The sequence below is a fragment of the Gobius niger genome, assembly GCF_951799975.1.
Source record: "Gobius niger genome assembly, chromosome: 16".
Lineage (NCBI taxonomy): Eukaryota > Metazoa > Chordata > Actinopteri > Gobiiformes > Gobiidae > Gobius > Gobius niger.
Window position 1 is genome coordinate 5,629,728 of NC_136867.1, and position 137,678 is coordinate 5,767,405.

The 137,678-nt window shown below is 41.3% G+C and overlaps 2 protein-coding genes across 3 annotated transcripts in view; both read right to left on the reverse strand.

The window, feature by feature from the left end:
* Nucleotides 1–3,251: 3,251 nt before the first annotated feature.
* On the reverse strand, nt 3,252–111,339 carry fermt2 (FERM domain containing kindlin 2). Of its 2 annotated transcripts, XM_079573240.1 has the most exons (15): nt 111,153–111,339; nt 68,390–68,623; nt 48,288–48,416; nt 30,348–30,573; nt 28,800–28,902; nt 26,427–26,534; nt 20,221–20,355; nt 18,161–18,210; nt 16,631–16,755; nt 16,448–16,554; nt 16,099–16,317; nt 9,243–9,263; nt 6,331–6,455; nt 5,232–5,373; nt 3,252–3,743 (listed from the first exon to the last, which is right to left on the reverse strand). In XM_079573240.1, the coding sequence occupies exons 1-15, from the start codon at nt 111,307–111,309 to the stop codon at nt 3,570–3,572; spliced, it is 2,055 nt and encodes a 684-aa protein (XP_079429366.1). In that variant the 5' UTR covers nt 111,310–111,339; the 3' UTR covers nt 3,252–3,569. The 2 variants fall into 2 exon arrangements, with proteins under 2 accessions (XP_079429366.1, XP_079429367.1); XM_079573241.1 differs by lacking the exon at nt 9,243–9,263.
* An 18,801-nt stretch (nt 111,340–130,140) lies between these two features.
* ddhd1a (DDHD domain containing 1a) overlaps nt 130,141–137,678 on the reverse strand; it is a 27,888-nt gene continuing 20,350 nt past the window's right edge. Inside the window, exons 6-14 of the mRNA XM_079574250.1 lie at nt 135,377–135,561; nt 134,930–135,039; nt 134,416–134,522; nt 133,999–134,261; nt 133,102–133,177; nt 132,683–132,832; nt 132,347–132,584; nt 132,072–132,269; nt 130,141–130,841 (exon numbers count right to left, since the gene is read on the reverse strand). Coding sequence (XP_079430376.1) covers nt 130,651–130,841; nt 132,072–132,269; nt 132,347–132,584; nt 132,683–132,832; nt 133,102–133,177; nt 133,999–134,261; nt 134,416–134,522; nt 134,930–135,039; nt 135,377–135,561 — 1,518 coding nt within the window. The 3' untranslated portion in view covers nt 130,141–130,650. The remainder of the gene's footprint in view (nt 130,842–132,071; nt 132,270–132,346; nt 132,585–132,682; nt 132,833–133,101; nt 133,178–133,998; nt 134,262–134,415; nt 134,523–134,929; nt 135,040–135,376; nt 135,562–137,678) is intronic.

The window sequence follows — 137,678 nt, forward strand, 5'->3', positions numbered from 1 at the left end:
TTAAAAGACAGCTTATTCCAAAAGTAGTGTACAAGTGCTCACTTCATGGACTTCATAGGATGGGATACGTAGTGCGGGAGGCGTGGCGGAGAATTGACTACAATGGGACGCAGTAGAGGATTTTCAAATCTTCAGCCATTTTTACAGATAGATACAGACGGCATCTCGTCATAGCAGGGGGCGTGGCTTCGCCGAGGGGGAAAATAGAATCTTTTGGGAAACACAATTTTTCCCTCTATTCAGCCATTTTCTGGTGGAATATGAACTTATTCATCACATACAAATAAAGTCAAGTGTAAATCGGGTCGATATGGATATTTTCTCACAGCAGATTGTTCAGTAGAAGTGAAAAAAAGGCAGTTGTAGCAAGCGCTAGCTAGCCGTTAGCATTAGCCCTATGCATCATGTTAGCATTCTCTGTTTTTTAATGTATTTATGGGCTGTTGAACCACTTTGCTCCTCTCCATGTCAGTCCATAAATACATAAAAAACGGAGAATGCTAACATAATGCTACATGTTAGCATCGGGCTAATGCTAACGGTTAGCTAGCGCTAGCTACAACTGCCTTTTTGGACTCAATGGACTGTATTTGTATGTGATAAATAAGTTGATATTCCACCAGAAAATGGCTAAAAAGAGTGGAAAATTGAGTTTCCCTAAAGATTCTATTTTCCCCCTCGGCGAGGCCACGCCCCCTTTTATGACGAGATGCCGTCTGTATCTATCTCTGGAATCTCCCACATATGAAAAAAACTAAACTTTTGTTTGATTACTCCAAAACTACTTTATATAGTTTTCTATTCAATAAAGATACATGGCAGAGCAAAGTAGTTCAACAGCCCAGAAATACATAAATAACGAACAATCATGCTACATGCTAACGTTAGCTACGACTGCCGTTTCTCCCCCCCCCCCCCCCCCCTTCAACTGGACATCCAAAAACATCCATACGGGGCCCGATGTTGACTGGACTTTGTTTGTATGTGAGAAAACGGCTAAAAAGAGTGAAAATTGAGTTTCCCAAAACATACATCCCTCCCCCTCTGCGAGACCACGCCCCCATGTATGATGCCGCCTGTATCTATGGTCAAAACCCGCTCAAAAAGGTTTGAATAAAACTACAAAAGTGCAGTAAAAAACACTTTCGACCATTTTAGAGGGATTACACGCAAGTATATTTTAGTTTTTTATTTTTATTTGGAGATATTACTAGACGTCCCACGTTAAAACCAAGATGGACGCTAGACAGTCGTTTTCGTAAGATTAGCTTACACTCGTTCTAATAATTATTTTCAAAAACATTCCGTGTTGGACAGCGAGTTTCTGGTAGATGATTTTTACCCCATAAAAGTATGTTGTAAAAGTAGTCATTTGTGAAAAAGCCTGATGTGTGGAGTTTGCATCGTATTATGATTCGTTGATGTTGTGTATGGTCAACCCAAAGAGCCAATAAATGACGGACGGGGTTTACTTTTGTCGTCACAAACTCACTCCGAAGGACGGCCGAGACGGTAAAAACACCATTTTGTCACAATTTTGACTAAAAAGTTTCAAAATTAGGTACATTTAATAGAAAGCGTTCATCTATCTACCGTTACTCACTGGTTAGCGGACATAGCCAGGTCTTGCAAAAAGATAATCACGCCCAAAACTCCTCTACTGCGTCCCCGCCTAAAACGTCACTCCGTATCGCCTTTGCTCAACTCTTCAAAAACGAAATCTGATCATTCGCAATAACAAAAGACGAAAACGAATAAAGTTAGTGTTGAAAAATGAGATCATATTGCCAAAAAGGAACATCAATGGGATTTCGATGCACGCCCTCTTGCAGCGAATAAACAATGACAAGCTAGCATTGTCAAGCTAGCACTGATGTCTTGTTTACTGAAAAACAGCCCTGGACTCTGACCAGCCTGGCCCAAATTAATGTAAATGTACACTTACCAGCCACCTTAACGGAGCGCATTTTCTCCGGCTCGGCTTTACCCAAATCTAAAAGCTTCTCGACTGGAGAGCAACAATGCAACGCCTCGTTTGAAAGCTAAGACTTACAAGAGTGATTCTAACTTTTTGTCAAGTCGCCACATTTTTTATCATATTTTTGTTGTTTTTTCATTACTTTTTTGTGGCTTTTTGTTGTGCTTTTGTCACTTTTTTATTGTGTTTTTGTCACATTTTTTAGATCATTTTTTGTTACGTTTTTGTCACGTTTTTGTGGCCATTTCGTCGCTTTGCTGTCGTGTTTTTGTTGACTTCATCACATTTGTCGTGTTGCTTTTCCGGCACATTTTTTGTTTTCTTTTCATCCTCTTTTTTTTGTCGCTAATTTGATACTTTTCTTTTTAGCTTTTAGATTTGGGTAAAGCTCAGTTAACGCCTAAACTCCCACCTGAACCGAGCACATTCTCTCCAGCTTTACCCCAGTCCAAAAGCTTCTGGAAAAAAGGTGTGAAAATAGCGACAAAACTGAGACGAAGACAAGGATGAAAATGTGAAAAAAGGGGGAAAAATGGACGAAAAAGTGACAAAAAATGTACAAAAAAAATGACAAAAATTGACAAAAATTTGACAAAAAAGTGAGAAAAAATTGACGGAAAATTGAGAAAAAATTGACAAAAAAGTGACAAAAATTGACAAAAAAATTGACAAAAAATTGACAAAAACTTTACAAAAAATTGACAAAAAAGTGAGAAAAAATTGACAAAAAATTGAGAAAAAATTGACCAAAAAGTGACAAAAATGGACAAAAAAAAGTGACAAAAAATGGACAAAAAAGTGACAAAAAAGTGACAAAAAAGTGACAAAAAATTGACAAAACTTGACAAAAAATGACAAAAAACTTGACAAAAATTAGATGACTGCCCAACAAAAAAAGTGATGAAAAAAAAATTAGTTTTGTAGATCTTTCAAATGAGGTGTTACACTGGGTAAAGCTGAACTGCAGAAAATGCTCTCGGTTCAGGCGGGAGTTAAGAGGTTTAGGTGGCCCTAGAGCCAGTGGCCCTTCTGTGCTCTTCCAGAATAGACATATGGCCAGTCCGCCCCTGCTCACCTTTGACTTTGAAAAGCTGGGGCCTGCGAAACAAATCCTCATCGAGTTGCCAGGCCGTCTAAAAACTGCTACATTGTCGGGTTCACTTTGATTGTCGTGAACTACGAACAGGCAAGTGTTTAGAGAAATGCAACATTCGCACAGGTCAAAAACATTTGAGAGCTTACGCGTGAGCTTGGACTGAAAAAAAACAAAACAAAAGGCATTAAACACATAAAGATATGGCGACAAAAAGCTTTGGGTTAAAAATTGCAATAGTGTTCTAATATCATGGACGTGTCGAATGATCCAAGAGTCCAGGAGTCCTTCATCTTAGACTTCCACATTTCAACATACACGGTCAGCATAAGGCAGAAGAAGATCAAAATAAAATAAGTGTCAGCCATGGCAAAGTGTCGAGCCATTTCAGGCCCCAAAAGGATTCTGAATATTCTGAATAAAATAACATTATGCTTGGGGAGGGGGGTAGTAGTGGGTGGTTGGGTGGTGGAAGAGGGGGGTTCCGATGGGTGCCGCTCAGATCCATCCGCTGGTGAGCTTGTAGAACATCTCCTCGTCTAAAGACTCGTTCTGGTCCTTGGCGCGCGTGGAGAGGAAGATGTAGCCTCCGATGAACTCGTGCACGACCTTACAGTCCACCTCGGCGCAGATGAACGACAGGCTGGGCTCGTCCGCGAACTCCACGGTGACCTGTGCACACGGACAGTTTGGGTCAAATGGGGAGGCTTGGGAACCCTTTTATCACGCTTTAGTTTTTTCAGGTTCAGATTGGCTTTAAAACCTGCTACACCTGATTTTTTTCCCTAATGGTGGAGTCATTGTGAAAGCAGACATTTGTGAAAACAGACCTCTGTGTGCTGTATATGGGAGGGGGGTTTACAGTCATGTCCTCTTTTGATCTGCTTTTACACCAATATGATGTGTTTAAAAAAAAAAAGTATTTTGAATGAATCTGCAGTGAACGCCTTTGTCAAGCAAACAGAGCCGAGGCCTGTTTCATCTTCTTGAAAACCTTTGGATGATGTGGCTATCTGAGGAAACCGGTGTCTTCTAAAGCAAAAGCAAGTCATTGCATGGGATTTACAGACAATTATTTTACTAAATATAAATAAAACCTCATATTTTGTCAACATGAGTTAGGGTAGCTCAATTAAAGAAAAAATAATAATCATGACTATGTTAGCCATAATTTAAATCACAATCATTCAAATGATTAGCTCTTTATTTGATTTATTAATTTCTTAAAAAACTAGGCTAAATATTTTCTTTGAACAGTTACAAAAGGATCTATTATATCAAGTATGCTTCGATTAAGGAGAGGTCTCTGTTTCACACCTCCACCTGCTGAACTGCATTCACACCTGCGCAAGCAAACTGAGATGCGCGGCCTGATGACATCATCACACAATGCTGTTTTTTTTTTTTTTTTAAATATCAGACAAAAGCATGAGCCGTGGCACCTGAAATGCAAAGGGAAAATAATCCTAGGAGCATTAAATAATGCGAGTTTGCTTTGAGCTCTGTTGGTGAGATCTGCTCCACACAGCCAGGGCCTGGGCAAAGGATTTGAAAACTTATGTTCCTCTTGTTGGGCTCTTCTCCTTTCAGCAAAAGGTGAGCACACACAAATAAAAGCTCCTTCACACTGCGCTTGTAGTTCAGCAGATTAGACGCGCTAACACAAACCACACAGAAGGGAAGACTTAATAATTGATTTTTCTCTGGGTTTTTTCTGGATCGTTTAGTACAACAATCGAAATCGTAATTGAATTTCGATAAATTGCACAGCCTTATCAAGAGTTAGTGGATCAGTGTTCAAACCGGGGCTGTGATGTGACCCTCGTTCTGTCCACTTAATATGAAGAGGGGAGGAGAACGGCCTCTCGCTGAGACATGACTCTGCCTTTCAGTGGAGCCTGGTGTCACAGACGATGTATGGAAGTGTTAAAGATAAGTGCGACCAATACCAGCGCACCACTGTTTGGTAGCGGTGAAAACAAGCCCTAACTATAAAACATTCTTAGCGATCATGAACAAGCGGCTAGTTTGACAGCACTGCTCTATGGAAGTTGTGAAACCTTTTCCTCAGTGATAAAAGTGTGCTACAAAGTAACAGCACAAACAGGCCTAGCAGACAGTACATTTCGCAGGTATACTATCACTGGATGGCGTAGTTACCATCTTGATCTCCCAGTTGACGTTCCACTGCTTCATGTTGCTGAAGCGCCAGGTCTTGATGGCGTCTCCGCTGTGTGCGTCCATTCGGATCAGCCGGTTATAGGTGATCCCAATCAGCTCCTCCTTCTTCCCGCCTTGGAACCTGGACATGACCGACCCGCCAGCAGGGGGTCAATAATTAGGGCTGTTCCAAAACTGGCGGATTTTATACCAACACCACCAATTTTCCAGGCATTGTATTTAACATTCACTGAACAGGTAACATGTGTATTTCAATAGTAAAGTACTCACAGATTAGGGTGACCAGATAAGCAAACATTTTTTTGTAGTGGTTAAAATAATTACTACTCAACTACTCAAGAAATAATGCAAAACAGTTGCCTGGTTGCTTAACCTCTTAACTCCCGCCTGAACCGAGAGGATCTTTTTTCTCATGTCATCAGATTTTTTCCATCATTTTTTGTTGGGTATTCAAATCATTTTTGTGACTTTTTTGTCATTTTTTTGGTCATTTTTTTCTCTTCATTTTTTGGTCAAATTTGTGTATTTTTTTGGGTCAAATTGTAATCAAATTTTTGTATTTTTTTGGTCCATTTTTTATCACATTTGTCATTTTTTTTCCTTCATTTTTTGGTCAAATCTTTGTTTTTTTTTTGGTCAAATTTTAATCAAATTTTTGTATTTTTTTTGTCACATTTTGTCACATTTTTTTGTCAAATTTGTATCACATTTTTGTCACATTTTTGTATTTTTTTTGTCATATTTTGTCACATTTTGTCATTATTTTTTGTCTTTTTTTGTCATTTTTTTGTCAATGTTTTCTCACGTTTTTCTCACATTTCCATCATCGTTTTCGTCTCAGTTTTGTTGCTATTTTCACACCTTTTTTCCAGAAGCTTTTGGACTGGGGTAAAGCCAAACTGGACAAAATGTACTCTGTTCAGGTGGGAGTTAAGGGGTTAAAAAAAATCAGTTTGGGGGGGTCATTTACACATTCCTTCCTTAGGACATCTGGTCACCCCATCACAGATCCAAGTCATTGCCGTCCAGCATAAGCGGCTAACGCCCCAGTTTATGTCTCCGAAGATCAAGAACTTACTTGGCCAGGAAGTGGGTCATTCCGAACTCCGGGAGCGACTGCCAGGCCTGAATGAAACGCATTTTAGCTTCGATAAGACTCATCTGCGCCACGTTCTGGTGCGCCTCCAAGATCCGGGCGGAGATCTGAGAAGATAGAAGACAAATACGGAAGATATTTCAATTCTCTGAACAAGTCTTTTGACCAGGCACGCTCGATCACCACAAACCCCACATCGAATGCATGAACACAACAAGAGACTGGAGATCAACCAGTGATGGACCAAAAGCAAAGCAGCTCTAGGCATGTCCATGTTAGAGTCCCTAAGCTTTAACTATCAGCGACACAACAATAGTTTATGGGTTACTGTCACATTGCACACTTTAACATTCAGGCTTGTTATGTCAATGTCAACAAAAGCACACCTTGCGTTTTACAACAATAGGGCAAAAAGATCTAATTGCGCTTTCTCAAACAATTGCAGGTGTTCCAAGTGGTCAAGTGGACTGGGTTGTTTGATTTGAGGACATCACATCTTCTCAAAAAACTTAAGTTCATTTGATCGTCGCGCTCGTCCTTGGGTCGTGCGGTGCATTAGCCACTCGGGGTATTTGGGCTACTTCAGACAGAGCTCAGGGTCATCTGCAACCGTAGACTATTCATTCTCGTGATTCCGTTATGCTTAAAGGCACACTGCGTAACATTTTGGACTATATTGTTGCCATCAGCACAAAACATGTTCCGAATGAGCAGCTCGACAGAGGATGCTACTACTGCAGTGAGAAATCAATGAATGGATTTGGATGGGAACCTAACCTGTTTAAATCTCAAATTCTGCTGACTTTAGTCGACATCTCCATGGAAACGAGCTGGAGACGCACCCACTCCCGGTGAAGTTATGTCATGTCTTAGGAGAGCTGAGCCGCTCACAGCAAAATGACATATTTGTTTGAGGTATTTTTCAATGCTGAAAATATCTGTCATAAAATAAAAGCTTGTATTTCAATTTTATTTTTTGGGGTAAAATTCTACGCGGTGTGGCTTTAAGTGATGCCTCTATGTTTGGTGTTTTCCTTGTTTTGTTGAGAAAACGTGTCAAAGTCTCTTCCATTGAAGGAAATGACCACATTTGGATTACAGCGTCGTCTCAGTCGCCTTACTTGCCACACGAGGACACCAGATGTGTCAATATTTATGAATAAATACGTTGTGATTTCCTGAAAACTGCAGTACGCAGGTCGAGAAGAAGTCATGAAACAGGCATCCAGGTGAGTTTGCTCCATTACGTTAAAAGTACAGTCATTTCTGGATCATAAGCTGCTCCTTTTTTCACAGGCTCTGAACCTATGTGGCTAATTTACACATTTTTACGCGCTAACGGCGTAGCGTTTAGATCTTATGCCTGAGTCCAAGATATCATATAGACGAGTTGTCCTGTAGTCAGACTGCTACCAGACTGCAGTGCAGGTGAGCACATGTGCCGAGTACACGACTCTAAAGCATGGCGAGGCCAGAGCTTTGATCCCGGAGCTACACCGAGACCATCGCTTATTAAACGTCTTATTTGGGTCGCGGCTTCTCACACTGGCATGATGAAGAGTCCCGAGGCCATACCACTTGAGAACCGCTGTTCCAGAACTTAAAACAGTACTATAGATACAGACGGCATCTCGTCATAGAAGGGGGCGTGGCTTCGCCAAGGGGGAAAATAGAATCTTTAGAGAAACACAATTTTCCACTCTTTTTAACCATTTTCTGGTGGAATATGAACTTATTTATCACATAAGTAAGTCAAGTCTAAATCGGGCCCATATGGATATTTTCTCACAGCAGATTGTTCAGTAGAAGTGAAAAAACGGCAGTTGTAGCTCGCGCTAGCTAACCGTTAGCATTGGCCCGATGCTAACATGTAGCATCAAGTTAACATTCGCTGTTATTCATGTATTTATGGGCTGTTGAACTACTTTGCTCCTCTCCATGTCTTTGTATCTTTATTTAGTAGAAACTATATTCATAATTCAGCATTTGTTAAAGTAGTTTTTGAATAATTAGAGAAAGTTTAGATTTTTCTCCAAATTGTTTTCCCCCTTAACTGTTTTTAAACATGACCATATATGGACGATTCCAGAGATGCCGTCTGTATCTATATAACTTGTTTACCTTATAATATATTATAACTTAGTACTTAATAAATCCTTTCCGTAGTCCCTCTGGGGATAATACAGGTGTTAATGGGATGAATAGGGGGTCTTTCATCTCCCACCGGGTCGGAGGCACCAATACACACTAATGGAATCACGAAGAAGAAGCTAACAGGCTAACGGGCAAAGCTAACTGTGGGCTAGCACCACTTAAACAGTATTTACAGCCAAGTTTAAGTGTGAAAAATGATCTCCATTGTGTAATTGGACATACAATATCCCGCTCTCCCTTTGTCTTTTCTGTCAGCGTAGTATTTACTCTCACGGACAATTACTGAGTAAAAAACCACACCATGCTACGACACGTGCAGTGGCGCTTATGGCCTCTAGGGGCAAGAGTTACTTAGTACTGCTTTAAGATTACATTGATTGGCTGTGGTACTTGGGAGGTCAAATACTTTATGTGGTGGTATTTGGTGTGAAATGTTTGAGAACCACTGGGTAACCTGCGGTGAATGAGTGAAACTGGCCTTTGGTAAACAAGAATGGCAGCGTGAAGAAGCCTTTGAGAAGAGACAACCCAGTCCAGATGATCAAAAACACGTCTCTTACTTACTAGTATTACAATACCCAGTCTAGCATCGAAGAAAAGGGTTTTTACAGGTAGCAGCAAGTCACAAAACAACAATCAAACTACTAAAAACAACTATTATTATTAATGCTACTTAGAGGGTGGCTAGTGATGGTTAGGAGAGGATCAGGTCATGCACATTTCTACTTTGCAGAACTTACCAAGTCCCTGATAAAGCCAGGCTGAGGAGTGAGGAGTGTGGGGGGGAGGGCGGGGCAGTGGAGGAGAAAAAAAAAAGAAGAAAAAAAAGAACAAGCAATTTCACGTCAAATTATGCAGGTGAAAACGAAGATGCAAACATAAGCAAAAAACAAGGATGGATTCAATGTTAACAGAACGATTAAGGAGCAGTGTTTTTTTTCCATATAGTTTTGGGCGTGAAGTGAATGAAGTCTGAAAGAAGGCAACAGCTTCAAAAAAAAGAGCTTTAAAGTTGGCTCATGCAGGAAGGGAAACAACAGCTACATCTTTATTTCTGTCATAGATACTTACCAAAACACACACATTACACATTTAATGCCGTTTAATTCCGGGTGGAAACCTTTAAAATGGACAACACTGCAAATTCTCTACAACTTGGCAAGATTTTAAATCTTATTTTTAATCATGCTAGATTATTTCACTAACTTTTAGAGTTATTCACTTATTTTAAGCCATCGACTTTGCATTATAGTCTTATTTTTAGCACAGACCTTTATTATTTGTCTTTAGGAGTTAAAATCAGATATTGTTTATTTCAACATCGAAAATCTTGAAAAATAAATGCTGATGTTTTCATATTGCTTTTCTGGTTTTGATTTCAGTAAGATGTACATGCTTTAAACAAGAACTGGTTTCAGGTTTTTAGAGCTAGTTTTAGGATAAATTTTTCTTCATTTTAAGATATATTGACTTGTTTCAGGATAATTTCCACTTTTTAAGTAAGGTTAACTATAAACAAAAGTTGATATGCTCATAGTAAGTATATTTTCCTTATAGGTGAATCTAAAAATAAGTTTTCTGAGCTTGAAATAAGTCTTTTGAGTGCTTATTTTATACTGCTTGTTTCAAGATTTTAAAATCTTATTTTAAGATTTCTTACTAAGTAAAATTATCTTGATGCATGGACAGATAATTGGACTAGTTTGAAGTATTCTTATCTTGAAATGCTGGTATTTTATCTTGTTTTTAGCTACCTCTTATTTGCAGTGTATACGGTGTTTAAAAATGTAAAAGTGAAGTATTTTCCCCCCCCCTACATGTTCCAACAATGTCCTAATGTGTAGAATGAGCCCAGACCTGTTCACCACAACTGCCTCTAAAATCCTGCACCGTCACTCAAAAAGCTGTTACTTTGGTCCGAAGTGCCGTCATGCACGAGCTTAATATAGAACCTGCAGTTACGCGTATGGCCTGAGGTGGCAGTAGTGAGCATAAAAATGACCAACTTGTATCTAGCCCCCTAAGAATGGGCCCAGCTATGCACGATGCCACACTTATTTCAATGGATATGACACCAAATACTTTAAGAGTCATTTAAGTTTGCAGAACAATATAACATATTATACAACATAAATATTAATACTATTAAATGGTTCTATGCTGTTTAATGTAGGTTGTACAATGAAAGAGGAAGTGAGTAAAAAGAAAGCTACCCTGCAAGTTCATAAAACTGATAAAAGGCTTTATAATTGTACTCAGTGCACGGTGGTCTTTGGAAAATCAATTTACAAAAATCAGTTACGAAACACTTTTCATTTCACTGCTGGGAAAAAAATAAATCATAATCATCTTTAATGACCCTTGCTGAACTCTGCAGCAGCTGTTTAGACATTGCAAATACACAAACATAATGCTGTAATGTGTGCTTCTCTCCACCAGAGGGCGGCACAAGTCCACGCTGTCATAGTGGGCAGGGTCAGGGAGAGTGCCACATATTCACCCGGCCTGGACTTTTCATTCTCGGACACACGAACGCGCCTAAACAAAAATCTGTCCAGCCTCCACTCCCGACCCGTCCCATTTCCTGTGTGTAAAACTCCACTCCACTCAACAAAAACTGCATCCAGGAAGCCTCTCTCAACTTCTGAACTCCGGAAGTGCCCCGAGGAGGAGGAGGAGGGGGGGAGGAGGGGTCCCAGCTGACCGAGAGAGCCATTCCCACAGTGTTTTCCCGCGCAGCATTCCCAAACGCGCCCCATTTCCTGTGCGGCCGGCGCCCACACCCACCGCCGCTGCCAACATGTGTGAACTGTACAGTAAGAAGAACATACGCATGAGGAGCGTTTGATGTGGACTCCGGGGATGACCCTGTCGGACCAGACGGGTGGAGACTGAAGACAGGACCTCAGTGTTCCCGTCAAAGTGGTCATGTGGTCCCGGTGCAGTTCAGCCTGTCCTGCGGAGCTTGGACAAAATAAGGAAGGGCCTCTGGTATAAATGCGAGGCAGCGCAACAGCATCGAGCTTGGCTAACCGTTAGCATGTTTGAACCTTTTGAAAAAGTGACTTAAACGGAAGATTGTGCCTCTGATAACAGACAAGCAAATAAAGTTCAGTTAAAATCGGGTTCTCGTTATTGTTTTGTCTCATACTTACATTAAAAATAAGTCATTTGTCCAGTAGAAGTGAAAAACAGGCACTTGAAGCAAGCCATTAGCATGTAGCTAGTGTTAGCTTTATGTATGCATTCCCCAATTTGTATGTAATTATGGGACCATTTTACCACTTTGCTTCATCTTTATTTGGTAAGAAAATACATCCATGATTCAGCAGTCGTTGTGGACTAAGAGGTGAAAGAGTTGTTCTTTTTGCTCTTTGTTTTCCCCCTCAAACGTGACCATTTGTGGGCGTTCCCAAAGATTACATCTGTATCTATGGAACATAAACAAAGGTACGGATTTATACACTATTTCATATTGCAAGCTTGACAAACTTAAAGTGCTTTAAAAACAATGGTGCATTATTCCCTCAGTGATAAGCTACAGTACAATACAAAGGCAGGGCAGACTAGGACTGATAGTCCCAAATTCACAAAACTGTAGACACTCTAAATAAGGGGTGTCAAACGCGACCTCTAGAGCATAAATTCCAGAGTATGTAAAAAAAAAAAAAAAGTAAGTCTCTAGCCCATTCCTGCGCGGAGTTATGAATTTTTAAAGAAAAAACAGAATGCTCATTCTAGCCACTAGGGGGCATTAACTTTAACAAAAATGAAAGAGTTCCACACGTGTCCAGCAGAGGGCACTGATGTAACAAGAACTCAGGATATGAACAACACATTATATAGCCATGTAGTAAATGGACAGTCTGCCCCAGGGCAGCTGTGGCTTCAATAACAGTTTACCACCACTGAGTATGGAGTAAATCAATAATGACTATGCAGTACTTTGAGGAACTTGTGACACAGGCTTGTAAAGTGCAATACAAGTGTAAGCCGTAGTTATTAATGAAGCTAAAGTCAAGTTGGGGCTTTGACCAAATCACAGCGTCATTTAATGGAACATTTTTTTCTCTAATTTCGGCCTGCGACCCAAAATGAGTTTGACACCACTGGTCTAAATCAAGAAATGTCCGGCTGCAGCGATTCATCGGACTTTTACAGCGGGGTTTGTAAACAATCAGCAGAAACTTAAATAATGATATTGAATGCTATATTATTAATGCCTCAAATGCAAAAGATCAATGTGTTTATGTGTTCACTTACACAGATAGAAGATTAATTTGAACAATATATTTTAAAGCAAGGAAGGAAAATGTACAGGAAATTCCCCAAAGTAGCTCAGTGTAGTTACTGTTGTGTCCCTATGAGCCTCACCATCACCATCATGCAGTCATGCCACTTATGCTCCAGCTGTTTCCTGATATGAAACGTGGGAGACCAAAACAACCAAGAAACATGTTATCCAGCCAAGAGTGACTCAAAAGTGAGTCAAATTAGCACAGCCATAATCAACAGTCTGTTTCTCCGTCTGTTTACATGTTACTCCGTCATCGTCTGGCTTTGGGGCACGTTGAGGTCTCCTGGTCCTGAACAATCTTCCAGCTCTTGCACTGTTGCCTTTTTGTTGCTTGCTCCTGGGAAACCTTGACGACACGGCGGTTTATTGACTTTATAAATAGGTTGAATCGAGGATTAAGTGGTATTTTTCCACAGCGAGATGGCAGGGGAAGCTTAGGTTTTGGACATGTCAGACAGAGAGAGTGTGCTGTATCATCAAGAGCACAAACTCTGCAGGAGACAGCAGTCGAAGAGGTCTGCCTTTGTTTTAAACAAAGACCATTGTTCTAAGCTCAAAGTAGAAACAGATTAGATAGAGGGAAAACAAGTCTAAACTGTCTTATTGAATTGAACTGTCGTATGTTTTTACCTGGAGGATAGAAAGGCCAAATGTAACCCACACAACCCAAACTTTACTGTCTTCATTACGGCCTGACCAGTATGGATTTTTGGGGTCCGATACAAATATGACGGCGTTTTGGAAAGTTCCATTAGCAATATATAGGCCCATATGAGCAATGAATACATATTTTCCAAATATAGAATTTCACATGCCGCTAGAGGGCGCTGCAGGCTAGAAAGAAAGCTTGGAATGACGAGAAAGCGGAGGTTACTCTTACACCTCAATGAAGAAAACAAAACAAAGCTAATCATGGGCTAAAAGCTAGATGGCCACAGCCGGAGGAACGAGTTCGGAAAAGAGCTCGATAAACATGCTGCTGGAAGAGGATTGTCAACAGTACAGTTACGCCTCCGCACCTACGTCGTCGTTTACGCTTCATGTAGCTTACCATCAATGTGCTACGTTAGCATAGCGTATGCCTAGACTCATGGGTGACTTTTTGGCTAGTGCGTCTTATACTCCGGTGCGACTTATAGTCCGGAAAATATGGTCAATTTTCCAAAAACATCCTACAAATAATAGCAATAGTACAGTTTTTGATCATACAAATAAATCCTGTCACTTCTGTAATATAATTTGTTATAAGCTACCGTAAATTCTCTAATACTGGCCTGTATTCCATTAGCGGCCGGGTCTATAACAGTGGCCGGGTTCGCGGCTGGCGGAGGCAAATTAAAGCCGGTCTCTAAAACAGGCCGGGGCTTTTATTAGAAACTATAGCGGTAGAAATATTCCCCATGTTAGGAATTTGTCTCATACTCGTGTAAATGAAAACTCACGTGCAGGAAGTAAACAAACGGGAACCCGGGCTGAGAGGGATGGTGCGGAGGAGCTGATCCGAGCGTAACTTTAACACAGATTTAGCCACTTTTCAAACCTCCTGTGACTATATTTGGAAACAGTTCAAGCAACAAATGTTGTGTGACCCTCCAGGGTTTTAATAAAGTCACGTCTTCAAAGCACGTCCAGCTGCTCGTGTGCAGGTCACGCCTCAAAATGACTCCTCCGATCAGCGCGAGCGTCTCGTCATCTCTCGGGTCAGTCTCATGATCGATCACAAACACAAACGCTTACAAATAATCCGGTCCGCGGTAAAAACGAAACAGAAACCTGCAGTGACATTGACGTCAATGTTCCGCTAACAGCAACAAAACACTTCCTGTTGTCCCGACAAAATAAAAGGCGTCAAAAAGTTTGCAAAGTTAATTAATAAATAAACCTAATATTTTAGGTGCAAATGGACACAAATCTCGTTTTTCTTCATTTTCCTGGTAGTCAGTTTTGCTCAAATAGAAATAAAGGCCTGTCTCTAATTGTGGCCTGGTTTCAATAAAGGCCTGGTCCTAGATGCCCTTGAGTAAATAAAGGCCCCGGCTTATATTAGAGCATTTACGGTAATTTATTTCAATGTTTATGCTTATTGGCTTATTGCAAAGCCACTTCTTTAGAATAGACAGGTTATTAACGTTTAGTGTGAAGAGCTACAAGCCAACACAATAAAAAAGAAAACAAAAATGATTATAAATCTAACGTGTCACATCTTCACTGTTTTGGCACTAATTTAGCTAATTGCTATTTTTTTTTGTACACTAATGACACTCCATGCATAAGCTACATTTTTGACACCAATGACACTCCATACATATGCTAAATGATTTTTCTCTTTTGGAAAATTCTAGCGCACAACATCCAAGTAAGAGCAACTACACCTACTAAATATACCGCCACGTCTGTTAAATGCAAGTAAAAAAGAAAAAAGAGAAACAGCTAACTCTATAAGACGATGACGATGTCTGTGAAAGCCCCCTTAGATGTCTCCATACTTCACAATAGTTTTAACACGCATCATCAAAAGTAAACTCCAGCAGGGATTCAGACGTGGTAAAGGCGCTCTGTAACCGTCTAAATATGGTCGCCCCTGATACCGACTATTTCTGACTCATGGGTGACTGTACGTCGCAGGAGCCTTGGCAACATTCCACTTGTCTACTACGACTTAAACAAAGGCGGAGGAAGTGTTGAGAAGTCACCCCCCCAAGCCCCAGCCCGCTCCCTCCCTCCCTGACAGTATGTGTGCTCAGCTGGCCCGGTGTAAACACAGGCGGGCTGTCGCTTACACGCAAATCCGCTGGACACAATTCGGGAGCTGGTGGTCATCAAATATCACACTACGGTGCGGCGCGAAAGTCCAGCGGATGAGGCTACAGCTCACGCACGGTGCCAGGATTGTGTCATGGGACCACAATCTGCGGAATGGTCCCACCCCGCTCTTCTTCAAGCCCTTTCGCAAATTCGGTTCAGGTTGTGCATGTGATATCATGAGGATGTGACGTTGCCCTGGTTTGCCCTGGGACATCAGGGCGCGTCAGGGGAGAGAGGGAGGTAACGATCTACCCGGGGCTGCCCTGGGATGCCAGGAGGAGCCCTTTTGGGACCGACCACAAGGCGCTCCTGCCCAGCTACACACACAACATTACCAACCACTGAAAACATGTAGACAGCAGCAGGAAATATGAGCAACCAGACCACATGTAAACCATCTACCACATTAGCATAAAAATATAGCTCTGTAGATGACCTTTTTTTAGGAGCTCAGTTTTGAGACGATATCCCTTGGCTTTCGCGGTGGCGTTTACCTGCTTGTTCTTGTACTTCTTGAGGTACCGGGGCGACACCAAGCACTCGGGGTTGATGTCCGTGGTGATGGGCTCGATGAACTGGGGGTCCGGGTTCATGTGCTGCATTTTGAGGAAGGACAGGATGTTCTGCACTTCGAGGTTGTAAGAGCTGTCCGCCATGGTCTTCCCTTTGGAGGCCAGGCGGCACGCGGCCATCCAGTGGGCATACTGCTTCTCCTGCGACAAAGCAATGGCGAGTTTTAAGGTGGATCCACACTAAGGGCGACCCAAACCCCCAGACCAAGCCAGACAGCCCCACATTGCCCATGATGCTAGGTCGTGGCTCTCGGTGAAATATCGCGCTCACCGTGTCACACCGGAGCCAGATCTCATTCATGCCGTCGGCCACCGGGATCAGCAGCTTGATGTTGAACTTCTGTCCGGAGATGTTCACGTCCGGGGTCACCTCGCAACCTGCGCACAGGAAGAAAACTCACACACCGCGCCTTTTCGCAAAACAAAAGTGAAATCAAAGCTGGTCAGCACATGCCTCGGAGGTTCATCTGAATGGAGGGCGTGCCGTGGGCCTCCTCTTTGCTCTTGTAACAGGAAATGGTGATGTCCTTGAACGTGCACCAGTACTGCTTATAGCCCTTCAGGGTCAGCTTCTTGGGCCTGGAAGCACAGGACACAGATGTTGGCCGACGGGATGTCACAGGAAAGTTAGAGTGTTGGCTCAGCTCAAAGTCTGGTCTAGTCTGGAGCAGTAGTAGCGTAAATATGGACTTTTTGTTTCAATGGAATAAAGTCATAGGAGAGCCATAGGTTTTCAACGAAGTGGTCAACTGGACTTAAATTGGCGTCTTTTTGCCGTTTTCCAAAACATTTTGTCTGCTTTATAGCTCAGAAACTTTAAGATGTATGTATTTTTTGATTGCCTACCAAGGTAGATTCAAGACAAGGCAAGTTTATTTGTAGAGCACAAATCATACACAAAGCAATTTGAAGGCCTTCACTGTTGCTCAAAATTACGAGTAAGCAGATAAAATCAATCCATGAAACAGTAAAAAGCAAGAGTGCAGTTAAAATACTTTCAGTTGTCATACGCATGGGTAAAAAGAACTGTTTTCAGCCTGGATTTCTAATCTGATTTTTGGTTTTAGAGAGAGAGACTCAAGGTGACTGATAACGCTCTCTCTTTGTGTCTGTGGGCCAAAAACAAAGATCTCCGTTTTGTCTGAGTTTAGTTGGAGAAAGTTGTTTTGCATCAACAAACTGATCTGTTCGATGCAGTGACAGAGTGTTCACCTGCCGTCAGTGACACATAGATCCAAGTGTCATCTGTGTAGTTGTGGTAAGACACACTATTGCTGTTTATTAGATGACCCAATGGAAGCATGTACAAGTTGAATAAGAGGGGCCCCAAGATTGACCCCTGTGGGACTCCACAGGTTATGGTATTTTGTATCAATTTTTTTGTCAAAGGTCTGGCTAGAAGACCAAATGAACCTAACTGGATGAAAGTTTCAACCGTTAGTCAATGTCCTAATTTATTCCGAATATTCCTTATACATCCTTATACACAGGCTAACAAAAACTACAAGTGCTATAATTACATACAGTCTTTCATCACAAACCACTGCAGATTCAATACACTGAGGGAGGGCACATAAATTAAATGAAAAAATAAATGCTTGAAACGTAGAAAAAAGTGATTCCTCCGTATTTATCCCAACAAAATGTGTGCGCATTTAGTTTTAAATGCAACTGAAGCACATTAAGTGAGTCATCGAATGGATTCCGAGACGAGTCGGTGCTGAATCAGTTCATAAGAGAGGCCTTTGGGTGCAAATGGAGCATCAGCAGTGGCGTCTGTCCAAAAAAGTATCATCATTCAAAGCTACAGCAGCTCACAAAAGGTCCTCTGGCAAACGACCGGCCTCTTTATACTGACGCAAGACGGACACAAAAGCTACTTCCCGTCCCTCCCAGACATATTTGTAACCTTCGCCACAGTGTTTTTCGATAAGCATTTTTTTTGCACCAGATAACGTGCTTCCTAAAATGAACGCAGACTTACTTGAAGACCTTGACATAGTCGGCGAGTTCAGGAATAGATGTGATGTCACCCTGAGGGGAAAAGGAAGGCCAACATTACAACAATAATAAGAAACGTTCATGCCATATTACATGGTGGTAAAGGCTGATTCATTCTTAAGTCTCATTTCCATTGGAGTGCATGTCATTCCAGCGCACACGGTTTCCTGGAAATATGATGCTTGACGTTTGTTGTTAGTTCAGAAGTGGGGCAAGAGTGTCATGTTGTGTGGGGCATTTTGATTTCAGAACAGATTAGGGCAACATGAAGAAAGAGCATTATGTGGAACTGCCAGAGAACAGATAATCAATGACCCAAATCAGTCTTAAAATGGCTTAAGGATATTCCAAATTGACTCTAAGGTTTTATTCAAGATAAAGGTTTTACTTGATGTCAGACAGCAGAAAATTCTCCATAATTATAGAATATATTTAGCCTTGACCGATAAACTCAATGGGACGTTCATCTTCTGGTAGGGCTGTGCAATTAATCGAAATTCGATTACGATTTCGATTACAACAGTAAACGATTACAAAATTAGCATAATCGCAAAAAATCGCTGATAATTTTTTTTTTCACTTTTTTTTTTTTCACATTTTTTTTCCCCAAATTTTTAATTTGGGGATTTTTGTCACTTTTTTGATGGATTTTTGTGTTTTTTCTGCTGGATTTTTGTCTTTTTTTTTATGGATTTTTGTATTTTTTCTGCTGGATTTTTGTCTTTTTTTGATGGATTTTTGTCTTTTTTTTTGATGGATTTTTGTAATTTTTTTGATGGATTTTTGTCACTTTTTTGCTGGATTTTTTTAAAGGCAACAAATAATCGTTTGAATAATCGTGATTTCAATTATGACAAAAATAATCGTGATTATTATTTTTTCAATAATCGAGCAGCCCTATCTTCTGGCTGAGAATTATTTTATCTGACCAACATCATACACCTCATTTTGAACATTGTCTTCACTTTTGGACGCTTTTATTAGACAGTCATGTGACTTTAGCTCATATGTGCTGATATAGAAGATTCTGAACTTTCTATTGGCTAGACCACATGAAACAAAAACTGTCAAAGCTATTAAACTAAGTTAAAAATTCAGCATTGTGATGGCTACATTAGCGTTCTACAATTCTGTCAGGCCATGTTCATATTTGAAGCTAATCCTGGTGCATTTGCTGGGGAAATCATCTTTGTTTGCACTGCTCGTGGCTGCAGACTGACTCTGGTACGCATCAACCATTTAGAATCAGAAAATGAATTAAAAAATGACGACATCTTCTAAAAAGCGTAGGAGCAATAAAATATTATGTCCATCTAACAGGAGTGGGTTAGTGAAAGACAACAAACAAGCAGATCAAGTGCAGGTCAAAATAGCTTCATTTATGAATAGATATATTGCTCATACCGCATCAACAAAGTCATTAAGGATATATATTTAAAGCTAACATGTTTAGAAGATTTAATTTACCGCATGGACCTGCAATTTGATATTATTAACGTAAGTAATATTCATTATTGAGATTCTTTTTTCTGAAGTCTACTTCCGGGTCCAACTGAACTTTAGCCCCATTCACTATAATGGGACCAAATCTTTTTTTCCATACAAAAGTTTAAAGTACAAAAGTATAAAAAGTATCTTCATTTTCCCTAGAGTAATGGTGAGCTCTATTATTCTTATTAGGTGTTCTTGGTCTTTAATCTGTTGTTATTTCAGCAGGAGATTCAGATAAAGCTTGACCCGAAAGCAGTAACAAACGTATAGCAGTTTGACTCATTTCCCATTGACATAACATGGTCGACATGGCAACAGTTTAAAATGTTTGCCTCTATCTATGTCACTTCCTGTCAGTGTTCAATCAGGAAGTGAAACTATGAACCTCACAAAAATGTCCAAACTAAAGAAAGCTTGGTACAATGTTTAGAAAAATCTTAAATATAATTGTGCTATACCTATTTAGCAAAAATTGTGTCTGATAAGTGATATGCACTTTAAGGCAATTCCCCCAATAGACTTAGAACTTCACACGGTGCCAGTGGTCAGTACCAGTGTGTTGGAGGTCTTGCCCCCCTCCAGTGTGATCTCCAGGTCGGACAGGGCCGCGTCCACCTCGTCCACCTCCTTCTCACTGTTGTTCAGATGGTTGTCCGAGGACATGATGGACAGCTTGTTGATGTGGTACTGCAATCACAAACAAAGGAGATCTGTTAGTGACACTCGCCGAGGACAATCGTAGGGAGTGGCTGGTTAACCAAGAGTGTCATGTTCAGGTGAAGTTCTTTCCTACTTCTTTTATGTGTTATTTGTTGGTCGCCTTGGGACAGAGGTTGCAACTCCATAATAATTGTTGCATATTGATGGCAGTTCAAGGTGTGGCCAGTATTAGGTCATTTTGGCGTGGACTGTCTGGATATGATTAAATTATGTGGTTGGGATTCTTCAAATACGAACTTAAACCAGGCCATAGTCAGAGTAAGACTTGAACTCGACTTCTCAGGACAATAAAATGAGAAATTCACTTGTTACAACAGCTCTGAAGAAGACTCGGGTGGTGCGAGTAGTCAGGAAAAACAATGTGCGATCAAAGAAGAGCAGAGTATTGTGACTATATTATAAAGCAGGACTAAATAGGACAACATGGGCATGTAAAGGCCCAACTGAACATCTACATTATAGCATTCTGGTAAACTGGCGTTTGATATAATACAAGCAAGAGTCAATTTAACTTGACAGTGTTGGGGTAATGCATTGCAAATAAAACAAGTTACCGAAATAAATGACTTTTTTCAGCAACCGAGGAATATAACATGTTACGTAAACAAAATACGGTAATATTTTAGTCATTACAAGTGCATTTAAATAGCTTGTATGATGTATGAACGTTTTTAAAACTGTAACTACTAATATAGAATATATAATCATTTTAAAGTAATAACACTTTATAATAATTACACCTTATTTAGCCTAAATAAATATATAATATATTCACCATAAACAATTCACTAAATGTGACCATCACTTAACAATGAATGAGTCTGAAGAACTATTCATTATGAGTTGAGGCATTAAATGTAGTTAAGTAGTTATTAAGTGTTAAACTTAAGTAATTAATTGTTCATGATGAATTAAGTGCTAATTCATCTTTTATTAAAGGGGGATTATTATGCAAAATCGACTTTTTCAAGCTTTACATCATATTATGTCATTCCCTCATTAAAAACATGCCTGAAGTGTTTCACATTCACGTTTTTTTGAGTAATCTGTAAAATCTCTGATGGCGGCCATTTTAGGGATAGGTTTGCCTGAGTCCTCCTAGGAACGCCCCCACCTCCTGGAGACGCCTCCGAGCTTTCGTCACCAGCCGAGTAACCAACCACTGCTCCTCAGCAGAACCCCCTCCCCACTGATGCCACAGACAGCGTGTGGAGGGGGCGTGTCGGAAAGGCTCAGAGGTTCTTAAAGAGACAGAGGCCTATTTCAAGACATTCACTACAGCCATTTTGAGAGAGACATTTTATACAAGGCAGTTATTCTAATTTACTGCAGTTACAGACCAACAGAAGGTTTCGTCATCATTGTAGTGTGATATAGACTGGTGCTATGTGATTGAAAAAAGCATAAAACCCCCTCTTTACGGCTAAATAAGGTGTAGTTGTTATAATGTGTTTCCAAAGTAACTTGCCTAACACTGGTTATTGACCCCAAAACACTGCCTCAGCTCCTCTGAGTTTAGCGACATGTGACATAGACCCACCCCTGAAAGCCAGGGTTCGATTGCACCATCGATGGTTCCTGTACCACAGTTTGAAAACCCTTCGTTGTGGTCACCGTTGTGGGATACACTTTATTGCATTGCCTTAAAAATTCCTGAAAAAGAACAGACTTGACAAAAATGAAAGCGTGTTTACTTTGTCGACACATTTCTCATTTACATTCAGGTAGAACTTCACCTAAATGTGCTATATCAACACTTATAAAACAACAATTTAACTGTGATAATTACCATATAAATACCAAAACACTTGGCATTTCATTAACAACTTCACAGTGAACCAACATACACCTTTTCTGATGTCGATCTGAACAGACGGAGAGAAAACTGCTACAAGGCGGACCTCATGTTCCCAGAGCGCTAACAAGCTATAAACCATTTTACTAGCAACATGTGCCACGGTGTACGGACCAACAAAGGAAATTCATCACGCTAACGTAGCGTGCTTCCTGCTCGCCTCCGTCAGACACTAAATAAGACCTGTTGACAAATGGTATTTATAATGTCAACCCCTCACCCAGCCTCTGGGCCCGGTGATATGTGAAAGGACAGCTGCGATGAGGGCCACAGATATGAAAAGGCCAGATAGAGATATACAGGCTACTGCCGGCTAACGGCGGCTAACAGAGGCTACGCTAACACGATGTGGGACAAAAGGCAGCGAACACTGGCCCACAGCTGCGTAAAGCCTTCACAGCTCGCTACTAGCGGCGCACGTGTTGGCAGTCGGAGGTGGCGAGCTTTATTTTGGACTCAAGGTGTCAATTACAAGGTCCGAGGAAAACAAAAGTTGAATTCAGTCCATTTTTTTATGTGGTAATGATGCATTGCAATGTGAAGTACATTCATATCTATTTACTTATTTTGTTAACTTATGAAACAAAGAAAGTCCCTATGAGATTTAGGAATTACTTTGAGGGGAGTCCAGGCCCTAGAGGTGACCCTGTTGTACATGTTTTAAGTGGTGGTGTATAGTCAACTTCATACAGAAAGGACCCGCCTAGCCCGGGAACCATCTCCCGTTGAGAAGCAATATTGCAATTAACAGAACTCCGTCAGCTGCCGTTGCTAGTAGCTGCAAACCCAGGCCGATTTTTTTGTGGCCATTTTTTCAGAGAATATGAATGATTACACGACACGTTTTTTTTTTTCACTCATAGTAAATGGTTGTGCGAAGCTATTTATGGTCAAACAACTGAGTTTACTCTTTTTAAATATAAAGGATGATTTAAATGACCCTGATCAAAAGTTAACACACCCCATTTCTTAATACTGTGTATTTCCCCCTTAAACCTCAATGACAGCTCGGATTCTTTTGTGGTAGGTGTTGATGGGCCTCTTTATTTCCTCGGATGGTAAAACTGGCCATTCTTTTTGGCAAAAAGACCTTGAGTTTCTATACATTTTGGGCTGTCTTGCATGAACTGCATGTTTGAGATTTCCCCAGAGAAGCTCAGTGATGTTGAGGTCAGGAGACCAAGACGGTCACTCCAGAACCTTCACTTTATTCTGCTGAAGCCAATGAGAGCTCGACATGGCCTTGTGCTTTGGATCGTTGTCATGTTGGAACGTCCAAGTGCGTCCCATGCTGAGCTTCCAGGCTGATGAGTGACACTTTTCCTCCAGTATTTTTTGACAACATGCTTCATTCATCCTGAAATCAGTTTTGCTCACACATCCCCAAAACATCAATGATCCACCTCCATGTTTCACCTCCGTGGATAGTGCACCGTTCATCACAGGCCTTGTCGACTCTTTAACGTTTATGGTTGTGGCCAAAAAGTCCCATTTTGGTTTCCTCATTCCAAATGACATCGTTTCAGAAATGTTGGGACTTGTCTCTGTGCTGTTTGGCATATTGTAAGCCTTGTCGTTTCTATGTTTTGTCATTTGATTGACTCACACACTTGGAAAATCGCTCACTGGACATTTCTTTGCTGATTTGTAACATTTGGACTTTCCAGGTCCCAGCAAAGAATTCTACCACATTTGACTCACTTCCTCCCCCTCAGACCTCCCCCGCGTAGTGAAACTTGAAGCCCCAGACTGTGAGCTCAGCCCCTCCGCTCACTGAATCACACCGGCTTACAAACGCGCTAACAGACAGGTAGCAGCAGCTCGGATTAGCGTCTCTGTGAAGTCCGGCGCTAACGGATGCCAGTTTGGAGTAATTTTACACATATCACGCCCTCCCATAGTGTCACAGGGCTAAACGCAGGAATGCTCCCCCCTGTCGGTGGGACGTCCATGGGATTGGGTGGTCTGGGATATGGGCTGGAGGGGTATCGGAGAGTCTCTATAATTACCCCCGTGGTGAGGACAGTGTGGCGTCCTCAGGTCTTGGCACCCGGGCTTTACGAGGTGGAAAAAAATAGCAGGGTCACCACCTCCCCGAGTGTCTTCTCCAGTGGCAAAAATCGGGAATGCTCTGGTGCGCTGGGTTTGTACAGGCAAAAACAACGGATCTCCCAAAATGTGGTACAGGTAGACCATTTCAGACCATCACTTTAGGGCCTTCCTTTTGGCAGAGATCATTTAAAGGCACTATACCAGATGATATTGTGAATTCAGACATTTGTGGGAAAAACACTGCACTTGAATCAATTTCATGAAGTTTCAGGCTCGTTTTCAGGAATCTCTTTGAATGAGGAATGAATTAGGAATGAGTTTGGACACTCAAAACCTCCGGTATAGGGTGCCCCGTATCACCCGGAGGAAACCTGGCTGCCTTCAGTCTCCTCTGATCCTCTGTAGCAACAGCACTATCTTCCTGGGTTTGTCTCCATTTCAGAGCGTGGTGTCCTGCACTGGTCAGCTCCCTCCGCTCCACAACAGTCTTTCACCGTCCTCTCCTTTATCCCTTTTTTGTTTGCTGTTGCTCCTCCTGTGACGCCTCCACTGTGCTGCAGGTGTGGGGGTGGCTCTTGGTGCCTCTTCAGTGTTTCAGAAGAAGAAAGGTGCAGGTCTCAAATGTCTTTAGCGCATAAGCTAGCTGTTGGTTTACTTTTAAAAATCTGCTTTCTTCAGAACCATTATGGTCTCTCTGCAGTAAAAAAAAAAAATTACGCTGAATCCCACAGAAACACGGCAAAGACATCCAGCAAAACAATGTGGAACACAGAAACCACAAATGCAGTTTGCAGAAAAAGGCAAAATCACAGCTGTACCAAGAGAGAGGGAAGCTGCTGCTTGTTTACGCGGCGCCATATATTTACTCAATCGAGAACGTTTTGTCAGATCTTTCTTTGGAGCCACAGTGCACAGTCCAAACCATCAAGCTAACATGTTAGCAAAACTGGAGTTAAAGTGGCCCAAGCTTCTTCTCCGCTACGCACAGCTTTTAATGAGACAGATCTGAACAAGTTTCTCTACAAAAAGTAATTATCAAGCATTGGCTTAAAGGTATAGCGGAGGATGTTCTATTTCCGGGTGGATCATCAAGATGATTGGTCCTCCTCATTGTCAATCATTCTGGTGATATGCCTACGTAAGGCCGTCGTGCACGCTCGTCCCTTGTTAACTTCTGCGAATGCGCACTTTCAAGCCTATGTGAGTTACGCTGTTAGCCATTCATTGCTGCTCGCACAACGCACCGAGTCGTTTGAAAATGGCAGAGGGTCGCAAGAGAAAAAGTGTCTTTGTTTGAGAAGAAGAGAAAGGCTTCAGAAGAGAGAAACAAGACCAGAGTGTTTTTGGGAGATTCTTCCTCCTCGGAGGAAGGAGAGGAGAGGGCGGTTCTTTCCTAAAATTCGGGAAAATCCTCCTGTATACCTTTAAATGACTTGAATTGAGGAAACGTATCTTGTTCGGAGCCGTTTTCACTCACTTAAGACTTTTTTTCCTGATTGGACCAAGTTTACTTTGCCAGTTTGATCACATTTCAGTCATCTTGCTTGAAATAAACTAAAATTGCCAATGGGACATGAGTAATTCTACTACCTCATTTGCAAAGAAAATGACTTTAAAAAAGGCTGAAATGTATTGAAATGAGTCAGAAACATTTCAGAAAAAGTGAAATAATCGGGGTCAAATGCACAACTAAATCTTAACTAGTCAAAACAACTCAAATTCATCGAGAATCAAATTGAGACATTTAAACTAATGTAGTTAATTACTTCACTCGAATTCCACATTTTGCACAGCCCTATCTCGTCACAGTCCAGCAGAGAATGTTCGGAGCTTGTGAAAGAGGCCAACACAAATGTGAAACTGTGAAACCAAACATATAAAAAAAAAAGGAATACAATGGTGGAAGATTGTCGTATCGCGTAACAATTTCCTCCCGCCTCCCACGCCTGCAACGCTTCCCTTTCCTTGTGTCAGCGCCGGGCCTGCAGCCATCCTAATTCATTACCGAGCAGATGAGAAGGCACTGGGCCCATTGGCGGGGGAAGAGCCTGACCAAGCACTTCTCCTGCAGTAATAAAGAAAAAAAAGAAAAGAGAGAGAAGAAGAAGAAGCTCTGCCACTGGTCTCCCACCTGCAGAGCTGCAAACATCATCATCTCCTCCTCTGTGCACTCGATCTCCTCCAGCAGGATGGCCCACTTCGACTGCTCGTACAGCTGGTTCACCCGGATGGCGTCGTACTGGGGGAGAGAGGAACAGTGGTCACGCCAGATTGACGCTAATCAGAAGATGATCATTTCCTTTCTGGAAGGCAATCCAAATGGACATGTGCAGACGCTCAATTATAGGGCTTTTATTCACTTATAAACAGCTTATTATACAAAAATCAACTCAATAAAACCATACATTAAATCTGGCTCTAGCCGCCGTTTCGATTTTGTCGCTGAAAATATATGCAATTTTGGCCATTTTTATGCCTAAAATGTCATCATCTCTTAACCCTCAGCTTTCTCCAGTTTGGCTTTACCCAAATCTAAAAGCTTTTTGAAAGAAGTGTTGAAGAATAGAAGGAAAATGAGGATGAAAATGCAACAAAAGGGCGACAAAAAAGCAACAAAAAAAGGATGGAAAACTGACAAAACTGCGACATAATACACCACAAAAGAGCAACAGAAAAGTAACAAAAAGGAACAAAAAAGTGATGAAAAACTGGTGGAAAAGTGATGGAAAAGTGCGGGAATGGTGGAAAAAAAAGCCACACGAGAGCAACAGAAAAATCACGGGAACGCTACAAAACAAGTGACAAAAGTGATGAAAATGTGGCAAAGATGTTGGGATGTCACGGTTACCGCTGTAGCGGTAAACCCCGGCAAAAATGTTGACAAAAATAATTACCGTCTTGTTTTTGAAAAAATATTTTACCGCAGTGGATTACCGCGCCCGCGGTTTAGGCAAAATGAGCCTCATGAGCCGCCGTCTCATCTGCTGAAGTTGCAGCGCAGGCGCCTCTGTAGCTACAACCAAAACTAAACTTTCTCGAAGCTGGAATCATGTCCGAGGCGACAGCGCTCAGGATCAGCCTCAGAGACCGAGCCTGAAGTCTGGACATGTTTTGGGTATTTTAAGAAGGACAGTTGATAGAGACAGTTTTCCTGTTTGCGGAGCGTGCAGGAAAAAGTGTCTCCAAAAGCAGCAATACTTCGAACCTCTGACTCACCTGCGTGACCGTCTCCCACAGCTCTATAGCAGTAAGCTAACGTTAGCGTTTTAGCTGAAATGCTGATGTGGGACTTTGGGTTGAAGGAGAATGTAACGAGTCGCTCCATAGTGCGGCTGCAGCGCCACCGCCAGCATAAGCCGTGTCCGGATACCTCCGCACGATGGCACAGTGCGTTTCGGGGCTCCCAGTGGCAGATTGCAATAGATTCACTCTCGCCGCAGTTTTATGAATTTAATAATGATGGCATTTTCCCAAATCTGCAAAGCGAAAGCTCACTGGAAGGACAACAACAGTGTTCCTGATATAGACGGTTTATCTTCGTTTCTGACGCTATAAATAATACATGTAATACCCTCGAAATGATCAACAACACATCGTTATAGTTCCTTTACTTTGATGTGAAAAGGCTTTGTCTGTATTTTTTTTTAACACTCATTTAAAAAAATACCGTGATAATACCGAAAACCGTGATAATTTTGGTCACAATAACCGTGAGGTAAAATTTTCATACCATGACAGCCCTACAAAGATGTAATGAAAACGCAACCAAAAACGCGAGGAAAGAGATCCATTTCGATGAGTTTTGTAGGTCTTAGCTTTCAAATGAGGCGTTAATGCACTTGGTAAAGGCGAGGTTTATATGTATGTACCGTATATAAAAACCTAAAATGACAGAAAGCTCAAATTCATGTCAGTGATCTACAGCAAAAGTTTCAAATGAATATATCTCTAAACAGATCTTTGTCCCCTTTTCACCTGCAGCGCCTCGTGGACCTAAACATCTAACTCCGCCCACATTTGCGGTTCAAAACGAGATGCAGATGTGGTACTCGGGCTTTAAAGCACTACTAAGTAACTCTTCCCCCTAGAGGCCATAAGCGCCACTGCAGTTGTCGTAGCTTTAGCCTGTTAGCTTCTTCTTCGTGATTCTATAAGTGTGTGTTGGTGGATCCGGTCCGGTGGCAGTCAAGTTGCAAGTGTGTTTTTTCTGGCCAGAGTTGTGTGTTGATGCTTGCGGCTAAAAAATGTGACAAAAACACGGCGACAACTTGACAAAAAAGTTCCGATCACTTTTGTAGGTCTACATTGTTGCTCTGCAGTCGAGAAGCTCTTAGATTTGGGTAGTGCCGAACTCTATAAAACACATGTGTAATCAATCTGCAGAGAAAGGTTGGTTTACTGTCGGTTGTCTTTAACGCGCTGCATAAACTTGGAACTTGGAATCAAATCAGTGGCAGAATCTTCACAACACTTTGCAGACGCTCGAGAGAAGTTTCCATTTTACCTTTGGGTTGAGGTCGAAGAAGCTGTGGTATTTGAACCTCAGGAGGAGCACCTCGTTTTCCTTCACGTCCTGCTCCATCAGGGACCGGGACGAGTCGAGCCATCTGTGAGCAAAAAGGAGCTTTTCTGTTATTCAAGTAGGGGAGTCACTAAATCAAACGGTCTCGATATGGAAAAACAACAATTCCTCATGAAATGGTAGGTTTGGATTATTAATTCTTCCTCGTCTTCGCCCGTTCGTCTCTCTGTGGTTTTTTTGGTGTTATTTTAAGCGTTCAAGTTAATTTCTCTTATTTGAATTCATGCTTGTTCCATTGGAAATCTTTTTTCAAGACTAAGCACAACCATTTTTCTAAGATAAAACGGCATTTTCCCCCCGTGGGTCAAATCACACTGTTCATGAAACCGGAGTGTTAATATTAATACCACTACAGACTCCAAATCTTTTTGACAGTGGGCAGAAGATATGTCTTGTGTGGGAGCTGAATGCTACAAGCTACCTCATGCCTCAGAAAGCTGTTTGAATAATGGCTTTTCCAAAGAGGTGTCCAAAGTGTGGCCTGCGGGCCAAATGCGTCCCTCAGACCACTTTTGCGTGGCCCTCAGACCTCTCTAGTACTTTGTGGTACTACTGACAGAAAGTGACATAGATAGAGGTAAAGTTCCACAGCAACAGTTTAAAATTGTTTATCTTATTGTCTATCTTTCTGTCGGTGTCCAATAAGGAAGTGAAACTATAAACATCACAAAAACTAAAGAAAGCTGGGCACAATAGTAAGTATAATTGTGTGAACTATGTTTTAGCTCCAGACACACCGGCCACGTTTTTGGTGCGTTTATGACCCTGTTCTGCACACGCATTGCCATTTTGAAGCGTTTTGACATAGAACCATTAACAGTGGATTAGAGCAGCCACACTGAGCTGTGCGTGACACAAGAAAAATAGAATTAATCCTATTTTTCCACTTGTGCGTCAAGCGTAGTCTGTGTCTCCCATTCAAAACACATGCAAATACTGTACAATGATGTGATTAGATCAAATATAATATTTTATATATATTTTCTATGACATCTACTAGGTATCATGATAATACCATCTTTGACAATTATAACTTGCTTTGTAATTACAATGAATAGCCAAGTTACATTGAATGGCCTATCTGGCCTGAAAAGACTATCAACACGTGTGTGGTTTTGAGAAACACAGATTAGAAAACTATATTTCACAACATATTGCATAAATATACATTGATATTACATATGATTTGACAGGCAACATGTCAACTTTTTGCTCGGTCTAGTGTGGCTGCGTCTGCGTCTCTGCAACATCGTGGTAACGTGGACATACGCATGCAAAAATATACGAGGCCGGTGTGTTTGGGGTCTTATGAGTCCTACGTACTTTAAGTGGGATCAGATCTATGGCAAAATCACTATATGGCCCATCTTTGTAAACATGTTTTGCTTGTGAATATGTGCAAATTAAAAGTATTAACAGTATTATTGAATGTTGTGACCTCCTTTCATGTTACACAATACACCTCCTCACCCCTGGTTGATTTTGGCCTTGTCCAGCAGAGACTGTGGCTTGTAGAGTTTGAGCAGGGAGTCCGGGGAGGAGATGGGCTGGCTGACCGCGAGGATGCTGGGGTTCCCTTCGGAGAGTGGGCTGTCTCCGAACCAGGCGGAGGTGGGCGAGAGCGGGCTGCCGTCGCGGGAGTCATACGTGGGGGTCATGGTCTTACTGTACAGGCCCGGGCTGGAGTAGATGCTCCCTGAGGACACACAAGGACACATGGAGGAGTTATTACAGGTGCATCTGCTTCTCCCATCCACCATAAGAAGCTGCATTTACTGGAGAATGTTCAATTCCGCCGCTGATCACAGCACACAGTACAATGCACTCACATTCACAACGAAATGAAAAACATGTCTATGTAAAGAAAAGAACTCCCTCTGCAGGCAGTAGTGGGAATGGCACGTATCTGGATGGATGGTGATGGATTAGGGTCTTGTGTACCCTTGGAGTCGTCAAACAATATATCGGGCCGATATTTGGGGATTTTACAGTATCGCCTATCAGTCAATATAGTGCGCATAAAAGCTGATATCTCCCGGACCGTTCTCCCACAACCTCCTCGGCCTCAGGGGAACTGAGAAACATCGCGGTGAAAATTGTTTAGCTACAAGTTTGACTAAAGTTAGTGAATGTGGACGTGCTGCATGTCATTTTGAAGCTCATAACCTGGAGGATTTGCAAAATGCTGCAGCTAGCAACTGAATGCTAACGCTAATGGCAGCATGCTAATGCTAACAGCGACTAAATCAAAGCTGGGACAGAAACTATGAGTGAATCACCTAAAGCAAGGGTCACCAAGTACATCTCCCTGGGGGCCAGAACATATCGGGAGTGTATTCCCGGGGTCCATAAACAAAAGCTCTGGTAAAATATGCTTTAATTGAAAAATACTATTGAGGAAAAGTTTATTTAATAAATGATTAATTATGAGCCTGACAGGTCTGTAGGTTTACACTTGTATTGCACTTTACAAGCTTGTGTTCACTCCACACTCGGTGGTGGTAAGTTACTATTGTAGCAACTCTGGGGCAGACGGACCATTTACCACATTTTATTTTTAAAGTTTTTTGGACATGTGCATTTGTATATTTGGCTTTTCAAGGGAACTGACAAGTTTGCTTTATAACAGCGTTTATGTTTAAAATGTGTGTGCGTTGTGTTGCTCGATGTGGCTGGAATGAGTATTCTGCTTATTTCTTTAAAAAATCATGACTCTGCACAGGAATGGGCTAGAGTGTTGTTTTGAGTGTTTATGTTTTTACAGGATTATAGACCCGACATTTGGAAAAATCGGACAAAACTATCGGCCGTGCATATCGGCATCGGCCAATAAAAATCCCCAAAAATCGGCATCAGCCTTCGAAAAACTCCTACCTCGAGGATGTTGTAACTACAAAGTGACCAAATAAAAAGACAATTCAATATTTAACAGTGTGTTGTGTTCGAAATTAAACTAAATTACTCTCAAAGTGAAACATTTTATGGAAAAACATCATTATAAATGAATGCACACAATAAAGCACACATTTCAGGTGGTTACAGGTTAAAATGCATCAGTAATTTTAATCCAAATGCCAAACTCGGAGCAGATTTCTTCTTTCTTCTACATGTTATATAATGATGTTACATTATCAGATGGTAAAAATCTGAGCAGTGTTGCCTGGTCAAACATACCACAAAACCTGCTAAAAATAAACTAAAATCAATGATTCACTCAAGGCTAAGTAACCTATTGCACTTCTACAAAGTTGTCACGGCTGAATACCGGATGTCCAGAACACCATGTGGACGATGCAAACCTCACGCAGGCATCGCTAGGTCTGTCAGAAACCAGCAGGAATTCACTACACGGCAACACAAACACCAGATGGAGAAGAGAGACGATGAGATGACACGATGCAAGTAAAAAACAGTTTGAAAAGAGAACTTTTTGGTTTCTTTTTTTAAGCCAAGCAAATAAATCACGGTTTTTGCATTTCCTGCCTGTTGCTTTGTTTATTTTCGTCCACATACCATCCTCTGTCTCTCCTCTAAATCACTTCAGAAACCAGGAAGCGAGTGTAGCACTTGTGAGCCGGGGGGTCATGAGAAATGGGTGCAGGCGGGGGGCCACCCAAAAGCTCGGATGGGGGGGGGGGGGGTCGTCATTCAGCTGATCTCCCCGTGTTTTTTCCTGAGTACGGGGTTAGTAAAGAGAACTTACTTAGAATGATAAGACTTTGAAGGGAGATGAGTGAGATTGGGTGTAGTTTGGGAGGCTGTGTGCACCTCAGGATCCAAGTGTAGACCAAACTCCATCAGTCACTCCAGGACATCCATTGGAAACGTCCTTCTGAGTTACGATTCTTCACCATTAACATGCAAAATCCTCAAAATTCCTCATACAATTTAGATTTTTTTAGCAATGTTTTGATTCTTGCCACTAGAGCGACACAATAATAAAAAATAAAAAAAACTCCATAAGTGTCTTTAATACTGTGAGAACAATGTTTCCCGATTTTCTTTATCGTAAATAGACCGAGGGCCGAAGCCACAGATTATGAGCCCAAAGTAAAGCACAACACTGGAAACATGGCCATCTTAAAGGAGATAAATGACTTAAAATTGCTTGAATTAAAGTTCTTCTATGTTGAATTTGAGTCGGTTTGAACTAATCCAAGATACAAATGCGAGCACCAATGGAACAAGAATAAAACCTACTTCAAATCAATTGTTTTTCACTTGAAATGACACAAAATTATCTGAATTAAGAGAATAACTACTACTAGAGGTTTAATCTCATCTAAAACCAGACCAAATCTACTTAAACCGTAGATTTAATCTCTTAATTCAAGTAGATTTATGTTATTTCTTCCTTAAAACGATTATTCTTTTTCCAGTGCACTTCCTTCAAATGCCAGTGTTGTACATAATATATGACCTAATTGGGTGCATTGACAGTATTTCTACCTTTTTTTTCCTCCTCCCATTTAACTGTAATAATGTTAAAAGTACTCTCTGATTTGTGTGATAATGTTTCTCAAAATCATCTTGAGGGCCAGAGGTTCCGTGCTGAAGGGCCGGATTTGGCCCTCGGGCCTGACGTTGCCCACCCCTGCCCTAAACCATTTCTACGCAGCAGCTTCCATTAAATTTAAAGTGATAGTCTGTAAGATTGCAAAATGAGGAGAGGTGGAGAAATTTCAAAGGTAAACAATCCAGTTCCTCCCCCCGCTCCTCCTGATTGGACCAGAAAGCCACACCTGGTTTGTATAATGACGGCGAAAGCTTTTTATCTTTTATCTGATCATTGATTGGACCAAAGAAGCCGGGTCACGGGAAAGCTCGCCTCATTGGTCAAAGTGATGGCACCGAGGATTCTGAGATCAGCTAAGGACTTTAGAGAAAAATATACTATTATTTAAGATGACTAACCTTATGTGAAGTAGCAGGCCCAATTATACGCATTTGCTCAAACATTTAAATTTACAAACTATCACTTTAGGCCAATGCCGCGCCTCATTTGAAAGCTAAGACCTACAAAATTGATTTTTCAAAACTACATCGTACATTTTTTTCCTCATGGTTTTTGTCGCCTGTTTCATTGCATTTCGTCACTTTTTTGAAACTTAAAATTACTCAATACAGTTATAGAATATCACTCTTCTTTTTCCTCCTCCATCTTGATTTTTTTTCCTACATTTTATATATAGTTATTAAACTACACTCCCATCTGGTTGGTTTTGTGCCTCCATGTTCCATCGTAGACGACCAGTGGATAGGAATTTGACAGTGCGTGGCCTCCCCAGCCCTCCCACACCCACGGGGGGGATATGAGGCTTAGGCAGGACGGACCACCACGAGCTCCCCCGCACTAAATATAGTTTTAAGTAAGGGCCCGTCAATAAAGCGAGCACTGCTTCTGCGGGGGCGCTGGATGGATGTGCACAATCACAGCTAAATATGGAACGGTGACACTTACCGTAAGAAACCTTAAGTGCCTCATATTTCTTCTGATAGTTTTTTTTTTTTTTTAAATGATGGAGTCGGCTATATTGAGAAGGTAAGGAGAATTACGCTAACGGCCCCGGGACTAAATGAGGAGGATGTTGTCTTAAAAAAAAGGTGGTGGTCAGAAATGGTGCCTGATCTTAAGGCATCATAGAGGCCACTGAGATGGAAAGCAAGGGCTCACCTGCATACAGCTGCTCGGTCACTGAGAGGTCAAATATGCACCAATATTGACTTCTTCTTTTTTTTTTTACATAAACAGTTAAATAGTGCAACTTTAACAACACAAGGAAGAGTGTTTTTAATAAGTCGAAAGTCAATACTTTTGGAATAGATAGTAGCAGCAGTGAAAAGGCAACATTAGCGAGCAGCAACTTTACTTAAAGATGCATTATGCAACTTTTTTATGTGAAAAATAAAAAGAAGATACCTGACATTGTAGTGACCAAGCGGCTGAATGACTTTTCTGGTGAAAGGGCTGAATGAAGCAGCGACCTGAACACAATCGCCACAGAAATGGACTGATCTGTTCTGTTTACGTTTGTATTTTTCTATGTTTCTTTTTCTTGTGTATTTTTTCTACTGAGATCTCCAAATCAGGTGAGGAGCTCAGTTACCCGGGAGGAGCTCGGAGTAGAGTCGCTGCTCCTTCACGTCGAAAGGAGCCAGCTGAGGTGGCTCGGGCATCTGTTTCGGATACCTCCTGGTCGCCTCCAGGCATGTCCTAGTGGGACAAGGCCTCGTGGAAGGCCCAGGACACGCGGGTGGGACTATGTCTCCGAGCTGGTCTGGTGCCACCTCGGGGTCCCCCCAGAACAGCTGGAGGAGGTGTGTGTGGACCGGGAAGTTTGGGCATCTCTGCTGAGACTGCTGCCCCCGCGACCCGGCCCCGGATAAAGCGGAAGAAAATGGATGGATGGATTTTTTCAACTGGGCAGGTTTATATCGTCCCTAGTCTTGTGTTTTTATGTGTCGGTGAGCCAAAGATAAATTTCTACCTCAGTAGGCAATAACATTCTATTCTATCATCTTTTTTTTTTTTTTTAGTTTATTTGACAGGGACATGTACAGGAGCATTAATCAGCATATGAAAAGATGCTTTGTACCAGACTTTAGCTCTTGGAGCTAATTTCCATCTGCAGTCCCCGAGACAGACAATTACAAAACACTACAAAAAGCATAAAAAAATACAGTTCATGATATTTACAGACAGTATTTACATTTATATACAAGCTGAAAGCTTTTTATCAGAATGATAATTGATTGGACCAAAGCCGGGTCACGGGAAAGCTCGCCTCATTGGTCAAAGTGATGGCACCGGTTCGTTTTTTTGTTTGGTTTTGTTGAGAAAAACATTGCCGCAGTTTTACTCACATTCAGTGTTAGACAGGAATCATTCAACCATACAGAAATTTTGTCCATTGCCACGGATAGCTTGGTTTCCACTTGTTCATGGTCCTTCCCATCCGTGTAGATAACGGTGTCGTCAGCATACATCTGGACATCAACATCATCACACACGGATGGGCGGTCATTTATATATAAACTGAACAATAATGGCCCCAAGATAGATCCCTGTGGCACTCCCATAGTGCACTCTCTCTGTTGGGACACTGCTTCACTTACACGGACACACTATTTAGCGCCCGGCTAAATAGGATTTAATCCAGCTAAGGGTATTGATGGATTCTACATTAGGACATTGCTGGAGCATGTAGGGGGTGGAAATACATACTTCCTAAATTCCATTTAGTCCCTTTAAGAAAAGTTGCTGCTTGCTAACTTTCACTTCTGACCCTGCTGTTATCTATTGAAAACGTATTGAGTGCCTGCTTAAACTTGTGATTTTAGTCCAAAAGGTATTCTTCCTTGTGTTGTTAAAGGTGCACTATGCAACTTTTCAAGTAAGAAAACAAAATAGAAAAGAGTAAAGTAAATACTAGAGTGTATTTGACCTTTCAGTGATTCAAATACGCTCAAATATCAATCAGTTGTATAGTGCACTTCTAAAGAGTCTGTACCCGTTTATATTTGGAAAGAGACTGAATATGTTCAGCTTACGTTGGTTTGGTGCCGTGTGGTACAACATTTCAAATAAATTGGAAATTGCAAACACAAAGCTCGCACTTTCCATTCTCCTACACCAACAACGCACAAGTGGCTAAATAATAATACTAATAATAATATTATTATTTCAAACCCGTGGCTGGCGACCGAGTGGAGTTATTTTCACACCAAAGCTCACAATCACATCACCGCAAACTCGACAACACCACACATAAAGCTGCTCATGCTGATCAGCTGACTGCCCTCCGCGGAGAGGTCAGGTGACGGGGCTGGTGTGGGTCGTCATGTGACTGATCGAGGTGAGGCAGGGGGGGGAGGAGAGGAGGGGAGGGGGGAAGCAGTGTGGAAGAGCCCAGGACAGAAGAAGCCAAGAGGGAAGCTTACCTTTGACCGGTCCGATGAAAATGACCTCAGCAGCTATAGGAGGGAAAGTGGGAAAAGAAGGAAAGGAAAGACAGGACATAGAAAAGAAAGAGGAAACGGCAGAAATAATTAGTAAATAACACGGGAGTGGTTTTAAAGGAGATGTGTCTCTTTGGCCGTCTAAAAATTCGTCCTTCCTGGGAACCCTTCCTGAGTAATTCACTTCTGCACGTGATTCCGAACCCAACCAAGAACAGAAGAAAACAAATATAAAGATAAATCCCCTTTGAAAATGGAGTACGAGATGCACCAATCCAGCTTTTTCGCTCCTGATACCGATACTACGGATTTAAGTATCTCCATCTGCCGATATTAGCCGATACCAGAGACTTTCTTAAAAGTGGCTGCTGTGAGTGAAAAGTGAATGGTCCTATTTCCTCCAGTGTGAGGTCAATTGTCTTTTCTTTTCTTGCAAACTAGATGTTATCAATTATTGGCAATTCAACATTAAACATTAAACAAGAATTACTGGACTTTTCTGCACAATGTCCTCGGCTATAACAGGCTTTAGGTTACAGTAATATAAACACATATCAGTCTATAGTCTATCACAGTTAGTCTTCATACATTTTTATTTATTTTTTATTGTTTTTCTATTGTTTTTTGTGCTCATGTCAGGAAGAAATATTTATGTTGCAAGTCATATGGTCTACACACAACGTTTTTTTTGCTTTTTTTCCCCCTTTTTCACCCGTTCCCTCCACCCTGTTCGCCCCCCACCCCCATGCCACACGTCTCAAAACCCAGACAAAACCCAGAAAACTGAAAGTAAAATAGATACATCACAGCGATGGCAACAACACTATATAGACAGATTGAAAAATAATGATAATAATAAATACAAAAATTTAAAAAAATAATTTAAAAAATCATAAACAATAACATCTGAAAGGCCTAGTTTTCAAACATGTATATGTAGATAAGTAAATTTACTGGGGTAAGTTCGGGAATTATTGGAAAAATTTTGGAAATAATGTGAAAATTTGGGGCAGATTGGGGTAAGAATTGGGGAATGTAACGTGAGAAAATGTGAAGATATTTAGGGGGGAAAAATATAATAAAATAAATAAAAAAATTCAGGGAAAAAGAAAATAATAAAAAATTGGTGGTACGATTTAGTCTTCATAAATCAAAATTCAAACACTGATTTTATTTTATTGGGCTGCTTTAGTTGATCCAATCACAGTCTCTCGTTAGCATTAGCATGCTGTTAAAAGCAGCTGCATTTTGCGCGCCAATCGGAGGCCACGACCAACTCTTTGAATTCTCCAGGTTCACTTATATTTAGTTTGTGAAAGTTGTGTTTTTAAAATCAATATCGGAACGGTGCACCCCCACATGAAAACATACATACATCGAACCGGAGCATGTTGGAAATGATACAAAAACCAGTGGATAATAACAAGAATGCATTTATGTAATGTTTATTTCATGTTATTTTTTTAGTGCCCAATTTATTCATTTGGTCGCAGTCCAGCCCAGAATATTGAGAGCACATTATTAAAAAGTGAGTAAGAGCGCAGTTTACATGAGGTCACATTCATATAGCGCCTTTCTACCTGCTTTTAGGCCAGGGGGGTCCAGACTTTTTCCACAGGAGGCTGCATATTGAAGCGTACACGGGGTGAGGGGCCATAAATCGGTGGTTAGTGCCGCAAAACCTTTCACTAGCAGAGGTTTAAAATTGTGCCCCATTGTTACGGCCCTAGGCCACCAGCTCCTCCATTTTGGCCATATCCCTTTTGTGGTGTCATCTTGTGTGCTTAACCCTTGTTCGTTTGTATTTAAATGTGACTGTGGAAGTCCTCGACAGCCATTGGTGGACTGTCTCTGAGCCTGGTTCCTGACTGGATAATGGTCCTACTGCTTCCCTGGCCTGTGATTGGTGCGCCGCCCCAGAGTCGGGCCAACCCTGGGCACCCACCTGAACGGCCACACCCTTAAAGGACCTGCCAACCTGCCATTCGGGGCTGCTGGGATTTGATGTGAACAGCAGCCACTTTGCTCTGTGTCTTTTTGAATGTGTTTTAAAGACACTCGTAGTACTTGTGACTTAGTTAGAGACTGGTTTTGCTGTTTGTACTTCGTTTGGTTATAAGTTTGAGCTTTGTTTTGGAACCTTTGTTCAATTTACCTTTGCATTCCTTTTTAAATAAATTATAACTTTAGTTTTACCATTTCACATCTTGGTTTTGTTACTTCCCCTTCACCTTAGCAGAGCCGGGTCGTAACACCCATACCTTCATTTATGCTTAAAAACCTTCACGCCAGCTCTGTCTCACAATAATGTTAGTTGTTAGGATAGAATTATATAGAATTATTGCATTTCAAATAAAAAGGATCATCTCCGGTGTTGTGTACCGATTCAGCAAGCAGGGCCTCACTTTGGACACCCCTGTTTTAGGCACTCAAAGCGCTTTACATCAAGGAACCAGTCACCCTCTCATTCACACACCAGTGTACGCAGACACAGGAGGCAAGGGGGGTGAAGACAGTGTGCGGCACATCCAAATGGTTAGAATGGCTTGCGGTCGGTCTCCTTTAAGATGCAGAAAAGCTTAACGCAGAAAAAGACGGCATGACGTTGGGGTTTCCACGGGCGCTGCCAGTGGCCGAGCCCAGAGTGAGTCAGTTTGGCCTGGGGCGCTGGAGATGACCGTGGCCTGGGCGAGCGTGGTTCAATTTCCACCCGCCGCGCTCCTGATAAACATTGAGGTTGGCATGACCGAGCACTTCATACAATTTCACCGTTAGCCGGGGGCCATGCTACTCCTCAAGATAAGACGACTGTTTCAATCAGGGGCCAGGGAGGAAGCGTTCTTGGACATGGACGTTTGAGCTGGCAAATTGGATCATTACGATGTTACGCTACAAACGGTTAGTCACGAAGTATCAGTTCTGGTTTGCGGCAAATATAGAGGAGCAGGAGGATAAAATGCGGAACAGTGATCTCTAAAAGAAGCAACAGTCGGCTTCACAGGACGTCCCGGTGACTTATTGCATTTGCAGCCTCTGTGCGTTCCCGACCTTGTGATTCCGATCAGCAGACTGAGAGTAACCAGGCCGGCCCCTCTTCTTCGCCAGCTCGGGCCGCCCCTTTCACTCCCACCAGATCTGGGGCACTAGCATGTGATCCGATAGCAGTGCGAGGCGGGGGGGGGGACAGTGAACGCGCCGTGCATTCCTCCAGGCATTCCACATTATCCAACAGTGTGACAACAGACTCCCGCTGGGACCGGCGAACACACCCGAGAGGACGCGCCGGGGATGGGTGCGGTCGAAATGGCTCGGGCTCGACACGCTCAAGCGCAACAACTTTTATTCTTTAAAGTTGAACAACAGAGTTAAAGCGCAAGTGAGTTTTGATAATATTGTTGCTCAGGGCCGGACTGGGACTGAAAAACAGCCCTGGACTCTGGTCAGCCTGGCCCAAATTAGCGTAAATGTGACACTTCCACAAATACATATGTGAATCTCTTACCCCCCGCCTTAACCGAGAGCATTTTCTCCAGTTCGGCTTTGCCCAAATCTAAAAGCTTCTTGACACTTTTCTTCACTTTTTTGTCGCTTTTTCGTCTCTTGTTTTTCGTTTTTTTTTTTTCATGTTATTGTTTTTTCATCACTTTTTTCATTGCTTTGTCGTCACGTTTTCGTCACAAATCAAATCAAAAATCAAAACTTTATTTATAAAGCGCTTTTCATACAGAGTTGTAACACAAAGTGCTTTACAGATTAAAAGCAGTTCCCGCCCACCCAACCACCCACTCTTCCAAACAGACAACAACACTGCTCACCCCACCCCCCTCCCCATAGCCACATACACACACAGAATTGATTGTTGTTTGTTGTCGCTTTTTTGTTGCTTTTCCAGCGCATTTTTGGTTTTGGATTGATTTTCTTTTAACCCCTTAACTCCCACCTGAACCGAGCACATTTTCTCCAGTTTTGGCTTCACCCCCAGTCCGAAAGCTTCTGGGAAAGAAGCTGTGAAAATAGCGACAAAACTGAGATGAAAACAATGATGGAAATGTGACAAAAAAGTGAGAAAAGTTTGACAAAACAGTGGCGAAAAATGGATGAAAAAGTGGCAAAAATGACAAAAAAATGACAAAAGAATTGACAAAAAAATGACAAAAATGTGACAAAAAATAGACGAAAAAAAAAAGACAAAAATGTGACAAAAAATGACAAAAATGTGACAAAAAATGACAAAAAAAAATGACAAAAATGTGACAAAAATTAGATTAAAAAATGACAAAAAAAGACAAAAAAAAGACAAAAAAAGGACAAAAAAAAGCCAAAAAAAGGACAAATAAAAGACAAAAATGCGACAAAAAAGGACAAAAAAGTTACATAAATGAGTTGAATAGTAGGCTCCTCCTACAGAGCATGTTCCAATAAAAGGACAAAAAGGCGGAAAGCCCCGGCTACGAGCCTCCACAGAGCTCCAGAGCCTGTCAATCAAATACTAATGCACATGGGTTACAGCGATCTTTAAAGGAACAGGCCACCATTTTTACATACTGAGATATGTTCTTACCTGAGCTTAGACGAGTTGATACGTACCTGCCTGGTCTCTGTGCGTGCCCTCAGTCACGCACAACGACAAAAGATGTTGCTAGCATTTGGCCTCTCCCATTATATTCCTATGGCTCCAAACGGGGTGAAGTTAGAAGCTACCACGCTCTTCCACGGGCACAAAGACCAGACAGGTACACATGAACTCGTCTAAGCTCAGGTAAGAACATATCTCAGTGTGTAAAAACGGTGGCCTGTTCCTTTAAAAAGAATAAACTCTTTGAAAACAGGCTTCAAGCAGTGTTATTGAGGTGCAAAGTCTCCGTTGGAAATCATTTGACAAAGTTTAATTTGGAGTCGCCCCTGGCCACTAGGGGGTGGTATTGCAGCAATGTCAGCTCCCTGCCGTGAGGACCAAAGGCAAGTGCTTTCCTCGCCCATTGGTCTCTTTGTGATAAATGAACATGCAGTTTCTTTCTACACTCAAAATGGGAAGGAAAAAAGATCTGTTACACACAGAAAAGTCCAAAACTCTCTAGAGCAGGGGTAGGCAACGTCAGGCCCGGGGGCCAAATCCGGCCCTCCAGGACAGAACCTCTGGCCCCTAAGATGATTTTGAGAAATGTTATCATGCAAATAAAAGATCAAGTACCTCTCTTAAAAGCATATTTACTGCTTGTTCAATAAAAAAATGGTTCAAAATACAATATTTTATACGATATATGACAAATTACAGTTGTATTTGGGTCGTGGCTTGTCATTCGAGGGTAATCGTGGGTCAAGTCAAAACCACTTGAGAACCACTTGGCATTTGCAGAAAATAAGTTCTTTACTTCACTCTTTAAAGGTGAGGTTCGGCCCTTGGTGTTTTGGCAATGATGAAAATTGGCCCGCCACAACACAAACGTGCCTACCTCTGCTCTAGAGCTTTCAAAAGTACTGGGACGGGACCACAGAACTATCAAACTTTTGTGTTGCCAAGAGTCTACCAGGTCACAAGAAGCAAGTTAACCGAAGAAAAAAAAAACAGCAACTGAACAGACTGAAGGAAAATCAAATGTGGAGCCAACAGGAATTCATTATCTAGCAGAGCTGTCATCTCCAGCAGCTGGGGCTGATCTGAAGTGTCCAGAAGTACAAGGTGTTAAGTGCTGAGAGACACTGCCAATGTGGGAAAAGTGGAAACTCGATCACTATTGAAGAAGACACATAGGTGCAACAGGCAACTTATGAGCAGGGGCGGACTGGGACTGAAAAACGGCCCTGGATTCTGACCAGCCTGGTCCAAAATAGAGACTATACCACACTTCCACAAAGACATATTTTAACCTCTTACCTTAACCAAGTGCATTTTCTCCAGTTCGGCAAATCTAAAAACTCCTCGACTGGAGAGAAACAGAGACACGCCTCATTTGAAAGCTAAGACCTACAAGAGTGATTTGCAAGTTTTTGTCACATTGTCGCCACATTTTTGTCAAATTTCTGCCATGTTTTGGTTGATTTTTGTTGCTTTTTCATTCCTTTTAAGGCGAGACACTGCAGGTGAATAGGGGAAAACATGTATATTTACAGATATCAATTTGAAACTTTTGCTGTCGATCACTGGCATAAATGTGAGAAAAAAATACATTGCAAGTTTTCTGTCATTTTATCTTTTCATAAAAAGAACAAGGTGTTTTATGTCTTAAAATGCCCCAAATTTCCCATTTTTTCGGCGACGAAATCTGAATAATGGATAGAGCTACATTCAAATTTATGGTTTCATTTTATTGATGAATGAGTTGCCAAGAGTTTCTCAGAGGAGATTTAGGATTTCTTGTTTAGTTTTGAAATAAGCTGTTTTTTAGTGGAAAAATGTGTAAAAATGTAATTTTCGCCTTATTTTTTGACATTCAAAACTCAATAAATGGGGCTTAGGGATTAAATAATAAAAAATCCCTCTGAAAAAATCTTCCAAATATTGTTCAGTCCAAGGCTGGAAAATGTGAAGTCTTTAGATCCGGCTGACGTGGACATAGTGTCGCCACAATGACAGAAAAATGTGTTTTGAGTAAAAAGCCCTTGAAATTGCATTCTCCCATATAAGTCTATGGGGGAACATTGAATCAGCGCAATATTTAAACATGTTTTTGTGAAGATTAGGCATATTTTTTGTTTCCGGGTGAAAGCTTGTATGTTCAGAGACCAATTTGGCCCAAAACCTGAAAACTGAAAAAATTGAGTTTTGCCTGTAGTGTCTCCCCTTCAGTGTCTTTTTGGCTTGTTTTCATCACGTTTTTATTGCTTTTTTCATTGATTTGCTTCTTCACGTGTTTGTCAGTTTTTTTTGTCATGTTTTGTCACCGCTTTTCATCCTTGTTTTCGCCGCCATTTTGATGCTTTTCTTTTAAGCTTTAGATTTGGGTAAACCTCAGTTAAGGCGAAGGGTAAGAGGTTAAAGGGTAAAGTGAGAGGCCAGACCGGTGGCCCTGGAGCCAGTGGCCCTTCTGTGCTCTTCCAGAATGGACATATGGCCAGTCCGCCCCTGCTCATGAGCAATACAATAGTGAAGCATTTCAGCCAAAACTGCAGTTGAATTCTTTTTTTTTTTTTCCAAGAGTTGAGCAATGACATTGTTTTCTACGAGATTTAGATTTAATGCTATTTTTTAATATAATTTGATGCTTTTAAATGAGGCCTTACTTCGGTCAAAATTTTGCCATTTTTGCATTAGCAGTTCAAGCTAGTGCCAAATCTGCCCCAGCACAGCAGAACACCGAGTTCTCTCTCTCTCGCTTTGGTTGTAACTCCCCGGGACACTGACAGGAGAACAAGGGGGGGGGGCTTGTTGGCTAAGAAGTGCATGGTTACAGCCTGGTTTGGACTTTATTTTTTTTCTTTCTATAAACGTCAGCGTGACCAGCTATGCGTGGAATCTCAGCCGTTCTGCCAAGGCGCTGTGGAGGTCTGTGAAATTCGCACGTTGGGATTTGGTCAGTGGGAGCGGGCGGTTGTTATCGCTGCGCCTCGCCCGACCACAATGAGGACCTGACGGGGGGGGGGGAAGGAACCTGCTATTCAACCTGCTGCGCGACGACGGAGAGGGAGGAGTAGTTTTGGTCTGAAAGATAAAAATAAGAAAAGAGGTATTTTTCCCCAAAACCAAAAGGTTTCAGAAGAGACAGCACGTCGTTTATCACAGGCCGTCTTGGCGCCGCCGCTGAGCATTTTTGGAAAGTTAGCGAGTGTTCTGGAAAAGACTGGCTTTGCGGTATATTTAATAACAAAGGGCACATTAATGAAATATTTGGTCTTTTTCTCTTTGTCATTTGTCAATTTCGACCATTCAGATGCAATTTCAATTTATAATTTAGCCATGTTGCATTGTTGTTCATATCAGCTTGTTATAGCTATAGGGGCTTTAACCTCTACTCCCGCCTAACTGAGACTATCTTTTTCCTCACGCTATCAGATTTTTTTCCATCATTCTTTTGTAGGTTTTTCAACTCATTTTTGTAACTCTTTTGTCTTTTTTTCTCACATTTGTGTTTTTTTTTTTTTTTGTTTTTTTGTCATTTTTTTGGTTAAATTTTAATCACATTTTTGTGAGAAAAAAAATTGTCACATTTTGTCATTTTTTTCACATTTTTGTCATTTTTTTGTCATTTTTTGTCACATTTTTGTCATTTTTTTTTGGTCAAATTTTTATCACACTTTTGTATTTTTTTTGTCATATTTTGTCACATTTTTGTCATTTTTTGGTCAAATTTTTTTCAAATTTTTGTCATTTTTTTTGTCATTTTTTGTCACATTTTTGTCATTTTTTGGTAAATTTTTCCAGCAATTTTTTTTTCATATTTTGTCACACTTTTGTCATTTTTTTGTCACATTTTTTGTCATTTTTTGTCACATTTTTGTCATTTTTTGGTCAAATTTTTATCACATTTTTGTAATTTTTCGCCCATTTTTTGTCAATTTCTTGTGACATTTTTGCCACTTTTTCATCCAATTTTCGTCACTTTTTTGTCAATGTTTTCTCACTTTTTTGTTACATTTCCATTGTTTTCGTCTCAGTTTTGTTGCTATTTTCACAGCTTTTTTCCAGAAGCTTTTGGGGTAAAGCCAAACTGGAGAAAATGTGCTCGGATAGTTAAGGGGTTTGTGATAGTCTGTAAGTTTGCAAAGTGAGGAGAGAGAAGAGAAATTCCTCTGAACCAGAAAGCCCACTCCTCTACTCCACACTTTGGAAAAATGAGGAGAGCAGGATCAGAATTTTTAAAAAGTAAATGATCAAGCTCCTCCCCGTTCTCTCCTGATTGGAAATTGGAAAGGAAAGCTCGTCTCATTGGTCAAAGTGGCAACCCGAGGATTCTGATTAGTGTCTGTAATCAGCAAGGGGAGGAATTATTTAATATTACTTATGTTACCTCAAGTTTCAGACCCAGGCGGTCAATAAATCACAATCTATTACATTTATAAAAAACATTTAAACTTACAGACTATCACTTTAACACCTTAACTCCCACCTGAACCGAGCACATTTTCTCCAGTTTGGCTTTACCCCAGTCCAAAAGCTTCTGGAAAAAGCTGTGAAAATAGCAACAAAACTGAGACGAAAACAATGATGGAAATGTGACAAAAAAGTGAGAAAACATTGACAAAAAAGAGATGAAAAATTGATGAAAAAGTGGCAAAAATGTCACAAAAATGTGACCAAAAACTGACAAAAAATGTGACAAAAAATGACAAAAATGTGACAAAAATGTGCCAAAAAAATGACAAAAAATGACAAAAATGTGACAAAAATGTGCCAAAAAAATGACAAAAAATGACAAAAATGTGACAAAAAAATGACAAAAAATGTGACCAAAAATGACAAAAAATGTGACAAAAAAATGACAAAAAATGTGACCAAAAATGACAAAAAATGTGACAAAAAAATGACAAAAAATGTGACAAAAAATGACAAAAATGTGACAAAAAAAATGACAAAATGTGACAAAAATGTGAGTAAAAATTGACAAAAAACTGTCAAAAATGTGATAAAAAAAATGACAAAAAAGTAACAAAAATGTGATAAAAATAACAAAAAAGTTACAAAAATGTGACAAAATGTGACAAAAAAGTCACAAAAATGGGTTGAACACCCAACAAAAAAATGATGGAAAAAAAAAAAAATCTGATGACGTGAGGAAAAAGATCCTCTCGGTTCAGGCGGGAGTTAAGAGGTTAAGCTGCACTTGTTCAACATCAGAAGCAGCAACGCAAATAAGAACAGAATTGGTAAAATACTGTCTTTCTACCTCAAATTATTGATGACTAAGCAACAAAACAAGCCGAAAATGATGAAAATGATAAAAGCAATAACCTAGTAATAACAGACTCAGCAGCTGTGTCACCCACTTTTGGGTCTTGACCCCCCAGTTAAGAACCAACATCCCCATTCTTCATATGGACAAAGTCATGACCACATATTTCACACACATGACTTCAATCACCTACAAGCCTGCGAGCGCACATTAGAAATGACTCCCATGAGCAGTATTTGATCAGAAACCACTGTATACTGAAGGACTAGATGAGTTCATTCCACTCCGAGGGTACCGGGCCTTTAAGGCATAGCTTTCCTTCGCTTCTACAGACTTGTATTGTTGAACGGAGACAATACGCAGACTCCTGTAACACTGTACTCTTACATCAGCCCAGAGTTATGAAGGACGTCATGGGGCTGGTAGAGGATTCAGTCGTTCTTTTCCCTGATCAGCAGCACCACAAACCGACAATACGAGAAAGCACCGAGCAGCAATTTTAATATTTGTCTGTCATCATCAATCAATCAATAATAATCATATTTTCAGCTCCTTTCAACCTGCTAACCTCACAGAAGGAGATGTTTGTGATTGCCTCGAAGCTAACGGCTAACTCGTCTCTTGTTTTTCTGTTTTTTTTTTTTCATGTTATTGCTGTTTTTTCATCGCTTTTTTCATTGCTTTGTCGTCACGTTTTCGTCACATTTTGTTGTGTTTGTCACTTTTTTTGTTGCTTTTCGAGCGCATTTTTGTTTTTGGATGCTTTTCTTTAAACCCCTTAACTCCCACCTGAACCGAGCACATTTTCTCCAGTTTGGCTTCACCCCAGTCCAAAAGCTTCTGGGAAAAAAGCTGGGAAGATAGCGACAAAACTGAAACCGAAACAAGGATGGAAATGTGGCAAAAAAGTGAGAAAAGTTTGACAAAAACGTGAGGAAAAATTGATGAAAAAGTGGCAAAAATGACAAAAAAGTGACAAAAATTAGACGAAAAAATGACAAAAATGTGACAAAAATGTGACAAAAAAAGACAAAAAAATGACAAAAAAATTACAGAAAATGACAAAAAAATGACAAAAAAATTACAGAAAATGACAAAAAAAATGACAAAAAAATTACAAAAAATAACAAAAAAGTGACAAAAAAATGACAAAAAAGTGACGAAAAAATGACAAAAAAATGACAAAAAAGTGACAAAAATTAAAATGACAAAAATGTGACAAAAAATTACAAAAAATGACAAAAAAATGACAAGACAAAAAAAGACAAAGGAATTACAAGAAATTACAAAAAATTACAAAAAAATTACAAAAAAATTACAAAAAAATTACAAAAAATTACAAAAAAGTGACGAAAAATGACAAAAAGTGACAAAAAAGTGACAAAAATGACAAAAAAATGACAAAAAATGACAAAAAAATGACAAATTACAAAAAAATAACAAAAAATAACAAAAAATGACAAAAAAATGACAAAAAATGACAAAAAAATGACAAAAAATGACAAAAAAGTTACAAAAATGAGTTGAATACCCAACAAAAAAATGATGGAAAAAAAAAAAGGAGATGTTTGTGATTGCCTCGAAGCTAACGGCTAACTGCTAAAGCCACACCCGCCATTCTCACCTGATCCTGGAGTTAGGAGGGGGCCTTCCAGCTCCAGGTCGTCCTCCTCGGCCTCCTCCAGCTTTTTCTTCTTTTTCTTGGGATCCCGCGGCTTACGCAGGAGGGACAGCTCCTCTGGGTGACGGATATCTGTGGAGAAAAGGGCTTCTTTTAGCTTTTCACCTTTTAGAAGCTCAAACAGAGATGCTTTGAGAAAGACGTGAAAGAGGCCCATTTTTCTTCTCGCTATATGCGTCGCAATAATATTTTGGCAATACATTATGCGGCCCCAGATAACAGGGAGAAAAAACAAGGTCTGAAAAAGCATGTTATATAACCTTTCAGCAGTGCTCCACATGCATAATCTGATCTCCCGTATGGAGTTAAAGATGTGGAGGCCTAACACCGGAGGAGCTGGTGAGGCCTGTGGACAGATGTGCGCGCAGGAGACGTGGAAAACTGTGAAAAACCTCTGGAGAGCCCCAACAAATCAGCCTCAAGTGTGTAATCCTCAGCCGAGACAGGCGGACAGCTCGACCTGCGCTAACCCTCCCAAAGCCTACGTGCTCAGACACTCATTTGTTATGTCAAAAAGTCAAACCTTTACACCAAATAAAAAGAGGAGGAAAATATCTGGGTTTGAGACAAATTAGAAGATTGGGATTAGTTATTAAAGGCCGAGTAAAGTTCAAAACGGTTCAAAATCATTCCTAACTTTCCTCACACATAAACACACAATAAAAAAACATTTTTTGTAGAGCACACAAGGCAATTCAAAGCACTTCACAGTTACATTCACAACAAAAAGGCAGATCAAATCTATTCATAAGATATTAATGTAATGTAATTAATGACATTAAAAGCGATGAGTGCAGAGAACATGCAGCTATAAACAAAGGCCGATCCGGGATTGAACCCTGGACCTTCCAGATCGAGAGCTAATCGGGCTGTGCTACCGTGCCGTGTTCACTTGGCTGAGATGTGCTTTGATGATGTTTTGAAGATGTTTTACAGTTTATTCTCTGAGCGACAGGCTAGTGCAGAAAACTGAGCACTGGACTAACATGGTATTTCCTGGTTCTAGTCAGGATCCTGGTTTCTCACTGCTGCTGACTAGGGCTGGGTACTGTTAAACGGTACCTACCAGGCACCGACCGAAAAGGGGGCAGTAACAAAAAACAAATATTATTTTGGTGCCAAGTATTGATTATTGACTATTGAAAAAAAATAAAAATAATCACAAATATTTTTGTGTATTTTTGAAATCACGATTATTCAAATGATTTGTTGCCTTCAAAAAAAATGTCTTTATTTTTTTTATATATTCATTAATAATAAAAAAAATACCCCTGCTGAATATTTTCTGTTTTCTGAACAGTCATAAAAGTACAAGTGATTTTTGGAGAGGACTTAAGGAGAGGTCTCTGTTTCACACCTGCCCCCTGCTGGCCAGCCCTCACACCTGCGCAAGCAAACTGAGCAGCGCGGCCTGATGACATCATCACACAGCACTGTTTGTTTTTATGTCAGGCAAAAGCGTGAGCCGTGGCACGTGAAATATGAAGGGAAAATAATCCCAGGCCATGAAATAATGCAAGTCTGCTTTGCAAAAAAAAAAAAAAAGTATAAAAAACAGCCCTAGTGCCAAGTTTCGGTACTTTTTCTCTCCAGACGTCAACACCCACAGTGGGTCTAAAAAAGCAACATGAATGTGTGCAGATAATATAATAAAACTTTGCAACTTTATTTATTTTACATTTTGTACACAAGGCAACTCGATGTGACTAGCTATAACTTACTAAACTTTTGTAATTATTACAGATGGTAAAGCGTCTGTGGCAGGACTGAGCCGGGACTAAACCAGGACTTAGACTAAACCGGTTAGAAATCAGGACTAAACCAGGACTGAATGAGGGACTTGAATATTTAGGCAAACTGAAAAGCATAACAGAGCAGTGACAACAACAAAGACGTCTTTACCTTCAGCGACAGACCGGGAGGCTTTTGTTTACAACGTCGTGAGGGGAATATCAGGTATCGAAGAAAGTACAATGAAGGAATCAGTAACAAAAAGCAGGTATCGTTAAAGGAACAGGCCACCGTTTTTACATACTGAGATATGCTCTTACCTTAGCTTTGACGAGTTCTTCAGGACCTGTCTGGTCTTCACCCGTGCCTTCAGTCACGTTAACACAGCGCAAATTAAACAATGTGGATTTTCTAATAGTAATTTGGCATCCGCACAGTAAAGTGAAGATTACAGCGCGGATTTCGAACTACTCCTGGTATTATTACGCCTTACAATATAGTCCCCCCTTTTATCCGCTTAGAAAATCCACATTGTTTAATTTTGTGTATTATACTTTGTAGTGGAACACTTCACATAACCATATTTAAATAGGGAAAACGTGGAAGAGCTTGGTAGCTTCTATCTTGACCTGTTTTGGAGCTATAAAGGAGAGAGGGAGAGGCTAAATGCTAACGCCGTCTGACTGAAGGCACGGGGAAGACCAGACAGGTCGTAAAGAACTCGTCAAAGTTAAGGTAAGAACATATCTCAGCAGGGGCGGACTGGGACTGAAAAACTCTTTTTTTTAAATTATTGGTATCATCAGCAAAAAGAACGGGAAAGGCGGTCGTAGAAACAGAAGCAAAATCATTAATATAAATAATAAATAATAACGGTCCCAAAATTGAACCTTGTGGTACACCATACTCCACGGAATTCCTTTTAGATTCATGTTTTTTCATACTGGGCTTTACCCAAATCTAAAAGATTCTCGACTGGAGAGCAACAATGTAACGCCTCATTTGAAAGCTAAGACCTACAAAAGTGACGGAAGCTTTTCGTCACGTCATTTTTGTCATATTTTTGTTGTTTTTTTAATTATTTTTTCTATCATTTTTTGTCCGTCTTTTTCTTATGTTTTTGTTGACTTTTCATCCTCTTTTTCTCGCCATTTTGATGCTTTTCTTTTTAGCTTTTAGATTGGGGTAAAGCTCGGTTGAGGCGGGACCGGTGGCCCTAGAGCCAGCCGCCCCTTCTGTACATGTTCGAGCTTTCAAAACAGATACAACTTTCCTACAGTTATGGTATCTGGTAAACTTTGTAACCACATTGACCAGCAGTGGCCTTCAGCCCTGCTCTTGAACTAAACTGGCTTCCTTAGATAGTTTTTGTGTCCGTTTTTAGAGCGAAAAAAAAAGCCATGTGTTAGCAACATCGCTAAAGTGAATTTGACCACATTAGTCACTCAGAATATTGGAATAACCAGCACATCAGGCGCCTGTAAACGGTTCGTGTGGTCCAAACTCATTCCTTCCTTTCGAATGGATTTCTGACATCCCGTTTCCTCACAGGGATGAGTTTACAACCACGCTGCACAACTTTCACGGAGAAAATCTGAGAAAATCATTACGTTTTTTCAAAGTGAAAATCCCCACTAGTTTGCATGCAATGACCAAACCAGAGCAGCTCTCCGCTCTCCCCCCTCAGTGTCTCTGGATGCGTAGGCCCAGGGAATCATCACTCAGCAGATACAAGGCCCCGGGACCGGCTGGGGAAGAATTCCATGCGCGGCCGACGTAGGGGGGGCGAGACGGCCAGAAAGTGTCGGCGAAACAAAATGGATGGAGCTAGCGGAGCACATCTGGAGAGGGGCAGCTGGATTCACTTTTCCAAACATAAATTAAATACTGCGGAGATATTCGAGGCTTACTTTTTGATATTTCCAAGCCGTATAAACAGTGAAATATGACTTTTGTGCTAGACTTGAGGGGGTGAGGGGTTGGGAGGGCGCCATGGCTGCAAAACGAGAGAATTTGCATTAATATTATTGCACCAGGGAATGAAAATGAGGTCTTAAACGTATGACAGGATTATGACATTTGGAACTAAACATCCTGGCATGATAAGGGTCTCATTATTGGGTCTGGGAATTTACGTGTATGGCGATTCACAAGGGACCATCCATTCCTCATTTGGTGTTGGCAACTAGGGATGGGAATTGATAAGATTTAACTGAACTCATTCAACTTGTCAACGGTTCATCGAACTGGTCAACCGTTGGAATTGTCCGTGACCTTGTTTTGTATCCATTGAACAGTGAAAAGAGCCTTCGTTCAAGAATAGACTTTCAAACAGCTGCTTGTGCACAAGTCTCACCATCATCGCTAATGTAAATCTCTGGCGTGATGGAGCCATATGAACAATCTCTGGTTCATCTGGAGTCCAGATGCAACAATTCCAATGCAGATGCCAGATACTTGGGGGTTTTGATTGTCTAACCCAGTGGTTCCAGACCCTTTCCCCTCAAGGTCCCCTTTGCTCATTCACAGACCTCAATACGGTCAGTGGGATGTGAAAGTTTAGGTGCAACATTTAGACAAGGCTTGTGCATTTCGTAAACTAAAAACAAAGGTTAAAAGAGATTGTCTTTTGGTCACGAAAGAGCAAAGGTCTGTTTGGAGAGAAAGAGGATTTCATGAAAAGAACTCCTGTCTGACTGGTGGATCCATCAGCCCATGGGGTTGTGGCAAAGGGAGCAATTCATGGATAGAACTGTGAAAAAAGCTGAAGGTAAAAAGCAAATCCCTCAAAATTCACGATGGATTACATTAAGAGGAGCAGTCTGAAAGCTCTGCCGTAGCCTTCATCGTCTCCAAACCTAAACCTGTGGATGGAGCTTCAAAGAGCAGAGCGTGCAAGACAACCCAGAAATCCCTAGTTTGGGAAGACTTTTGTAAGGAGGAATGGGCACAAATCCCTCACACTAGAATCGAAAGACTCTTGGGTGCCTAGAAAAGCGTTTAAAGCTGTGGCACTTGTTATATGGGGTATCTGGAACCGCCACCTTAACGTGGTGGAGGGGTTTGAGTGTCCGAGTGATCCTGGGGGCTATATTGTCGGGGGCTTCGTGTCCCTGGTAGGGTCTCCCATGGCAAACAGGTCCTCGGTGACGGGTCAGACAAAGAACGGTTCAGAAGCCCCTTATGAGAGACCAACAGGCCCGGTTTGAATCGTGAGGCCGTCCTTCTGTGGACCCACCACCTGCAGGAGGCGCCATAAGGGGCTGGTGCAATGTCATTTAAAGTGGAAGGGTGGAAGGAAGGAAGGAAGGAAGGAAGGGTGGAAGAAAGGAAGGAAGGGTGGAAGGAAGAAAGGAAGGGTGGAAGGAAGAAAGGAAGGAAGGAAGGAAGGAAGGAAGGAAGGAAGGAAGGAAGGAAGGAAGGAAGGAAGGAAGGAAGGAAGGAAGGAAGGAAGGAAGGAAGGAAGGAAGGAAGGAAGGAAGGAAGGAAGGAAGGAAGGAAGGAAGGAAGGAAGGAAGGAAGGAAGGATGGATGGATGGATGGATGGATGGATGGATGGATGGATGGATGGATGGATGGATGGATGGATGGATGGATGGATGGATGGATGGATGGATGGATGGATGGATGGATGGATGGATGGATGGAAGTGAAACCTGAAATGTTCTGGGAATGTCTCATCTGTAAATCCATGCATTTCATCTTCCCCTTGCTTCATTATTCAGATTCCAGTGCAGGTTTGTGGAGGAACAACAACAAAAGTATTGCACGTGTTCTCCTCGCTTTGAATGTAATTTCATGAGGATCATTCATATTTTGAGGATTATACACTGCCAAAAGTAATTAACTAGACTAGTATAAACATCTCAATTTGAGCATAATAATCCAATTTTTTGTCGTTTTGACTAGTAAAGAAGTTCTTGGGCATTTGTCCTAGATTATTTCACTTGCTCTGAGATGTTTCTGACTCATTTCAATACATTTCGTCCTTATTTCAGGTCATTTTCTTTGCCAATGGGGTAAGAAAATTGTTCTTATCTCACTGGCAATATTACTTTCTTATTTCAAGCGAGATTTACCCTAGAACTGGTCTGAAATGTCCTCAAACAAGCAAAGCAAACTTGGTCCGATCAGGAAAAATGTCTAAATGAGTGAAAACCGCTCAAAACAAGATACATTTCCTCAATTCCAGTCATATAAGCCAATGCTTGATATTTACTTTTTGCAGTGTACTCGCCCCTTTACTTGGGGCTGCACGGCATGTCAACAAATGATCGTTATATCACAACGATGAAATACTCACATCGTAAGAAGCCGCGATGTATGGCTAAACCGCTGAGGATTGGCGCAGCTCCGCGGGCTGACAGCGGGCGTTTGCGAGTGTGTGCGCGCCTTGGCCCGCGGTGTGAAGGCTTGTTTGGTTTGTGTAACTAAAGCAAAGGCATTCCAGCAGTTTTAAGAACTACCAGATGCGCCCCCTTCTCTCCCCCCCTCCCCCCCTCCTGTGTTACTCTATCCGCGTGCCCTTATACAGCCATGCGAGCGAATGAGCGAGCGGGCGGCCTGCAGCGCTGCCTATCCCGGGACCGCGCTCAGCACTGGGGGAGAGGGAGCGCGGCTTTGACAGGGCTCTGGGACAGATCACACTCATGGCATCTCACCACCGCGGTAATAACTGTGACATCATCCACGGCGGACGCTGTTCGCCGTTAGATGGATCAGAAGGTCTTTTGCATTGCATTTCTCTTTCCAACGGGGAGATACCTGCTTTCTGGTCTTCCCAAAAAGAGGATCTCAGGTCTACAACTTTTACAAAATTCGGCAGCTCGTGTCCTGACGAAGACCAGGAGGCGGGACCACATTACACCGGTTTGAGAATCGCTGCATTGGCTCCCCGTGTGTTTCAGGATCGATTTTAAAGTTCTTCTAATGGTTTTTAAATGTCTTAATGGTCTTGGTCCTTCTTATCTTTCAGAACTGCTTTTAGATAAGGGGTAGGTTTACTATAAGTTCTTTGAACTTCTTCCTACTCCTTTTGAGCACAAAGTCTTGTTTTGTATTTTTTTTTTCATTTTTCTGCTCAAATTTTTCTGCATTTTTCTGCTCAAATGAATAAATAAATGAAATGAAATGAAAGGACCTTATGAACCTTCACAGCCCCTTCGCTCCTCCTCAGGGGTCTCCTAGTTATTCCTAAAGTCAACAAAAAGACTCATGGTGAGGCGTCTTTCCAGTATGCCGGCCCTCGCCTCTGGAACCACCTGAGGAGGAGCTCAGGGCTGCAGAGAACGAAAATGTTTTTAAGAGCAGCTCAAGACCCACCTTTTTAGCTTAGCCTTTAACTGACTAATCTATTTATTTAATCCTAATGTATTAAATGTATATATAGGAGGTTGTCCCAGTCACATTGTTTTAAATGTTGTAATCTGTAAAGCACTTTGTGATACCTTTCGGTATGAAAAGCGCTTTATAAATAAAGTTTGATTGACTGATTGATTGATACCGTTTGAAGTCAAGGTAGCTCAAGTTAGAGGAGTCCAATCTAGTGTCTTCAGGAGCCGGGATTCGAACTCCGGACCTTATTATCAGAATCAGAATTGCATTTATTGCCAATCGTTTGAGAACAGGTTCACAAACGAGGAATCATGAGACAACCTGCTCTACAAACTGCGCCACCGTCACATTTCATTTGGATAAGTCAGTCTGCTGATGGTAGGAGAGGCATCCAGCCCAAATTGTGAGTGTGGAAGCTCTGGCCACCTGAAAAGACCAAGGTGGGAGGAAACTTAAGCTGCTGGTGCAGTTCTACACAGGCATCATCGAGTCCATCCTCACCTCCTCCATCACCGTGCGGTTCCCCGGCGCTACAGCCCGGGACAAGTATGGACTGTGAGCTGCTGAGAAGGTGATTGGCTGTGAGCTCCCATCTCTCCAGGACCTGTTCACCTCCAGGACCCAGAGGCGTGTGGGTCGGATCACAGCTGACCCTTCTCGCCCTGGACACAAACTATTCACCCCTCTCCAGTACTTAATTTGATCCCCTGTTTCCCCCAATTCAATTTTTTTCAGGGTAAAAGATCCGGGAAATATTTAGGAGGATCCAGCAAAAAAATGTATCCGATATAATGGTGTCTAATGAGAGTGTTCCGGCAAATGTTTTTGGCCTGTTCCCCCAATCCATCACATCAGACCAAAAGTGTTCCTGAAAATACTCATTTACAAATGAAGCACTGTCCCTCTCCCCTCAGGCAGGAGGCGACGGTCCATACAGACCCATAAATTCTGCGACTTGGACAGTTTCTTCCCCTTCGCCATCAGACTCATGGACGACAACAAAAATCCAATAACTTTATATCAGACTCGTGAACGTAATAATCTCATATCTGCTGCTAACAGATGTGCAGAGTTGTTCAGTGTCAAATTGTTGTTGTCTTCATGATATTTAATTCTAATCTACTTTACGCATGAACTTATAGTTTTCCAAGTTTATCATGTTGCCTTCTGATTCTGATCTCACAGCGTCTGATCCGAAGCTGAACGACTTTCTCGGAGAGCTAAATCTCGCATCAGTGTCAACATAAAAAGCTACAACATCCAAGGAAGTATAAACGTTAACGTTCCTCCTCTGCGTATTCAAAAGGGTGCGTTAGGAACACAGCGCCATTTGCTGGACAAAGGCGTGCACTGCAGTTTCATTGGTTTCGTTGGCACCTCATCGATTTCATGTAAAGGCAGATCGAGAGAAGACGTCACTGTTTAAGCTAGGGATGTCCCGATCCGATCACGTGATCGGAAATCGGGCCCGATCGCGTGGTTACGGACTCGATCGGAATCGGACAACACCTCCCGATCAGGACTCGGATATTTATGCGTGTCCATTCTCGTTACTTTTGATCAGATTTCGAGCACTGCAGTTTCATTGGTTTCGTTGGCACCTCATCGTTTAAAGGCAGATCGAGAGAGGACATCACTGTTGAAGCCAGGGTGTCCAAAGTGCGGCCCGGGGGCCAAATGCGGCCCTCAGACCAATTTTTGTTGGCCCTTTGCCTTTTTTTCCTCAATCAGTAAATATCAGAGATGGTCCTTTTTATTTGAAATGTAATAATTCGACACAATTCTAACCTAACAACTAGGTTAGTTGCTAGGTTAGAAACAACTAACCTAGTTGTTTCTAACCTAACTAACCAATAAAATGTGCTCTGTCTCACATTTTATTGTGGCTGGCATGGAGGATGATCACAGGAAGTGATCAAAACTAAAGCAGGTAAACTAAACCTTCTGTCTTACTAAAAGAACAAAACTATAATAGGCAAAGAAGACAGTATGAACCTTTTACAAAGAGCTGGCACGAAGGTTTTAAGAATAAATGACGGTGTGGGGCACATTTTAAACCTCTGCTTGTCAAAGGTTTCATGGCACTAACCACCGATCTATGGCCCTTCACCCCGTGTACGCTTCAATATGTGGCCCCCCATGAAAAAAGTTTGGACACCCCTGGTTTAAGCCATTTATGATGGTAGTTAATTCTTACAGGTCTTTTTTGTGCTATTTTCACAGCACATTACGGTACCTCAGTTAGAGTCTTCGCTAACTGCTAATTGCTATGTCGATTGGATTGCTATTTTTTGTAAGAGAATCATTGTTAACCGCAGTATAAAGATAGAGGAGTTTTTTCTATACAAACCAAAGGTGGAGAAGTAGCTCCGGTTTATCCCCATCATCAACTCCAGTGTTATGCAACCACAGTGAACTTTTACACCGAGGCCTCCCCTGTGCACCATTTTCCCATAATATGCTCTGGAATCTCGGAATATAAAAATACATAGTGCACCCGAGAGTGCACGTATGAAAATATTGTTTCTATGGTCAGCTCCAGCATAAGCTGCATTCTTGAGGTTGGAAGGTTAAATATGTAGGTTGTCAGTAGCAGAAGTGACACTTTGACAATGAGACCTTGAAATCTGGCCACGCTGCCAAATGCATGAATCACTGTAGGAGTAAAAAAACTCTCGCAATAAAACGCACTGAACATAAAAGGAGTCTCTAATGACAGATGATATCGAAACCGGTTCAAATATTTTCCAAAAGAGCTCGCTGAAAAAGAACTGCCCAAGCGCTAATATGACCCAATGGCCAAATCACAAGAAGTCCCAATGCATCACAAAATCACAAAGCTCTGACTGCTTACAAATGTGTTTGAATTCAATTGAACAAACACATTGTAAGGAACTAGTTATTCAGCAAACTGTGCCAAATCAAGACTTAAAAAACACTACATCAGCACCACGACAAGATTATTTTCCATATGTAGACAAATTCCACCATAAGAGCTAAAAACATAAACAATGTACAATAAAACAAACCATAAACAAGTAAGCACGTTGCATAAAGTGACCCTTCAATCTGGGAGCTAAAATCAGGGCCATCAAGAGCCACGTTCCTCGATGACATGTACAAACAAATTCAAACACTTCCTGATTCTGCCCACAGGAAGTGATGCCATAGGACAGGAAGTACTTCAAAATATTGTTAAAGGAACAGACCACCGTTTTCACATACAGATATATGCTCTTACCTGAGCTTAGACGAGTTGATACGTACCTGTCTGGTCTTTGTCACGCAAAAACGACCAAAGATGTCGTTAGCATTTGGCCTCTCCCAGCATATTCCTATAGCTCCAAACGGGGGTGACAAAGGGCACAAAGACCAGACAGGTACGTATCAACTCGTCTAAGCTCAGGTAAGAACATATCACAGTATGGAAGAACTGTGTGCCCTCAGTCACGCAAAATGACCAGAGATGTTGCTAACATTTGGCCTCTCCAAGCACATTCCTATAGCTCCAAACGGGGTGACCAGACAGGTACGCATCAACTCGTCTAAGCTCAGGTAAGAACTTATCTCATGCAAAGACCAACAAAGTACTTTTGCATTATTTTCACTATAGCTATTGTATTGAGGTTTTATTTCGGTGACTATAGAGACCGGAAGCGTAACAACGGAAGTTAGCTTGCGCGGAGAAAAAGACGAAAAGAAAAAGTCGGAAAAAGGTTCACGGTAAAAACAGAAAAACTACGGAAAAGGCAATTCAAATTACAAGGTTTAGCTTCAGTCCATTGGGAACAAGGTTTGTACATTTATAGAAATATTTTTTGGAGCAACTTGAAATGTTTATTGTATTTTTTGGTAATGCTAATGGAAAGAAGCTAATGTAACGATCTGTAAAAGTAATGTATGGTTTTATTTTGCTTTACATAGCTCTTACGTTGGTTGATGACGACAAGGACGGAAAAATAAAAGTCATTTCACCACCAGTTCTGGCCTTGGTAAATTGACTGGATGAAAAACCTTTACTAGAACATTTACACATTTCTAAATACAGTGCATGACTAGTGCAGCCCTAGCTCCATTGGATCTGGAAGAACAGCGATGACATCATCACTTTAGAAGCATACAGCAGCACTGCCAGCACTTCTCTCCCAGATACAGCACAGTGGATAGAGTGAAGAGAAAAGCCACAGCAGCTCCACAGACTTTTAAACTTTCCACAGCAAAGAAAGGGACCAGCGGACTGAGAGCTGCCATACGATGTGTGGAGAACAGAAAGACTAGCAGACTGGAAGAGCTGAAGACTACTGTGCAGCAGGATTAAAGTCAGAGCATGAAATGAGTGCCCTGAACACCCAGTCTGAAGGCCAGTTCACTGTGCCAGTAATTATATTCATTCATTTATTATTTGTTGTCATAAGTTAATTACAAAAACTCTTGGCATGAGGTCGATTCAATTTCTAGCTCTGGAATAATGTCTATGAGGAAATTCGGGTGCGCAGGAGCATGCTGTATGTGACATGCATTCGAGTACACCCATTCACCCAATCAAAAGTGAAGACTATAGAGCTCCACAGTCCCGCCCCTTGCGGTCCTGTTGCTCTGGAAGCAAAAAATCCCTGTCTACACGACCGTCGATTTTCCAATAATTCAAATATTAAGAGTTTAACGTCACCACAAAAGCTACTCAGCTCTGTAGCAATTCCATAAAATGTTTCATTTCAATCCAAAAAGAAGACATAATGTTGAAGAAAAGGCAAAGGTAAGAAAAGGCTGTGACATCATTCACTTCCTGACTATAGAAACTCCGTATCCCAAGAACCATTGCGACATCGCGCCCGCTGGTCAAGGCAACCAGGTTTTCAGCAAACACGGCGAGTTTCTTTTACTTTGCAGACAAAAGTTCTATATTATTTCACTATTATTTCACTAACAGGAAATACGACCATATTAGTCCAGTGCTCCGGTCTCTGCACTGGCTTCCTGTCACTCAGAGAATAGACTTTAAAACAGCTCTGCTTGTTACAAGTCTTTTCATGGTTTAGCTGCAAAGTCCATCTCTGACATGTTACAGCCGTATGAACCATCTCGGGCCCTGAGAACTTCAGGGAGGGGCCTCCTGGTGGTTCCCAGAGTCAGTAATAAACACGGTGAGGCTGCGTTTCAGTTTCATGCAGCTAAAATCTGGAACAGTCTTCATGAGGATGTGAGACAGGCCTCAACTCTGACAATGTTCAAATCCAGGCTGAAAACAGTTCTTTTTACCGATGCATATGACTGAATTTATTTTATCTGCACTCTTGCCTTTTACTGTAATTGATTAATTTTATATTGATGTTTTTATTGATTCTATTTGTTTTCTTGTATTTATGCAACTGTGAAGCACTTTGAATTGCCTTGTTTGTGAATTGTGCTCTACAAATAAACTTGCCTTGCCTTGCCTTGCCAAACAATCTAAATCCTGCTAATTGGAATAAAAATGATCGGTGGTTCGTTTAATTGGATCGTTGGGAATTTTTTTTTGATCCATCTGACGTTTTTCTTACTCTCAGTGTTAGAAATGGATAAAACGTCAACTCTCTGCCTGCATTATGTTTTAATAAATTATTTATAATATGTTGTCTACATTACAATAAATAAACACGTGTGGGAACGTGAAGCTCCACCAATCAAAAGCCTCGTAGTAGATCATGGGACTCCCGAGCATCCTGGGTAATGTAGTTCTAGGACGAAGGCTCACAGTTAACTGTATTTTTTGGTAAACTAGATGGATCTCATATGTGCTTTTTCACCTGCGTCTGACTTTGAGGTCGTAGCTGACGTAGTTACGGAGTTAAACACTTTATTCGAAATCAATACGGTCTCAAAGGATGGGGAATTTTACTTCCGTACCGGAGAGGAGGCGGGACTGTGGAGCTCTATTACTGTACTAATATAATAATTACTATTCAGCTGAAAGGCCTCGTCTGTCCGAGCAATGACCATCCATGCTTTTCCTAATTCAGGCCCGTGCTCCAACTGAGCGCGACTCCTCTGCCCTGGAAGGTTGGCCGAGTTCACGAATAGCCTTTTAGGGACAGCAGAAACTGAACAGCGCTAAAAAGGTTGTTGTTTTTTCCCCCGAGGAGCCGGATCCAGCCAACACACACTTCTGGTGTTATGATAAGCGTGAAGAGGGGCTGACCGCTGAGGGCCTCGGAGCTGAAGCAGGAGATTCTTCAAGACTGCAACTGTAAAAAACGAATCGCCCCACGATGATTCAGGAGTTCTCCCCTGAGCTTTCCCAGTCGCAGTGCCGTCCCGTCTTCTTACTTAAGTGGAGTAAGCTGACTGCGATTAGCCCACAGTGGAGGTTGTGCTCTGGGTGCGCGGTCATGAGTTCGCCGGGAGAACAACAGGGCCTTATCGCAGGGACAGGAATCCGGGACGGCTCGCACGTAAAAGACAGCCAACTCGGGCACGGCTTGACCCCTTTGAAGCACAAGAGTCATTCAGTCGAACGATCGTCGAGTTTGCTACCTATAAAACACAACCATCACATATAAAAGGCGAGGTAAAAACAAAAATGGAATGCTTTATTAATTCCCCCGCCACTGGATCCCTCCCAGATGGGCCAAGCAGGACGTGAGGGGCGGCCAGAGGGAAGCAGCGGTCAGTGGGAGTGAGACGGACCGATTTCACACTGTACGGTCAGCGGGAGGAGGGTCCACGCTGAGCAGATGGAGCCTGTCCGGGCTGGAATGTGACAGTGTACAGCTGCTGTGTGGGGCGAGTGGGACCGAGCAGAGCTGTGCTGGACTTTGAACTTGGTGTGCTTGGCAATTTAGAAGAACAAATACAGTTATTCTTGGTGAAAATATACAGAGCTTATCCAATTTTAAGGCTCTGTACCCAATTTGTGCTTGTTTACAAACGGTCTAAGAGGGAGCTGGTTCAAACATCCCCGTTTTTCCCTTGGATGAGTTTACTGTATAAGCCCGTTTTGTAACATTCAATATCTCCATTGTACATCCAATTACACCATGGAGATATATCTCTTTTTCACTCAGACTTGGCTGTAAATACTGCTTTAGTAGATAGCTTTGCCCATTAGCCTGTTAACTTCTTCTTCGTGATTCCATTAGTGTGTATTGGGGCCTCCGACCCGTAGGCAGTGAAGTTGCAATTGTAGTTTTCTGGCCAGGGACACCAGGGTGAGATGAAAGACCCTCCAATCATCCCATCAACACTTGTATCACCCCCAGAGGGACTTAGTTCTTCTTTAAAACACTACAAAAAGTAAATATCAAGCATTGGCTTAAATGACTTGAATTGAGGAAATGTATCTTGTTTTGAGCGGTTTTCACTCATTCAGACACTTTTCCTGATCGGACCAAGTTTGCTTTGCTTGTTTGAGGACATTTCAGACCAGTTCTAAGGTAAATCTCGCTTGAAATAAGAAAGTAAAATTGCCAAAGAGATAAGACCAATTTTCTTTCCCCATTGGCAAAGGAAATGACCTGAAATAAGGACGAAATGTATTGAAACGAGTCAGAAACATCTCAGAACAAGTGAAATAATCTCGGACAAATGCCCAAGAACTTCTTAACTAGTCAAAACAACTAAAATTTGGATTATTGTGCTCAAATTGAGATGTTTATACTGATCTAGTTAATTACTTTTTTCAGTGAATACATTTCTGTATGCTTTGAAATAATAGGTGCAAAAAGTGCCTAAATGAAGGCCGTTAACTGGAGCCGACTGCAGCCCAATAACCATGAGATGCATCTGCGACTGAAGGGCTTCAAAAACAAAAAGTCTTTAAAGGCCTTGCCTCCTTGAGCCACAGAACTGTCTGGACTTTGGAGAGAGACCAAACATGGGACATTGAAAGGTGAATAAAGTTTTCTTCTCTGGTGGTCCTGATGGTTTCCAACGTTACGCTCGTCACAAGCAGATCCACCTGAGATGATTGCTGCGAGCCACAGAGAGGGGGCGCCATGATGATCTGGTGTTTTTTCCTTCAGTGGAACAGTGAAGCTTCAGGTAGTGAAGGGCAAAGGTCAAACTGGCTCTGTGCAGATGTTACAGAGAGCATCCCTCCACTGTGGGAACCACTGGTTATTGGGATGCAGTCAGCTCCAGTAACGGCCTTCATTCGGGTCGAGGATCGTCCAGCCAATCGGATACTCCGGCTCTGTGCTGGGGACATTTTTGTGGCTCTTCTACATGACTTTTTTGCCCCATAACCCTCAGCATCTTTTGAGACCTTCTAAATGACTTTGTCCCACCTCAGCAGTGATGGTGCACCAGTGTTAATTTCATCGATTAAAATATTTAGTCTTAATTTTAGTGATATTTTTTTTATTATGACCAGAGAGCAGTGAACAGAATTGCCCATTGGGATGAATAAAGTTGTTTTGATTTGATTTGATTTGATTTGATATTTTTGACGACTAAAATTGGACTAAAACTAAATTAAAACTTTCTCATGAGACTAAAACTCTGACTAAAATGTCCAGATATTTTAGTCGACTAAAATAAGACTAAATAAAAATGAAAAGGAGAGACTAAAATCATCCAAACTTGTATTGACCGTCTGAAAGAGCCTCAGATCATGTAAATTCACTGCCAAATGAACAGGTTTGTGCTCCATGAAGTCGAGGACCTTGATTAAATATGATTATAATGAATATTATAAATATAAGTCGACTAAATTAGTCTTAATTTTAGCCGACTAAAACTAGACTAAAATTTAAAAGTTTTTTTTTAACAAAATCTTGACTAAAATTAAATTACATTTTAGTCAAAAGACTAAGACTAAAACTACAGTAAAATATGTTAACACTGTTAACACAAAATTAACACTGTGGTGAACTGCGAGAGGCTCTGCTGATGCAGCTCAATAACCCCAACACTTTCAATACAATTTTTGGTTTTTTTGTCTTTGCCATGAAAGTGTGAATACCAGACAGACAATGACATTTTTGCACAGATTTGACCTTTTAAAGTCATGTGGTCCTCAACTTCTGATCAGCTGCAGACCATTTCAGTTTGCTCAATTTATTACATTGAAGTTCTACTCTGAACCTTGTTAAGATCCAACCATCCAAAAAAATGTGCCGTTCTTCAGCTGGTTTTAAACTTTTGATCAGGACTGTATCTTTAAACCTGAGCTTGTGTTTTCCATTCATAACTAGCAGGTGTGTTCTGCTCCCGCGTGATAAAAGGGTTTGCAGGTAGGCCACTCCCTGCTTGTAACTTCTCACTGGGAGTAGACAGAAGGTAGGTTGAGGAGCTAGAGGTCAGGAAAGGTCAGGAAAAGTGGGTGTGTGTTTCACTCAGGGGTCATGGGGTTCAAATGCTTTTCACATCAGACCCGTCTCTGGTAGGACCGTGTGGAGCCGGTGGAAAGAGCGCGACTGTCCTTGCGGTCTGAAAATTCTGAATTTCGTTTCTGTGTCAGGACTTAAACTAAATATGGCTCCAGATTATTAAGGTCGTGTTTACCAAGCACACAGTGAGGCATAGAGGAGGGAGGGGGGGGCGAGCGGTCAGGGACACAGGGCGCAGAGTGTGTTTTATAAACACCGAGGCTGGAGGGATAGAACGCACCGGGTCACCGGGAGGTGGACTTTGTTTAGTGTTCTGCAACTTGTCCAAAAATGTGCTGTGGAGGAGTTTAGCTTCCCTTCACTAAAACATTATCATGGAATTAAACTAAGCAAAGTGTCTTCTTTTATATTCGTGCTTCAAAGGTGCGTTTTATTGGCGAGAGGGCGTCTCCGGGAGGCGTCGTCCGCTCAGATCGAAGTATCTGACTGAGCATCGACATCCGACTGCCCATCTTTACCAAACCTAAGAAGATGTTTAACCTCAGAGCACAGGCATGAGCTTTTCCACAGTTACTGCTGTGTTTGTAGGACATTGTCTCATTCCTTGGCTTTTTGACGTTTGAAAAAGTGACTTGAGTTCAGAAATATATACAAATCTATAATCCTATCTTTACAATGTGTTGAACAAACTTTGAAAATAATTAGGGCTGAAACAACTCATCGATAAATTGACAACTAATCGATTACTGAAATAGTCGGCAACTATCTTAGTAATTGATTAATCTTTTCCTGATTCACACAGACTCAAATAGAGCAAAAATGACATGAACGTTGTATGAATGTGTATTTTTGATGAAAATGTACCTTGCTTTTATAGTTAGGGTTTTGTCTGTGTCTCATCCAATCAGAAAGCAGAATTAGCACCAAGAGCCTCCAACAAACATTCACTTTAAGTTTACTCCATCAACACCTCAAGCAGCGCCACTTACGGACTATACGAAGTATATATTATGTATTTTCCTCCCCCTACATGTTCCAGCCATGTCCTAATGTGTAGAATGAGCTCAGACCTGTTCACCACAACTGCCTCTAAAATCCTGCACTGTCACTCAGAAAGTTGTTAATTCGGGTCCGAAGTGCCGTCATGCACGAGCTTAATATAGAAGCTGCAGTTACACGTGTGACCTGAGGTGGCAGTAGTGAGTATAAAATGAGCAACTTGTATATAGCCCCTTTAATGTAATTTAAAAAAAATTACAAAAATACCATTTTCATACACCATTCAGAGCAGATTCATCGTATACATAATGGGTAGATTAATCGTTTACAAAAATAATCGTAAGTTGCAGCCTTAAAAACAATTGAGTAGTAAGTTTGAGCATGTCAAAGTTTGGAAGTTTACAAAGCTCTGACACTACAAATAGACACCTACTCTTAACTAGCTTCACCAACTCAGTCTCTTGTTTAAGTAATCTACAGTGCCTTTAAGTAATTAAAGCCAGTAGACCTGATTGTATTATATCATTATTTTACACTGTGCATCTAATTAGACCCCTCCTGGAACCGCCACCTTAACGTGGTGGAGGGGTTTGAGCACCCGCATGATCCTGGAGCTCTGTTGTTGGGGGCTTCGTGCCCCTGGTAGGGTCTCCCATGGCAAACAGGTCCCCGGTGACGGGTCAGACAAAGAGCGGTTCAGAAGCCCCTTATAAGAGACCAACAGGCCCGGTTAGAACCATGAGGCCGTCCTCTTGTGGACCCACCACCTGCAGGAGGAGCCATAGGGGGCGGGTGCAATGTGATTCCACAACCCGGCAACAGACAAGTGGAAGAAGATGGATGGATGGATCTAATTAGAAAAATTCTCCATCAATCTAATACATTTTCAGGCAGGTTTTCTAGCAACGAATTTGGCTGCTGCAAATATGTTAGCAATGAGCTTAAACCACCACTAATATTTGTGTTTATTAGCTTCCTCTTTCATTGTTTAATGTAAAAAAATCAGGTATAGGTCCTTTAAGTCCTTTGTTATTTCATCCTCGCAAACATTTCCCCCTAAACATGAAACAAGCCGCTAAACAAACAACAGACCAGACTCATAAACTGAACGAAAGGGTTCCAACATTATCCACACTATTGATCCAGAACTATAAAAAATCTCTATAAATCTCACACAGTTTCCACGTTGCACTTACTGAACCCTTTGCAGACGTCAGACCCGGCCGTAAAGACACAGCAGTGGGCAGGGGCGGACTGGGACTGAAAAACAGCCCTGGACTCTGACCAGCCTGGCCCAAATTAATGTAAATGTGACACTTACCAGCCACCTTAACGGAGCGCATTTTCTCCAGCTCGGCTTTACCCAAATCTAAAAGCTTCTCGACTGGAGAGCAACAACGCAACGCCTCGTTTGAAAGCCAAGACCTACAAGAGTGATTCTAACTTTTTGTCAAGTCGCCGCATTTTTTATCATATTTTTACTTTTTTGTGGCTTTTTGTTGTGCTTTTGTCACTTTTATATTGTGTTTTTGTCACATTTTTTCTATCATTTTTTGTTATGCTTTCGTCACGTTTTTGTGGCCTTTTCGTCGCTTTGTTGTGGTGTTTTTGCACATTTTTGTTTTCTTTTCATCCTCTTTTTTTTGTCGCTGTTTTGACACTTTTCTTTTTAGCTTTTAGATTTGGGTAAAGCTCAGTTAACCCCTTAACTCCCGCCTGAACCGAGCACATTTTCTCCAGCTTTAACCCCCAGTCCAAAAGCTTCTGGAAAAAAAGGTGTGAAAATAGCGATAAAACTGAGACGAAAACAAGGATGAAAATGTGATAAAAGTGTGAAAAAATGGACGAAAAAGTGACAATTGAGAAAAAATTGACAAAAATTGACAAAAATTTGACAAAAAAATGGACAAAAAATTGACAAAAATTGACAAAAATTTGACAAACAAGTGAGAAAAAATGGACGAAAAATGGACAAAAAATGGACCAAAAAATTGACAAAAAATGGACAAAAATTGGACAAACAAGTGAGAAAAAATTGACGAAAAATTGACAAAAAATGGACAAAAAATGGACAAAAAAATTGACAAAAAATTGACAAAAATTGACAAAAAATTGACAAACTAGTGAGAAAAAATTGACGGAAAATTGAGGAAAAAATTGACAAAAAATTGACAAAAAAATTGACAAAAAAGTCACGAAAATTAGACAAAAATTAGATGACTGCCCAACAAAAAAAAAGTGATGAAAAAAAATTTAGTTTTGTAGATCTTAGCTTTCAAATGAGGTGTTACACTGGCCTACAGGATTTTGGTAAAGCTGAACTGGAGAAAATGCTCTCGGTTCAGGCGGGAGTTAAGAGGTTAAGGTGGCCCTAGAGCCAGTGGCCCTTCTGTGCTCTTCTAGAATGGACATATGGCCAGTCCGCCCCTGGCAGTGGGAGGAGCTGGCTTTGACCTCCACGTGGTACATGAAGAAAACAATCTGCTAAAGAATCACTGACCACAGCCATTCAATTATACTGTACATAAGGGCAAAGTCCCACTTCAGCTCTTGGGATATGGAGCTCTCCCTATGTCACTAATATACTAAAATTCATACATAGATTTTTTTCCCTCTAGGCGTAAAACATGATCAAACACAACATAACGAGTTGAGAAAACCCGCTGCACTCACTGAAGGTCTTGCAGATGTCCGACACGTTCTTGAAGACGCGGTCGGAGAAGTTGACTTTGACCTTCATGTGCTTCATGTTGGGCAGCTGCAGGCGCAGGAGCTTGTGCTGGGGGGTGAAGAGCAGCCTGGCGTCCGCTTGGATCCCGTACTTGTCCAGCGTCCAGTGGGTCTTCAGCAGCCACGTCTTCTTCTTCTCCCACCACAGGGCGTGATCCGACCAGTCCTTCTTCATTTCTGCGGACAGCGACAACAGAGGGGGGGGGTTTAGACAGCCGTAATATCACTGACAGGGCATGCGAGGCGGAATAAAGGACGACTCGAGGTCCAATCACATTTGAAGTCCCGTTTTCTGCACATTTACCAACACACGAGGATCACATTCTCTTTAAGGCTACTGCAGGTGAATAGGGGGAAAAAATTATATTTACAGATATCAATTTGAAACTTTTGCTGTAGGTCACTGGCATAAATGTAAGAAAAAAATACATTGCAAGTTTTCTGTCATTTTATCTTTTCATATAAGAACAAGGTGTTTTATGCCTAAAAATGCCCCAAATTTCCCATCTTTTCGGTGACGAGATCTGAATAATGGATATAATAGAGCTACATTCAAATTTATGGTTTCATTTTATTGATGAATGAGTTGCCAAGACTTTTTCAGAGGGGATTTTGGATTTCTTGTTTAGTTTTAAAATAAGCTGTTTTTTTAGTGGAAAAATTTGCAAAAATGTAATTTTCGCCTTATTTTTTGACATTCAAAACTCAATAAATGGGGCTTGGGGATTAGATAATAAAAAATCCCTCTGAAAAAATCTTCCAAATATTGTTCAGTCCAAGGCTGGAAAATGTGAAGTCTTTAGGTCCGACTGACGTGGACATAGTGTCGCCACGATGACAGAAAACTGTGTTTTGAGAAAAAGGCACTTGAAATTGTGTTCTCCCATATAAGTCTATGGGGGAACATTGAATCAGCGCAATATTTAAACATGTTATTGTGAAGATTAGTCATATTTTCTGTTTCCGGGTGAAAGCTTGTATGTTCAGAGACCAATTTGGCCCAAAACCTGAAAACTGAAAAAATTGAGTTTTGCCTGTAGTGTCTCCCCTTAAGCAATTGTGAATCGATATATTTTTAATACAATCTAGCGGCTGAGGGAAACTACTTCCTAATGGTCCTATTTCATTCTTTATTCAGGCTTTTACAACTACTTTATACTTCTTGGCGTTGACATTTTCAATTAGAGGTCGACCGATATGGGTTTTTCTAAGGCCGATGCCAATTTGGGGGGATTTTTATTGGCCGAGGCGGAGATGCAAAGCCGATAAATGTTCCGAATGTCTCATCTATGAGCCTGCGCATGATGCTTCTGAACTGTAACAATGTGTCAGTGCTAAACTGGGACAGCAGGGGGCGCTTTACTCGGGATTTATTTTGGAGATTCATGTTTAGAAGATGCTTCAGAGTGAGCAGCAGATTCCAAAAACATAATAAAACAAATAAAAGTCATACAATGGGGTGTGGCCGAGCTGAAGGGGAAGAAAACCTCACCATTTTTCACTGTTTTTAGACGTTTTCTGGCGGATTATGAGCAGATTTATCGCACACAAAGTCAAGTTCCAGGTGAATGTCTTTGCAAAGCCAGTTGTTCAGTAGAAGCAGAAAAACAGAACTCGTTAGCATCGCTTCTCTAACGTTAGCATACGCAGCATGAAGCTAGCATAGCTTCCTGGTTAGCATTGTCCGTTTTGATTTATGGGCTTTTGAACCACTTTACTTTCCTCTCTATGTCTCTTTTTCTTTATTTAGTAGAAAAAATATATATTTTAATTCAGCTTTTGTTAACCTCTTAACTCCCGCCTGAACCGAGAGTATCTTTTTCCTCACGTCATCAGATTTTTTTTCCATCATTTTCAACTCATTTTTGTAACTTTTTGTCATTTTTTTGCCATTTTTTTGTCAAATTTGTATCACATTTTTGTCATTTTTTTGTCACATTTCTGTCATTTTTTTGTCACATTTTTGTCATTTTTTGTCAAATTTTTATCACATTTTTTTGTCATTTTTTCGTGCATTTTTTGTCAATTTCTTGTGACATTTTTGCCACTTTTTTTGTCAATTTTTTATCAAATTTTTGTCATTTTTTTGTCAAATTTCTGACATTTTTTTGTCACATTTTTGTCAATTGTTTGTAATTTTTTTGTCACATTTCTGACATTTTTTTGGTCACATTTTTGTCATTTTTTGTCACATTTTCATCACATTTTTGTCAATGTTTTCTCACTTTTATGTCACATTTCCATCATTGTTTTGGTCTCAGTTTTGTTGCTATTTTCACAGCTTTTTTCCAGAAGCTTTTGGACTGGGGTAAAGCCAAACTGGAGAAAATGTGTTCGGTTCAGGTGGGAGTTAAGGGGTTAAAGTAATGGTGGAGAAATGGGAGAAAGTTAAGGTTTTTTCCTCCTTTGTTTCCCCCTCATGCATTTGCAAAGATGCCGTCTGCGTCTAAACATCAGAGTGTGGGCTGAGTGGGGAAGAGGAGATGGACCGAGCGTGGAGGAACACTGAAACATGCTCCATAACCTGACATGGCCTTCTCATTTAAGTCTACGCAAGGTTCCAGGCCGACCACTGAAGAGCCCAGTTCAGTTCGGGCCGTGGAATGCGTGGGAGGAGCTGATGGGAGTGTGAAAGACGTGCGTGCTTGTGTGACATTGTGAGGTATCAAGTTCGACTGTCCCTCTTTGTTCAAGGCTCATCTGCAGAGCGCTCGAGCCACTCGAGAATACCCCGAAACGTCCCATTACTCCCGGGCCTCAGCTCATCGGGAACAATGGACACCGGGACTCTCACGCGAAAGAGGCCGGTACAAACGCTCCAGGAACGTGACTTATGTGGCATCAAAGGTTTATGTCCTTTGAACGTTGTGTATAAGGTAGTACCCTCAGTATTGGCTGTCAGTCGAATTTGAATCAGAATTGAATTTTTTTGTCTTACAGATATACCACATCGTTGCTACTACTGCTGCTAAGCTAATCGAAACATCTTTGGTAGGGCTGGGCAATTAATCAGCCCTAATCTTTACAACAGTTTCTTGTAGGGCTGTGCAATTAATCGAAATTCGATTACGATTTTGATTACAATAGTAAACGATTACAAAATTAGCATAATCGCAAAAAATCGATTATAATTGTTGTTTTTTAAATGTTTTTTTTTTTCTTCAATTTTTTAATTTTGGATTTTTGTCACTTTTTTGCTGGATTTTTGTCTTTTTTCTGCTGGATTTTTGTCTTTTTTTGAAGGATTTTTGTCTTTTTTTGATGGATTTTTGTCTTTTTTTGATGGATTTTTGTCTTTTTAATGGATTTTTGTCTTTTTAATGGATTTTTGTCACTTATTTGCTGGATTTTTGTCACTTTTTTGATGGATTTTTGTCACTTTTTTGCTGAATTTTTGTCTTTTTTCTGCTGGATTTTTGTCTTTTTTTGCTGGATTTTTGTCATTTTTTTTGCTGGATTTTTGTCACATCGCGTTTAGTCTGAATGCAGTATAACAGCAACAGGAAGTGCGCTATGACACAGACAGTGTCATTTTTTATCACAGCGCCACTCAGTGGAGGACATTTTGGGAGAGCAGAACACCCGAATTTAGCACCCTGGTTGGGAAACGCTGATCTAAAGTAAAATCTCAACATTTTGCTATAGATACAGACGGCATCTCTGGAATCGGCCATATATGGTCATGTTTGAATACAGTTAAGGGGGAAAACAATTTAATCTAAACGTTCTCTAATTATTCAAAAACTACTTTAACAAATGCTGAATTATGAAGCAAAGTTGTTCAACAGCCCATAAATACATAAAAAAACAGAGAATGCTAACATGATGCTACATGTTAGCATCGTGCTAATGCTAACACTAGCTATAGCCTGATATGACTGCTGTTTTTTCACTTCTACTGAACGATCTGCTGTGAGAAAATATCCATATGGACCCGATTTACACATGACTTTATTTGTATGTGATAAATAAGTTCATATTCCACCAGATAATGGCTAAAAAGAGTGAAAACTGGTGTTTCCCTGAAGATTCTATTTTCCCCCTCGGTGAGGCCACGCCCCCTTCTATGACGAGATGCCGTCTGTATCTATATCAAATGCTAAATTCAAAATTTCTTACAAAGGCACAGACCTGCAATAGACGTCCAACTTGGGAAACCATTGCAATATTATCATAAAAAAGACTATATTAAATCAAAAAGATTGGATCAGATGGGTTATATGTGAAAAGATCGGATCACACATCCTAAACCGTTCTCCCCAGCCTCAATAAACCCAGTAGCAGTGTCAATCTGTACGGGCAATCCCCCGATGACCTCTCCTCGTCCGTCAATCAAACGCTACCATAGCAACCGCCGCCTCAGAGTGTTTTTCCTGGGCTGACCTTCACCTCAGCGAGGGGCGCCCATGTGTGTTAGGCCACAGGCTGCGTGAATGGGATTAAGCCCAAAAGGAAACGCGACCACGGGGCAAAGTCGGTAAAGAGGAAAGACTTCGGCGATTAGCACAGCGTCCGCTAGCGTCTAAATGCAAATGCCATTGTGGAGTGTGAAAGGGGGCTTGTTTGGCTAGCTGTTAGCCTCGCCTGCGTTAACTGCAGGGGTAAACACTGCGGGGAAAATAGACCCGAGCTTTCTTTTCTGGAGGGGTGTCTGAAGCAGCGACGGGGGGGGGGGGGGGGGGGGGTCCGGCTGTCAGCGCGCCGCTTTGATGCCTCAGCTGTGCTCGACATGGCTTCATTGCCGGGATTAGAGAAACTGTTACTTTAAAGGCGTGGCATTCTCCCAAATCAACTTTTTTTTTAGACAATTTTACTTGATGAAAATGCAACAAAAGAGCGACAGAGACTTGACAGAAACGAACAACCTTAATAATTTAATGCTTTAATGTTTTCTTTAGTCCAGTCGAGATCGAAACTACTGCAGCCACGACAAACACGTCTCATGTTTTCAAGATATTAAAGCCATTCCGTTTCGCAGCACACTGTGGTTAATCTAATTATAAGGAGCAAAAGGGGAAAATTGAAAATCGGTCCAAATGTATTTTTTTAAATGCTGGTCACGTTTTTTCCTCCGACAACCAGTAATTTGGACGCTTCGCAGCAGAGCAAAGGAGTGTGAACTAAGCTCTGTAGTAACTGTACATGAGTCTGTTAAAAATATACATACAAGGGGGCGTGGCCTAGCCGAGGGGGAGAAAACCTCTCATCTGGCAGACAATAAACATGTTGACCACACACCAATAAAGTCAAGCCAATATCGGGTCCATGTGGATGTTTTCTCACAGCAAATTGTTCAGAGGAAGCAAAAAACAGCACTCGTTAGCATCGCTTTGCTAAGGTTAGCATACGCAGCGTGAAGCTAGCACAGCTTCCTGTTGGCGTTGTTCGTTTTTTTGTCTCTGTATCTTTATTTAGTTGAAAAATATATCCATAATTCAGCTTATACGGGCATTTTCAATCGCCATAGACTTTGTCGCGCCTTTGTCGATCCAGTGTGGCATTCATTGTTCATCAAGATCTTCATCTCCAGCACATGATCCCAAGGATTCTAAATAGGGTTAAGCTCTGGGCTGCGTCTGAAACCATTAAATCATATCCTCTAAGCACTAACACTAGTGGCTTATGGGATGGCACATAGCTCCTAATCACCGGTTAGTTAGCACCAGAGGTCCCTATGCTAAAGTGGCCATGATAGTTAGCACGAGAGGTCCCTATGCTAAAATGGCCATGATGGTTAGCACCAGAGGTCCCTATGCTAAAGTGGCCATGATAGTTAGCACGAGAGGTCCCTATGCTAAAGTGGCCATGATAGTTAGCACGAGAGGTCCCTATGCTAAAGTGGCCATGATAGTTAGCACCAGAGGTCCCTATGCTAAAGTGGCCATGATGGTTAGCACCAGAGGTCCCTATGCTAAAGTGGCCATGATAGTTAGCACGAGAGGTCCCTATGCTAAAGTGGCTATGATAGTTAGCATCAGAGGTCCCTATGCTAAAGTGGCCATGATAGTTAGCACCAGAGGTCCCTATGCTAAAGTGGCCATGATAGTTAGCATCAGAGGTCCCTATGCTAAAGTGGCCATGATAGTTAGCACGAGAGGTCCCTATGCTAAAGTGGCCATGATAGTTAGCACCAGAGGTCCCTATGCTAAAGTGGCTATGATAGTTAGCACCAGAGGTCCCTATGCTAAAGTGGCTATGATAGTTAGCACCAGAGGTCCCTATGCTAAAGTGGCTATGATAGTTAGCATCAGAGGTCCCTATGCTAAAGTGGCTATGATAGTTAGCATCAGAGGTCCCTATGCTAAAGTGGCTATGATAGTTAGCACCAGACGTCCCTATGCTAAAGTGACTATGATAGTTAGCATCTAGGCTCCTTTTCCTAACTACTTCCTAACTGACAGCACAATTCGGAAGCATCTTGTCATGGCGGACGCTGACGCACATCCGGTTTGCCGTAAGAGCGCTTACCAATCTGCTCGTTTCGGACGCAACCCTGGACTCTGTGAGCCTCATGAATCCTGGCATTGTCATCTTGGAATATGCCAGTTCCCTCAGAAAAGAGGAAATCCACTGATGGAATAGCCTGGTCATTTAGGATGTTCAGGTCGTCGCTGATCTCATTCTTGGGTGCACATAGTGTCGCAGAACCGAGACCTGACCAACTGCAACAGCCCCAGGTCAGATTAGCTACATCCAGGTGGTGACTTTTTTTGGTGTACCTTTTGCAAATGGAATACCCCGGAAAACCTGCTAACCCAGTAATATAGCACATAAACGTCAAAGCTAGACATGATATCCAAAATCCTACAGAGAAGTCATGACGTACATACGGTGTTTTGGCAGAAACCTGTTCTGCATTCTAACAGTCCCAGAGCGCATGTAGCCCATCTAGCATTGCCCTCGCCCGGCACTGTCCCGTCTGTCTGCACGCCCCGCCCCGCTTCCTCAAACTCCGCTTCCTTTCGCCTTGATTACACATCGACTTTGTATGTTGTGATTGGACCATGTAGCGTCCGCTGGGGTCCTTTCCGCAACGAGGTGGTAACTCAATCCGCTAAAAGGGAAGAGGAGGGGGGGGGGGAGGGCGGCGTGGCTAAAAATAAAAGAAAATACGACTTGGCCGAGGCTGACGTAATGCCCGCTGAACGCTGGGCCTAAGTGATTGGGTGCATTAAACGGGGACCCGCGGATCCTCGGTCGGACAGGAGAAAGGGGGGTGGGGGGGTGCTTCATGACCTCCGCAGGAATTGAAAGACGATACTGCGAGATGCCGCGTGACGGTTCGGAGATTTGTAGCAGCGGCGCGTTCGTCTCCATCCATTAGCGGCATTAGCCCGGTTTGTTTATGCGAGCGGCCGCTAACAAGCCGGAGTCACGCGCGAGGTCTATCGAGATGACTGCGCGACATACTGGGCGGCTGATGAATATGGCTACAATGGAGAGTTGAGCATGGAGGAGTAGCGTAAATCATGGAATTAGAATGCAAGCACTGACGTAGTATGGCGAGTATAATTCATGTATTCGGGAGGGCCATGATACGCGTACTCTCACTGGGAAAACACATTAGCCTTGTTTTTGTCTAGAAAATATTCCTAGCAAATAAACAAAATCTGTTTTAAGCTCTCCTATTATCCAGTGAGCAGAGTAAAAATTAAACTTTGGAAACTGCTAGCTACCGGCAAACACGGATTTCTGTGTGACGTATGAGGTAGTGTAGGCTGGCGTTTTGAGAGTAATATAGGGTGTGGCTACTTACGAGCCATCCCATTCATCTCTTTGGTCTTTATTGGTTCTTGCAGCCATTACTTGTTCTTAGTAGTATTTTTATATTGTCCGTTTTATTTTTACAGCATCGGAAGTGCCGCCGTTAGCCACTTCCTGTTTCACGAGAGAAGAGAAAGAATCAGTTCTGAACCTGCCGAGCTGAGTCTTGTGCCAGCACAGCCTGTAAGTTTGTGAAAACTATACGTTTTACTGGTGTATGTTTAGTGCTAACTGCCACGAGTATTTGTTATGTTTAGATATGTGGATCTTCCCAATATATGCGTTTTATCTGACGTTAGCACGGGCGTTAGATAGCTGCTAGCTCCTGGCTAATGTTAGCTTGTTTACTTGCTCAGTTGTGTTTATTTGTGTTTTTAAGAGTCCAAGCAAGCGATTTTAGGGGTCATAGCATTTTATAGTTGTAAAATACTGCTTTCTTGTACATGTTTACATGTACATGTTTACATGTACAAGTCTACCTGAGTCTACATAGTGAGAGGGCAGAATAGACACCATTAAACGATAAGGCAGTATCGAAAAAAGTCAAAGTATCGAAAGCAGGTTTCAGCTCAAATAAATGATCCAAATTTAAAAGAAATTGTCTTTTATGGAATACATGAACATTATTGTTCTGTTTTCTGGTTCTAGATGAGAAATGTTTTAGTATAGGTAATAAGGTATTAAAAAAAGTATTGTTAAAGAGGAACGGCATCCAGCTGTAGTAAAGGGAGACGAGAGTTAATGATGAGGAAAGTCTATTTCCCACGATATATATATCCTATATATGCCCTTTAATTTTCAACAACAATGTATCCATAGACTTTTGAATTGGAGTTGTCGAACAGGAAAAACTGCCTAACTCACAAAATAGATTTCATTTTATAAAGGACGTTTTGGTGCACCGGCCCAAAAATAATATTAAAATATTCTAGCACTAGTACCATTTTGTTTGTTCTTAAACTTTGAATATGAAGGACTTTAAGAGAGCACGCTAGAGAAGACGGCCTGGCCAAACATGTCTGAATCATTACAAGCACAAATGGTCTCATTACAATTCAATGTCAGATGCAATATGGCTGATACACGGTTAATTCATTCAAGATCTCAAGCAAGTGAGTCGAGAAAACGCAATATTCCATAACGAAGCCAAGATGTCCAGAGATTATTACTAAGATCAAAACAGAACTAAGTTAGGACTGGACTGGTCTGTATCTCTCCACAGTCACAGTCACACAGATGCAATATTAGGACTAAGATCCAGGATAACTTTCTGAAGTCGCTCTCCAGGTACTGTGTGGGACAAATGTGATACGTGTGATAAAACCTAATAAAAAATACATCTTACACAAACCATGGTAGAATTATTTTACATGGACAGACATTCTATTTACTTGAAATTTTTGATCATTCAAACTAGCATTTGCTCAGTTAGAGGTCTTGTATGATTCTTGGCGCATCCTCTGTCGGCAGAAGTGGTAATTACACATGATAAAAACAAGATACGAGCTAGGGCTGCTCGATTATTGAAAAAATAATAATCACGATTATTTTTGTCATAATTGAAATCACGATTATTCAAACGATTATTTGTTGCCTTTAAAAAAATCCATCAAAAAAGTGACAAAAATCCATCAAAAAAATGACAAAAATCCATCAAAAAAGATACAAAAATCCATCAAAAAAATGACAAAAATCCATCAAAAAATTGACAAAAAAACATTAAAAAAATGACAAAAATCCATCAAAAAATTGACAAAAATCCATCAAAAAAAGACAAAAATCCAGCAAAAAATTGACAAAAATCAAAAAATTAAAAAATAAAACGTGAAAAAAAAATTGTTGAAAAAAAAAAACATTTGAAAAAAAATATATATAATCGATTTTTTGCGATTATGCTAATTTTGTAATCGTTTATTGTTGTAATCGAAATCGTAATCGAATTTCGATTAATTGCACAGCCCTAATACGAGCCACCATTTTAGCCAACGGTATGCTAACAAATCAACAGTGCCACGATACCCAGTTTGAAAGCAGAGCGGCTCAGAAAAGGTACATTGAAGGATTATGACAGTGCTTTGAAAATACAGGGGACACTTGAATGAACAGAAGGCTTAATAAAAGACTTTGTGGAAATGTCTCCATAAGTTACAACTTCAAGATGAACGCTAGCAACAATCATTTCAACAAACTACCACATCTATTTTACTGGGTGTTAGCACAAGTCTGGAAATAAAAACATTGCTAATCTCAAAATGATTGATGGTTCCCTGAGGAGGATGAAGCTGCTGTGCATTCAGGACCTCTTTTGGCGTGACTGTCAGCAATGTTTACATTCGAGGTAGCTCTGTTTATGAGAGAGGGCGGGGCCAGACGAGGAGGAATGGAGGATGACACGCTATAGTAAATAAGATATGGATCTCAACATGTGGATCAACACATTTTACTTTGAGTTACAAGAATATTCTTGGCCAACCTACCCACCTCTAGTCAGTAGGGGTTGACTATATATCGGGGCAGTACAATATCGGCCAATATCGGCAATCGGCCGATCAAATGCTGATATCTCCTGAAAGTGGTAAAGGCTTCCCATTTCTTGCTTTGGAAAGATGATCAGAGCTTTAAGATGAGCCCTCCCACAGCTCTTTAGGCCTCATGGGAGCTGAGAAACATTGTGTTGAATATCGGTCACAGGTTTGTACACCACAGATGGTATTTCATAGATTTTTACCTTGCATCTTTGCTTATAATTTCAGAACCATAAGACAGTGCTTCTCAACCTTTTGGAGCCGCGACCCCCTTTATAACAGTTAAAGGCGTTCGTGACCCCCCGCCCGGGTCACACTGTGAGAAATAGAAACATTAGCCACAGAATTCTTAAAAAAACAAAGAAAAAAACCAAATGGCTAAAACGAAAGTCATCAAACTACGAACAAATAATGGCACTCTGGTAAAAGAGCAAACAAATGCTACAGTAAGATATTAGAGAATATATGCGAATGAAAATATGGCTATTTTATCTAAATGATCTGGCGACCCCCCCAAATTTGTCTCCCGACCCCCAGGTTGAGAACCACTGCCATAAGTTCTTACGATAAGACTTAAGACATAAGACTTACCGTTTTTTGTTTTGGAATCTGGTGATTTCTGTCTTTCAAACAAGCTTCCTCTTGAGTACCATACACATCGCCCCCTGGTGTCACAGTTCAACAATGACGTGATTTTACAGCTCAGGGGCATCAACCAGAGAATTATAGAGAACATCGGCCGTGCATATCGGCCTCGGTCAATAAAAATCCCCCAAAACCGGCATCGGTCCCATATCGGTCAACCTGTACTAGCAAGGAAAAACTAGCTGGATGTTTTTTGGCCTATTTGGCACTCAACCTTTTGTCTTTGGGATGGCTAGCGACTTTACCACCCAAACAAGAATCTGAAAGGCCTTGAAATAAACATATGCTACCAGTTTGTGTAACTGAAGCACCCTCAGAACCCCATCTATTCTCAGTTCCGTTGGTCTCGACTGTCCTTATTACCATTCTGAACCACGCCGGCCGCAAAACTGGCCGATTTTAAAAGCACTTTTCAGCCGGATGACCTCGATGTGGCCGTGACACGCAGGCTTTGTCAATCCGGTCTCTTCGGGCTGATGAAAACGGCCCATTACAGCGGGCATTGCGTTACCGTGGCGACCGCGCACGCACGCCGCGGGGAGGTGTTACTCGGCGGAGGTGTTTTCATTCACAACAAAGGCCAGCGGGTTTATCGGTCTGCCGTGAGTCAAGGATAAATATAGGATGTAATATCGTGCCGGGTTATGGCTATTGTGTTGGTTTTGTTAACTGCGATGGATTCAATTGTACAATCGGTTTCCACAAGTGCAAACAAAGAGGCGATGACAGCGAACTGGAGATAAGACAGAGGAAGACGCATGTCCAGATGAAGATAGATTAAAAAAATACAACTTAAAAAGCATTCGTTTGCAGGCATTAAGGTAAAGATTCAAACACATCTTGATCGTCGTCTTACACATTGCTGGTTAGAAAGCGCTATAATGGTCTAAAATGGCTTCCTCGGGGGACGTCTTTACTTGTCAGAGCTCTGAGATGGAGTTAAAACACTGGCCTGGATTTTGGAAGAAAAGCACTTCCTGGTTGTGTGGGGCTATGGGAGGAGCTTAAGGTAAACAAGAGGAAGCAAGGAGAAGATTTGAAGATTACTCAAAGGACATTAAACCGCTTAACTCCCGCCTAAACCGAGAGGATCTTTTACCTCACGTCATCAGATTTTTTTTCCCATCATTTTTTGTTGGGCATTCAACTCATTTTTGTAACTTATTTGTCATTTTTTTTGTCATTTTTGTCACATTTTTGTAAAAAAATAAAAAATAAAATAAAAAAAAGTATCACATTTTTATCACATTTTTGTCATATTTTTGTACTTTTTTTGTACTTTTTTTCGTCAATTTTTTTGTCAATTTCTTGTGACATTTTTGTGACATTTTTGCCACTTTTTCATCAATTTTTCGTCACTTTTTTGTCACTTTTTTCTCCCTTTTTTCCCCCACATTTCCATCATTGTTTTCGTCTCAGTTTTGCTGCTATTTTCACAGCTTTTTTCCAGAGGCTTTTGGACTGGGGTCAAGCCAAACTGGAGAAAATGTGCTCGGTTCAGGTGGGAGTTAAGGGGTTAAAATGCGAAAAACACAAAGTGCTTTTCAAATTGACAAGAAAAACATAAGCACAAATGTATAATAACAGAAATGAAAAGGAGAAGCTGCTTTCAGGAAACTTTTCAGTCCAGGAAACTTTTCAGCGTTCATTAGCCTGCTCAATGTATCATTCCTATTGTCGTTAGCATTTAGCCAGCAAACACTGCAAATTATGAAAGATCCAGATGCTTTCAGCTTATGTCAGCCCATCGAGCATGTTTACGTGAGGCCAAAGCCGAGTCAGAAATCCTTTAGGAAAGTACAGACCTTAGATTCAACCTTAGGGTCGGATACATTTCCAGTGGCCACTGAACATCACCATGTCATATACAGAATTAATGATGAGACATTTCAAATCTCGCCTCTTTAATATAGGAACTAGTTTCTCCATTCATCTCCATTCATCAAATAGGTCTTGGAAGATGACGGCTAACCGGGGAAAACAAAGAGGAGAGAAATCTAAACTTTCTATAATTCCTCCAAAAGCACTTTAACAAACGCTGAATTACGAATATAGTTTTCTACCCAATAAAGATACAAAGACATGGAGAAGTTAAGATTTTTTTGAGGAGGTATCATTACAATATGGAGAAACACTCTAAAGTATCCTGACGAAAATGTGTCTTCAATGCGTCAAAAATGTGTCTTCAAGCTTCTTGTCATAGAAGGGGGCGTGGCCTCGCCGAGGGGAAAAATAGAATCTTTAGAGAAACACAATTTGCCGCTTTTTTTAGCCATTTTGGTGGAATATGATCTTATTTATCACATAAATAAAGTCAAGTGTAAATCGGGTCCATATGGATATTTTCTCACAGCAGATTGTTCCGCGAGCTAATAAGCATTTGCCCGATTCTAACATGAAGCATAAAGTTAGCATTCTCCGTTATTTATGTATGTATGGGTTGAACCACTTTGCTCCCCTCCATGTCTTTGTATTTTTATTTAGTAGAAATCTATATTCATAGAAAACTATATTCATATTTCAGCATTTGTTCAAGCATTTGTTCTGACAAGAACCAGGAAATACGACCATATTAGTCCAGTGCTCCGGTCTCTGCACCGGCTTCCTGTCACTCAGAGAATAGACTTTAAAACAGCTCTGCTTGTGTACAAGTCTTTTCATGGTTTAGCACCAAAGTCCATCTCTGACATGTCACAGCCGTATGAACCATCTCGGGCCCTGAGAACTTCAGGGAGGGGCCTCCTGGTGGTTCCCAGAGTCAATAATAAACACGGTGAGGCTGCGTTTCAGTTTCATGCAGCTAAAATCTGGAACAGTCTTCACGAGGATGTGAGACAGGCCTCGACTCTGACAATGTTCAAATCCAGGCTGAAAACAGTTCTTTTTGCCCGTGCATATGACTGAAAGTATTTTATCTGCACTCTCGCCATTTACTGTAATTGATTAATTTTATGTTGATGTTTTTATTGATTCTATTTCCTTTCTTGTATTTATGCAACTGTGAAGCACTTTGAATTGCCTTGTGTATGAATTGTGCTCTACAAATAAACTTTGTTTTGTTTGTTTGTTAACTGTATTGTCCACGTAGGGAAATTTGTTCTCTGCATTTAACCCATCCTTCGATGCCGCTGGGGCAACCCGTAAGGAGCAGTGGTCGACGACCGTGCCGCGCCCGGGGACCCATCTCCATGACGTGGAGCCAGGCTGGTGGTCAGAATCACCTGGCTGGAGGATTCACCTATTGCACATGTTTTTAGTTTTTAGTTAACTTGCCTTGCCTTTAGAATAATTAAAGAAAGTTTAGATTTATCTCCAAATTGTTTTCCCCCTTAACTGTTTTCAAACATGACCATATATGGGCCATTCCAGAGATGCCGTCTGTATCTATCTGCTGTGTAAGGTATAATGTTCTGTGCCAGGAGACAATCTCCAGATCTTGAACTGAGTTCATGGTCAAAAGAAGCAGGAGGATTGGCCTAATATGCATGTTTTGGGTTGACAAGAACACTAATCATTCAGCCAGGCCGGTATTGTTCTCTCATATCGCTACTTTAAAAAAAAAGAGAAAAAAAAGAAAAAAATGTGTCGATCTGCAGAGCGTTTTCTAATGGACCGGTCTACAAGCACAAGACCCGTTTGAACTCACTTGACTTCTTCAAAGTGGCCTTTTCCTGGCACTGCCCTGGCTCCCTCAGGTACAAAACACCATTAAACTCCACTCCGACAACTTCAGCCTGCTCTACATTCAAACTCTGCCAGTCGTCGCTACAGGCCACTTACTTCACATTAAATATGCAGGACGGGCAGAGTTTGGAAACAGCCAAAGAAAGCAGGCCTTTCACCTGGAGAGAAAAGGAGAGGACAGGACTTCCGAGTGCAGTTACTTAATGATGCCGGGGACGTGATGGAAATATCAGTTTACCCAAGTGAGGGCTGGAAACTGAGTGAATGTGAAGCGAAACAACACTCCAGATATGTTTATGGATGAAGATGTGACATTATTTATTCTTCCTTTTGCCAAAACCACCCAGAAGCGGATGGATATCTCAGTGGCTCAGTGGGGTCAAGCTGTGGAACTCCATGAAATACACAAATGTTTTTCAGTTTAAACGGCTATTTAAGGAAACAATAATGAAATCATATGAACTGGAAATTAAATGAAAGAAGAAGATTATTTGTTGTGATGTTCAAAACCTGCTTGTGGCATGTTTTGTACACTAGTTATTTTTTTGTGACTGATGTGTTCTTAAATCAGACCATCTTGAAAATGTTGCTTGTTTCTTTTGGAGAAAGGGGCACATACTATAATAATATAAGCTTGTCTTCTTCGTGCTCCTTTTTAATTGTCTGAGGATTTTTCTTCTTAGTGTTATTTTATGTATATTATATTATTTGCACATATTCAGAATGATTGAAATAAATAAAAAATGAAATGACATAACATGGGTTCAATTGCCAAATAAGTGGATCCGACAAGATGTGCGTTTTACAGGGTTTATAGGAGGAGAAGTCACATTTTCTTCTTTCTGATGCCATTTTACTGCCACAAAAGGCAACAAATCCAAGCATTTGTTATTTTTCTTGAGATTTGTGACCACTCTTCTAATAGAGAAATGAGGGGAACGTATTTCGGAAGTAAATTGGACACAACGGACTAGCCAAAAGCTGTATGGATACACCGATCTGATACTGGCGTCAGATATCGGAGCCGATACTGGAAAAAAATACTATTCTGTGTATCAGCTACAATTATATCATCACAATTATCAGATACTGAATCAACTTTGGTGTTTCGGCTGTCACCGCTTTAAAAAAAAAAACTTACACCAACTAGATGTAAGTGAATGTGGACACATGGACATGAACCTCATTTTCAAGGGCAGAACCTGGAGAATTCAGAGTTAGTTTTAACCTCAGCAAATGTATTTGTGATCACTGCAAAAAAAGTAGCAGCAGCAGTACACTGAGGCCAACGCCGACTCATCAGCCTTGATTAGTTGGCAGAAACTATGATTGGATCACCCAAAGCAATAAAATAAAATTGTTCACTGCTGGACCGGCCAAGTAATTATACTTTAGTTTATTTTAGTTAAAGAATAGCTGATCTAACATATTTGTAATGATCAGATCACTTTGGGAGTTGTTAATATTTATGCAACCTAAAAGCCTCCCAGGATATTCAGTGTACAAAAGTTCAGTGATCCTTGAGTAATGCTTTTAAATTGATTTATTAATAGATATTATTAATAAATTGCAAGAGAAGATAAAACTTTCTTGATCTTGCAATGAAGTAAAGATATTCACGATATCGTTTAATATTGGACATCTGCAGATGCTCAAACCCCCAGTATCGGTATCGGAAGCAAAAAAGCTGCATCTCTAAATATTAGTAAATGCTTTCCTCACCTCTCCATCTCAAGCTTCATGTTTTCATGGTGGAATAAAAGACCCATGCTGCATTTCATTCCTCTTTTTTTTAGAAATGGCTGCATAGCAAAGGGGAGCAAGAGGGGCGGGGTGGTGGGAGTGGCTTATGGGGCAGGAAGTGAAACTATTGGATATTCAGCTTCAACTGTTTTAGATCAATATTGCCCTTTCAAACCAACAAAGTGTGAGATTGAGATAAAGATGTGCTTGAGATGAACTCATTGACTGCCAATGACGTCTGTAGACATGAATTGAAATCCGAACGTTGACTGCCAATGACATCTATAGACGTCAATTAGGTTTTTCAATGGGAACAGCATGTCTGGTGTTCAAATCTTTGTTGTGCTGCCTAATGCCGCCACCTAGTACAAAAAGCTCATTTTCTCAGCTTTTTGGTCAGAAAACAGCATTTTGGGTGATTTCACCTATTTTCTACAGACGATTCTTTTTTATTCTTTGTTTTTTTTTTAGATGAAAGAAGAGAGTCTAATCTTTCTTTTAGTGGGTTTTGTGTTGACATAGACCTAGACCAACATTTTCTGTGGGTCTTGAAAAAACAGTCAAAATCCTGAAAAACCTCTGGCAGTGGGGAGCTCTCTGATTTGAAAATGGCTGGCAGTCAATGAGGTAATACTAAATACCGGCCAAAAAGCATAATATCCCGTCTTTAAAGCTTTTAATTACTTGATTTTGGGACACATCTTGGCTTAAAGCTTGAATAAAAGAATGCAATGCAGAAGCAGAGGTCGCCTTGTCTGCACAGTGTGGTCTTTGTTTGACAGTTTCGAGCTTGTTTTGAAACCAATTGGAACTTGTGCTCATTCTTCTTGCAAGAAACACCAGGAGTCTGCAGTAGGAATAACACCGGACCTTTAATAAGCCTTCTCGTTTAGCAGGACTGACTTCATTTGCAGTTTGTTAGCGAGCGCAGAGTTCCACAGTGCACGGCGGCGGCAGAGAGAGGCCATTACGGCAGGCCTCGGTGGGGATGGACACTTTATCTCCATCTATGTCATAACCCAAACAGAAAAACACAGGCCGCCCCCACCCATTTTCACAATTAGGTTTTATACACGGGGCCGGAGGGATAATGACATTAGCAGCGGGCTTTTCAGGGAGTTGGATCAATGCAGCAGATGTATTTATGTGCTCCGGCCTGGGCACATACGCTCGCTCCACGTCAGGCCTGGGACATGATGGTTCTGTGGGGACAAGATTCTGCCAAACTACTAATCGCAATCAAATATAAATCTGTTTTTGCTACAGGGAGTCTGATGAACCAACTCAACGACGACTCTTTTGCTAACTGGAATTGTTGGCAAAATGGACAAAAATTTCAAAGTGGTTAAGCTTTGTTAAGAGATCAACCGATAGGGGCTTTCCCTTTAAGAACATTGTTTCTTAAAATATGGAAATTGCATTATTTACATTCGGGTTTAAATAGTCCATTTGGTCAGGTCATCCTCCTCCTGCAAAGCCATTTTCAGCATTATCAACTAGAGCTGGGCCATATCATATGGTGCACGGTTTCACTGGTGTAAGAGACAATGTAATTTGCATGGGGCACTACAGCTTATTTTGACTGGAGTCAGGTCCTGAGATCACAGCTAATGCCCCGCCCAGCTCCAGCAGCAGAAACCTGACTGTGGAGGCTCCAAAATGAACATGAATGAAGCTTCATTTCTTAAGTAGCTCATCTTTACAAGGGGGAGGCTCGGGCTTTGTGTCATGGATGAACTCCAATGAAGCGTAGCCTACTAGCATTGCTTAGCGCCACTTCCAATAGCGGTAAACACTAATAATATCTCATTCATCTGTGGAGTCTTCATCCCGATCTCATGCAAGTCTCAGTCTGGCTCATCGATCTCTCGCTCTTTGGCGTGTGTGCGTAACTGCATGCTCTTGGTTGCCGTGGCACCGACAGCAGTGAAGAGACATCACGGTGAACACACTGTTCTTTTTTTTAAATGGCTCCTTCGAAAGGCGTGAAAAAAGCTTTCAATTCATTTACCCGACATTTTGTCTGGTGTCAATTATGTCGCCTAATATATCGTTATCATGATACGACTCTTTTATATCGGCCATATTAGTGTCATGTTGGCAGTAACCATGTTGCGCCAAATCTATTCAAATGGAAAGTGACAAACATTTTTGACGCATACTTGAAATGCCAATACAAAAGTATAGGTTGAATAAAAATGCTATACTTCTTTGTACCTTGATTGAACGAGTCGGTTACAGAAGCAACTTTACTCGTCAACACAAGTCCCGCAGTAACAGTAGACGGCTTTTTATGGCGTCAGATAACCATCTTTAAGTTGAGGGCGCAAATACAACATCAACGCGTGCATTACACAGGGATCGAGGGCGCAGGCACTAAAAGTGAGCACAAAAACTATAACAGAGGCTGATACGCACAGTGTTTGCATTTCAGCACGCTGCGCCCTCTAACAAAGTTTGGCCGCTCGGTTTTCTTCTTCACTCAGCGCGTTACGTCATCAGAATCAGGCTGACCAGTCGATCACAGATGTACAATGCAGATACAGTCTATGGACTGAACACGCAAACATACTGGATTTTTTACTCACAAAAAAAGGCTTTATTACATCCCAACAACTACGTATTGTAGCCGAGGAGTAGTTGAGAATATTTCATTTTAATCTTTAATCCTTGTAATATATAGATATGTTTGAGCAAATCTGTTCAATCACACTGCTCTGCTCGCACTGGCCAATCAGATTGCAGAACATGGACTTCCTTTTTTTGTCCAATCATCAACGTCATCATCATTTATCATCATTATTTGTATTTGTATTATTATTTTTAGTAGTAGTAGTAATAGTAGCAGTAGTAGTAGTAGTAGCATCATCTATTTTTTCACATTTTATTTATATTTATTTACTACTTTTATATTTTGAGGCAACGTATTAGGTCAAATACATCTGTTCAGTACAGACTGTTCTGTTGTTTACTATATCTGTGATCGACTGGTCAGCTTTAATCTGATGACTTAACGTGCTGAATGAAGAAGAAAACCGAGCGGTCAAACTTTGGAAGAGAGAGGGCGCAGTGGCTGAAATGCAAACCCCGGGCGTATGAAGACACATCAGCCTCTGTTATAGTTTTTGTGCTCACTTTTAGCGCCTGTGCCCTCGATCCCTGTGTAATGCACGCCTTGATGTTGTATTTGCGCCCTCAACTTAAAGATAGTTATCTGACGCCATAGCCGTTCTCTCCATAAAAGTGGGAGCTCAGATAAACACGGCGAGGCGGGCCGTGTCAGATGAACAGACCCTGGGCTAAAGCTAACAAAACCTGCAGATCAGCTTCCCTTTTCCCTCACAGGTGTGTGCCACATAACAACAATGGGCTGTGTCAACGTTGTTCTCCGCTACGGCTACAACAGAGGGTCAAAAAGCTGCCACGTTCCCAAAGGAGAATCACGCGATATTAACATTGTACTTCTGCAAAATAAAGTCATATTATAAGGTTGCACCACGTGACGGTTATTTTACTCCTCCAGTATTACAAACAGTTGTGGGATAAACTGACCGGCTACTCCACGGCCTGAGTCTGGTCTGGCTCGCACATCCCAGTGATGATTGCAGCAGTGATCATTATGCGTCTTCCGGCTGGGACAGGAAAGCTCGGGCCTGGGCAGGACTCACTCGGGCTAACTACTTCCTGTGGACAGATCTGAGCGAGGGATAACGCAGCCCGCCAAAACGCTCCCTCGTAACGGCACGGGAACATTTATGTAGTTTAATGGAGGTGAACGTAGTCAGACAGTGGTTCTTAAACTGTAGGTGCGTACTTCATTCACATCAATTAGACATGATATTTAATGTATCCAGTTGGCTGTAATACTTTAGGCTGCACATCCGATTTAGATAGAGCGAAATTGTACATGTATATTTGAATTTGTGTTTTTAGACACAGATTAGTCCTGATATGATCATGCTCTAGATCGCTTTTGAAACACACGAGAATCCATCTATTGCTGCTCCTCCCAACAACGCATTTGAATCTGAACCACCAGATTTGGGCCAATCACGTGACAGTACTGCCGTGAGAAGGCGGGTGTAACATTTGCTCACAACAAGCAGCCCTTTTACCTAAACAACAACAGAAAAATGTGAGGCATGCTGCTGCTACAGACTTACAAATAGGGCTGCACGATATTGAAGTAAGTTGTGATACGCCTGTGCAATACTGCAATAACGATATTGCGATATTTCAACCATTTCAACTTATTAGAATGTTTCATTCTTAATAGACACGAATTGTAAGAAACTATTTTTTTCAGCAAATTGTGTCAAAACAAGACTTTAAAGGAGCTAGATGCAAGTTGGCCATTTTATACTCACTACTGCCACCTCAGGTCTCACGTGTAACTGCAGGTTCTATATTAAGCTTGTGCATGACGGCACTTCGGACCCGAATTAAAACCATTTTGAGTGACAGTGCAGGATTTTAGAGGCAGTTGTGGTGAATAAGTCTTGGGCTCATTCTACACATTAGGACAATGTTGGAACATGGGGGGAAATACAGAATTTTGACATTTTTAAACTCTGTATAAAATCTGTATGTCCCTTTAACCTCTTAACTCCCGCCTGAACCGAGAGCATTTTCTCCAGTTCAGCTTTACCCAAATCCTGTAGGCCAGTGTAACACCTCGTTTGAAAGCTAAGATCAACAAAACTCATCTAAATGGATCCTTTTCCTCACATCATCAGATTTTTGTCCATCGTTTTTTGGCGATTTTTTGTCTTTTATTTGGTCGTTTTTTGGCACTTTTTTGTCAAAGTTTTCTCACTTCTTTGTCACATCATCATTGTTTTCGTCTCAGTTCTGTCGCTATTTTCACACCTTTTTTCCAGAAGCTTTTGAGTTTGCAAAACAATGTCTCAGTCTGATGAGGACTTGAATGATGTTACGATATATTGTGGCTTCCCCCTAAACGGATATTGCATCATTACATTACGATTTCTTTTGCAATATATTGCACAGCCCCCCTCACAAACACACGTGTACTTACAAACAGACTAAACATTACATGGATTTGCGGTTTGTTGCTGTGACACTTGGCTGTGATTGGCTAAAACAGGGCACAGTGATGCAGCTTACACTAAAAAACATCACGTCTGGTCCTGCGCTGTGTTGAATATTCATTTCAGCTCCAGATCTGATCACAGTTCTGTGCCTCTGAAGAAAACCTGCACAACGTTCCTTTGTACTGCAGATAAATCCTATAACAGTAGTGTTCGTCTGGACTCTAGGAAGTTTCTGGACGCACATTTACAGCCATTATATCGACTTTGCTCGTCTGTTGTTGTTTTAAAGGGGGGGTATTATGCAAAATCGACTTTTTCAAGCTTTCCATCATGTTATTATGTCATTCCCTCATTAAAAACATGCCTGAAGTGTTGCCTTGGCACATTCACGTATTTTTGAGTAATCTGTAAAAACTCTGATGGCGGCCATTTTAGGGATAGGTTTGCCTGAGTCCTCCTAGGAACGCCCCCACCTCCTGGAGACGCCTCCGAGCTTTCGTCACCAGCCGAGTAACCAACCACTGCTCCTCAGCAGAACCCCCTCCCCACTGATGCCACAGGGGGCGTGTCTGAAAGGGTCAGAGGTTCTTAAAGAGACAGAGGCCTATTTCAAGACATTCACTACAGCCATTTTGAGAGAGCAATTTTATACAAGGCAGCAGGGACGTGCACAGATAGAGCCCAGGTGGTGCTCAAGCACCTGCCCCTTTGCCCTGTGCCCTTTAAGTGCCCTCTTCAAGACCAGTTTTTTATTCCTACCCAATATTAATTAATATTTCTTTTATTGTTCTTAGATATTTGCCCTACTAAGCCAACATGGCCAACTGTATGCTGAAAATACAGTTTTAATGCGCAACAACTTCAACTCGCGCTTCATTCCTCCTCTGCCTCTCGATCCGTGGCGGCGCTGACGCTCCTGATCAATAAGAGCAGCTGTGCCGGCCCCGTGTTTCCCCCGTTTGAGAAGATGGTACAGCCCATCTCTGTGAGACGCGGGAGTAAAGTAAACTGTAAATTCGAGAACTTTATGAACGAGCCAGCGAGCAATGTGATAGTCCTACGTCGTCCTCTAAAGTCTAGTTTATTATTAGGTCAACATAATTGGACATGTTAATCAATGGTCTGTTAGTGTCACTAAAAAAAATCACCTTTTTTGCGGGGGGGGGGGGGGGTTGCCCTTTTGTCTTGGTCGAGCACCTGCCCCCTCAAAATGTCTGTGCACGTCACTGCAAGGCAGTTATTCTAATTGACTGCATTTACAGACCAACAGAAGGTTTCGTCATCATTGTAGTGTGATATAGACTGGTGCTATGTGATTGAAAAAGCATAATATCCCCCCTTTAACATTTTGTATATCAGTTTTGTAGGTCTTTCAGATGAGGTGTGACACTGGCCTATAGGCTGTAAAGTCTCCAGTCGAGAAGCTTTGAGATTTGGGTATAGCCGAACTAGAGAAAATGAGCTGTAAGAGGTTAATTGGGAGACCATTGGAGCTGAACCATTTTGAATGACTTTGGGATAGAAAGGCTTTGGTTTCTAAATCGGGGTCTGCTGAGGGTTTTTTCACAATCATGTCTCCCACGAGTTCTGAGTGGACGATTTACGGCGTAATCGTTAATACGTATAGTAGTATATCTTCTTTCAAACAATACTAGGCTAGGAAATGTTGAAATACACAAGGCTAGTATCGCTTTGTCATTAACCCGAGTATAGCATTACTCTCAGCATGGCTCATATTAAACGGCTACATTTGAAGTCACAAAATTAATAAGCCACAGACTTGGCCACAAGAAAGAACATCCAAATGAGTCATGGCTTATAAAAAAGAAGAGCATTGCCTCCATTACACGTCTGTTTAATATCATGTGGTCAAACGCTCCTTGTCCTGTCCAGAACACAGAGGGAGTGCAGGAATGGCGGGAAGGGGACAGAGAGGGGACAGAGGAAGTGGACATCCTGCCTCTTGTCCACACATGCATTCCAGAGCCAAGTCTCCGGGGGCACGAACTTCCAAGGAACTGTCCTGATAACGGCCGTTAGACAACTGTTCGTCTGAAGGAACGGCAAAACAGAGAGGACAATCAGCATAGTGGAGGACATCATGAAAGCCAACAACAGTCAACAACAAGATCTCCTCTTCCTGGGCTCTTCTCATGAGAGCCTTTCCAATAAATCTACTGTAAAAGCTCAAAATCTAAAGCTTCTGGACTGATTCTTTTTAATGCTTTTTTTTTTCCAAGAAGCTTTTAGATTTGGGTAAAGCCAAACTGGAGAAAATGTGCTCGGTTCAGGTGGGGGTTAGGAGGTTAAATGGCTTCTGATCATGGTGTCAACTTTCTGTGCTTTAACCTCTTACCACACGCCAAAACCAAATCCATTCTCTCCTCTACGCCATTGTCGTCACTTTTTATATCCCTTATGTGTTTTTGTCACTTTGTTATTACTTTTTGCTGCTCTTCTGTCACTTTCTTGCTGGATTTTTGTCTTTTTTCTGCTGGATTTTTGTCATTTTTTTGCTGGATTTTTGTTTTTTTCCACTGGATTTTTGTCATTTTTCTGCTGGATTTTTGTCTTTTTTTCTGCTGGTTTTTTGTCTTTTTTTGCTGGATTTTTGTTTTTTTCCGCTGGATTTCTGTCATTTTTTCTGCTGGATTTTTGTCATTTTTTTTCTGGATTTTTGTCATTTATTTCTGGATTTTTGTCTTTTTTTCTGGATTTTTGTCATTTTTTTCTGGATTTTTGTCTTTTTTTTCTGGATTTTTGTCTTTTTTTTCTGGATTTTTGTCTTTTTTTTGCTGGATTTGTGTCTTTTTTTGCTGGATTTTAGTAATTTTTTCTGCTGGATTTTTGTCACTTTTTTCTGCTGGATTTTTGTCATTTTTTTGCTGGATTTTGGTCATTTTTTTTGCTGGATTTTTGTCATTTTTTTGCTGGATTTTTGTCATTTTTTTCTGCTGGATTTTTGTCATTTTTTTGCTGGATTTTTGTCACTTTTTTGTTCTTTTGGTCACTTTAGCTTTTTTGTGTTGCGTTTACATCCTCTTCTCGTTTTTTGCCTGTTTTGAAGAAACTTTTAGATTTGGAGAATTTGGAGAAAACATGTTCAGGTGGGAGTTAAGAGGTTAAGAGTCTAGATGCAAGTTAATCATTTTATGCTCACTACTGCCACCTCAGGTCATACACTTAACTGCAGCTTCTATATTAAGCTCCTGCATGACGGCACTTCCAACCCGAGTAAGCTTTTTGAGTGACAGTGCATTTTAATGGATTTTAGAGGCAGTTGTGGTGAACAGGTCTACTCTGGGCTCATTCTACACATTAGGACATGGCTGAAACATATAGGGGGAGGAAAATACATAATTTTAACATTTTAGACTCTATGTAGTGCCTTTAAATTATCCTATGGTGATGGTCCTGAAGCCGTACCAGCTGAGAATCACAGGCACAGACGCCAACAAACACTTTATATTTCTAAATAATACTATACTAATAATGTAATATCTAATTGCAATGAATCTGAATTGTTCCGACACCAACACTACAGTACTTGGTTCAGGTACTCGGCGAGTACCTGAACCCAAACTATTCCACATGATACTTTGGTGCTGCGGGCAAACGCTCAGGACAACTTCAAGTGCATATGACACAATGGACACAATTTTTGCAAAATCTTAAATAAAATTGTTTTAACTAAGTTCTAACCCAGCTTTCTTTAGTTTGGCCATTTTTGTGATGTTTATAGTTTCACTTCCTTATTGGACACTGACAGGAAGTGACATAGACAGGGGCAAACAATTTTAAACTGTGCAACCCGGTTATGTCAATGAAAATGAGTCAAACTGCTCTGGAACTTTATCTCTATGTCACTTCCTGTCAGTAGCTTATTTTTATGTTATAGGCCAACAAAACCAAACCAACAAATCACTCAGAACAGATCTGGATTAAAACACTGGAGACACTAAAACCTTGAAATATGACAGCGTATAGTTGAATGATCCTTTTTCTTGCCTTCATTTAGTCTTTAGGGTGGAAGCAAAACATTGCCAGAATTAAGAAGCGCAACTCACAGCACACAGGCTTTATCATCATTATGCTCCACAGTGGAACCTTTTAATACCTTTAAAAGACCTGGAATTACTCGACCACGGTGCCTAAAGATGACTCACATTTTATAGAAATTGAAGCCAAAATGATATTTGAAATTAAAGCAGCACTAAGTAACTTGGAGGCCACAATTGCCACTGCAGGGGTCGTAGCATGTTGCGTTTTTTTTACTTACACAATGGAGATAAACATTTGTGTCACTCAAACTTGGCTGTAAATACTGTTTAAGTGGCGCTAGCCCGCAGTTAGCCTGTTAGCTTCTTCTTCGTGATTCCGTTAGTGTGTATTGGGGCCTCCGACCCGGTGGCAGTCAAGTTGCAAGCACGGTTTTCTGGCCAGAGACACCAGGGGGAGATGACAGACCCCCCAGTCATCCCATTAACACTTGTATTACCCCCATAGGGATTACGAAAAGGATTTATTAAAGGCACACTGCGTAACATTTTGGACTACACTGTTGCCATCAACACAAAACATGCTCCCAATGACCAGCTCGACACAGAAAATGCTATTTTGCAGACGGTAATCAAAGAATGGATTTGGATGAGGACCAAACCTATTACAAAAATCTCAAATTCTGCTGCCTTTAGTCATATCTCCATGGAGACGAGCTCCCGGTAAAGCTACAGTCATGTTTTAGGAGCCGCTCACAGTAAAGGCTCATGTTTGTTTGTACCTTTCTGAGGTATTTTTCAATGATGAAACTATCTGTCTTTTGTTGTCTATTGTTTATTGGGTAAAATGTTACGCGGTGTGGATTTAAGGTAAATAAGTTACTTAGTACTGCTTTAAAAAACAAAACAATTAACCTTTTTTGAACTGTAGACCTTTTTGTGAAGCCCAAAACATTTGATTTGATTGTTTAGAAATTTAAGGGAGACACTACAGGCAAAACTCAATTTTTCAGTTTTCAGGTTTTTGGCCAAATTGGTCTCTGAACATATAAGCTTTCACCCGGAAACAGAAAATATGCCTTATCTTCACAATAACATGTTTAAATATTGCGCTGATTCAATGTTCCCCCATAGACTTATATGGGAGAATGCAATTTCAAGGGCTTTTTTCTCAAAACACATTTTTCTGTCATTGTGGCGACACTATGTCCACGTCAGTCGGACCTAAAGACTTCACATTTTCCAGCCTTGGACTGAACAATATTTGGAAGATTTTTTCAGAGGGATTTTTTATTATCTAATCCCTAAGCCCCATTTATTGAGTTTTGAATGTCAAAAAATAAGGCGAAAATTACATTTTTACAATTTTTTCCACTAAAAAACAGCTTATTTTAAAACTAAACAAGAAATCCAAAATCCCCTGTGAAAAAGTCTTGGTAACTCATTCATCAATAAAATGAAACCATACATTTGAATGTAGCTCTATCCTTTATTCTGATTTCGGCGCTGAAAAGATGGGAAATATAGGGGATTTTTAGGCATAAAACACCTTGTTCTTATATGAAAAGATAAAATGACAGAAAACTTGCCATGTATTTTTTTCTCACATTTATGCCATCTGTAAATATACATTTTGTCCCTATTCACCTGCAGTGTCTCGCCTTAAGACCTAAACACACATTTTCAGCAAATTTCGGACTTTTCCCAAACATTTTAAAAACCTATTTATAGCTGCGATTCTCAAAGCACCTCCGAACAGTCAGATGAGTCCAAACTTTACATTTCAATCAAACATTAGTGAGAAAAACTCGAAAGGCTGAGCTTCCCGAGAGCTCCATGACACGAGCGCTGTGTGGATCCGGGAGAGCCAGTCTCAAAACCTCGCCTGCTCCGTCCGCCAGGGCCCGCTTTTAGTCCATGGGCCAAACCCCAAAATCTGGCAAATCGGTACCGAAAAGGTGGCAAAGGCTATCGTTGATTTTTAAGTAGGTCCATGTCTGAGGTTTATATTTTTGTATGATAGCCTTTTCAGAGTTACAGCTTTATCATAGTTTTCAGCTGTTGAAGTGAACCACCCCCATGTCAAAAAAGTTGCTTTTGACACTGGTCCATATTTTGGTTGAGGCCATTTCCAGCCCATTAGATACTGATTTACACCATTGTATTTGGTATCATTGTAAAGAAGACATTTTCATGTTTCATTTGAGCCCAAATGTACTACGCTGTGACTATTACCATGGTAACCATAGCTCCTCAATCACAAACCTGAGGACATTTTTTCACCATTTTCACAAAAACAGTTTTACTATGTTTAACGCTGTTTCTTCAACGAACATCACAGAGACAAATGTTTGATACTGGGCAACTCTCTAGACTCTGAGGATTCAAAATGTATAACATGTCAGTACTTTCTCAACTTAAGGCCTCACTGTGAGGCATGAAGTAAAAGAATGTCCACCTCACATGAGCCTCTCCCATTGAAATAAGCCTATATCTGCCATTCTAAGGTTGGAACAGCTGGTGAGACTTTCTGTCCAGGACAGGCCAAAGCAACTTGAAATTACATTTATAAAAATTACAGTTATTCTGTATAATATAAACTGTATCCTAAATTGTAAAAAAACAAAAACAAAAAATCATATTACGTAGCCTATACACTGTATATGCACTCACTGACAGTCTCAATCACTTTCACTCATTCACTACTGAAACCACATAATTTTACATTGGTAAATGGTAAATTAATAAAGTTTCTAGCGATATAACATTGCAGACACCATTGTCTTTTGCTTCCAGAGAGTTGTGCGGTCAAATAGCCCTCAGGACAAAGACAAAAGGGGGTTTACTATCGCTAGATTTTGAGCCAAAAGCTAGGTTAGAAGTACCAAGGTGTTCTACCGTGCTAGAACTGGACTCTACAGAAAATTGACTCTGGGGACATGAAACAAAAAGAAGAACATGCAAACTCTACACAGAAAGGTCCCACATGGCCTGGGATATCCAACCCAGGAACGTCTTGCTGTGAGGTGACAGCTAGACATTCAGTCACTCTTGAAACCCCTTGTACAAAAAACATTATGCTGATAGAAAAGGGTGAAGGGAATACCTTTATGTCCAAGAAGTTGTGGAAATTGTAAGTTTAGCTACAGCTTAAACACAGCCACAGTTCTGTGTCCTGCATAACTCCTGCAGCTGAGGGAGATCTGAGAGAGCTGTCTCCCAGAGACACAAACTGTAGTTGGTTAGACAGTTGGTTATGCAAGAACCAAGCTTTTCCTGCAACAGTTGCAAATGGCGACCTGTGGCCAATAGCAATGTTATGTTTTCTTCCAACCAGACTCTGCGACCGTGAAGGGGCGAGGGAGAAAGGTGATGTAAGAGTGGGGGTGTACTTCGGCTAAGTACAGACTGGAACCACAGCAGGACCGGCTTTACATCTTTTTCTCTCAGACACGGACAGTGGTTAACTCAAGTTTTTTGTTTGATCTGATAGAGCTTATAGAAGCCCATAACACTAAAGGAAGGACATGAGGCAGCACGATGTAAGCTAGGAAAAGAATGTGGGTCTTGTCTTGTTTGGAGCAGCGCTGTCTTTGCGCCAGGTGTAAGATCTGGCCCAAAAAGTGCCTCTCAGTATGAAGCTCAATGTAGGTGTTTTTGTGTGGAGTTTACATCCTCTGTCTGTGTCTGGACAGATTTTCTTTGGATGCTTTGGTTTCTGCCATTAACATAAAAGATGCTGGTGTGGAGATAAAATGTGCACAAGAGGCAACAAGAGGTTTCAGAGGTGGAGCATGCTGAGCTCCCAAGAGACAGTTTTCTAGTTGCATTTGACTGAGCTCGATATAACTATTGTCAGCCTGAGGTGATGCTGAGCCCTGCAGAGGTGGCACAGTCCAGGATGACAACTCAGTGCCATCGCCAAAAGATTTGTTCCCAGCATGAAGAGCATGAAGAATAACTCAGGAAATGGTCACAACTCTACATTTAAACCTCCACTCATCAACAGGTTTGTTATCTGCTACGTTATGAAAGCAGGATGACACAAGTGCTGCCATAGCCCAACAGAATGAACATAAACTGACCTCTGGTGAGTGTGCCTGACTAAACCATCCGAAACAGACCTCACAAGGGTTGGCCTGAAGGCCATATATTTCCTCATGTCCCCAGTGGTTACAGCCTTGCTGCACTGTGGAGTGTGGCATGTGCCGTAGAACACCACAATTGTTGCTTCAGTCTTGGGGCCAGATCTTGTTGTTCACAGCGCAGGCTGGAGAGCAGACAACTGTGCAGACGGGTGGCGCTCCTTGCAATCTTCAGTGTCATACCTGGTGCAAAAGTGGGCAGGACAGGAGGGGGGAACAGACTCGCATTGCGATGTTGTGGTGCCGCCCCCTCCTCGTGCTTTCCCCAGACCTGCGGAAGGCGGTGGTTTGCGAGGAGGGGTTCTCCTTTAAACGCGTAACATGCTGATGCAGAGCGCAATGTTTAATAAAGATTAAAGAAATAAAACTGTCCCTCCGCTGCTGCTGCCGCTGCAGATCCAAGATGAGCGGGCGGGACAGAGAGGCAGCAGCCTCGTGCTGGACACCGGCTGAATTGGAAAAAAAAAAAAATGTTGCTCTGCGCCCTGTAAAATGTGCTTCTTTCTTTTGGACTGAGCTGTGGCTACACAAGGAGCATCATCAGGAGGTAAAGACCGACACACGATGGAAATGTCTCCTTAAAACGCAGATCAGACCTGGTGTTGTGGCACTTGAAGGCGTGTGTGGTTTATTTGTGGAAAACTGTTGTTGTTTTGGTGTTAGGTGTGTGCGCGTTGATCTACAGTATCAAAGTAGGCCCGCGCGTAAATACGCTCAAACAGACTTTTCAAGGCAATTTCCCTTTCGTTTTCAATTTGACGTCGATTCTAAGGAAGAAGACAAGGCAAGGGATGTAAAAAGGAACATAATGTGAAAGTTGCCACAGAAGAGCGGCTCCAAGTGCTGCTTGTAATGGACAGAAAGTCTCACAAGCTGTCAGCCTTTAGCGCAAAACCTGCGCCACATGCAAGATCGCGCGTGTACCACGTTGCGTTTAGAGTTGTGCACGGACTGTGCCGGTCACAAGATCTGGCCCTTGAACTTTGTACACGGCACCAAGGATTTACTGCATTACTGTACCGATTGGCATCGGCAAGTCTGAGGTCTGGGGTTTTAGATGAGGCATGCTTTGAGTGGTCAAGTTAAAATATCTTGAGATATAGTTCATAACTAGGGAAGAAAGGATAGAGTATGAGTATAAGGAATACTCTTCATATGAGACAAGTCGCCTAAACGAATTCATTCAGTCCACACTTGGTGGTAAGATACTTAACCCATGGTCAGGTCATGGAGGCAGCAGCAAAGCAGAGATTTCCAGACATCCCTCTCCACTTCCTCCAGCTTTTGTGAAGCGATCCCGAAGCTTCCCAGGCCACATAGAGATAGTGTGTCCCTGAGCCACCTGAGATGGCTCCCCCGATGGGAAGAAGCAGCGGCTCTATTCCAAGCTCCTCTTAGGTGACTGAGAAAACTCCTTTCGGCCACCTGTATCTGCGACCTTGTCCTTTCGGTCTTTACCCAGATCTCATCACCATAGGTGAGGGTAGAACATAGATCAATCAGCAAATCAGCTCCCTCTTCACCACAACAGCCCAATACAACGATCACTGCCGATGTCACACTGATCTGTCTGTCGATCTCACGCTCCATCCATCCCTCCCTTGTGAACACGACACTGAGATACTTGAACTCCTCCACTTGAGGCAAGGCCTATCCACCGATCTGGAGAGGGGAAGCCACCCATGGCCTCGGATTTGGAGGTGCTGATACTCACCCCGCTTCACACTCGGTTGCAAACCGCCCCAGGGCAGCTGAAGGTCCTGATTTGATGAAACTAACAGAACAACACCTGAGATCCTGGGGTTCCCAAACCGGACACCCTCCGGTTCCTGGCTGTGTCTTTAAGTTCTGTCCATAAAACTAATAAGTAAACTTTTGTTTAGTCATTTATACAGCATATTTCATGCGCACAGACTCAATATGCCTGGGAAGAAAATAAATAAATTACACAACATAAAAAAACTCAAATACGTTAATACAGCACATACACAAAAAACAAAAAAAGCAATCTATATACAAAGAACTTGAAATAACTTCAGAAAAGCTGGAGAAATTCCTCTGTGATTTTGTTTTGGATGAGGCTAAGCTGTAGTTTTGAGTTGACTCTTCATGTCCTGGTTATAATCTATAACACCTCACACCTCACCATCTCTATACTACTATATTTTATTTATTTGTAATGAAATAAAACAACTTTACTGAAATGACCTTACAATATGTTTTATTTTATTAACTTACTAATCAGTAAAAAAGGGTGTTGTTCAAACGTGTGGTTTATGGCAAATTCAGCTTCAAAACAAACTTTCTACAGCAAATACATTAACAACTAAGTTAGTATCTAGTGTAAAATATGGTATTTTTGGCACAACCATGTGGTGTCCACAAAAACACACTTTTGGAATTATCTTGGATTATTGAGACATTTTAGACAAATGTACAGGACTATGTATAGTAGTGAAAGAAACAGAATGGCACTGTGTGTATATAGCATATTATATGATAAATATCTACAATATATAAAATAGAAAAAACAACGTTTTGCTGAAAATACAGAACTGTTCTTCTCCACAAATGTAATTTCAAGTTGCTTTGGCCTGTCCTGGACAGAAAGTCTCACCAGCTGTTCCAACCTTAGAATGGCAGATATAGGCTTATTTCAATGGGAGAGGCTCATGTGAGGTGGACATTCTTTTACTTTGTGGCCCACAGTGAGGCCTTAAGTTGAGAAAGTACTGACATGTTATACATTTCCTGAATCCTCAGAGTCTAGAGAGTTGCCCAGTATCAAACATTTGTCTCTGTGATGTTCGTTGAAGAAACAGCGTTAAACATAGTAAAACTGTTTTTATGAAAATGGTGAAAAAATGTCCTCAGGTTTGTGTTTGAGGAGCTATGGTTACCATGGTAATAGTCACAGCGTAGTACATTTGGGCTCAAATGAAACATGAAAATGTCTTCTTTACAATGATACCAAAAACAATGGTGTAAATCAGCATCTAATGGGCTGGAAATGGCCTAAACCAAAATATGGACGAGTGTCAAAAGCGACTTTTTTGACATGGGGGTGGTTCACTTCAACAGCTGAAAACTATGATAAAGCTGTAACTCTGAAAAGGCTATCATACAAAAATATAAACCTCAGACATGGACCTACTTAAAAATCAACGATAGCCTTTGCCACCTTTTCGGTACCGATATTTGGTCTGGCCCATGGACTATTTGGCGTTAGCCCCTCGCGCTAAAATTCCATAAAAAGTCTTGGATCGGAGCAGGAAATGACTTCTCGGGTTTGGCATGTTGCTCTCACTCTCTCTCTCTCTCTCTCTCGCTCTGCGTCATCTGTTGGATCCTCTGTTTCTTCCCTCGCTCCGCCAGGCTTTCCCCACACACCGTCTAAAGTTTCAGCAGTCGCTTCAGCGGATACTGCGTAATGGCACGAGTAACAGTAAAGGCGTGTGTAACAAGCAAGCGGGCCTGTAATGGTGATGGCCGAGGTGTTTCCTTTCATATAAGCCTTAGACCGCTGTAGTACTGGGAGGACGGAAGGTTTTACGAGGTGGTTAAACGCCTCATACCCGATTTGTTGAATAATGAAAAAGGAAGTGCACAAATTGCTAGTGGTCTCAATCATTTCTAATGTTCTTAACCCTTAACTTCCGCCTGAACCGAGCACATTTTCTCCAGTTTGGCTTTACCCCAGTCCGAAAAGCTTCTGGAAAAAAGCTGTGAAAATAGCAACAAAACGGAGACGAAAACAATGATGGAAATGTGATGAAAAATGTGAGAAAACGTTGACGAAAAAAGTGACGAAAAATTTATGAAAAAGTGGCAAAAATGTCACAAGGAATTGACATAAAATATAAGGAAAAAAAATGACTAAAATGTAACAAAAAAATTACGAAAATTTGATAAAAAATGTGATGGGGAAAAAAAAAAAAAAAAAAATGTGATGAAAAAAAAAAAAAAAAAAATGTGATGAAAAAAAAAAATATGACAAAAATGTGATTAAAAAAATGACAAAAATGTGACAAAACATGCCCAAAAAAATGACCAAAATATAATTTTCCTTATATTTTATGTCAATTCCTTGTGACATGTAGCGGCCGATTAAAAAAATTTGATGAAAAAAATTTATGAAAAAAAAATAAGGGATGACAAATTAAAAAAAAAATGACAAAAATGTGACAAAAAATGTGACAAAAATGTGCTAAAAAATTGACGACAAAATGACTAAAATGTGACAAAAAATGACCAAAAAAATGACAAAAAAGTTACAAAAATGAGTTGAATACCCAACAAAAAAATGATGGAAAAAAAATCTGATGACGTGAGGTTCAGGCGGGAGCTAAGAGGTTAAGGTAGGTTTACACAGAGCGACTAGTTTGACACAGAACTAGTTTGTTGATTCGGGTGTGGGTTTCTATCCATTTCATGAAAACAGTGATTCCTACACTATGAATGCTATAAGGATGCTTGTACGCCACTACAAATCGTGACTATCATGAAAGACAACATCCTGCAAGATCAGCACGAGCCGATGTGCTCTGCTAAGAACTCTATTAAGATGCATTAAGTAATGTCAGGAATGTTACACATGACAGGAAAATGCCATTGATAACACACACCAGCATTAAAGAGCAGGTATTATGCTTTTTGTAGGTATTTGGTCATAATCTCAAACACATCTGTATCACTATCTTTCCCTAATTGGGAGAGTCTGGCCAAAAAAATAATCTATAATAATGGACTCTCACAGTTACACTATGACAGGCCCAAAGGCTTTAACCGGGCTGCAGCCGGAGCATGGGCTGCTCTTTTAGACAAAGGCTGAATAAAGTTACGCAAACGTTTTTTGTCATGTAAATCGATCGAATAAGCCTAACGACCGACGTGCTGAAATCAGAAAGAACCTTCGCATTGCGCTTTGCATTCAGAGCTGATTCAGGAGAGGCCGCTGGACGCTGAACTGACTGAGTAAAATAAGTGGACAGAAAAAAGGCGAGGTGAGGCAAAAGAAGAAAGAAAAAAAGGCAGTAATGACCAGTGTATAAAAAGTGCATGAATAATGTATTTTTCATTTGCATAACTCAAAGCTGACTGTGGAGACGTGCAAGGCCCGGATTATGTAGCGGCCGATTTGAAAAGAGGTAGAATGGAATGGAAACTCCCGGGCCGAAACTAGGTCCCAGCACGCATGGTAAAAAGCATGTTTCGCAACTTTCCACCCTGTCTTGCTGATGTAGACAGCATCAGCTGGCCAGCCAGTTCAAGACTGACTAAAAGGATTTCGAATTAAATGTCTGCTTGGTTTGGTAAATAGCCTTTAACCCTGTTACTTTAATCAGAACTAAGCATCTCATGCCCCTAGAGGCCATAGCGTCACTGCAGGTGTCACAGCATCAATAATTGTCCTACACTGATAGAAAAGACAAAGGGAGAGAGGGAGATTGTTGGAGCCCCTCACGTGGTGGAGGGGTTTGAGCGCCCGAATGATCCTGGGGGCTCTGTTGTCGGGGGCTTTGTGCCCCTGGTAGGGTCTCCCATGACAAACAGGTTCTAGGTGACGGGTCAGACAAACAGCGGTTCAGAAGCCCCTTATGAGAGACCAACAGGCCCGGTTTGAACCATGAGGCCGTCCTTCTGTGGACCCACCACCTGCAGGAGGAGCCAGAGGGGCTGGTGCAATGTGACAGCTGCCCCCACAACCTGGCAACGGAAAAGTGGAAGAAAATGGATGGATGGATGGATGGATATTGTTGGATATACTGTTTAAGTGGCGCTGGCCCGCAGTTAACTTAGCCCGTTAGCCTGTTAGCTTCTTCTTCGTGATTCCATTAGTGTGTATTGGTGGCTCCGGTCTGGTGGCAGGAAAGTTGCAATTGTGGTTTTCTGGCCAGAGACACAAGGGGGAGATGAAAGACCCCCAATCATCCCATTAACACTTGTATTACCCCCAGAGGGACTACAAAAAGGGTTTATTAAGGTAAACAAGTTGCTTAGTACTGCTTTAAAATGAGTAGTTGTGTGTGATCGGCAGTTGTGGTGAACAGGTCTGAGCTTATTCTACACATTAGGACATTGCTGGAGCATGTAGGGGGAGGAAAATACATTATTTTAACATTTTTAAACTCTGTCTAGTCCATGTATGTAACTTATGACTTCCATTTGCTATTTTGTTTGTAAAATGTTTATAAAAAATGTGTATCTCAGTCAGGTAGAAGTGATTTTGCAATATATTTTGGCTGATATTGCATCACCTAATATTGCGATGCAGTATTTTGTGCAGGCCTACCTACATTAGCATAAACCAGCAATAATTAGCCCAGCCTTTAGCACCAGGCTGCATTAGCGTAGCAGGACGACAGAATTAGCCGCGGTGATGGTCACGGACAGTCGGACAGATGAAAGGATTCCATGACCGGGGTCTGACCGGGGGGTGGGGGGGGGGGGTCGATGATGCCTTTAAATACGGCCTCCCTGGAGAAGCACGCCTCTGGGGTCGATAGCTAAGTGCCTTCCTGGCTTTGGCCTTTTCGAATCCATAATGGAGGGGCCACGGAGGGGGGGGGAGTACGGGACGGCCCACAGGAAGAGGAGGCAGGAACTGATCGAGTTCGGGAATTTTATTCACAACACAATCCCGAGCTCCATTTCAAAAGCAGTTCTGCAAAATACGAACGTGGAAAGGAAAAAATTGTACAGACCAGGTATTCTAGGGCTGTGCAATTAATCGAAATTCGATTACGATTTCGATTACAACAGTAAACGATTGCAAAATTAGCATAATCGCAAAAAAACGATAATTTTTCTTTCAAATTTTTAATTTGGGGATTTTTGTTACTTTTTTGATGCATTTTTGTCACTTTTTTGATGGATTTTTGTCTTTTTTCTGCTGCATTTTTGTCTTTTTTTTGATGGATTTTTGTCTTTTTTTGCTGGATTTTTGTCCTTTTTTGCTGGATTTTTGTGACTTTTTTGATGGATTTTTGTGACTTTTTTGATGGATTTTTGTCTTTTTTTTGATGGATTTTTGTCCTTTTTTGATGGATTTTTGTGACTTTTTTGATGGATTTTTGTCTTTTTTTTGATGGATTTTTATCTTTTTTTGCTGATTTTTTGTCTTTTTTTTGCTGAATTTTGATGGATTTTTGTGACTTTTTTGATGGATTTTTGCCTTTTTTTTATGGATTGTTATCTTTTTTTGATGGATTTTTGTCTTTTTTTGCTGAATTTTTGTCACTTTTTTGCTGGATTTTTGTCTTTTTTTGCTGAATTTTTGTCACTTTTTTGCTGGATTTTTGTCTTTTTTTGCTGAATTTTTGTCACTTTTTTGCTGGATTTTTGTCTTTTTTTGCTGAATTTTTGTCACTTTTTTGCTGGATTCTTGTCTTTTTTTGATGGATTTTTGTCACTTTTTTTATGGATTTTTTTAAAGGCAACAAATAATCGTTTGAATAATCGTGATTTCAATCATGACAAAAATAATCGTGATTATTATTTTTTCAATAATCGAGCAGCCCTAGGTTATTCCTTTAATGGTTTCTTCTTTCCTGATGCCTTCCTGATATTCCAAGATGACGATGCCAGGATTTAGGGAGGAGAGGCCATTGAGAATCTTCAGGATGTGCTGGAGAAAGCTTTGTGCAGTGGTTGATGCTTTGAAAACACATGGCCATACTGCAAAAAAACGATATATTGTCCCGGCACTAGCGGTTACGAGCTGAAAGGTCGGAAAACAAAGGGCTGTTGGGGATCTTGAGCGAGGTAAGCCAACAGAACGGTCAGGCCCTCTCTGTCCTCCACTGCATATGTTTGCACTGTACACAGGATCTATGTATAGCTCGGCCTGCGATCGGCACTGTCGGTATGTAACACAGGAGAGGATGGAGCCGCACATGACACAGGGCAAATCACAAGAGAATCTGAATCATCAAACCCCTTGACGGGTCACACACATGCGGGAAGGGTTTGCGAGAGCCTGGAAACACATTGGGGCTGTGACTAATGGTTTAAAATCAACTTTCTCGCTCTGTCAATGTTTGGGAACCTGAGAAATCCAGCACAGAAGCTTTTTTCTACAACCGCCACGTTCAAAACTTTATTTACTCAAGGGCATTTAGGACCAGGCCTTTATTGGAACCAGGCCACAATAAGAGACAGGCCTTTATTTCTATTTGAGGAAAACGGACGACCAGGAAAATGAAGAAAAACCAAAGAAAAACGAGATTTGTGTCCATTTGCAGCTAAAATATTAGGCTCATTTATTAATTAACATTTCAAACCCTCTCCCAGCGGCTGGAACATTGACGCCTTTTATTTTGTCGGGACAACAGGAAGTGTTTCGTTGCTGTTAGCGGAGCTTTGACATCAGTGTCACTGCAGGTTTCTGTTTCGTTTTTCCCGCGGACCGGATTATTTGTTGTTATCTTGCGCAAAAGGTGAGTTTAGACGGAGCGTTTTTGTTTGTGATCGATCATGAGACTGACCCGAGAGATGACGAGACGCTCGCGCTGATCGGAGGAGTTATTTTGAGGCGTGGGACTGACCTGCACACGGAGCAGCTGGACGTGCTTTGAAGACGCAATGGTGACTTTATTAAAACCTTGGAGGGTCACACAACATTTGTTGCTTTCCCCATTTCTACAAATAGTCACTGGAGGTTTAAAAAGTGGCTAAATCTGTGTCAAAGTTACGCTCGGATCAGCTCCTCCGCAGCGTCCCCCATCGGCCCGGGTTCCCGTTTGTTTACTTCCTGCACGTGAGTTTTCCTTTACACCAGTATGAGACAAATTCCTAACATGGGGAATATTTCTACCGCTATAGTTTCTAATAAAAGCCCCGGCCTGTTTTAGAGACCGGCTTTAATTTGCCTCCGCCAGCAGCGAACCCGGCCTCTGTTAGAGACCCGGCCGCTAATGGAATACAGGCCAGTATTAGAGAATTTACGGTAAATCAAAAGATGAGGAGGGAAAGGTATTGTGGCTTATTTGGCTTCATTTATCGTTGCTCTAGCTTTGATTTTTTTATGCATAACTGTGGATTATAAATATGTTTTTCTTTTAGGGGGACGTCACAAACTGATAAGAGCCCTATAACTTGAGTGCAGGGCATTTTCTTCAAATATACTTCACTTATAGACTGACTTGCTCATAGCAGATGGGTTAGTGATAAGTTACTGTACACATGCTTTACATTTAATCCAAAAACTGCCCAAAAGTTGCTCAGGGCCTGTGTTGTTCAGATGGTTACTTATGATTTAGACTAGATTGACCCTCGTTCTGCAGATATGGATTCTGCAGATACGTCGCTGGTTCCCTTTGGTGCGATGAGACATGACAACATTGTTAAATTCAGCACAGACTCTGATTGACGGAATGTAGTCTGTGGCAAAGTCAGGTCCATGTGGAATATCGTAATTCCACACTTCAACAATTCTTCAGCTTGTTGCTCTTTGCCCTACTCAGCTGAGGGATGTGCCGCACGTCATGTGCTGTCGGTTTCTGGTAGCAGAGGACACTTTTGGGTTCCGTGTATTTCACATTAAAACATCCAGAAAATGTTAAAGTAGAAGAACAAATTGCCAAAAGTACACGAATACTCACTCCAGGCTGTTTTGTGACATGACTTCACCACTACAGGCCTGATATTTTACACGACTCCTCTTCCATTTTTGGGCTTTTTGGCTTCAACAAACCAATTGTCCATTTAAAAGCATGTCAACAAGCCCCCTACTATTCAACAAGCTCTTTACATAAAACATGCACCAAACCAGATCTGGAGTGGGAGGACGGATGGCAGAGAACAAAGACCTCCAGTCATGTGGCCCTTCAGACCGGAGAGGGCTGCCCGTCGTGGTTAAAGCGGCACGGGCCTATAGGCAGAAAACACCCCACGGAGCACGGGCTGGAATTTGGAACATTCTGATAAAACGGCGCGGACACACAACAAGCCTCTGTGGCTCCCCGGGAATCGCACCGCCGACCACGCTGACCTTTGTGCCGCCGCCGCCCCCGGCTGAGAAAAGCCCCAGTGTTCAGAGCGTCCGAGAGGTCTATGAGGAGATATCAGCCAAGAAGAAGACGGACTGAATGTGAAAGACTGCTCCAATATGATGAAGTGCTTTTGTAATGGGATCAGAAAATCCATCCATCCATCGCTGAACAGAAAATATAACCCTGCTCCATCAGCTAGGTTTCCTTATAGATGTAAGTCAAGTTCAGTAATGATCAACAATACGGTTTACGGGTAAATGTTAGTGTGTCAACCCTTCAGAATAGTGGCCCAACCCTCCCCTTGGACTGACCCAACGGGGAGGCTCAAACCATTGCAATCGATCTAACTTGAATTTAGCCTTTTTCTGTTGAGCATTATTAACCTCTTACCACCCGCCTAAACCAAATGCATTCTGGCCTCTTTGGCTGTTATATGGGCCTGGGTAACACCTCATTTGAAAGCTAAGACCCACAAAACTGATCTTTTTCCTCGCATTGTTGCTGTGTTGTGTCACCTTTTGTATGGTTTTTTTTCTGTTATGTTGTATGTTTTTTTGTTTTTTGGTCACATTTTTGTTGAATTTTTGTCACTTTTTGGTTGAGCTTTTTGTCACTTTTTGTTGATTTTTTGTCATTTTTTTGTTGATTTTTTGTTGAATTTTTTTGGATTTTTGTTGAATTTTTGTCACATTTTTGTTGAATTTTTGTCACTTTTTTGTTGATTTTTTGTCACTTTTTTGTTGAATTTTTGTCACATTTTTGTTGATTTTTTGTCACATTTTTGTTGATTTTTTGTCACATTTTTGTTGATTTTTTGTCACATTTTTGTCACATTTTTGTCACATTTTTGTTGAATTTTTCACATATTTGTTGAATTTTTCACTATTTTGTCACATTTTTGTTGAATTTTTGTCACATTTTTGTCACATTTTTGTCACATTTTTGTCACATTTTTGTCACATTTTTGTCACATTTTTGTTACTTTTTTGTCACATTTTTGTTGAATTTTTGTCACTTTTTGTTGAATTTTTGTTGAATTTTTGTCACATTTTTGTTGAATTTCTGTCACATTTTTGTTGAATTTTTGTTGAATTTTTGTCACATTTTTGTTGAATTTTTGTCACAATTTTGTTGAATTTTTGTCACATTTTTGTCACATTTTGTTGCGTTTACATCCTTGTTTTCTTCTCAGTTTTTGTGGCTCTTTAGGTGCTTTTTTTCCCCAAGAAGCTTTTTGATTAGGGTAAAGCCGAACTGGAGAAAATGGGATCCGTTCAGGTGGAAGTTAAGAGGCTAAAGGCCTCATTATTTAGAGGCATCTACTCATTGTTCTGGAGAGTGTGCATTACGATTGCTAAATTCTGGGAATTTTCAACATTGGACATTTTGAATGAATGGGAATGATCACAACTGACAGTCGCTTCTTTAAAGGCAGATATAAACCGAAGCCTAGCAATTTCATTTGATAGTTATACACAGAAATATCCATCACAGCACAGATGAAAAGTGTGTGAGACCCGGGTTTGAGGAGTGTTTTAGGCTGTGGCCCAAAAAGAAGGGCTTTTAAAAATGGAACAGACTCATTCCTTGTTTGTATCCGTCTTGTCTATATGTGTGTTTATTGTTTTAAAAGTCTATAATTTAGGGCTGTTCTGTTTAATGCAGCTGTGTGTCAGGCACAGGCCCCGCCCACTCCTCGCACAGTAGGGATCAGCATCTGTCATGATCCGAGTTAGAGACTGTTGAATTTAACAAATCACAGAAACTTTGCCGTTTGTCCCAACACTTATTAGAAAGAGAATGAAGCAGAATGTAAAGTTGTGTTATGGTGACTTCTTCGATGGGTCTATGGTGGGACATCACTCAATTAATGGGTCATTTTAACTGAAGCATTTTGACAGTTTTAATTTCTGAAAATTCATAATTTCCCCAATTAAGATTTCGGGAAAATGTCTGGGAATTTTCCACTCCTTTGCCACTTTTTGCCTACTCTACTGGCAAAATGTTAAAACCCTCCCCGCTCTTTCCAACTGGAAGCGTTCAGACACAAACTAAAACCTGAAGAACCGAGAACCTCCTCGAAAGTCCGCTCCCAGCATCTTTGCTCCACTGTCCCTCCTCTGCACCATCCCATGTCTTCAAAATCCACCACAGATTATAAATCAATTATTTTCCCCCCCAGAAGAATCGCGGGCTTCTCCTGCCGTCACCGACATGCAACAGAACTGGGGTCAAAGGGCGCAGGAAATGCTTTTCATTAGCACCAGCGGAGCAGGCCGCTCGCTGGAGGAATGCACTCAGTTCAAATAAGGCTCTTCACGCCAAACATACAACACCGCTGCTGTCCACTTCGGGAAACAAACCTGAGTTAGGGTTCAGACGCCTATGGTCCAAAAAGTCGACATCAGGACTGAAAACGTGAGGGCGGGAAATGCTAAGTTCAAGGAATCACTACACGGAATCTGGGAGAGCAGCTACTGTACATGTTTTAGTGGTAAGGGAAAAACACGCAAAGAGCCTGCTCACATTGAAGGACCTTCTTACTGCAAGGACCTTTTATAATGAAGCGGGTTTAATGTTAAAGGCACACTGCGTAACATTTTGGACTATACTGTCGCCATCAGCACATAATTAGCCGATGCTGATATGCACAGCTAATATTTTTGTCCAATATTTTCAAAAATGTCTCTATAATCCTGTGTATGAAGCTTCTAAACATGCCAGTGTTGAACTGTGACAGCAGGGGGCGCTGTATATTCATTTTTAGCAGGTTCTTCAGAGGGAGCTCGATTAACAGACAAAAATCAACGGATTCCAAAGGAAACAAAACTATCTTTTAAGGTTTAAGTATAATAATATAAAGCATATCAAATATCTGTACAAACTTATAACCAATTTTCACCGCAGAGTTTCTCCACTCTCCTGAGGCCTGGGCTCACATTAAAGCCTTTAATGCAAAGTCTCTATCATTTTCAGTTCCAGAGATATCGTCCTTGAGAAAAGCGCACAAGCACAAGAATCGATTTGGAAAAGGACTTAACCTATTTAAATCTCATATTTGGCTGCATTTAGTCTTCATGTTATTCTTATTAACCGCAATAATCCCAGTCACACTGTGCAGCGAGCACTGGCAAAGATGAGGAAGCAGCCCCGTACCTAGCTTCTCCACCAGTTTGAGCATGACTCCCCCGATGTGGATCTCCCCGGTGACCCTGAGCGACACGTCTCTGTTCAGGTCCGTCACGTGCATCTTCAGCTCCCACGTCCCGTCGGCGTAACAGCCGTCGGGCATCCGGATCCCGTCCAGCGCCATCCTGCCAGCACAACGCCAAGACCGGTTAGGGGAGTGAGGTCAATGATCGATGTAATAAAAAGCATTACAGTTTGGAAAAGACGTTTCACAATACTATGTGATGTATTATCCAAATCTTAAGAAGCCACTATTATGTGTCAAAATACAGCAAATCCTTACAGACTATCTACACATATTTTGCAAACAAAATCTTTAACAAAATCTTTTTTTAGATCTTGTTCTGACACAATTTGACCACCCAACATAGTGTAGTCCTACCATACTGCCATAAGCCATTTTTTAGACTGAAGAGGACGGGCATAAGGTCAACCTTTGCAGGTAAGCCGCCATATTTGTCAAGTAAACACAGCAGCCAAATTTGGCACCTTTTTTTTTATTTGAACAGCTGGTTAGTGAAAGCGTGTCATTTTGATTTACTCGCAGCTTTGCAGTGTAGTGAAACGTTTGCAATGCAGACTGTAGGTTGTTCAGAGAGTCTAGTGCACAGAACGTGGTCTAAACTCTCAAAAAATACTAAACTAGGGCTAAACAGGACTAACCCAGGACAAAACTAAGCAACAAGGAGCTACGTCTACGCAAGGCCTAACCATAGTTTGATACGTACTCTCAAAACTGTGGTTTGGTGTTTTTTTTGTAGTTTGTGTCTGTGGCATAAAAACGGTCTTCAATAACATAGTTTATCAAAATATATTCTTGCCTCAATATATTGCACTTAAAATGTTGTTGTGACAGGCTAAGCTAGGACTGACACAAACAAGGATGAAACTGGGTCAAAGTAGGACTAAACTAGGTCAGAACTTAAAGGCCCTGATTTATTTTTGGTTTACAAACAATGAAAGACGGATAAGGAACATTTGGTTAGTTGTGTGTCTCAATCCTATTTCCAAACTCTTCGCAGTAATGAGTTTATTCGCACGTTTCACAACTTGTTGGAGTCACTTTTCAGGCTCACTGTCACTAATGCAAAACAAACTAGCACAAAATCTCACTAAATTGATTCGAATGCTTTGTCATTAGATAAGAAGTATGTTTTTCCTCACAAATGATTGAGTTCACAATACACTGAAGTACAAAACTAATTTCATTCCACTAATAAAAACAAGTATAGGGCTTTTATCAAGGACTAACCTAACCCAGGTCAAGCTAGAACTAAATTAGTTGAAACAAGGACTAGCTTAAACCTGGTCAGGCTAGGACTAAACTAGTTCTAAAGAAAGCCAGGCCAAACTAAATCTGCTCAAGCTAGGACTGAAGTAGTTGTAAACAAGGACTAGCTTAAAACAGGTCTGGATAGGACTTAACTATGTCTAAACAAGGACTAGCCTAACTAAACCTGCTCAAGCTAGGACTAAATTAGTTGTTAACAAGGACTAGCTTAGACCTGGTCAGGCAAGAACAAAACTAGTTCTAAACAAGGACTAGTATCACTGGATCTGCTCAAGATAGAACTAAACTAGTTCTAAACAAGGACAAGCCTGCCTAATTCTGCTCAAGCTAGGACTTAAGTAGTTGTAAACAAGGACTAGTTTAAAACAGGTCACAATAGGACTTAACTAGCTCTATACAAGAACTAGCCTGACTAAATCTGCACAAACAAGGACAAGCCTTTATTTAAACAAGGACTAGTCTAAGTAAACCTGGTCAGGCTAGGACTAAAGCAGTTTAACACAAGGACAATCCAAAACCAGGTCAAGCTATTTATTTTATTTATGGTTTATTTGGTAGGGACAGTGCAAGTTAATGAACAAGCCACACCGGATTGTAGCCGTAGGCTAATTTTCATCCGTCGTCCCCCATGCGCACTCTCAAACACACTCTCATACATCCTGGCCTATTGTACATGTTTTTAGTGGTAGGGGAAACCGGAGTACCCGGAGGAAACCTACGCAGACACGGGGAGAACATGCAAACTCCACACAGAAAGGCCCCGTCCTTGGTGGGAATCGAACCCGGACCTTCTAGCTGTGAAGCACAAGCACTAACCGCTGTGCTACCGTGCCGCCGGTAGAACTAAACTAGTTCAAAACTAGTTCAAAACAAGGACTAGCCTAACTAAATCTGCTCAAGCTAGGACTTAAGTAGTTGTAAACAAGGACTAGCTTAATACAGGTCAGGATATCACTTAACTCAAACAAGGACTAGACTTTATCTAAACAAGGACTAGTCTAACTAAACCTGGTCAGGCTAGGACTAAACTAGTTCAACACAAGGACACGACAAAAAACCAGGTCAAGCTAGAACTAAATTAGTTCAAAACAAGGACTAGCCTAACTAAATCTGCCCAAGCTAGGACTAAAGAAGTTGTTAACAAGGACTAGCTTAAACCTGGTCAGGCTAGGACTAGACTAGTTCTAAACAAGGACAAGCCTAACTAAATCTGCTCAAACTAGGACTTAAGCAGTTGTAAACAAGGACTAGCTTAATACAGGTCAGAATATCACTTAACTCAAACAAGGACTAGACTTTATCTAAACAAAGACTAGTCTAAGTAAACCTGGTCAGGCTAGGACTAAAGTTGCACAAGGACAAGCCAAAACCAGGTCAAGCTAGAACTAAATTAGTTCTAAACAAGGACTAGCCTAACTAAATCTGCTCAAGCTAGGACTAAAGTAGTTGTCAACAAGGACTAGCTTAAACCTGGTCAGGCTAGGACTAAACTAGTTCTAAACAAGGACTAGCTTAACTAAATCTGTTCAAGCTAGGACTAAAGTAGTTGTAAACAATGAGCAGCCTGACTAAATCTACTCAAACAAGGACTAAACTCTATCTAAACAAGGACTAGTCTAACTAAACCTGTTCAGGCTAGGACTAAATTAGTTCTAAACAAGGACTAGTCTAACTAAATCTGCTCAAGATAGGAGTAAATTAGTTCTAAACAAGGATTCGTCTAGAGCTGGTCAGGCTAAAGTTAACAAGAACTACTATTCTAACTAAATCTGTCAGGCTAGGACTAAACTAGTTCTAAACAAGGACTAGCCTAACTAAATCTGCTCGCTAGGACTTTAAGTAGTTGTAAACAAGGAGTAGCCTGACTAAATCTACTCAAACAAGGACTAAACCCTATCTAAACAAGGACTAGTCTAACTAAACCTGGTCAGGCTAGGACTAAATGAGTTCTAAACAAGGACTACTATTCTAACTAAATCTGCTGAAGCTAGGACTAAAGTAGTTGTTAACAAGGACTAGCTTAAACCTGGTCAGGCTAGGACTAAACTAGTTCTAAACAAGGACTAGCCTAACTAAATCTGCTCGCTAGGACTTAAGTAGTTGTAAACAAGGAGTAGCCTGACTAAATCTACTCAAACAAGGACTAAACTCTAACAAGGACTAGTCCAAGTAAACCTGGTCGGGCTAGGACTACATGAGTTCTAAACAAGGACTAGTCTAACTAAATCTGCTCAAGATAGGACTAAATTAGTTCTAAACAAGGATTCGTCTAGACCTGGTCAGGCTAAAGTTAACAAGGACTACTATTCTAACTAAATGTGCTCAAGCTAGGCACACATGAGTTCCAAACAAGAACTAGCCTCATTAAACCTGGTCAAGCAAGGACTAAACCAACAATGTCTAACCCAGGACTTAACCAGGACTAACCCATAACCTGAATGAACCCTCCAAAGTGTGCGTCCCCTGTCACAGTTGTGCAGTGTTCCCTCCACGTTGGCTATAAAAGGCACCCTGTTGTTCCCTCTCTCTCGCCAGTGCCAGCCCCAAAAAAGAAAAGGAAAAAAAAAGACTTATTTTCTCGACTGTCCGTCAAGCTTTCTCCAAGTGTCCGGGAAGCATTCGCTTGTCAATCACAACAACAACAAAAAAAACATTTTCCAAGTCAATAAACCCAAACAATCATGGCGAAGCGTGCCTGCCTCCTCCTGCTGTACCTTCACCTGTTCAACATAACGGGAACGCAGCCTCGCAAATAGCTCGCACTAGCATTCCCACTTGGAACCCGTGCGCCCTCGTTCCAAATGTGAGTTTAGCCGAGAAACTGTCAAGGATCCGCATTCAAAAGAGTGTTACTTGAAGGAAACGCGCGGCGATTTTAGCTCCAAAGTGCAGCAAACTCGAAGCGAAGCCACTTTTGACCAACGCTCGCACGGGACAAGGACTCACCTTTAAAAAAAAAAAACAACTAAAACTAAAGCAGATACAAGTAATGAAGGAAAAAAAAAGTCCCCCTCGTTTAAACCATGGACGAAAAGTGCGGGAAGTTGGTTATGAGAGAGAAATCAGAGGTAAATCCAGTGGAAGGAGCCGCCGAAGCGAAGTATCCCAGACAGATTTTCAGTCCTGCGCGAGGCTTCGGGGGCTAATGGAGTCGCCGTGCCTTGCTGCGTCCTGCGTTCGTGTGCGCCCTCCTCCTCCTCCCTCTCTCTCTCCACGCCTTACGTCACGCCGATCATCCAAGCCCACTTTTCCTTTCCAGACCTTCGCTGGGAGCGGGAGCGGGAGCGGGGCTGGGAATTTTCGGCTGGGAATTTTCGGCCGGGAAGAGGCGAGGAGCCCGGGGCGGCGCTGCGCACTCGTCCCGGAGCCGGCGGCGCGGCGCGGCAGACGGTGGAAGTGTGAACGCGGGACGCAGCGTAAAGTTCAGCGGGGTTACACTGGGCTCGTGTTTTCTGCTTACACTGAGGAGAGGATGTGTTCTCTTCGATATTAAAGCTTTTTCTAAGGGGTCGTTTTTAAATACGCATGTTGAATATAACAAGTGTTGGGGAGTAACTTAATACATGTATTTGGAAAACTCATTTTGAATTTGTATTTGTATTGTAGTAAAGCTACACTTTCATTATTTAGAATACAGTTACTTTCCAAATATCAAGGGCATCCCCGTACTCAGTCATTTAATGTTGACATGTTGCACAACATTATTAAGAAAGAACTTTTAATGTTATGCCACAGGTCATACAAACACTGCACGTGCGTCACATGATGCTGCATCTGCTGCTCCATTTGCCAAGAGAGTTAGAGAGTTCCTAATGAATGGGTAAGTGAGTTTATAGCAGCTGTTCCAACAATCATAGTCCTTATTTTTGTAATTATATATGCCATATTTATTCATAATATGAGAACAATCAATGTGAAAGTATACTAAAAGTATTCAAAGTAATTAAAATACAGTACTCTGATAAGACAAAGAAAAATCATTAAATTAGATACGACCAAAGGTCGGTAGAGTGGCCAAAATATTTACTCAAGTAAGAGTAAAGTTGCTTTCAAATAATTCTACACAAGTAGAAGTAAAAAGTAGTGGCCCGCATCAAGTAGTAAAAAAGTGTATGGAGAAAGTTTTACTTGAGGACAGTGAGTGACTGAGGGTAAAAGTCTGATTCATGTTTCAGTCATGACAAATAATGAGAAACAAAACAAAACATGAAATAATGTGAACATTTTAATATTTTCAGAAGAAAATAATAAAAACCTATAACAAGAAATCATTATGAAGAAGTAAGTTTAAATAAACAAGAAATTCATCTGAAAATGAAGATGTACGCATTTTTTACTCAAGAGAGCAGATAGGCTACTTCAGTCATTTTACTCAAGTGATGAATGAAATGGCTCATACTTGAACAAAAACTCAAGCCTTTCCTCATCGGACATTTCAAACAAACGTACAGCAACATCAGACCGTTTCCAAAATAAGTCCTTCTCCTGAGATCATGATGCAAAGGACAATAAAACATATTTAACTGACACGAACAACATGTCCGCTCCTCCTCTGGGACAATGTTGAATGTCTGTAGCGGGTTCACAACTTTTGCGTGATTGAAAGGCAATTTTTCCGTTTAGATGCAGGCTGAATGTACCACACTGATATACAAATAGCAGCACTGTATATAATATAAGAGGGGGGTTACTATCAGGTAACATTTAAACTTTTGTAAAAAAAAAAAAAAAAAAATACAAATCATCATCTTGGGTTGTTATAATTCTTTGTCCTGTTAATAAATGTACTAACTGAGAGTGAGCCTCTGTAAGCATCCAAGTAGCTTCTGCAGCAGATGTGAGACATCACATTGGTTCTACAAAAACACATGAAATGAATCAGGCTTTGAAGATCTGGATTGCAACTAGTCCTTGAAACAATGTATAAAGTACTAGGTTCATGACGACACTAGAATGTAGACAGTTCCTGACAAGGACAAAACCTGCTGAGATCAATGGGGGGCAGTGGGGGTAGCAATACCTTCACCAGGTGTCATGGGATCCGCCCCTGGTAGTGACAAATAATGAGAAACAAAACATGAAATATTTTTTTTTTTAAAAGGGAATATTTTCAAAGAAAATATCATATAAACCTATTAAAAAGTCCTTATGTAGCAGTAAAGACATCTGTTTAACATGCCAACATGAAGGTTTTTTTGCACTACATGCATGAGTCACATTTCTTTTTACTCAAGTAAGAGTACAGATAGACCTCCTTTTAATGTTATGCAAAAGTACAATTACTTTAAAAAGTTACTTAAGTGCATGTACTTAAGTAAATGTAACTAAGTACTACCCACCTCTGAATACGACTCATTTAATGTGAGTACTTCAGCGTCACATTATTATTGTTGGGAATGAGTTTGGACACAACAACAGCAGCCTTTAAATCCAGCACATTTTTCTAGGATTAGTTCCACTTTAATCCTGATTTGTTCTCGATCCAGAACTGATGGTTCTTAAAGAGAGTCAGATACTTTCTGTGTTGTGAAAAGTGCTTGAGAAGCCCTGGTATGGCGACTATACGCAGGGCGGGGCAACACGAGCCAAATAAGTGTCAAACCAGCTATCGCTTTTGGCGCTCGATCCGGAATGTTGAGCTGGAAACTGTTGGGCTGTTTTATAAAGAAATGTAAAAAAAAACTGCTAAAATGATGAGTGATGGAAGTCGTGTTACTTTTAGACTTTAGTCAAACAACATATTCTGCTCAAATCGCCCACATTAGAACAATACACAATAATGTACTTTCAAAAAGATTTGGTTTCATGTGGACAGCGCCCTCTTCTGGAGGAGTTTGGCTCCCACCTTTCCTCGACATTCAGAGAGTACCTCTGGGGGACAGCCACGTGGCAAAGGGTCCATCTAAACCAGACGTGTCAAACTCATTTTGGGTCTCGGGCCGAATATAACAGAGAAAATATGTCCAGTAAATGAATAATAATAAGCTGTGATTTGGTCAAAGCCCCAACTTGACTGTAGCTTCATTGATAACAACGGCTTACACTTGTATTGCACTTTACAAGCCTGGGTCACAAGTTCCTCAAAGTACTACATTGTCATTTAAATGATTTAATTGGTATGTTTGACACCCCGGATCTAAACACTTCTGCTCAGGGGCGGACTGGGACTGAAAAACAGCCCTGGACTCTGACCAGCCTGGCCCAAATTAGCGTAATCGTGCACTTCCACAAATACACATTTTAACCTTTTGCCACCCAACATTAACAAGTGCATTTTCCCCAGTTTGGCTTTTCATTATTATTTTTTTGACTGGTATCATCAGCAAAAAGAACGGGAAAGGTGGTCGTAGAAACAGAAGCAAAATCATTAATATAAATAATAAATAATAACGGTCCCAAAATTGAACCTTGTGGTACACCATACTCCACGGAATTCCTTTTAGATTCAAGTTTTTTTTATACTGGGCATTTTTTGTTGTGTTTTTCTCACGTTTTTGTAGGGGTTTTTTTGTCCGTGTTTTTCTCATGTTTTTGTTGACTTTTCATCCTCTTTTTCTCGCTATTGTGATTTTTTTTTTAGCTTTTAGATTTGGGTAAAGCTCGGTTGGGGGCGGGTCTGGTTGCCCTAGAGCCAGTGGCCCTTCTGTGCTCTTCCAGAATGGACATATGGCCAGTCCGCCCCTGCTTCTGCTTTATGGAAAGTAACTCAGTTTGTCTATTGCAGCTGAACCTGCGATCACGAGGCTCCAAAAATCAGATCAGTGAAAATCTGTCATTCAAATGCCAGAGAAAAAAAACCTCAGTCTCTTGAGGTGAGATTATTGCAGTATCGATATCCATAAACCTTTCAGCCCCACTGGGAAGCTCAAAAAGTTGTCTCAAAAACAGATTTTACACAAATCTAAAAGCTTCTCAGCTGGAGAGCAACAGTTTTACGCCTCATTTGAAAGCTAAGCGTTTTGGTTTTGTTTGTTTGTTTTTCAGAGCGTGAGATGGACAGACGGATCGGTGCGGCGTCAGCAGTGATGCGGTCGCTGTATCGGTCTGTGGTGGTGAAGAGGGAGCTGAGTCGGGGCAAAGCTCTCGATTTACCGATCGATCTACGTTCCCACCCTCACCTATGGTCATGAGATTTGGGTAATGACCGACAGGACAAGATCGCGAATACAAGCGGTCGAAATGAGTTTCCTTCGCAGGGTGGCTGGGCGCACCCTTCGAGATCGGGTGAGGAGCTCAGTTACCCGGGAGGAGCTCGGAGTAGAGTCGCTGCTCCTTCACGTCGAAAGGAGCAGCTGAGGTGGCTCGGGCACCTGTTCCGGATGCCTCCTGGTCGCCTCCCGCGGGAGGTGTTCCAGGCATGTCCTAGTGGGACAAGGCCTCGTGGAAGGCCCAGGACACGCTGGTGGGACTATGTCTCCGAGCTGGCCTGGTGTCGCCTCGGGGTCCCCCCAGAACAGCTGGAGGAGGTGTGTGTGGACCGGGAAGTTTGGGCATCTCTGCTGAGACTGCTGCCCCCGCGACCTGGCCCCGGATAAAGCGGAAGAAAATGGATGGATGGATGGATGGATGGGTTTTGTTTTCATAGTTTTTTTTTGTCATGTTTTTGTCACTTTTTCATTTGTCGCTCTTTAATGTGCGTTTTCATCCTCATTTTCATCCTCATTTTTTGTTTTTTTTTCCCGCTTTTGGCGCTCAATCCGGAACATTGAGCTGGAAACTGTTGGGCTGTTTTATAAAGAAATGTAGAAAAAAACCTGCTAAAATGATGAGTGATGGAAGTTTTTTTTTTTTTTACAAGAAGCTTTTAGATTCGGGTAAAGCCAAACAGGAGAAAATGTGCTCGAATTGAAATCTGTATTCAGTCTCGTTCAGCTCAGCTTTATCGTCCGTCCTCCCTCATATGAATCCAAGTCGTTGAAATCCCTCCACGCCAACACTGCCTCGTTCTCTCTCGTAATGACTGGCCTTTTTTGGCAGTGACACCACGTCCTCGAATCCCTCCACTCTTCCACACGCTCATGTCTAGACTCTCCAGCAGCTTTCATTGTCAGACCGCCGCTCACACCGCGCTCAACCCACTATTTTTTAGTCGGATACGTTCAGTAAATCACTTTGGTATCACTGACATCAAGTTCGTCCTTATGAGTCAAATTTGATGTCACTCCCCCGTCAAGCCTGGACTACAAGGGACGATTCTACAGACTGTTCTTTTCCAAAAGCGGTCTCATTGAAACCTGGCCCGTCAGCTCCCCCCTCTGACCCCCCCTGCAGCGTCTGGCAGCCGACCCATTCCCTTTTAAAGCCCTTGTTGCGATTGTAGAGTAAACACAAGACCCAGTAGTGAGATATAGTGAGCCGCGGTCCAAGATGTAGCAGAAGGATTAGTTTCTCTATATTTGGGTGGGGAAATAATATTTTAGAATTTTGTGGTTTTGGCTTATTAGACACATTTTTGCGAGAGGTTTCCATGAATTGAAAAATTGCCAATTACCTTTTGTTAAACTAGAGCCTATACAACATTGTCCATCAAGGTGATTGATAGTTATAAAAAAGTGATCTTAGCCCCTTAACTCCCACCTGAACCGAGCACAAAACTGAGACGAAAACAATGATGGAAATGTGACAAAAAAAGCGAGAAAACATTGACAAAAAGTGACGAAAAATGGATGAAAAAGTTGCAAAAATGTCACAAGAAATTGACAAAAAATTGACGAAAAATGACAAAAAAAATGACAAAAATTTGTTTAAAAAAATTGACGAAAAAATGACAAAAAATGTGACAAAATGTTGCAAAAAAATTACAAAAATATGATAAAAATTTGACAAAAAAATTACAAAAATTTGACAAAAAATGTGAGAAAAAAGTGAGAAAACATTGAGCAAAAAGTGACAAAATTGATGAAAAAGTGGCAAAAATCTCAAAAGAAATTGACAAAAAAATGACAAAAAATGACAAAAAAAGACCAAAATTTGATTAAATAAAAATGACCAAAAAATGACAAAAAATTTGACAAAAAATGACAAAAATGTGACAAAATGTTGCAAAAAAAATTACAAAAATATGATAAAAATTTGACAAAAAAATTACAAAAATTTGACAAAAAATGTGACAAAAAAGTGAGAAAACATTGACCAAAAAGTGACAAAAAATGTATGAAAAAGTGGCAAAAATGTCACAAGAAATTGACGAAAAATTTACGAAAAATGACAAAAACATGCCAAAAAATTGATGAAAATATGACAAAAAAATGACAAAAAATTGACAAGAAATGTGACAAAAAATGACAAAAAAAATGACAAAAAATGTGATCAAAAATGAGTTGAATACCCAACAAAAAAAAATCTGATGACGTGAGGAAAAAGATCCTCTCGGTTCAGGCGGGAGTTAAGAGGTTAAAAGGGGGTCGATGATACCGGTAATAGAACAGTGTCCTCTGGTGGTTACATGGCCAATTGCAGCCTGTGATTTTTCCTATCGAGGCCTGTGTATGTGCATTTCCTTCCCACTATTTCCCACATATTCCCACGTCCTAGCCTATGAGCTAAAGACATCCGAGACCTACAAATGTCTTCTTCTGAAACACTGAAGAGGCACCAAGAGCCCCCCACACCTGCAGCTCAGTGGAGGCGTCCCTTCACGGTCTTGCCCCGTCCCCTCTCTCTAACTACATTAAACCTAAACCGGTGATGGGAGATGTGGAGATCCCACACAGGAGAACAACATTTGGACAAACTGTGCAGCCTTTTTGAAAAATAACTTAAACATCATCTTAAAGGAATATGATTTGTTCTTACCTGAGCTTAGACGAGTTGATGCGTACCTGTCTGGTCTCTGTGCGTGCCCCGTAGAAGAGCGTGGTCGCTTCCAACTTCACCCCCGTTTGGAGCTATAGGAATTTACGTTAAAGTAAATGAGTCCTGCGCTCATTTTCACTAAAATACAGTTTGTATAGTTTTTATATTGCGTTTTGTATTCCTGTATACATTGTATCACTTGTGTGGACATGCCTCGGGACTACAGATGTAAATTAGCATTAGCAATTTGTGTACAACTTGTATATACATATAGTATGTGTGTGTGAGCGTGTGAGTGGTGTGTGTGCGTTAAGGTTTTGTTTATTTTTTATTTTTTTTATTGCTTCTTTATTATCATCATTATTATTATTATGGTTATTATTATTATGGTTATTATTATTATTATGGTTATTATTATTATGGTTATTATTATTATTATTATGGTCATTATTATTATTATTGTTATTATTATTATTATGGTCATTATTATTATTGTTATTATTATTATTATTATTATGGTCATTATCATTATTATTATTGTTATTATGGTTATTATTATTATTGTTATTATCATTATTATTATTATGGTTATTATCATTATTATTATTATTATTATTATGGTTGTTATTATTATTATTATTATTATTATGATCATCATCACTTTGTTTGATCTGATTGCATCTACTCTGCTGTTTCTGTCCATTTTTTTTCTTGGACATGATCTTGAGGACCACCATGAAAACGAGATGGTTCATCTCATGGGGCTGATCCTCCAATAAAATGTTCATAAATAAATAAATATGATTGTTCATTGTCCCAATCGAATCACTAAAAAAGGGGCAAACGAGGAGGTATCTGGGCAAGACTCGCAAAAATCTTCAATCCCTACTATTGCTCTGGCTAGTGTTCGTTCACTGGAGAATAAGACAGATTATATTTGTCTGCTAAGCTCTCCCCAGAAGAGGAAGGAGGAGGTGGAGGAGCTGACCAGTGCAGGACACCACGCTCTGAAACAGGGACAGACCCAGAAAGCAAATGAATGTGCACACACTCGCGCTGCTTCCAAAAGAGATGCTTTAATAAAAGGAAATAAATAGAGTGCTTTGGGTTAGACTCTTGTTACAGGCATGAAGTTATTGCACAGCTCGGGACAAACAGTGGGACGACGTCTCTCAGTTCCAAGCTCGGCACGACTTGTATGTAGGAGTTTTCGACAGTTCGTACGCCTCTACGCTCGATACAGCACAGGGGGGAGGACATGGCTTTAGCTAGAAAATCTACTATCCCGACTGTAGACAGACATTTCCCTGATGAGTGTGCTGCCTACGTACGATGGGTTCAGGAAACTCTCAAATCCCTTGGCGTATTTTGATGTCATGTTGGAGTCTGATACTGAAGTCGTTTTGAAGCGTCTATAGAGGCTGGATCTTTCTGTAACAGAGGCAATGAGTGCAATTTACTACCATATAACAACCCGAATCATAAATGTGACATATAGACAATGCTAGCTAGGATCCTTTAAAATGGCGGGAATCTAGCGCAACATTCAGTTCATAACTCGTTCTACGGACAATGTTGGCTCGTATCCGAAGCACTTCAGTAAAAGACTAGTTTAGAGACGACGCTCGTTGACGCGGCGGCCATCTTGTGACAGGCTGGCGAGGTTAACCTCTATAACGACCAGTGCAAAACCCGGAGCAACATTTTCATTGATTCAACAGCAGAATGTGAGATACACATTGTTTGTGATCGGTTTATTACTTAAGTCTACGTATCTCAGGCAGGATCAGGTCATTTCTGTGAAATATCTTGATTTTAGTCATGTTGTTTACAGAGCCGCCTTAACCAATGGGCTGGCAGGGGCTGGAGCCCAGGGGCCTACCATGGTCAAGGGCCTATCAGAAGTAAGGGGGAAAAAAATAAAAGGTCCTGGCCCAGAGGGATACATGTAGGAGTAGCAGGGTTAGGGTTTTTGTGGGATTTAGTGTTAGGGTTACAGGTTAGCATTAGGGTTAGGGTTTGCGCTGAGGCGGGGTGGGGGCCTACAATTCTGTGTAAGCCCCGGTGTAAAGATTTTAAACTACCCCCCATTTCAGGCTACCCCCCGGTAATTTGAAATCAGTTTCAAGTTACCCCCGGGGGTAAGATGAACGCGATTTCAAGCTACCCCCCCTGATTTCAGACTACCCCCCTCTCAACTGCTTTCTTCATCCATAAAATACCTTACAGGAACCGCAGTTGGAGCCGTAACCTAAAGGATAGTGGAGTTTGCGAACTAAAGCTAACATTACCGTGGCCCTAAACTTAAGGATAGTGGAGTTTACGAACTAAAGCTAACATTACCGTAGCCCTAAACTTAAGGATAGTGGAGTTTACGAACTAAAGCTAACCTTACCGTAGCCCTAAACTTAAGTTTACGAACTAAAGCTAACATTACCGTAGCCCTAACCTTAAGTTTACGAACTAAAGCTAACATTACCGTAGCCCTAAACTTAAGGATAGTGGAGTTTCCGAACAAAAGCTGACCTTACCAGATGAAAAGTTACGAGAGTTGAAGCTATTATTAGCAATTAACATCCGGGCATTTTCTATTTAACACAGCCGTGCCAAACAAACAATACATATTGTGGCGGGGGTAATCTGAAATCAGGGGGGGTAACTTGAAATCAGTTTCAGGTTACCCCCGGGGGTAATTTGAAATCGATTTCAAGTTACCCCCCGGTAGTCTGAAATCAATTTCAAAGTACCGGGGGGTAAGGTGAATGGGGGGGTAGTTTGAAATCGCTACACCGGGGCCTGTGGATGCATTAAGGCGGGCCTGGTTGTTTAGCCGTATTAGCATTGTTTTCTGCATTCATTCTCAGGGTTCAGTGTTAGCATTCACTGTATCACTGTCACTGTTCAATAAATATTGGTCATGTCGTGTTAAAAAGTACTGAAATACTGGTTTAAAGTAAGAAACAAATGCTACATTTTATATAAATAGAACTGAATGATTTGAAGTGTTTGACAGAGGAAAATCCATCCATTCATACTGCAACAAAAAAAGTTACGTTCTTGCCAGATATGACATAAGATTTGTCACAATTCTCAAAGAGTCATAAAATAACAAAAAAAATGGATCAAAACAATATCAAGGAAGTAAGTGGTGTTTTCGTTTGATTACACTGCACTGGGTTTGAAGGGCCAGTCACAAGATGGCCGCCAGTATTGCCATTCGTTCCAACATATTACTATGGCCTTGTCCTATCACCAGCACCCTTTAAAATGGCGGGCATCTAGTGTGACGTTCAGTTCATAACTTGTTCTTAGCTAATGCTAGTCTATGGACAATGTTTGCTAGCACCCTTTAAAATGGCGGATGTCTATTGCAACGCTGAGTTCAGAACTTTTTTCTTTTTTTCGTAATTTCCTCATCTGCTCCAAAATTTTCCAGTGATCTCAATTTTATCAAACGGATAACAAACTGAACCAACAGTAGAGAATATTTAACCCTTTCTTAAAAGCAAAATGCTAAAAACAACAGATTAGCATGAGCGACATTATACCACGGAAATTGGATACTTTGTGATTTGCCCCGTATCAGACTCCAACATAATGAATGTAAATACTTTTAAAGAGATTTGAAACTACATGAACCCACACTGCTGTCAGAGTTGTCATTTTCATAACAAACATGTTTAGGTTTTTTTTCTTCTTCCAGTTCAGGTGCAGTCTTTTAGCAAGCATGATGAGACGTACAGCCTGTGCTTTAGACTATTCAATATTTGCTCTTATGAAAATTGTGCAAAAAAACTCTTTCATACGAACATTCAGCCAAATCATAAAACCTGATTGTTCCCACTCACTCAAGACTGCCACGCAAAGCAACGTATATGTAACAGTCTCTTCCCCTCCCACACAGAAACATGTGCCCTTTAGATATTTTACATACAATTTCAGTCAGATTCATGAGGGTTAAACATCAGAGCAGAGGTTCCCAACCTTTTTCTCTTTGTAATCTCTTTTTTACCCGTGAACACAGCGGCGACCCAAACAACCAGACAAACTCCTGTATTTGAAAGTGCACAGATCATGCAGGATTGTGGCTTAGAGCATTGTACTGTCTGCTTTCTTCATGACTTGAAACTTGACTAAAATTTAGAATTCTGAGCGGCAGAACTGCTCAGAACAGGTTCAGTGATGGAATGTCGGCTTTAAAAATACACAGACTTTGGTGTACGAAGTGAAATACTACTTCATGCGTGTCTTTCACCATAGAAAAACATTACAACATGTTCACAAATAACAAAAGAAATGCTGATTTTGCATAATATATCTCTTTAAGGAAATTACATTTTATATTCATCTTGTGGACCGATAAACAATATAAACTATTATCACAATGCCGCCCCTTACAACTCTGCTGACCAAATTTGGACCTCTTTTTTTTTCCAGTTTTGGGAACGCACAATGTCTCGACCCCAAGGTTGGGAACCACTGCATTAGATCAGTGTTTCTCAAACTGCGGTACAGGTACCCCTCGCGTGCGCAGGGATCCATAAGTGGGCGTGGGGATCCTCTGCGGGTCAGTTGCATTCGTGTTTCTGTCCGCTTGTTTAGGACTTCTTTGCACATGGTTTGTCCCGTGTTAGTTCACATCTGATAGTGCTCGGAATGCCACGACATTCCTTACAGTAAGTGGTGTATTTTGGGCTGAGTATGAATAAAATATACCAGTACAGAGGAAAATGAAAACTATTTGTCTTGAGTGAGCATCCTTAGTTTGAGAAACATGGCGTTAGGAAGCCTCCTGTGGCTCCGTCGGTCTGTCAGTCTGTGAAGGCAGTCCGGTTAGGCCTTTGCACACAACATGAAAACGCATGGAGCCGTTCAGCCCTTGTTGGAAACTTAGCTGTGGTCGAAAAAACACGAGAGCTGAAAGGACATTTTTCATATTATTATCAGTAAAAAATAACAAATCGACACCACGGCGCGTGGCTTTGACTAGTGACGTTACAATGTTCAGCACATGGTGTGGGAAATGTTGCATTGGCACTGTGTGAAAAAAAAAAAAATAAAAGTCCTCCTGGTTCATCTGATGCCATGCAAGCAACTACTCTTTACAAGTATTTTTTTTTTTTTTTTTGTCTAAAAAGTCCAACATTAGGGATGCATTAGCAGGCCTGAAGCAAAAAACTTTAGTCCTTCTTTTTCTCTTCTTTTACATGGAGAGAATGGTTTGTAAAGGCAGGGCTGTACAGTGGGTCAGGGAAGTTTTCATACACCTCGGTTTATTCCTATGTTATTATGTTGAAGTCAAATACAAAAACATTTCAAATTGTTATTTTTACTCTTAACAAATCTACGCTTATTAATCGAGGATGCAGCTAAATTATGAATGTTCAAAAGAAGAAATTGAATGGGTCAGCAGTTGCATCAATGAAATTATTCCTTTTACAAAAAATGTCATGTTTTACTGTAACCCAACCGTATGGAAATGGTAGTGGTGGGCAAAAATACCAAAGCTACAGCTGGTCACGTGACCAAAGTGTGGCTGCTGTCTCCAAAACTGCTTCATTCTGCGAGTTATGGTTGAGTGTCACAGTGGTATCGACACAAGTATCGAGCCCAGAAATCGACACCTCGGCCGAGCAGTGTCATGAGCGGATCATTTTGTGTCATGTAGTGTCTAAGGTTTGACTTGACCTCTGGTAAACAAATACAAAAATAAGCATAGTGTCGTATTATTGTCACATGCACTTTTCTTTATTCTCGTTGTAGGCTATCACCGATACTCCTCATTCGTTTGTTTTTATTCTCATTATCCTGAGCGGTTTGGTTCACATTTCTGAACGGGAATAAATACGCAGTCAGTGTTGAGTTTTCTTCAGGCTCACTGCTGTAATGCTTTTTCACCACCAGATGGCGCTTATACAATCTAGCCTGCCAACACAGTGTGATACAGTGTTGGTCTGATCATTTGAATGTCATCTGTTTTTTGTGTGCAAATAATCAAAACGCCACACGCTAGGGATGGGCGGATCGATACCAAAGTATTGATATATCGATACCAAACGGCTATTTTTTAAGCATCGATATTGGGCAAAAAGTATCAATACTAATTTGCATATGTAAAAGGAAGGCGGGGCAGCAATTATTAACCCAAAAGGATGATTTATTTCTTTGTTCTGAGCCAAAACAGTCACAACAGCAAAGGATTGAACTGAGCCCGTCCTATCATTCTGGTTTAGGTTCTGTTTGTCATTTAAGTATTAATTTTAAATGTTGTTTATGTATTTAATTTCACATTAACATTGTTTATTTAGCCAGTTAAATAAATATAATTATAATTAACCAATTAATTATATAAAACAACCAGTTTTAGAAATGTGTATTGATTGAAATACATTCACCCATATGAAATGACCAGTATCGGTATCAACAAAAAAGACCCCAAAAGTATCGGTATCGTATCGATTCCAAAAAATGTGGTATCTCCCATCCCTACCACACGCCTGTTTTAAACTTCTATTGCACGCATCGATTTGATCAAGTCGGTGCTGCAGTCATGTTGATGAGAAGTGGAAATAATTAAGTTTGTCCACAAGAGGTCAGTGTTGAAACAGAATGAAGCAGCTCTGAAGCTCTGAAACTTTAGCCAGACCTTTGCAAGGAAAGCACTGAAGTGTCACACGGGTTCACTCGGCCATTGCTACGAAATGGGAACATTACACAGTACATGACTTCAACATAATAAAATAGTGATGGTCTGAAAACGCGAACCCCCGCTGTATGTAACAATGGAACCAAGAAATAAACAAAAGGAAAAATAAAACGAACATTTAGATTTAGCCGCAGCAAACGCCAGGAGGCGCTTTTGGCCGTACAATCCCACTCTTTTAAAACAGCAGATCCAGGCAAGAGTGTGTGTATTGCTAAGAAAATATTTCCTTTTGTTCGATATAAGAAAATACATCTACATAGTCGTCTTCATTGCAAACCGCACGCCACGTAGAGTCTTATCTAAAATGTATAAAGTAGGCTTAACAAAGTCGGGAATAGAAATCGAGATAGACTGATGACGGGTGAAGTCTATTGTCGCTGTAAACTAGTGGCACGGTCAGCGGTGCGCCACCTCCCATAGTTTTGGAACTCCAATTTGGACATAGTCTTCCAGTAGATTTCCTCTCATTTTTATTAAGTGCTTATTAGGATGAAACACTGCAGGCAAAAAGGTCAAATTAAATACATTCAGAGAGATCGATTTGAAAGTGGGGCGTCGATTTAATAAGCGACATACTGCAGGTTTTTTAGAATGTCAAGGCGGGTGTTTGGGGAAAACAAGTTCATAATGTGGTGCTATTTTGATATTCGTTAGCGTCAAATTAGCGGGAGCCTTTAGCTTCAAGGCTAAAACACCTCCAGTTACAAACACAGAAGTATTTTCATCCTGTGATTCTCTAACAGCTGCATGTTTACTGCCACTACTGTTTAAATATGTGTGTATTTCAACAAGACACGGCTAACTCTCCATAGGAATAAACAAGGACAGGAAACGGTTGTTGCTCCACAGGAAGTCAAGAGTAAATAAGGGCTACAATTAAAAAAAGTACATAAATATTAAATGCCCAAAGTGGAAAAAAATTAATTTGTATTTGAATAAACTGGTTATTACCGTTAGTAAAGCAGCTCAAAGCATTCATTAACGTATATTGTCCACTCGGAATAAAGGGTCAATTCAAACTAGCCTTGTTTTCGGGGTTAAAAGGTCAATACATCCCAACGAGGACATAAATCCTTGTACAGCCTGGACTGTTTCTTTCCAGATGAAAGTGCATATTAAGAGAACGAACCGGCCCGAAAACTGAGCATGTATCAAGTAGAGTTTTGCCTGCAGTGTCTCGGCTTAATTTTAATTTCAAATGAGGTTAACAGTCAAACTGTACCAGAAAACCTAACTGCATTTCGTACTTTGTCATGTTTTTAAAGGGATAATGCCCTACAGTCTGTCAGTGGACACACTAAAACATTAAAATTTGCATTGACTACAATTAAAAAGGCATTGCATGTGTTTTCAAACATATCAGTAGATGCAGTGTCAATTTCAAAAGATCGAGATTTCAACTCAAAGCCTGGTTTGCAAAGGATGCTGTGAGGCTGTCTGAACATTGACGATAAAGTTTAAACCCTTTTAGCCACCATGTTAATAAGTTAAAAAAAAAGAATGGGACCTCGAGAGATTGCTGGTCCAAACGAAATGCCACAGTGTAAAAAATACGCATACGAGAAGAAAAAACAAACAACAACACAAAAAGCACGTTTGGGAATGAGATAATGGTCAGTTTGTTTGCAAGAAGTACATGGGTAGGATGTGCGGAGCAGTGCGGGGCGGGCGCTTCAGTCGGGCTCCAGCCGCTCCTCCGCCGCCGGCTGGGACTGGCTCTGGCGGGGCTTGTAGATGAAGGTGAGCAGGAACAGGGCGATGTCGTGGGAGCACCAGTAGCTGGTGTGGGAGGTGACCGCTGACCAGTACCTGCTCTCCACCATACCCTCCCGCAGCTCGAAGTCGATGCGCCGCTCCAGCTCCACTGAACAGGGAGAGATGGGTCTATCAGTAATGGATTCACAGTTCACTTTAGCCTGTGATAAGGTCAACACAGATCAGATTTACAGATTTAGATTAGAACAGGTTTTCTTCCCGCCTGATGACACGGTCTTAATCCAAGATGGCAATGCAAGGCTTCATTGTACTCGGGTTGTGAAAGAGTGGTTCCGGGAGTCCAGACCTTAACCCCATTCAATCTTTAGGATGTGCTGGAGGAGTCTTGAGATGCCTGTTCTCTACAAATGTTATGTTTAAGTGTAACTAAAGACCAAACTAACTTAGATCATAAACTGTCTACCGCATTTTCTGGGCAACTGCCTGGGCGTGGAGGCGTATCTGCACCATTGACAAGCCTCTCCCGGCAACGCGTTGTTCATGCACCCATTTGTGAACTCGTTCCTCGAGCTGTGGCTCTAGCTTTAAACCTATTTCATTGCAGTAAGAGTAACCTCCGCTTTTCACCAGTCACTCTCGCTCACCCCAAACTTTACAGTTTTTTTAATTTTCAATTGTACAGTAAGTAACTAAGTGCTTCAATTGTCATTGTATAACCGTACAGGAGTGGCAGATATTGGTACACAAGCCTCGAGCGCACTCTAACAGCTGTCAGTGGGAAAATAACTAATGTAAAATTACATATTTTGATATTTAAGTCGCACCTGAGTATAAGTCGTACCCCAGCCAAACTATGAAAAAAAGTGTGACTTATTGTTTAAAGCCATGTGTGTACTGCCCGTTCATGGCTGAACAGTAAACTGCAAAATGGATTTTCAATTTTCGGTGTTTATCTGACGCAGGACGTGCAATTGTGGGCGGAGTTTTGCCACAAGTGAAATGCCAAAATGAAGGCAAGACAAGGCAACTCAATGCGCCTTGAAATCCAAAGCCATCCTTTCCAAATTGTAAAAAAAATAAATCCAACTTCCAACTTTAATTCACAATGATATAATCCCATCTGCACAGCTGATTTCCACACAGACGGGCAGTTATTATTACTTTCATTTTTACCGTAACCTAAATGGCGCTGAACATAGGTTTGTGCTTGTTTCTGGACAACTTTATCCCAGGAAATGATGCTTTCACCTGGGCTTGGACTAGCAAAGGTGGATATTTGTGTCTGAAAGTTGGGTACTGTTTGACATCTGCACTAGTCTCCACACTGTGTTCGGGGGTAATGTGCGTTTTGTAGCGTGTTAAGTGTGGATGGACTAACGGGATGCGTCGACGGTCGGAGAGGTGGGGCGGGCCATGGAGGAGAGGCCGTATGCGGATTGGCTCTCTGCTCGCTTCTGCTCCTCCTCCTCGGTGATGGCCACGCCCTCTGCTCCCAGGCTGACGGAGGGCTGGCTGTTGGAGCGGGAGAAACGGGAGAACAGGATCCCTCCGATGCCTTTCCCGATGCTGGCCGCTCCTAAAAACGGATGAGACGTTTGAACATATGAAGAACATTATAATCAAAGCAAACACCTTCTTTTCTCTGAGACTTACCCAGAATGCTGGCCTTGCCCAGACTGGTGATGGACTCTCCGTAGTACTTGCGAGGGAGGACCGGGGACGTGCTGGGGCTGGGTATGCTGTCCGTGTCCGACGTGGGCTCTTTAACTGGGGTCAGAAAGATGGGTCGGATCTCGTCGTATGCGGTCGGGTTACTGGCGCTGCACCAGTGAATTTGCACTGGAGATATATTGCTGTAGTGCTTGAGGATGAGAGGCTCCAGTCTGTAGGCCTGGACAGAACAAAAAGTGATTGATTTAACATGTAAGCGAGTCTAGTTTACGTACAAAGGAAATGTGAGTGAACCAAGGCTGGACGGCTCACACTCACCACGGGGTCGGTGGGGTGGAAGACGTTGAAGAGCCGGCTGCAGATGGAGGTGGGCAGGATGTGGTCCTGGTGGCCACTGGCCCCAGGGCGGATCCCTCTGAGCGCCAGGAACACAGCCAGAGGGGAGCCCATGCAGAAGAAGTTCTCAATCTGAAGTTAAATGGAACACTGATTTTAGGAGGAAAATGTCATTTATGGCTTTGTATAGCACTGACAATCTGTATGAAAAACATCCATCCATTTTTAAGCACAGACATCCTTGAGCAGTGGATCACATGACCACTGCTTGTGTCTTTCAGTTGCGGCGGGCAGCCAGCAGGTGGCACTGTTGCCTTTTGAGCTTGAGCAGTGTGTGAGTCTGATGCAGCTGTTTCAAAGTGGTTCAGTCCTTTGAAAAGAGGCCCAGTGTGGGCTGTTACCTTAAACTTCAGAGCTGGTCGTGCTGAGGGTTTGTTGGCCTCCAGATCAATCAGCTGGGTTTCCAACTCTCTCAACCTGCCACAGACATAACACATACACAGAGCTATTTTACACCTCTGAAGCACCCTTACATCGAAACATTCTGGTCAATTCACACAAGTCAGTCTCAATATTGAGAAGCAATTACATAAAGATGATGGGCGTAATTTGCACAATTACTAAATGACTGGATTACTGAACTGAACTTTGCATAAGGCAGGGTACCTTTAAGGCTTTTTGGGTACTTGGTACAGTCATTTCTTTGTTCCATTTATTTGTGAACCCAGTAGTTCCTGCACCATAGTGATGCCTTCACAGTGGCGCTTGTGTTTCACAGCAAGAATGTACTGGGTTTGATTCCCACTTGGACAGGACCTTTCTGTGGAGTTTGCATGTTCTCCCTGTGTCTGTGTAGTTTTCCTCCCGGTACTCCGGTTTCCCCTACCACTCATCCTCTCGGCTGAGTGAGAGTGTGTTTGAGAGTGCGAGTGGGGAACAACGGATGGAAAGAAGCCCGTGGCTACAATTCGGAGTGAAGTGTTTACATGCATGAGTCCCATGCACTGTCCCAACCAAATAAACAAGTAATCAAGTTCTCATTTCATAGAAGTCTGTGTTTTATCTGTAATAATGTAATCATGACTGTAATATATGTTATTCATTGTTATCTAAACAAATCATTTGCATCATTGCACCAATAACTTTCTCTTAGCATCAAAAACAACGTTTGGTGCTGAGACTTTAGCTCTATGTATCTGTCTCCCTTTACCTGTGAACCCTGGGTTTCCCTCGTCTCCTTCTAGAATGCTCTTCTCATTGAGCCTGTATCTGGATGTGCCATTGACTGAACCTCATACCTCTTCCTCGTTAGCCGGATTTGCTCCAGGACGTGCCTCTCCTCGTAGGAGATCCAGCGCTGGTCCAGCTCCTCCTCCATGGTGCGGGTCTCCTGTAGACAGAAGCGCACCGGGTCCCATCCCGTCATGATGTCGTAGGTGATGACGCACCCCAGGGAGTGGGACACGATGGACACCTTCCCCCCTCGCTCCTCGAAGTCCGGGTTCCTGGAGCAGAACAGGCTGTACAGTCTGTTCAGCTCCTGGGTTAGGCCTTTGGTGATCTGCAAGTTCAGGGATGAAAAACATGAGGGGACACCGGGACAAGCGCCTTTATAACTGTGCAGATGTTGAGAGGTAACACCAGGAGACATCAGCGGTCAGATTGACAGAATGCTTCAGCAATCTTCAAAAGGGATTTAGACATTGAGGACTCACCTCGTCCCTGTACAAGGGACTGTTGTAATACATGATGTCCATGGCACTGCTGTTGAGAAGGTCTCTGAGCCCTCTCACTTTATCTGGAGTTATGGTTTCCACTGTATCTACGCGAGCACACAGAGAAATGGCACGTTGAGTAAGTGGAGTGGCTCATCAAAGTAAAAGCAGACCAAAATCACACATTGGGTTTATTTTAGGCTTCCTTTTCAGCTTGCGCCTTTTGTCCAGAAATCACTCAGGCTGTCTGCAGACTCCTGTGCCAAGTCCATTCACAAAAACACGACTTGCCTCGAGCCGTTGCAAGGCTCCGTGACATCCTTTATGAAAAGATGTCAACCTTTTACACAATTTTGATGCTGGAAAATCGAATGTATTGCCTGATTTGTGACATTTTAAACCCTAAAAATCAAGATATTCCAAATCACCACTGCATGAGAACACCACTCCTGGTCCGTTTTTTGACACGGATAAAACAGAAGTGGATTTTTGAATGGTAGTAATGGCTACACACCTCCGTCCAGTGTGAGTTTGGAGCGCCACTCCACGGGCAGGAACTCCACGTGCTCGTCGTTGTGCTCCGGAAAGTGCTTCTCCTCCATCTTCCTCACGCCATCCCTCAACCTGAACAACAGCAGGGGCATTAACTACTACAAACAAAGTCAAAATCTCGTCTTGTTACACCTCCATGCTCCACTATGCAAAACGGAACATTTGGTTTGCATTAATAAGCCATATAACCTAGGAGCTAAAGATACTGCAAACAAATCTGCCTGTGTAACATCAGTCATAACCAAATTTGAGTGGCTGTACGTGGTCACTTCAGCAGCTTTTCAGGCCAGTCCACAGCGCCTGATTTCAGAAACATCAGCTGTGGAGACTCGAACGACTTACTGGCGACCCCACTCTTTAACCATGAGAACCAAAGCGTGACAAATGACGACCCGAAAGCCCCACTCACATTGCAGTGTTTTTGATGATCCGGCCCTGGTCCATCTTCTGCCCGATCCCGTGCACCACAAACACGATGTGCGTGGTCTGTGGAGGCCTGTCCTCGGGAGACGCCTCCTCCACGAAGCCCCGGTGCAGCCGCGTCCCACTACTGGAGGCTGCAACACAGAGAAGAAAAAACACACTCAACTTCATCTTTGCACGTGATGAGTCCGACAGATAAACGTGGGTTAAATAGTTCATTGATTTTTTTTTAAACTCTTAACTCCCGCCTGAACCGAGATGATCTTTTTCCTCACGTCATCAGATTTTTTCCCATTATTTTTTTTGTTGGGTATTCAACTCATTTTTGTAACTTTTTTATAATTTTTTTGTCATGTTTTTGTCAATTTTTTATCACAATTTTGTCATTTTTTCATCAATTTTTTGTCCTTTTTTCATCAATTTTTTTGCACATTTTTGTAATTTTTTTGGTCATTTTTTGTAATTTTTTTGTCACATTTTTATCACATTTTTGTAATTTTTTTGTCACATTTCTGTCATTTTTTGGTCAAATTTTGATCATATTTTTGTCATTTTTTGTCACATTTTGTCATATTTTTGTCATTTTTTCGTCAATTTTTCGTCATTTTTTTATGTTTTCTCACTTTTTTGTCACATTTCCATCATTGTTTTCGTCTCAGTTTTGCTGCTATTGTCACAGCTTTTTTCCAGAAGCTTTTGGACTGGGGTAAAGCCAAACTGGAGAAAATGTGCTCGGTTCAGGTGGGAGTTAAGGGGTTAAAGTTGTGCCATCACTCGCGTCATTTTGCCTCAGTATTATTTCAAGGCCTAGAATGCTATTATTCAATGGTTCTTCACTCGTGAACCGTGACCCAAAAGTGGGTCGCAGAGGCGCTTTCAGTGGGTCAAACCAGAGTCTGAAAGAAACCAAACCGCACATGAAATTGAAACTTACAGAACATAAAAGCTCAAAACTGATAGAGTTCAGGATTTAACTCCAGTTTTTTGCATTAAATCTCGCAAAAAATGTAAGTACATTATTATTGACACAATATTCAGTCAGTATGACCATTAAAGTCTATAAATTAGCCGCATCATAGTATAAGCCACAAGGTTCAAAGTATGTGGGAATATGAGCAGCTTATAGTCCAGAAATGATGGTAATAAATAGCTAGATAGATAAATATAATAGAATTATCAAAAAGGACCATCTTTGGCAAAGTGTGCAAATTCAACAGAAGCCTGAGGGCCACCAAATATTGGTCTGAGGACTATAATTGCCCCCCTGGTCCTACTCTGGGTACCCTGTGTTAATGATAAAGAAACTACAGAAATGACATTAATACCATACTTTAAAGAGGGGGTATTATGCTTTTTTCAATCCCATAGCACCAGTCTATATCACACTACAATGATGACCAAACCTTCTGTTGGTCTGTAAATGCAGTAAATTAGAATAACTGCCTTGTATAAAATTGCTCTCTCAAAATGGCTGTAGTGAATGTCTTGAAATAGGCCTCTGTCTCTTTAAGAACCTCTGACCTTTTCCGACACGCCCCCTCCACACGCTGTCTGTGGCATCAGTGGGGAGGGGGCTCTGCTGAGGAGCAGTGTTTGGTTACTCGGCTGGTGACGAAAGCTCGGAGGCGTCTCCAGGAGGTGGGGGCGTTCCTAGGAGGACTCAGGCAAACCTATCCCTTAAAATGGCCGCCATCAGAGTTTTACAGATTACTCAAAAATACGTGAATGTGCCAAGGCAACACTTCAGGCATGTTTTTAATGAGGGAATGACATAATAACATGATGTAAAGCTTGAAAAAGTTGATTTTGCATAATACCCCCCCTTTAAGCATTGCGCCTCATTTGGATGGGGGGGATGGGACGTTCATTTTAAAACGGGTCTGGTATTCACCGGCTAACTAAACGTGCGCTGCTTGTTGGAACAGGCTCAGAGAGCTAAAGGCATTTCTATGATTTCAACTATGCTAGTAGCCTATTCTTTTGGCAGCGTTGACAAAAAAAAGTGGGATATAATTCGAATAAGTGGGACCAGGGGCCTAAAACCAAAAGAGGGACAGGTGGTCCATGATACGGGCTTAAACTTGTGCCAAGTCATAAATAAAAGGACATGACTGATTTGGCTGTGTAACGCTTGCTTAACCTTTTCAATTGTGTTGGTGACACACTAACCCCCCCCCGTTTCTCCCCTAGCCTGGGTCGGGGAGACAAGAGGTCTTCGAAATCCTTTAAAGGATCCAAGTGTCGAGATTAAACGCAGATTCAATTCCTCATGACATTCCTCGAAGGTC

Excerpts from the sequence above, each read along its gene's own strand:
- fermt2 (XM_079573240.1), bottom strand. The coding sequence starts at position 111,309 with ATGGCGCTGGACGGGATCCGGATGCCCGACGGCTGTTACGCCGACGGG. Across the intron at positions 28,903-30,347 it reads AAGGCCAAAATCAACCAGGG|ATGGCTCGACTCGTCCCGGT; the intron begins GTGAGGAGGTGT and ends TTTTGCTCACAG. Across the intron at positions 26,535-28,799 it reads TCTTCGACCTCAACCCAAAG|TACGACGCCATCCGGGTGAA; the intron begins GTAAAATGGAAA and ends TCTCTCCCCCAG.